We start from the raw sequence: 137421 nt of genomic DNA, 5'->3' as shown, positions 1-137421 counted from the left end.
CCATTATATTAATCAAGCACTAGCAACGGCTCTTTTAGGTGATTTACACAATGACACTATTACACGGTTGCAAAGTTACACTGCTGTGTGTGTGTGTGTGTATATACTGTATATATAAACAGACATAACCTGGAGGAACACTCAACACTCAATGAACTGCTTTTTTTCCAGTGATTGTAATTGTAGACACATTAAAGAAAGATCATGTATGAATGTGAACAAAATATCCTACCATTCACTTAACATTAACAAGCTGTTTTTTGTCAGAGCTTGGATACAACCAATCTCTGCCAAAAGTGTAAGCAGATAGTAATTCGCTCTGGTCATGTGACACTGCACATTATGTCATTGAGAGGTTTTATTTTTCAATGCATTCATATGTCATTCAACAACATTTTAAGATAGGATTAAAGATCCTATAGCTCATACATGTAATGACACTGCACATATCACTGGTGTTACAGGAGGATATTTCTCTCCTGTTTGTGTCATTGCTGTTCAGTTAAACACTGCAGGTTTTAACTCTCTAATATAACATGTACATTTCTACTTGTTCCCTTCCACCATTGTTGCAGAAACACATTGCACACATACATTCTTACACACACTTGGTCTCAAACTACACTGAAATAAATGAAACCATTTTTTTTTTTTAACCTACACACACGTATCGACAATTAGGGCCATTGCTGTGGCTGCCTACACCACGGGGAACGTACTCAGACAGAAAATCACACACTGAGACTGAGAGTGAAGGCAGGAGACGAAATGAAAGGGAAAATGCCAGACAAACAAGGGGGGGGGGGGGGCCCTAACAAGAACACATCCTTTGGTCAATTTTTGTTTTCTTTTAAATAATGAGGCTTCTGATTATCGATTTCTCAGTCCACTATCATTTCCATCAACGTTGCGTTCTAGCTTTTACCATTAACTTGATGCACTATCACCTCTGTGTTCTTTCTACACGTCTTCATGTCTTAATGTTTCCACGTTCATCTTCACATCTTTTTTGCAATTTAAATATTCTCTGTATAATATCCATTCACTTTGTTCCTTCAATGAGAAAAGCTATTTTTTGCTCTGGATTTGTTTATCCTGTTTTATTTCATGGTGTATAAATGTGTATGACTGTATGTGTTTTTGAACCCAGGAAGAATAGCATATATGGTAGCCGCAGGGCCGCGGCTGTGGCTCAGGTGGTAAAGTCTGTTGCCTCTCAATATGAAAGAAGTCAAAATGCTCCAGCAACACTGTACTATGAGGCCAACAAACATAACAAGCCCACCTTTGCATGTGCCCTATTGGCTGATATATATGGATGCATTCGATTGGTTGTCTTAACCTTTTTGATTTAAAAAAAAAAACCTGTTTCTCAATTTCATACCTACCCTATTTAAATGATGTTTGCAATCCATTTCCTGATGACCCTGTTGAGGGCCCCAAGCCGAAACGCGTCGGTCTAATTTGTTAATAAAGTTGATCTTCATACTACAAGTGTTGCTGGAGCATTTTGACCTCTTCAAGCCTTTCACTCTTCATGCTGCTTGTTAATTGGTGAAGTTGTGCCAGCAAATCTGGTTCTTCAGCCTCTTAATAGGAAGGTCAGAGGTTCAATCCCCAGCTCCTGCTGCCACATGTCCGATGTGTCCTTTGGCAAGACACTTAACCCCAAGTTTCTCTCGCTGCTTCGTTGGCAGCGTATGAATGTGAATTAAGGGGATTAGTTACTTCTGATGGTCTGTTATGGCATGGCGTTCAAGACCCTGTTAACCAGGATGTCACCAGCTATTCAAAGGGGTTGTGAGGCCTAAACATCAGCTTGAAATACTTCTTGGAATAATCCACGTGGCTTCTAGCAGACGTGGAATTAAATAGACTATTAAGCTATTCAAAATATTATAAATATCACACACTCAAGTCAGTACTCAAAATGTATAGTTTTAATAAACATTCATCTATTAGAGTTAATCTTACATTTGGGCTGGCTAAAAAAAAGTTTACAAGAAATAAAACACTACAACTTCCCCCATCCCAATGTCTAATTTGGTACATTCCAGATTGCCAACACCTGGTGCAGCATGGTGCATTCATGTGCGCGTGTTCATGAAAGACCCATCCACAACCAGGAAGTTGACATCAGGTAGAATAAAGATTAATAATCAAAACATTAACAAAACAAGAAAACAATTACTTAAAGGGTACATATTAAATGAAGCACATGTATTAATCAACCAAAGTGGATCCTAACATTAGCCGATGAACACATCAAACAAAACATTCAATGAAAATGACAAATAAAGGAGTTTTTAAACTGATTGTTGAGGGAGTCAGTGACTCTCCTGCGGTGAAAGAAACACTCTGAGTAGTCAGAAGAAAAGCGCTTTACAAGCTCAAGTCTATTTACCATTTAATGAGGATCCTAATAAAGAAAGAACCACACATTTTTCAGTGTTAAGTAGACAATCCAGTTCAAATACAAATTTGATGATTTATAATATCTGTAAGTGAAATGAGGTCTGAAGTAGATTTGGAACCAACCTTTTACCTCCAATTTCCACATACTCGAGTACTATGTCACTGTTCACTGCCACTCTTGTCAATAATTGTGTTTCCATAGCAAGCGCAGCGGTCCGTCTCCAGAGCAGTCTATTTTCATCTTAGTCCACTTGTAGGCAGGCGTCAAGCTGGACAGAATAGAACAACCCTTGCAGAAAGTCAGACAAGGAAACGCACAGAGCGTCTGGTCAATTTCAAAATAAAACACAATTTACAGACTCAAGATCATATTTTCCATCACTTTATCAACATTACATCAAAACAGGCACAGGATGAACAACAAATCAACCTCAGAAAGACAAAGTAACATGTTTGCTTGTTTTTCTATTTATGTGTACAACTGTTCAAGGCTGCACTCTGCTGCACTCATGGTTCAGAAACGGATCCAGTGGGGCATGGCATGCACAATCCGACAGAGCAAAACCGTGTCGCTGACGGACTGCGGCTTGCTCGGAGTGTGTGCAAATTGAGGGTCAAGGCCTTTTTAAACTTAACAATTTTAAAGTTTTGTCTATAATGTGATATTTATGCCTGTATTGTACATCGGGCCTGTAATATATACAATCTAGCTTAGCAGTAATGTAGAGGAATCAAAAAAGCTGGCTAAACATCAGAGGTTAACACATAAACTCTTTAGTTCTTAAGTTGTGAGAGAGAAAAAAAAAGAAAAAGAGCTCCAGTCCGATAGCTGCATCTGCACGTGTTCCCTCGCCTCTCTTATCTTTTGGGCTTTTTTGTGTTTTTGAGAGGCAATGCCAGCATTCTGTCTTTCGGAAAGTCCCTTTCCTGTTTAGTATGCATGTGTTTATCTGAAAGAAACGACTATGTCTATCCAGTTTAACAGGATGAGGAGGCAGCGTAAGGATGTTCAGGTTGTCTTCAGCGTCTTTCCTTAATCCTTTTCAACTGAATGCTATCATGCCTGCAGTCTTTTACTTGTTCTTAACAAACATGAGTATAAGAGTCAGAAATACTTTATTAGTCCTCAGGGGGAAATATGGTCATTACAGTTGCTCTTACACACAATATAGCAGTAGAAATATAGGAATATTCATAGAAGTATGAATAAAAAAAGGACTTTAAATAAGGGATAATGCAATAAGTACAATAAAGAGTGTTGAAGAAATATGTACCAAGCGCATGTTAAGGAAGAATAAGCTACATATAAAGCGCAGATTATTAATAAATTAGCTTAGTAAAAAGCACAGAGTGTAAGAAAATAATCAATATAAAAAGTTTAGAATAAAAGGTGGCTACACAATGGTAAAACTGTAAATATATAAAACATCATATCCATATTCTCCCAGGTTATGACAACAAAGTACATGCTAAAAGTTCAAAGTGTTTCTCTGTATTCTAAATGTAACTCTGTGAAAACAAGGACAGTAAAACCGAGGTGTTTTTAGGTATAAACATTGTCACATTCACTTAGAGTCTACTTTGCCTGGCACTTGCTGCTTGACTTTGGCTTTGCGTCAACTGGGTGTCAAAACCAAGACTGCATGGTTTGTTGCCTCACAGCAAATGTGATGTTGTCCTCATATAACCCTGTCACTCTGCTCTAATTATCACACAAGGATAAGTACAATTAGTCCTGTCTGATCGATTAGAGCTTACTTTAATGCCCGCAAGACTGCTGCTGTATAGTGTTGTGTATTGTGAAAGATGGCATGAAGAATTTAAATTCCATTGTAGAGCTGCCAAATACGGACTAGAGAGAGGCTACTGTAGAAGATTCAGAGAGTTATACATCATCATGAGTCTTTATGCAAAATATTAAGTGACAAAGACAGAGGGAGAAGATGAAGTCGCTTTGACTTGGCCACACCAAAAGAGTCTTTCCAGCTGTGGTTCGTCCTCTGCATCGTTTCTCTCATAGCTGGTTTTGGTTTCATTCAGCAGGATGTCAAATATGTGTGAATGCAGGACATAAAGCAAATGAGAACAGAAGTAGAAAAAGCAGAAGGACAGCCAAGTGAGAGAGCCGATATCTCTCTTTCACTTCCCCCTCCGAGGGTCTGTCACTCTCGTGAAGCTCAAGGCTTTGATAAGAAGGTAAAGAGGTACAGAGTGAGGGAAAAAGCAAGACAGAGATAAGGCTAAGCAAGACTCCTTTACGCATTACACTTTCAAGACTTGTTACAGGAATTCATCCGTTTACATCCAGCAGGGTTTTTTTTTTCTGTCCTTGGGAGACTGTAGACTGATTACCTGATGAGAGACAGAAGAGGAGGAAAGTGCGATCCAATTAGGAAGACTGAAGTGGCTCGGAAAACTCAAGGCCCTGCCACAGCTGGTCAAGTTTCAGAAGTCCAATGACTTTCATGCTGGTGGCTTATTCCTGATGAGGTGTTCGGAGTGAAATCAGACAAATGTTCTGTGAAATAAAATATATATCCTCTTCAACAGGTGTGAGTTCAGCTTATTATACAAGAGCCACAAACCCCAGTTCATAGCAGAAATGCAAGTGATGGTATCTTTATGCATGTGCTCTATGAAGATTTCATCTTAGTAAAAGTGTAGCTTAATAGGGACGCTGCAATATAACAGTTTCAATTCAAAGCAGGAAACCGATGTGCTGCACAGAAAGTTTATAGCAAATTTGCAGCTCTTGTCTCTAGTTCAGCGTTTAGGTAAAGAGTCATGATAAAATATCACAATTTCATTACTAAGCTTCTCCCGAACCTATAAAGTGATGTGTAATTATACAAGAGTGGGTTACTGCCAATTTCCACATGCTCTGTCCGCAGTCACTTTAGTCAATGTTCTTGTTTCCACAGCGAGTGCAGCGTTCTGTCTATGGCGCTTTCCAGCAAATACGCTTCAAGTCTGTTATTCGAGGGAGAACACTGCAAGCACGAGTCAAGCTGGACAGAATAGAGCAACAATTGGTTAAAATTACAAAATAGTTGCTGTTTGGTTAGCGTCTGGCATCAAAAACCCTTTGAGGGAATTGAGCATTATCACAATCACTTGCAAACTATATTTTCGCTTCAAAATGGCTGCATATGTCTTGTCTGAGACAGAAAACATTTAGCCTTCGTCTTGTACTTTTTAGACATTGAGGATGAAGCTCAAACACTTATTTTGTTTTATACTGTAGCTAATCTGTCACAGGAATAAACACACTGCTAGGTTCTTAAGTTAATGGTGGGCATAAAACACTCAATGTTACAAAGAAGTTCCATAAAGTAGTTCTTAGCAATAGTTAATGATTCAAAATATGTCATTTAAAACAAATTATAAAGTTGACAATTTAGGTATTAATGTACATATTGGGACATATTTCTGATGTCACAATAAGATAAATATACAGTTTAAATCATTTAGGCAAAACTGTGCTTATATTTTTTTAATGAAAAAATGAATAAACCGTCGCACACTGTAAATTACTTCAATGTCAATTTGTTGTAAGCAAACAACGTGTTTCGCCTGTACCTTCATTCCTGAGGTTTGCCAAGGATAATTATCTGAGGAAGTTAAGGCGAAATGGGTTTTTCGCTCACAATAAAGTGACAGTAAAGTTTCAGTGTGTGACGGTTTTTATATTTTCATTGCATGTTCCAGCAACTGACCAGCACCTGAGAACGTAGGTTTGCTGTGCACGGGGAACTCTGTTGGTCATATATATTTAAAATGTTTAAACTCTTGATCTCTGTTACATTTTATTTTTTTTCTGATGGAAACATTCAGATAACTTATTATTTTTTTATTTGGGGTGCCTAGCCCTTTATATAAATTTGCACTTTTTTCCAGCACAATCAATGCCACCACCAAGTAATATAAAGCATATCTCAACATGTCTAAGTGAAAAACATAGTAACTTGTATAACAAGGGATTCTGTACTGAGCATCAAGAGAAGCAAACAATTTTTTCTGATTGTCATGTCGGGCAAATCTGAAGAAAATCATCCAGAATCTTGAAACTGAGCCTTACAAAGGGGAACAACTTGTATATGTGCTAAAGACACACATACAGTACTATGCTAGTGAGAGCAACCTCTGTGTTGTGATGGGCTTTTGTTAGTGGTTACCATGGTGAAAATTAGCAAGCCAAACCGCCTGGCTTGATTACCCTTTCAGAGATATGGGGATACAAATAGCAGTAGTTAATCTTGTTTAGGCCACACAAATTCATTGTGACAGCTCGCCAGCTTCAAACCCTGCAGACTGTCGCAGTGTAAATTGAACAGACTGATTGTAAGAGAGAGAGTGTGGGGGGGGAAGAAGAAAACTAGTATAAATTTAAAAAAAGAAAGCAAGAAATAGTTTGGGGTCTTCAGTACTTTGGGCTGGAATATAATTTGTTTGCTGTAGTCGGAGCATTCTTCTTTTTTTTTTCTTTCACTAAACTTTTAAACTAGAAAATACAACTGCAATATTTGTATGCAAGTGTAATTTGGCCAGCCTGTGTAGGGGATGCTCTGGGTGAGTTATAGTCCAGCCATTTTTCATAATTTACCAATTAACATGCAGGGAGATATTGGACCCATTACAACTTCACAGTCCAAGTACGCAGAGAGGTAGAAACACCCAAAGACCCACAGATACACACATATGCACTAACACACACACGCATATGCAAACAAACTATCGCATATAGTTGAACAGTAAATGCATACATAGGAGGGTAGATACATCCTTTTTCAAAAGTCATTACAAATGATTCCTGAGGACTTAAAACATTGGCTAATAACACCACTGAAATTAACTGTGGCTGACTTATGGCTGTAATGACTGCATAGCGACTAAAGGGTCATACATCTCAAAGCAGAAACCTTTCCCTTTGGGGGGGGCACACAGTATATAGAAATTGTATGAGTTAAATAAAGGGTAGGCTGATTCACAGCGGTGTTGGTAATAAACTGGATACTTAATCATAAATGTAGCAAAGGAACCACAAAGGCAGAGGGACTATCTTAGGCCACGTCCACACGTATACGGATATTTCTAAAAACCCGTTCCCCCCCCCCTCCGGTTGCAAAAAAAATCCCGTCCACACCAACAGTTTTAAAAAAATCTCTAGGTCCCCATGGCAACGCAAAAACGATGGAAAACGCTCACATAAGCATGCCATAAGCATGCCAGGCCAGTAGGTGGCGATAATAGCTGTGTCTCAGTCACATCAAACACCGTAAAAAAACATTGCGAGCATGCATATTAAGCGTCCTTTTGACAGCGGCGATTTGGAAAGATGGCGAAACAAGTCAACAAACACAAAGCCGATTCATCCGTTTGGACGGACGACGAAGTGGAGTTGCACTTAACATGCGATCAAACCTAACAGCAGCGAACAGATGTAAACAAACCGGTAGCCCGCCATCTTGGTTATGACGCATGACGCATGCTCAACACGCAAGTCGACGTAATTACGTCACTATTACAAAAAGCTCCGTTTTAACCTTTTTAACTGTTCACACGAATACAAGTAAACGTGATTTTTTTTTAAATCTCCACCTTGGAATGCGTTTCAAAGACTCCGTTTGCAGTGACCAAAAACTCAGTTTTCAATTGTTTTCATGTGGACGGGAGGCCAAAGGGGAGAGAAAATACTATGTTCTCAAAAAAATCGTATATGTGTGGATGGGGCCTTAGTTTGAGTAAAAAACAAAGGTCTCTTTTATTGTCCGTCAAGGGCGTAGGTTTGGATTCAACATTAGGGGGGACAAACACTTCATTTCCTGCATTCTGGTGGATTTTTATGCAACAATTTGTGCCTTTTCTGAATTAATTTATGGCGGAAATTTATTTACTATGTATAGGAAATTATAATTATTTTTGAATTACTATTAATTATTCAACTGTATTGTTCATAACTTTCTGCATATTCAAAACATTACAGGTGTTTTGGGGTGTTTTTTTAGGAATCATGTACATCTCAAATCAAATCTATTAGAGAATGACACCTTGTTTAAAACTACATAAAAGCCGTTGTTATGGCTGACTAATCTTTCACTCACTATTTGGAAAAAATGCGGTCGGATATTGTCCATGTTTATTGCACTTAAAATCAATTGATAGGCAGGCTATATAAAGATTAATATCATCAAGGCATGTAGATTTATAGCCTGCTGTTTTTATTAAAATGTTGGCAGGCAGAGGACAGAACAATTACACAATGAATAAAGCAACGTAACACTGCCAAACGTCACAATGACAGCGGACTTTAGGAACTTCTGTTCTGTGTTGTTTAACACTTAACTCTTAATCAACAGCCTAAATCATGGTTAAAAGTTAAATGAGTGATAACTTAAACGATGTTATTTAGTTATGCTGGTTCAGAAGCTCTCTGTGTTCAGAAGCTCTCTCTCTGTCCACTATAGGGGTGTCTGAAATGATTGGGAAACGTATTTACAGGTCAGAAGGATATATAAATGTTTTGAGCCCCCCAAAAATGTTTTTCATTACCTCTTTTTTTGACCTTTTAAAAAAAAAAAAAATTTTTTGAGGGGGACAAATCTACCTTTTCTAAATATTACGCCTAAATCTACGCCTATGTTGTCCGTGTACACACACAAACCAAAAAAATCCTTAAAAAATGCCCTGAAAGGATTATTAGATTTAAAAAAAACTTGTGATTTCCCAACGTGACCGTGTCTACTAACGTATATGTGGAATGAAATTAATACATCAATAAACAATCCCATCGTACACACAAGCTCATAACAAAACACTGACTGTTTATTTCTCCTCCTGATGTAAAGAGCGATTAAGCATGAGTCAACTCCGTGATTGCAGTGAGCACACAATAGAGAAACTTTCTTGTACCCTATATGTTTTCTGAAGGAAATTCCACCAGTCATTATAGTCTTACAACACTTGTTATGTAGTCTTCATGAAATATCTTTTTGTCTGCAGATCCCCTTTGTATCTCAGCTATTGTTTGGATTGTATCGTGCCTGTAAACATTTCTTCCTGTTTGGTCTCGAACAAATTGATTTTTGAACACTCCCTGCAATTTTCTGTAATTTCCCATTCGATCGTTTGCTCTCTTAATGCAGACATGTCATGTGTTTTCGCGCGCACACACACACACGCACACACACACACACACACACACACACACACACACACACACACACACGCACATGCACATACGCACACACAAGACTTCATGAATGGATTTTTTTCTTGAGCCCAGACATATGATACGACTGATTTCTTGGTCAGAAAAAGATTAAGTGGGACATAAAGAGGGTGGAGTAAGAGGAGGGGGCATTAAACAGATGGGGCAGGTAAATGAAAGTGTTCCATTAAGAAGACAAAGCGCTTTAATCTGTATTTAATCCCCTGTACAGCTGCTGGATCATCATCGTCTAGTGAGCCATGTAGTGACCTGTGACCCAGAACAGTCAATACAGGGCTGCGGCTAATTTTACACCATTAAAAGATATTACTGGAATCAGAAAATCTGTGCAAAAACCATTGAATCTCTAGTAAGGAACCAAATGGTAAAGGTTATGTTTTATTATGACGCAGTGTTTTATTTTTTTCTGAGGGAAGAAATTATTTTGTAGCATCCTACAGTATGCAGGGTGCTTTGTGATATGAAACAAAGAATAATACACACACTGTTAGTATTATGAGTCAAATTTCAATGAAATGCAAGTTTTACATGTTTAAAATAATATAATAAAATAATATTTATTTTTGTTCATGGGGTATGCTGCCTAGCTCCTATGGCAGAGCATTCATTCCAAGTTATTTTATTTAGGTTAACTTTTTGTGAGAATTCCTCTTAAGGGTAAGATATTACTTTATTATTTTTTGTGTAATTATAAGGAAAAAAGACGCTCCAAAGAATAAAATATAAAGATATTCCTAAAATTTAAAAAAATGCATGTAATTGCAATGAATCAAAACTCAGCATTTACCTTCTTTTCAGTAACTGGTCTTTTTCTCATCCTTAAACTCTACTCTACATGTGTTGTTGGTTTGTGTGTTTAAATTCAGTCTGGACAAAGCGCACTGAGGGATTAGTAACAGTTCATCAGGGCCAGGCAATGAGCTCCTTGTTGGATTGAGCATATTATTGTTCAGAAGATTTAGGAACTATATGTACCAACTGCATTCATGCAAGAGCATGTGCATACAGGTCACATTCAGGGAGCAATGAGAAAATTGTAACGACCCCCCGTCCTCCCAAACACTACATTCAAAATATTTACTTGATTTTACAGGAGCCAATATTTTTTTCTCAACACCTATGATTTGAAAAATGTCAAGCGCCATATTTTACTTACCTGCTCTCAAAGATTTAATATCAAGTTGTCTAGAGCTTCCCAAATTGGTCTACACTTAATGCTAAACTTATGCATATTCATCAACACCTCTCTGTCAACGGGTATGTTCCCCACTACATTCAAGCAAACTCGGGTCAGCCCTCTGCTAAGAAAAAAAAACACATTCGACCAAGTCAAGGTTGAAAACTACAGACCGGTTTCACTTCTGCTCTTTCTGTCAAATATACTTGAGTGCACAGTCTATAACAGGGGTGGGCAAACTTTTTGACTCGCAGGCCACAATGGGTTCTAAAATTTGACAGAGGGGCCGGGCCAGGAACAGATGGATGGAGTGTTTGTGTGAACTAATATAAATGACATGTAAAAGCCATTACATGAAAGGATTTGGCCTTTAACAGGTAGCAAAGCATGAATATGCAAGGCTCATTGTACAAATTGATTTCCAAATGCATTCATTTAATTAATTTAAATTTTAATAAACACAGTAGAGAAACTCACGTTCAGTTTCAGTGGGAACAGTGTTGTTGATCTCCCTTTTTTGACAGTGCATTAAAGTCTGGAGTTGGTTTTGTAGTGGCAATTCTCAGGATAGATCCGAGGTGTTGGTCAGTTAACTTGGATCTGTGAGGGGCTTTGTTGATGTTGATGACGCTGAATGTCTGCTCACATACGTAGGTCAAGCCAAACAAAGTCAGCATCTTCTGTGCCGTCCTCCGGAGGTTTGGAAACGTGGCTTCGTTAAGTGAAGCATAAAAGTCATTCAGTTTAAGAGAGTTGAACTTCTCCTTTAAGACGGAGTCAGACTGAAGATCGATCAGTTCCAATTGCAGCTCCTGTGGTGCTGTTTCAGGGTCTTCTGACAGGACACAGGACACCAGCTGGAGTGACTTTTCAATGTTTTCAAAATCAGAAAACCGACGGCAGAATTCTCCGTGCAGGTCGTCAAGGGATTTGCTGTATTTCTTTGCATTTCGCGTTGCCTCTTTCTGCATGGCAAGTGTGGGGAAATGAGCGAAAGATTTGTTTGCAATTTGTCTGGAGAATAAAGTTAGCTTGGATTTGAAGGCTCTAACATTTTTGTACATGTCGTGCACAAACTGATCTTTCCCCTGTAGTTTCACATTCAGCTCATTCATGTGTGAAAATATGTCCATAGCAAATGCAAAGTCACAAAGCCAGTTCTTGTCGCTTAGCTCAGGAAATTTGTCGGATTTCCCCATTAACTCCAAAAATGTGCTGATCTCCTTTGTCAGCTCCCACACTCGTTGAAACACTTTGCCCAAACTTAACCAGCGGACACGAGAGTGGTACAGTAAGTCCTGATGATCCGCATCAGTTTTCTCCAGGAACGTAATAAACTGACGATGCTGAAGTCCCCTTGCTCGTATAAAGTTAACAAGTTTTACAACTGGATTCACGACATGATTAAGCTGCAATACAGACTTACACAGAGATTCCTGATGGATGATGCAGTGAAGGAAAATAACATCCTGGTCAGGGTTTTCCTCTTTCACTTTATCCTGGTTCTTTTCAGCAGCCCAACATGTTTTCCAGTTAAATTTGGCGATCTATCCGTTGTGACATTGGCAAGTTTACTCCAAGGTAGCTTCATTCTCTCGATGACAGCAGACACCTGGTTATACAAGTCCTCTCCTCGCGTTTTTCCTTTCAGGGACTCCATGGTCAAAAACTCCTCCGTTATCTCAAAACTGTCATTAATCCCTCGGATACAAATTAGGAGCTGAGCAGTGTCTTTTACGTCATTACTTTCATCCAGCGCTAGTGAATATAACTTAAAGGACTCAGCCTTTTTGTTTAATTCGCTGGCTATATCTTCGTCAATCAGTTCCACACGGCGAGTCACAGTCCTGCGTGATAAACTGATTTTTTCAAACTGGCCTTGGCTCTCCGGACACAAGAGACCTGCTGTCTCTACCATGCATTCTTTTAAAAACTCGCCTTCGGAGAAAGGCTTGCTAGCCTTTGCTAATTTGAATGCCAGCAAAAAACTTGCCTTGGTAGTTGACTCTTGAATCGCAGTTTGTTGGTGAAAAAAATGTTGCTGAGTCTGTAAATTAGCCTTCAACCTCTGAGTTGTAGCCGCCCGTTCTTGCGTGGACTGCTTGCTAGCGTAGTTAGCATGCTTCGTTGCAAAGTGACGGCTGATACTGTACTCTTTGAAAAATGCCTTTGATCAGAATTCAGTGAAAAAATATTTAGTTGTCCACTCCGTATTAAACACTCGGCATTCACTGTCCACTTTTCTTTTCTTTGATCCGCTCATTTTTACAGAAGGGCTCATACGGGTTCATAGGGCAAAGCGAAAAAGTGAAGAAGGGCGTAATACACCATACTCTGAAGTGCGCCATCTATTGGGGAAACGTGGGCATTACAGGGGAAAACGAACAAGGTTTAATTATAATAAAATTTAATTTAATAATAATATAATTTGGACAAGTTCGGCGGGCCGGATTAAAAAGCCCAACAGGCCGTATATGGCCCACAGGCCGTATATGGCCCGCGGGCCGTAGTTTGCCCATGCCTGGCCTATAATCACGTTTCTGATTTCCTGTCCAGAAACAGTCTGTTTTACCCAAGCAGTCCTGGGCAGAATCGCTACGTTTGGCTAAAGCTGACGGCCAGTCCTCAGTTCTATTGCTGAGGACTCTCTCAGCTGCCTTTTAAACAATTAACAATCAATTCCTCCTATCCACGCTCCCTGAACTTCACATCTCAGGATCTGCCATCCGTAGGTTTGTGTCCTACCTTTCAGGGAGATCTTTAAGAATTACTCGGAATGGAGAATTGTCCAAAGGGCACAATTTATCGACGGGGTGCCTTAAGGGTCAGTGCTCTGTCCCCTTCTCTTCTCCATAATACACCACCTCACCTTGTGCAATAATCCACTCATGGCTTCTCAAACCACTACTATGCTGACGACACCCAGCTCTTCCTGTCATTCCCGCCTGATGACATTACAGTCTCATCTAAAATTTCGTCATGCCTTGCTGATATCTTCAAATGGGTGAATGAGCGCCACCTTACCCTCAACCTCTCAACTACTGAGCTTATTGTCATCCAGCAAGTCCCTCTATGCAACCACAGATCAATATCCAGCTTGGTTCAGCCAAACTCATGCCTACAAAGTCTGCCCGGAACCCATAGAGTCAAGGGGCCTTTCTGTTGACACGGTGTTCTCACACACACCCCACTCTGTTGGACGTGGAGGTGGTACAGGTATCCTCATTTCTAATACCTGGAAATTCAATAAACTCTTCCCACTGAGCAACAACTCCTCATTTGAATATCACACAATCTTGGTTACTGCTCCTATTAAAATGTACATTGCTATCATTTACCGCCCAGGGTGGAATCTGAATGATTTTGTTGTGGAACTGGACATGCTACTCTCAGAAATCCCTGATGATGGAACACCAATGATTGTAATGGGAGACATGACTATACACACTGATAAAACCCAGGCAACATACTTCCTTGCTCTCCTATCCTCATTTGACCTCACGCAGGTCCCAACTCCTCCTACCCACAAAGCTGGCAACACTCTTGATTTAATTCTGACTCGGAACTGCTTGACAGCAAACCTGACTGTCACCCCACTGCATCTATCAGACCACTTCTTTATTCAATTCACAATCTCCTTGCCGGAACACCCACAGGCACACCCACAAATGGTGTCATACCACCAAAACATGCGATTGCTCAAGCCAGCTCAGCTGTCTAACGAGGTAATGGCTGCCATGCCTGCCCAAAAGGTCTTTACCGCACTCTCTACAGACGAGGCTACAGACATACTCTGCTCCACACTAGCCTCATCTCTGAACAAGCTCTGCCCTCTGGTGTCCAAACCTGCTTGCAAAACCCACCCTAGCCCATGGCTCACGGAAGTCATAAGAGAGCAAAGAGCAGGGCTGAGGTCAGCAGAGAGAAAATGGCAAAAATCCAAACAGTCCGCTGACCTCAATGACTATAAGCAAAGACTTGTCTCATTCTCCTCCAGCCTGAAAACGGCCAAGACAACATATTGTCAGAACAAGATATGCAATGCCACAGATACAAGAAAAATGTTTTCTGCTTTTAACTCACTGCTTCCACCACCTCCTCCTCCACCCTCCGATCTGTTCACACCATACATGTTTGCCTCGTATTTTACTGAAAAGGTTGCAACCATCAGTAACCAGTTTTCTGAGCCTGACCAACTCAGCCACGAAGTCTGCCCAGAACCTGGGTGTCATGATTGATGACCAGCTAACTTTTAAGGTTCAAGTAGCCTCGATTGCCCGGTCATGTTGATTTACCCTGTACAACATCAGGAAGATCAGACCTTACCTGTCAGAACATGCTACACAGCTCCTGGTACAGGCTCACGCCCACTATGCTCTGCCAATGAAAGGTGTCTGATCCAACCTTCACAATAGGGTCCTAAGTCTCTGACTAGACTCTTCTCCTCTGTTGCCCCCCGGTGGTGGAATGAACTTCCAAACTCCATTCGATCTGCAGAGTCCCTCTGCACCTTTAAGAAAAAGCTAAAGACCCAGCTATTTCATGAATACCTACTAACTTAATGATGATGGTCTCCATATTATTGATGATGATGATGGTTGTGACAATGTTTTTTGTTTGATAACAATGACTTATAAGATGGTTTCTATACTGATTAGAGCTCTCAAGAACTGCCGTCAATGTTGTGCAATGCCTGTCAGCACCTGTGTGTCCAATCGGACTCAAAGCTGATCGTTTGCTCTTACTGACATTGTTCACTTTTTTCTAGATTCTTGCTTGTGTTGTACTTACTCTCTGATGTACGTCGCTTTGGATAAAAGTGCTAATTGCAATTGCTAAGTGAATTGTAGAACTGTAGAATTGTCAGACATCAGGAAGATCAGACCATACCTGTCAGAGCATGCTACAAAGCTCCTGGGACAGGCATTTATGATATCATGTATTGACAATTGCAACTCCTTACTGGCAGGTCTTCCTGGAAGCACAATTAAACCTCTGCAGACGATCCAAAATGCAACAGCGCGGCTGGTCTTCAACTAAAAAAAAAGCATGTCACTCCGCTGGTCATCTCCTTACACTGGCTCCCAGTTACTGCTCGCATCAAATTTAAAACACTGCTGCTCACATACAAAACAGTGACCGCCTTACCTAAACTCTCTCAACCTGATCCAACTTTCCCAACTGGGTCCCAAGTCTCTAGGTAGAGACTGTCACACTCCGATTTTGGAACTAACTGCCAAAGTCCATTGGGTTTGTAGAATCCCTTTGCATCTTTAAGAAAAGGCTAAAGACCAAGCTCTTTCATAAACACCTACAAACTCAGTGATGTTGACGATGATTTTGATGATGATGCCGATATTAAGGATGGTTTAGATGCTGAACTCTCACACACAGTTGTCAGTGTTGTTGATGACGATATATTAAAGTGCTCTGCCTGTCGGCACCTGTGTCAGATTAGACTTAAAGCTGTTTGCTTGCACTTATTGATGTTGTTTCCTCCTCTCAAGATCCTTGCTTGTGTTGTACTTACACACTGATGTTGGGCACTTTGGATGAAAGCATTTGCTAAATGAATTGCAGTGTCTTTAAGGCCTGGTTAGACTACTGGACTATAAAGCTAAAATAGGGTCATCACTCTTTCAACACTGAATTTAATCTAATGGGGGCATTTAAAAGTCCATTGGTAGTTATTTACTACAGTAGTTGATGATGTCCTCATCTAAGGCAGAAAAGAGAGTTTGTAAAAAGCTCTGTCAATTGCTTTATTATTCCTTGGTGATGCTCTGTTTACAGTAGATCTTCAGCTTATACAATACATATACTGTAGATAATATTAGAACCTTAATGTTACTTGAATAGAGCTACCGAAGAAATCTACACAGTTACAGTACCACATACTGTAAGTGATGAATACAATCATCACCAAAGCGAGAGCCGCGGTTCGTCTTCGGTGCAAGCCAGCAGTGCCACTACACTCCGTTTTAAATACTTGTCAAGCTGGACAGAATGGATCGAGAAGGACAGGATGTTTACGAGGACTCATGGTCATCACCTTTAAGTCAAAACAGGCACCAAACGATCAACAGAGCAACCTCTGAAAGACAAAGCAACATGTTGTTTCCACAATTTTCTCTTTATTCCTCCGTGATCTTCTAGTTCTCCTGTGATTTGTGTACAGCTGCTCAAGGCTACACTTGCTGTGCTCACGCTCCAGGAACAGATCCAGTAGGGCGTTTGAATGTGTATGAAAATAATTAGTGAATACTGATGGACACTTTACATAGCAGCCTCTTCCATCACTGTGTGAATGTGATGTGAATGGGCAGGTGTGACTTGTGTAAAAGCGCTTTGAGAAGTCACAAGACTAGAATTGTGATCCACAAGCTCAAGTCCATTTGACCATTTTCACAAATTGTACTGTTAAAAAGACATTTTCCCATCATGGAGACTGAGCGGTTTAAACTTGTAAAACTACTAAAATATTGAGAGCTCTCAAACTATAAGAAAAACCATGTTTCAAAGACACTATTTTGTTGCCAAGGTTCTTTATTTTTATTTATTTATTTATTGCAGTTTTTCTTTGCCCAGACTTCAATATTGAATCTAACCCTAAAATGTTTTTGACAGGATAGTTCTGTAATGGACTTGGCACTGAAAACTGTAACTGAACGGGAATCAATAGCACAAGAACACATTTTGTAGGGAAACAAGGTTAGTAGAGATCAGAAAATCCATATAAATGCTGATTATCTGAATAGTAAAAGTACTTGAAGCATAGTAGTATATTATTGACCTATAGCTTTTCTTTTTACCCTCTAAAAATGTGTGGCCAAGATTTCTATAGTTGATGTCATCACTTTGAACATGGGCGATACGATGAACATAAATATGAGAGCCATTGATTTTGATCTTTAAGATTATATTCAAGTTTGAAAAACTTTATAAAAAATGTAATTGTCATTGGATCAACATAACAGTGCTCGAACAGATTGTCAAATGGCTGACATTATGGAGCATCACAGTAAAGGAAGAATGTGCAACTTTTTGATCCAGTAGATGTCGCCTTTGAGCACCAGCATAAAACCAACACAAACTGCTGTTTGCCGACACCTCAGCCACACTGAATCCTCCGCTCTCCTACATCGACACACCTCCAACCCCTCTCCCCTCACGATTGCACGAAGGAGTTATCAAATTGTAAGGCATCATAATTAAGCACAAAACACCAAGCGCAAGTGACGGACAAAATTGTTCCCCGTCTCGAGCTGCATTGTTGTGTTAGCAGGCTAATGTTAGCGCTCTTTAAAATAAATAAGCAGTGAGTACAGTATGTTTATTTTTTTCTCTAGTCCTTGACTTAAACAGCTTTTATGCGCAAGGGGATGAGCCGACCGGCCGTGCTGTTCAGGTACACACGATGAAAATACGGCTCAGCCATCATCACAACCACCGCGACTCTCTCACTCATTGAAGACAGTCATGACTTTACAGAGGATATACTGGATTTCTGCTATACTTATGTGTCAAATGTCGCACATTATTCCTTTAAAGATTCTATATGTAACTTTTTACATGTATAAATCGTTTTTTATCGCCCATTAGTAAGCGAACGGTTAACTGATGTGAAAAAGGAGATGTTCACTGTCTATCTGTGTTGCCTGTATAAAATTCTTCCCCGGGTCGTATTTTCCGCGAAAGCTCCAGGAAGTGACATTTTATGCGCGTTCTCAACATCCTCCTCACTCCGCTCCGCTTACAGAGATCAGTACAACAGTACAAACTCATCACACACTCCCGGTCTTCACCCGCACAGCCAGGGGCCGTCTTCCACACACTTCTATCCACCCTAAGAGCTCTCAAAGGCAGACAAACTCATCACACACTCCTGATCTCAGCCAGTGCCTGCCGAGACTGTCGTTTGTAAGATGGAGAATGAATACAGACACACAGACTCCTTCACAGACTTTCAAATGTGTATGACCACTTACCTCCTCTGTAAACATTATGCCGGTAAATATCCAGTGTTTCGCAGCCGATGATGATGCTCGTTTGTGTACGTACGATCACGTATGACGAGCACGCGAGGGAGAGCGAGCAACAGGTTACGGGTGCAGTTCGCCTGACGGCCATGCGGTATCACGGGATCGCTACAAACGCAGTATTTTTGAAAGTTACATATAGCCCCTTTAACTTAGCAGTAGACAAAATCAAACATGCATCTGCATGTACACAAGAAATACTGAGAAACTTTCACAAGATACTTATTTGTAAGATATATTTATTTTTCAAATTAGATGGGGCACACATCAAAATAAAACATTCCAATCATATTTGCCTTCCAGAAATTAATAGAAAAATATGTTGACGGAGAAAAAAAAGTGAAGGATTGTGTCTCAAACACTAAGGTTCACATACTAATAACTAAGAGACAAACAAGAACATGTTTACACTCATAACTTTTTAAAATTCACATATTATTTTTGTTATCTTCTCCTGGAGCCTCAAACTCTGTTTAACATGGTGAGTATAATGAGTGAGACAGAACTGTGAGCGTATCTTTCCTCTGTGGAGCAGATTTGTCCTGTCTCTACCCCCAAACCTCAGGTGGCCCAATCAAGCAGCGGGCCTTTGAAGTGTAACTGACTGCAGGCCGTAACTCTCTGCTCTGTGTGTTTGTGTGTGAAGTTTGTGTCTGAATCCGAACATCATTGTGTCTGATTCTCTTAATGCCACTAATGTTGTGTGTGCCTGTGTGTGTGTGTGTGTGTGTGAGACTATGAGTGTAGGTCTCTGTGTTGCGAGAGAGCATTCCTGCCCCAAAGGAGCAGCATTAAAGAAAGGATAACAGTTGTCCATCTGATCTTCCTCCCATGGCAAAGGGGATCAAACGAAGTGTCAGGTGATTTACTCTGTTCTCCCTCACATAGCAGCTAAGCCCCCCATGATAAATGTGTCCTTGAATAACATAAATAAAACTACTACAAAGCAAGGTCTTCACCTACATTCTGCTTACCCAGCATCCCCATGGATGTCGCCAATGTGACCCCTGATGGCTAATCCTCTATGCTATCATATCTCCTTACTTTAAGCTTCTTGTGGTTAGAAGTAATGTATCTAAACATTTTGACTGATACAATGACATTCGTTTATTTATCTCTGCCTTTTACAGATTTTTAAGATTTTGCAAAATTTAGAGGTTAGAGTTAAGTTATAATTTGTCTTCAATCAATACTTTTAACTTAAAAACTAACAGATTTTCTTTGTTATGTTTAGGCCCAGAACATGTAAACTTAATACTCCTGGATTGTCTTCTCTGCACTGGCTTCCCATACAATCTGGATCTAATTTTAAATCCTTCTTATCACTTACAAAGCTCTTAATGGCCAGGCACCATATTATCTTAAAGAGCTACAGTACATGTAATAGTACGGTATTACCCCTCTAGAACATTGCACTCCCAGAAAGCAGGCCTGCTCTTGGTACCCAACGCAGTTTCAGCAGACGGCTGTTCAACATGAGTCTCGATTTGCTAGAGGTTTCTGACTCTTAAAAGGAAGTGTTGTCACTGTAACTTTGCTAGATGATGCTTACTGCTGAGCTCATGATGGATAAATGTTGGGTCTATGTTAATAAAATAACAAAGAGTTAGGTCTTTTACCTGATTTTTGTAAAGTGTCTTGATATATAACATTTGTTGTGAATTGGTGCTATACAAATAAAGATTGATTGATTGATTGATTGACTGAATTTGTAATCAACTCTAAACAGAAATTATTCACAGATGCTATCAATACAAAACATTTGAAAAAACTTGTAACCATAGAGACTGTATGAAAAAGTTGACGCTGCCACAATGACCTCACAAACTTATTTCTGGACTTCAGTTTCAAAGACTGGTGTATAGTCTTCATCTTTTTTTGTGTGCAGAGTTTACCGAAAGAAGGGTGGTGACGCATTGCCACACCTCTCTCCTGAGAGACAATGGTAATAAGATCGAAGCTCAGTTTTCTGCATTGGATAGAACTAAACGAAAGCATGTTGGGGAAAAATGTGAAGTCACTATTAATCCATAAATGAAAGACGTGCTGAGTTCCAAAACTATTGGCCTTTCCATGTATTTTCATAGGCAAAAAATATGCTGATTCAGCCTTGTATATGCACTGCTGATGATGTCAATGCCCAATGTATTTCCGCAGGCATATTCATTTTCCACTTATAACAGGCTTTGACCCTCATTACAGGCAGACACAACATTTACAATCTCAAATTTAGCCAACAACCAATGTCTTGAGCACCATTTATGTTGCTTGACATCTATTTTAACAGGAAACTACATACCGGATTTATTAAAAATATGTAAGGATGGGGGATTTTAATATTGCGGTTCATTACCTTCAAACTGCCCTATGTGAAAAAGAAAAGAAAAGAGAAGAGCTTGTGAGGCTTCAGCTCCCTAGTCAGATGTCTGCTCAACAGATAAATAAGGGACAAGTGTTCACGAGCAGGAGCTCTCTTCACACTCTTGATCTCCCAGATACCACTCACCACAGGGAAGAGATGTGTGAGATTTGGTCTGAAGTGGTTTCCCCTAGAGTATAACCCTCTGGTGCCACTAACCAATCAGGAAAAGCCATGCCTGCTCCCCCTGAGAGGTTTGATTCCATCAGACAGTATAAAGGGCCATGTAGCAGTAACCCTGGCAGACTCTGGAGTGTATTATGATTGGCTACGTACAGGCACACACAAAGACACACCATTTATTATCCTTAATTGGAGAAAGGTATCAGAGACTGAGGGTATTTTCCTACCTGAGTGTCTTTATCTTCTATTCTTCAAGGCTGCAGAGCTGGGAATTTAAAATCATGTGCACTGTACCTGCTGTGTTAGATTGGAAACAAAAAGGATGTGAATGAAACAATATGAATGTTTAAAGAGCAACAAATATGTCCATAATAAGGCTTTTGTTTATTTATAACCTTAATCTGTTAAAAGACTAGGGCCTGTGTGATCATGGATACATGTTTTGTTTTAATAGTTTATTTTTGTTAGCTACGACCAAGTCTGCCCATAAGGGGGACAAAGGGGAAAGCTTTCTTGGGCCCAGTCGCATTGGAAGGGCCCACAAGGATTAGCAAAAACTTCCATCCTAATTTTATGCAAAAGAGACCAAATCTTATTTTACACCAAAATACTCACCATTCATTTTTAAAGCAACAAAAACCAGAGGGAATGTTAGCCAGAGGCTAGCGCTAACGCTACTGATCGAATGTGCACACGCTGGTTTAAATCATATCCTGGGAGGGCCCATTCACTGGGCCTTTCAGGGGCCCAGCCATGTTTGTGGGTGAATCTGCCCACAACACCAAAATATCAGCTGTTGAGACAGGTTAGAGCCGTCAGGTAAGGCTAAGCTAACCAGCTTTTCTGTGTTGTGATAATGGTAACAATGTTTGCATGCAGTAAGTTTAAAGAGTTTAAGAAGATCACTTTTGTTGGCTGCACACCTACCCATTCACACACTGATGGCAGAGGTTGCTATGTAGTGAGACCATCAGAAGTAACTAATCCCATTCATACACATTCATACTCTGCAGAGGAAGTAGCAGGAGCAATTTGGGGTTAAGTGTCTAGCCCAACAACACATCGAACATGTTGCTGCAGGAGCTGGGGATCGAATCCTCAACTTAAGGGTTGAGAGACATCGACTATATCAACTGATTCAACCCTGTATACATGTTTAATCCAACCCACATGGGAGAACTGTAAGGCACAATATGATGCAATTACCATAGCCGTCACATGCTCTGCCTAATGAGTCCTGAAAATATCAATCGTAACTCAATTTAAATCAATGGCCAAGTGCTTCACGGGCATTTAAGGATTATTTATTTTTGCCATGTCCACCTACCCATTAGTCAGGATTGTCACCCAGACTGTTGGTTAAATTAGTGGAATTAGTTTGGATGACAAGGTCGTATCTAACACTTCTCAGCTAAATAAAGATAGACACAGCACGTCCCATTTAAATTTGTCATTTCTGCAACTGATTTATGAATATTGATAAGCACTGGGACGTTAGCTGTCTCTTCCTGCTAATTCTGGCAGTTTGTTTTCCCATATGACCTAACCAATGTTTTTTTTGTGTGTTTTTTTTTTTATCAGCCTTCATTAATTTTTCAAAAAGACCAATTTATCTCTTCTTTCCCCCTCTTCCTCTTGTCCTGCTCTGTGTTCTTAAACTTTTTTTCATTCAGTGTCAAAATTGTCATCATCCTCATCATTGTGAATAAAAATACAATACCATTCAATTTGTTGCTGTCTTAGAGGCTAGTGCTCAAGGTAAGAGTTTGAACCTGTCCCCACATTGTTCTACATGATGTTGTTTTTTTAATGACTAACCTTTCATCATGGTGGTGACTGTTATTAATATTGCAAACAGATACAAAATATCAAACCCTTGTGTTATTGGGTGATGGACAGCCCCAAGGTGCCAGATATTGTTTGTACATTTTCTTGTTGTCGATTTTGTGTCTTTTATCTATTCACTTTGGCATTGCAAAAAAATGGAGTTTGTGCTTATGTGTGTGACAAAAAAACTATCTCTCCTGTGATGGCTGGAAATGAAAGGAGTTCTTTGATTTTATTCTCTTCTCCTTTTTTTTCTTTCTTTCCCTGCTTTCCTCTCCGAGAAGACAACCAAGCACTGTACCAGCCGCTAATCAGCAGTGCTGAGATTAACTCCACACACAAAAAAAAAAAAAGATATTTTTCTTCTCTGCCTGGACTTGGCAAGCACTCCTCCCTTCCCTGAATCCCTCGTTCGTTGTCCAGACGGAGACGGAGAGGGAGCGTAGAACAAAGCAGTAAGCATCCCTTTGTTGGGATTAGGTGAAAAGAGAAAGGCTCTTGTCTTAGAGGCACTGGGCGCATGTTTCTCCATCTAATTTAATAACGCGCCTTTGTGCCTGAGATTTTTTCTTCTCATTTATTTTTTTTTATTGGGGGGGGGGGGTGGGGGGGGGTTGTGCTTGGCTGTGTGTGTATTTGTTTATGGAGTGGAAACCTCACGCTTGTGAACCATTCCAGTCATGCTGATGTGACGCTATCCTAAACCATGACGACAGACAAAGTGATTCTAAATAATCCACCCTGACCTGTGAAATGGCAGGAAGCACTTTGAAGGCACGCGTGTTGGAGCATCTCTGCGTCGCCTTTGCATGTGTGTTTAATTGCGATAACATAAGGGGGTAGAAATAATAAATCCGCAGAAGTGCGGCACACCCATATGTGGTTGGCATGGATTTGGATTTGGTATGCTTTTGTTAGTTTTCATTCATTAACAGCTTTATTTACTAAGAAATATGCATGACGAGGTCTCTTCATCGCTGCATTGATTTAAATTTATTGACCCTTCTGCTTTGAACAGATCAGTTAAAACTGGGGCAGGGAAGTATTCTTTATAATTGTGTGGATGTATATGTATAGTGTGAACAATATGTGGTTTGCTTTAATGGATTAAGTTTATGAGAAAATCATGACGAGGGCACTCATCAGCCTCAGACAACTTATGTCAACTTTAAATCCTTCCTACCGTCGCTCTCTTCATCTGAGCCTTCTTGTCTTCTATGAGATGTCTGTGACCTGATACAACAATGATAGCTGTGAATAAAGTGACATCACTTCATCCCCTCTGTGTCAAGGTCAGGGGCCCTTTGGGATATCGGAGGGGCAGATGCCACTCATCACATGTCTCAAGCACCCTATTCTGAACATAGAGGGGATGGATTTTTGAATGAGGGAAAAATTAGAAAGGGATAATCAATTTGGCTGCTAATCCTAATGACCTCACAGGTGGCAGGACTGGGCTATTGACCTTGTGTCAAGTCGGAAATCACTTAGAATTAAGTATTGAAGATTCCAGGGTCTTTAAGAAGTTATCACAGAGATAAGGACCCTTTTATCTCAGTCCTGCTGCCATACTTCAGGATGAATTTTTCTGCTTTACAGCCATCTTAAACAACACAGGAAATCAATACCGCCTTTGCTAAACCCCTAAAGGTATTGTTCACTACTACTGGCTGCTTCTAACCAACCGACTTGCCCTTACATTGAATGTTAGTGGCTAATGCTCATCTTGTATTTCCCATGCTGGAACAAGAGGTCCGTGCAGGTCTATTTATTTAAATTAATTTAATTTCCCCTCTGCTTTGTTTTTACAGTATGTGTGTTTGGGGCCAGAGCAACACCAAAACTAATCTGTTTTTCCCTTCTGCCGACTGTCACATAGGAATGTATTTCTAGCAGCAGACACTCAGTCAGCAGGACAAAGTGTAGAATAAGAATGAGAGGAGGATGAATGGGAAAATAAACCTGAGGAGGTTGTTAAAATAAGATTGAGTACCTGTACACAAACTGCCAATCCTCAAACTAACAGTGACATGTCAAGGTTACGCCACTTATTGTCACCTACACACACAAACACACGCACACACCTCTGAAACCTCTGCGAGAGTAAATGAGTTATTTCCTTGGGGGTAAAAGTACAGAGAGAATAAAAGTGTTTTCAAGTGAATATGAATATTTGCAATTTGCAAATGCATATCTTGCGTGCACTTATTTGTGTGTGCCTGAGCCTGTTCGTATGTACATGGGTATCGCTGTAGTTCTCGGGGCACGCTACAGGTCTTGACCTTGTCATTGTGTAGGGGAAGGGGAATATAGGGGTGCAATGGAGCTGGAGACAGAAAATCAAAACAAGACCTGCCAGTATACCCTGTGGAGTTTTTACAGCAAACCGAAGAACAGGCCTGAAGTGTAACACAATGAGAAACATACACACAATTCATTCATTCTGGCCTCAGCCTGTATGTGGAAATCCATGCTAAATATATATGTGACTACATGTGAGTGTGGACAGATGGTCATGCCGCACGAACAAATAATGAATTAAACAATGCCTCTGTAGGATTATTTAAGGGTTATGCTAAGTGCTAACAGTATGCATGTTACTGTCCTGTTTTTTGTCTCCAAGTGTGTGCGCTTTGTAACCTTAAGTGTGAGAGTTTGTGTACTGTTAAGGGTGTGTGTGTGTGCAGGACTCCCCAGCATAGAGAAAGACTATCTTATCTTTATGTTTGCTGAACAGCTTGACATACAGTAGTGTGGACACAGACATGATCTGCATGCGTGGCTGACTCCATTCATCATCTATTCATCTGCTGTAGAACACTTAAAACTGTAGACACTACAAAGGCAGTAAAAGGGGAAAGAGGAGAGAGACGCATGGCATCCTTTCAAAAATGTATAGACCTTTCAAGTCTTGCGGGGACATTAATTTGACAGTGGTAGGACTTTATGTGTTGCATAGAAACTTTCTATTAGAAAGGTCATAAACAATATTATTGCCTCTCCTAGAGTTGAAAATAACCACTATATTACTATAAACCCACCTTTTCTATGGTTAAATATTTCAATTCTTTGAGACCAGGACTGATTATGTTAAAATGTTAAATATACCAAGAATTATGTTAGAAGAAAAAGAAAAAAAGATTGCAACACAATTTTAAACCACTGTTTACTAAACAATATGGTACAATACACTACAATACAAAATGGCATGATACGATCAATACAATATGATACAATACGATGCAAAACCCTTTATTGGCCCCTTGGAAAATGTGTTTTGGACTTAAGTGCTGCACACATTTAGCTGCTTTCAAAGTGCCATGAATATATTTCTTTTGGTGTATCCAAAGCAAGCAGCAACCTCTGGTCTTGAAAAATGAAGCCAATGTGGAAGTGCAGAATCTTGCAGTTTGTCGAGTGTCCACTTGAGGCTTGCTCCAGGAACACCGGAAGTCACATACACATGACTGGGCAAAAAAAATGCGTGTGGCCGACCTGATTGACAGGTGGGTGCGATTTAACGGTTCGTCCAGAGGCTTAAAACCCGCCTCAGCTCCAACTCTAAGCCTGTCGTTATGTTGACTGAAAGTTTGGCTGAGACAGCATTTCCAACATGGCGGCTGCTACCGATGAGCCCCCTGCCGGTGATGGGTGATGTCATTTAGGCTTCGTCAATATTTACAGTCAATTATTCAAAGGGCTTTTCATGATTAGCTTCACAATTTCTTGCATTGAAACCTTGCTTATCTCTTACTCCATTAAAAGTCAAACGAAAGCTCTGATTGGTTCGGATAATTACTCACACACTACAATTTATGCACACTTTCAACAGCTTCCCGATAAATCAATAAGCCTTCACATTTAGGGACCTAATAAGTTCCCATATGGACGGGCCTGTAAATCTTAAGGAACAATAAAGGATCATCTTCTCCATGTTTCTTCTCCTATTGGTGGGTTTGACCTTTGGATGGCCTTTAGACTATGGATTGGACCTTTAAATGTTTTGGGTCTCATTTGGTTACTCTATTATCATAGACGCCATGTAGAGATGAGCTGTTAATTAAGGTTAAGTGGTCTGCTCAGCCTTGCGCTAAAGTGCAAATGATGTTATCCAACATAACAGCAGGCTTAATAAGGAGATGCCCATGTGGCTGTACATGAATAAACATATACAAGCATACGTATGAGCAAGTAGGCAAACATGTTGTATGCATGCAATCATATACAGTCCACATAAGCATGCATATGGATAGTCAACTGTGCCGGAATTCACAAACGCACACGCAGACACACTTTTTCTTCTCCAGTCTGACCCTGCAAGCTTGTTGAGCTGTGTGATGTGAATGTGTTATGACACTCTCTGCAGGCATGCAAAATTAAACAGGGGCTCCCACAGGAGGAACCATACATACTTAAGCTGTGATTTCCACTGCTTTGTATACCTCAGGATGTTAAGAGCTGCTGCCTGAGAGACACACTTATCACACACAAACACACACAGACAGATATTTACACAATGTTGTGCGACTGAAAATGTAGACTTTGCATTATGTATCCTTGCTTCTTTCCATACCTAACATCATGTCTTGGTTTCTTCACAAGGCATAGCAACTTATACGACATGCGGTCTGTCTTTGGACTTTTCTTCTTTTCTCTCGCTCTTTTCCTCTCGCTGTACATTCTCTCATGACGAATCGGTCCTCAAGTCATCAATCATTCTGCATTACTTATGACTGAATTTTCTGCTTTTGCTGTACATGCTGTTGTTGCTGACAGCCATTCATGCATGAGAGCCTGAAATAAATGCTGGTAAACACGTTCATTTGCAAACATAAGTACACAAATGAATGCAGTAGAGGAGTCCAGTCATCGATTGTACAATATGGTGGCATAGATCAAAACAGGCTCAGCCCAGTATTGCTAATTTGGTAATTTTCCTTAAAGACCACTTTTTCTTTATCTGTTCGACTGAGCCTTGGCTGACTCAGGTAAAAAATCCTTGTCTAACAGAAGCCTTTTTCACTTATGCCCTCCTAAAAAGACACAAACAAAAGACACATTAGCCTTTATATCAATGCGACGTCTAGTTCTACTTAATCAAAATGCAGCCTTTTAATTACATGCACGGAGATTGAAGCAGTCACGTGCATACACTCTACTACACTCTCACATGTGCATGAATTCTCCGCAGAATATCCTGCTGCGTTCTCACATCAACTCACCCGGACTTGCTGCGGAAAAAATACTAGGGACCTGGCAGGTGAAACTCCGGGTGAAATCCGACTGAAAAATGTGGCTGTTTGCGTTCATACATACAGCTCCTCCGGCGAATATCAGGAGATTTTTGCAGGTGTGAAGTACGGTGGCCGGTAGGGGTCAAACGCTCAGCAACTGATGAAACGACATACATATAGAAAAACGTGCAGCATATATAGAAATGCTGCACATTAAAAAGCAAATGCAAACTACCACAACAAATGCAAAGGCTGAAACACGCTGCAAAAGAAACAAACGTGCTGCAAATAGGCAAAACAACTGCATAAGTATCAAACGCGCTGCAAGTACAGAAACAAAACTTAAGTCAAAACTTTAACAGATGGGTAGGAACACTGAGGAGAAATAAGAAGTCATCCAAACAGATTTGGTGGCTCTCGCTGAGAGTGTCGACAATGGTGAACATGGAGATTCACAATATTCGGTCTGGGGTTGAAAAAAAACCAAGGTGCTAACAGCTCATGACACCATGCTGGAAACTTTGCAGCTTAAGGATAGGACTTGAAGATGTCACTTATGTATCACTGGTCTACCAGAATGGCTTAAGGACATTTTTATTCTGGATAAAGAGAGTTGACATACAATAATTCACAGTTGTTGTCTTTAAATGAAAGTAATTTTGCTCATCCTTTATCTGTAATTCCATCCTGGATCCTTTCATGTTTAACACACACTTTTGATCTTTGCTTGAGAGGCAGCATATGTATCTTAATAATATTCATTATTACCTTATCATCAGCTGTTATTAAATCACAAAATAAAGCTGAAATGTCAAACCATTTTTACCTGACTTACTATAGAGACGTCCCCTGTGTCTGCATGTGTATCAAGCACAGTCAACTATACATGTGTGTTATCCAACAACATGGGAGTGAGCATTGTATGGTGTAAGCACTTAGTGCATTCCTCTAGACTTCATATCACTATACACAAGTACATGTATGAGTGTCCTTTGTCCTCAAATATTTACACTTACAGTATATAGAATAGCATACAGGCACACAGCCAAATTCAGAGCTCAGATACTGAAGCCATCTCATTTCCTGTTTAGATGTCTCTTTTCTCATGCATAGAGAAAGGCCCGTAATGTGTATCTTCTGAATAATATAATACCTGTGAGTATCTCACCCACAAGGGAAAGGTTGATGATGATGATGATGTGTGTGGATGCAGAGACATAAAGGGAGTGCAAGTGAGAAATGCATTTCCTCCTGTTAAACATTCCTCCCACATGGGAGTGTTTTGGCAGGATGAACTTTTTCTCACCTGTGATTTGTTAGCTTCCTCTTGAAAGCACATGAGCCCAAAGCAACATCCTGACCCACTTCAAGTAGAAGAAAGCCAGGCCACCTGCAGTGAAAGCACCAAAATGTCAAACAAGTGGTGCAACGTCAAGGTCCAGTAAATACTCCAAAAGGAGAGCTGCTGAAGAAAAATAAATCCAAAGGTTAGTAAGATTGAAAGAGATGTAGCAAGCGACAGAATGAGAAATCATGCTTAAAGGATAAACACAACTTACTTCAATGAATGCAATTTCATCAATATACAAGAAAATGAATGTCATCGAGATGTGACCCCAACAACACTGGCGGCAGCATACACACACGGAAGTTAGTTTTAGCTTTTTTATTCCAACTCTGCCACTGTCGACATATTTGACATTTGGTTATTTCTGCAAATGCATATTGCACTGAAATGTAGAAAGAGAGCATGCTTTATATGGTTATTTTAAAGGTCCCATATTGTGCTTTTTACTGGTTTTATATGCTCTTTAGTGTGTTTTCCAAGTGTCCTGTGCATGTTTAGGCACATCTATGTGCAAAACTTCAAAGTCCGCGGAAACGCGGCTTCTCCCACCTCCTCCTGTTAGCTGTAGCATTAGCCGCATGTAACACTAGTCCCCCTCGATAAAAACTTGTCAGTGCGGCGTCATTGTCAGTGTGAGACCACTGATCAGCAACTGACCAATAACGACAGAGCGGATCGGCAGACCAATCAGAGCAGACTTGGCCCACGTGGGGTCTAACAGTGGGGGCTCAACAGAGCGTAGCTGACGGACTCAGTGTAGAGGCAGCAAGGAGGAGCAGTACATGAAAACAGACACTTTTTTCGGACTTTAGCTATTGTGAATGTACAAAAGTAGGTACCTAGATTAAATATACGAACCCCAAAAAGGGCATAATATGGGCTTTTTAAAGGGAAATATTAGGCTGATACCATTGTAGCTAATAGCTATGTAGCTTGTGTATCTAATCTTCGCTAGCTTTAGTCGACGCAATGGTTAATGTTTGGCGAAAATGGTGAGTAATCTATTTGTATATTTTTCAGAAAATTGACAAATTGAAGCTTATGAGGATCTTGAAAAATATCTTGTTAACGGTAACAATGTTGTATTTGTTGTTTTCGCTTTAGAGCAGGGAGAGTGTATATTTTTAGTGTTTCACCACATATTTTTTGATGAAACGTACATTTTTACACATTTGCATCTCCTTTTCTTTTTTTTTTTACCTAAGACATGAATACATAACAACCATAATGATTAATATATGTATTTATTTTCTAAAACTGAAAATGGAAACAACGTTCTGTAACTGCTTGGGATTATTAAAAAAAACATATACCGTATAACCATTACAACCATTAAACACTGTCCTCGATGATATATCTGCTACCTTGGCCAAGTCTCTGTTGTAACATAGATTTAAAATTTTAATTTTTTTAATGGGACTTCCTGGTTAAATAAAGGTAACATACATAATATCTTCGAAACATGCTTCTCAAATCACTATTATAGACTATTCACCATTATACACTAATTATTTGCTATCTATTTTCCCGTGTTGGAAAATCCGATCAATGGCCTCTTGCACAGAAAGTCTTGCGGCCATAACCTGAATTGATAAAATGGCAGCTCAGGAAGGCTACTTTTACAAATTTATGGCCATCCAACCCCATCTTTCAATCATTTAAACATAATCTAAATAGATCATTTTTAGATTGTTTTCTTACATTGCAGGTGTTTGCTTATTGCCTAACCCACAATTTCCACATACTCTGTCAAGCCGCAGTCCGTCAGCACTGCCACGCACGCTGCCGCTCAAAATGCCAAATGGAGAAAAACTTTTATTTGTGTTTTCGAACTGTAAGTATTTAAACTATATTGAACTACAAATTGTATTTAGAGTGCAGTGAATTTCAAGAATATTGTAGTTGGACCTTTAGGCTGACTAGCGGTTTTACATCTAAAACTTCACTTTGCCTTTAGAAGTATAATTATATGGACAGACAGTGATGGCATGCAGTAAGTTACAATTGTGGGAGGACTATCTTAGAATTTATTGTAATTAAGTGGACAACAAAGATGTCTATTCTGTTCTATTTTATTCTATTCTATTGCATTCTAATAAAGTAACAAAATAAACAGGTTTCAGATAAAAATGTATTTTAATGTTATCAACAAAATCTTAGTTACAACATGTGTGTTTGGGTATGTAAAGAACAATTCATATTAACTGAACAATTGTAATAAATCAATTAACTGACGTGAATACATTGACGAGAAAAATGTAGCACATTTAATTCTCTAACCTAGAACTTTAAGCATTTCGTGTCTGCTCCGCTCCGTTACGGCTCTGTGCAACCTCCTCCGTCAACAGCCACAGCGAGAGCAGCAGCACCTCAGACAGCTGGAGTGCCGGGTCAAAGGAGTTCCTGCAGTAATTACAGATTCACTCCCTACAGCACGAGATAACGAAATCCGTATAAAACCCTTCTAAACACATCAACAAACACACGTAAGGTCATTGTTCTGAACTGTCAAAACGGAGTGTTTTATTTGGAAAACAAACTGGATGTTTTTATGTTGTTTTGGTATTTGACTTCCCATCCCGCTAGATCTGCTCATTTGTATATTGATGCACCGTGATTAGCCTTGCGTATCTTCCGCGGGTGTTCAGGACTGCATGAGCTTGGACGGAGCTGAGAAGCAGCACAGCGGAGCCAGTGGAAGCACATACATTCACCAAAGTAAAAACCTATTAGGTCTGCTGCCGTGGCGAATCTAATCTGAACATGCATGTGGTGGAATTTAGGGCTAACAGTTTAATCTTCCAGGGTTTAGTTAAAAAACTTCCAGTTCCTGCCAGAAGTTTTGTCTGGTGTCAGGCACAAGAGAGAGATTGTTGATGATGTCTATCTTCTGAAAAGTACTCCCCTGTCCTGCTCACGGAGGCGAGATGTTGGCCCATGCTGCATCCTCTTCAAATTCCCCTCTTAGATGAGTTCACTGGGTTCTTCCTGGACATGAGAGAGCTTGTAAAAGAGATTATTGGAGCCCTCTCTGGTATCAGTCTCTGTCATGCTAGTCAGCTTCACCCCAGTCTTCTTGAGCTTTGCCAGACTTTGGCCACCATTCCAAGCCAGGACATCCTTGTTCATTGACTTAAATATTGGGGCTTGACCTGCTGAAGACAGTGACAAAGTCATCAAAGTCATACAGTTTACCACCAGGGCCATTTTTCAGTGCCAGCTCCACATCATGGTGGACTAACAATAATGAATAACTTTTGGTTCTGGGCAGTGTTGTCATCCCAAAAAACTGCATGTTTTGACATCTCGTCTATGCAGTCTAGAGGTGGTTCCTTCTGCATTTTGTCCTGCAATGCCCTCATACCAAACAAGTTTTTTTTTTTCTTTTTGGTGGTCTGTTGGTTCCTCCTCTTTGCTTGCGTGCCAACTGTAGCAATAGTCTCATGAGTTTCATGAATATAGCCTTTTTTTGCCAGGGATTCCTGGTAGTACACTACCTTTTGCAAAACAGCACTGCAAACCGACCAGTCATCTGGCCAGTCTTTGCCTGAATCTACCTGGGTGTTATGTCTTGCGCTATCAGCTGTTTCTTATGTTGAATCCACTCCATGCATTCAAGGCAGTCAGTGGATTGCTTGTTTGTGCATGTTTGATCATTGGTTTCAGTATCCATGGCCACTGTTTCATTCTGTGGACTCCCACTGCTTCGTTGCTGGCTGTTACTACATCTGCAGTTCTAGGCCTGGGTGTTCATGTCTGTATTCATGTCAACTGTTCCTGTGGTCTGCCTGTAATCTACTTCATCTGTGTCTCCAGTCTCATCTGTCCCCTGTTCAGCACATCCTTCTTGGCTTTGAATGGTTTGTTCATAACCAAATGCTTTAGCATGGATTTCAATCTCAGAACATTTCTAACATTCTTCTTCTCCCAGTTTTGCAGACGCAGCATCCTACACATTGCCAGCATTGTCAAAGTTACAATTTGTTGTAACAAAAAATAGGTTGTTAAGTTAAAAAGTCATTTTGTAATGGACTTGTTATTTGGGTGTTCCGTGAACTTTGTGTGTTGGCCCGTGGGGGGGCCTCCTTAATAACAAGTTTTACAGACCTCACCCTGGCCAGGGGTAGTCCTGGTGCTGCCCCTGTCTGTCTCTTGGTGACACAACTGACTCAAGTGACGTTTACCGCAGAGGCATCATAATGAACCGATCATTTTTGGGGAGGTATCCAAGGGTTGCGAAGAAAAAAGTCTTCAGACTTCATAGGATGTTCCATCTTTGGCTTTAAAGTTGTACAAGTACTCCCGCAACTGAGTGACCCCCTCTGACTTGTGTCCCTGGGATATTTTCACATTGACACATGTTGTTGTGGTCCCATCTTGATGATGTTAATATTTCCCCCCTGACCCGGCGTATATTTCAGTTTCATTTGTTCCATTCTAACTAAAATTAAGGTTTTTTTTCTGATTTCCTTTTTTATTAGGCCATTTTCTGAGGTTGTTTCTTCTGAATCCGTTTTGTTGTGCTCAGCAAAGAGGCCATATAGCAGACATGAGGAATTAGAGTGATAGAACAAAATGAGGAAGAGATGTAATCTAGCTGCATTCAATACAGAAAAATCCTATCTTGTAATGTTCAGACAAGTGCCTTTGTTTGTTTCTGCTGTACATCATGAAATAATCAGATTTAAAATAAATAATTATTATACAAAAAAATAGTTTTATTTCTCTGATTCACTCAGGTGATTTGTTGTAACAGCCCTCCCTCTTTACATTCACTCTGTAGTTGTCTCTCTCTCCAGACATGCAGGAGGAAGATGGGCTACAAAAAGTGTTTTCTGTTCTGAACCTCAACAACATAGCTGCTCTCATGACTGACTGATTTTGGAGAGTGAATGGGTGGATTATAATGGATGAAAATCCATGAGCAGATCATGACAGCAAAATAAAAATAAGTGTTCCCAAGATCCAAGGATCCCTTCATTCTTCCTAATGAGCTCCATCCATCCATCCATTTATTCAGCTTATCCGAGGTTGGGTAACGGTGACAGCAAGCAAAGTAAGTCAACCCAGACTTCCTTCTCCCCAGCAATGTTTTCCAGCTCCTCCTGGGGGATTCCAAGGCGTTCCCAGGCCAGACAGGATATATAATCCCTCCAGTGAACTCTGAGTCTAGCCTGGGGTCTCCTCCCAGTTGAGCTTGCCTAGAAAACCTCCAAAGGGAGGCATCCAGGAGGTATCCTAATCAGATGCCGAACCACTTCAACTGACTCCTTTCCATGCAAAGTAGTAGCTCAACTCTGCGCTCCTCCCTATTGTCTGAGCTTCTCCCCCTATCTCTAAGGCTGAGGTCCAGCCACCCTCCAGAGGAAAGTCATTTTAGCTGCTTGTATACGCTATATTATTCTTTCGGTCAATACCCATAGCTCATGACCATAGGTGTTGCTAAAGAACTGTTCAATAGAATCACGTCGGTCAGTCTTGTCATAACACTAATGGTCACTGTATGTGAGGTGTTTGATCCACCACCAGTTACTTTTGCAGTCTCATACTGCACGCAAATGATTGCTTCGCTTTCAAGGTTGTGTATTAATTAAATTCTACCATTTTCTTTTTATTTCTGGGATAATTTGACTAACAACTTGTGGACGAGTAATTAAGTCAGACATCACTTGCCCTCAGCTGTCAAAGTCAACTCAAAAAGAGGTTTGAAGATGATACAAAAGATAAATTCAACATTTTTAAAGAACGCACTGCATTTGACTTTTAATATCCCGCTACAAATGATGGCCTGTATATTGTAACTTGCAAGTTTTTTTTTGTCATTTAATTAGTGTGAGGCAGGTTTGTTCATAAGTAGGGAGCATTGAGTTCATCTGCACCAAAATACTGACAGCTCATTTGTATTAGCTGCTACTCTGCAATGTCAGTTGGGGTCAGCAATTGGTGGAGAGAAAACATATGGATAAATTCCCCTGGCTTTTTTTCCAAAAGAGGACAGATCATCAATCTGCATATCCAATCTGAACCCCTGTTGATGACAGTTTGCTCGTAAAAATATGAAACATTTAACATCTCTAACTTCTCTTCCTGAGGACTGCCTGACGAGCAAATCCTTTGTGCTATATCGCAACTCTTTATATTTTTCCTATCCATGCACTGACACACAGCACTGCTAGCATATTCCATAGACACCAACTTAAAGCTGTTAATAATTATTATTATAATTATTGCAATCAGGGCTGTCAGCATTAACTAGTGATCGTGACTAATTAATGTCTGAAATGAATGCATAGATTTTTTAATTACGGTTAATCACATACTATTCTACCGTTCCTTTGAGCTGTTTTCATTTAGTTTTGATCCATTACAAGTTATTTTTAAGTTAATGTAGTAACCTTCCATTTACCAGAAGGTACTTACCTTATTTCAAAATAAAAGCCTAACAATTTTTTAAATGCAAAATAATAGAATTAAAAACGTAATTAAACGTGATTAACTTTTGAAATTAAATGATTAATTGCAATTTAAATATTTATTTGTTTGACAGTCCTTATAATAATAAATTTTATGCATAAAGCACTTTTCATTGAAACACAAACAAGGTGAAGAAAATTAAAATAAGTGCTACAGAATTAAGTCATAATAGAAAGTGAGAGCTGAAGTTAAGAACCATGAACCATTTCCTCAGGTGTTAAGTTCTCTTGACTGAAGTTTTTTTGACAGAGTGTACTCCCGCATGTCGTATGTTAGCAGCAGCAGGTGGTCTTTTTCTTCGTCTCAGCAGATCACAGGTGTTGGAACTCTGCTCTTCTCTCATTATCCAACCAAATTCAATTATGTAATAAGAGGCCTCAACTCCTATGAAGTTGAATGGAATTGATCTTGATAAGGAGCAGAGACCCGTGAAATCTGCAGGGCCTGTGACCCACAGACCAAATAATAAGAAATACTGAGAAGATAGATGAGGCTGCCATGATGAGCAGAAGCCTGCTGTGTATACGTGTGTGTGTGTGTGTGAGTATATGTGTAAAATCCCTCTCAGTTCAAGCCATGGTATCATATTTAAAAAGTCTAGATATGGGTTCATAGAGGTAGAGAGAGGTACTTTTTTTAAATGGAGTGAGAGTTGGTTTACAGACAGGTGTACACCCAAAGGAATCTTAGTCATTCAGACAAACACACATACCCACACACACATGGAAACACAAATACCTTCCTCTGTGTCTATGTGTGTTCTTCTCTGTTTACAAAGTCTCCCAGGCCGGCCAAAGTTGCACACTTGTCCAAAGCACTATGCTTTCATGTCAATTTGCCATTTCACAAGGGGCAGACAACTCACTGCCTCATAAACAATCTATCCTTGGCCATGGATGAAAGTTTCTGTGGCATAAAGTTCTCTAAAAGGCACCATTGCTGTCATCTCTATTTTATAACCGGTGTTTTTGAAATGTGTACTTAAATCTTTGAAAATAGCATTTCTATCGTGTAGAATATGCAAATAAGGGGAAGTTGGGGATGATTAACATTTTCACTTGTATTGTCCTATGCGAAAAATAGCTTTGAGGCATAATATGAATGTGCACTGACTTACTTACTGGACCTTTGAGTGGGACCTGTTGATGCTAGACCTGGAACGGACAGTATATCTCTATCGAGTAAAAAAAGGACAATAGTAAAAAAAAAGATCACTGTAGATATATTGGCATCATTCTGATATAATAGAACTTAATTTGTCAGTGATGACAACAAGACAACATTTAAGAACAGCAAGATATTAGAAGAGCGCTTGGAGTCCTTGACAACATCGAGCATTAATACTGTAAATAAAAAAAAACAGTAGCCTATTTAAAGGCCCTGACACACCAAGGAGATCGTCGGCCATCGGTCCTAGTTGGACAGTCAGTGAGTGGTCGGCGCCCTAGTTTTGTCCAGCTCTATCGCTACCCGTCTACCTTTCTCTCGGTAGACACAGGTTTGGGAAAGCCTCTTGAGCATGCCACTGTTGTATCCATGCTTTCACCCATTAGTGCAGTTTCTCTTTCTTTGTCGCCTCATCTTCTTTTCTTTTTCCATTGAAAGACCAAGGGCTGACAACGGCAGTGCCATTTTCAACTTTTTATCAGACAGTATTCACGATTAGTAGGCTACCTATAATACGGGTGGTGTGCGACAGTGGTGTGAAAATGGTCTGGTATCATAACAACGGACTTGGTGGTTGGCCGTCGGCTGTAGTTTTTGCAGTGTGTTCTAGTGCATCTTTTTGGCCAAGACAAGAGGCGATGTCAGGCGATGCAACAGGCGGCCTTCGTCGCCACTAGTTCTTTGCCGTCTGCTTGGAGTGTCAGGTCATTAAGGAATAAGGATGCTTTTGAGAGCTTTGTTTCACAGTCAATGGTTATATTTAACATAGACAATCAATTTTAGGGTTAATATGGTAAAACTGTGACAGGAAATGTGTCATTTGTTCAAGTGCTGTTGCATTGAACAAGTTTATATGGTTGAGTTTGTGTGGCAGTCAGTGAGAGTAAATAACCACAGAGGAAAGCTGCCATTTGTTCAGGTTTTACTTGGATTGTCTATGTTCCCTTGGCAACTGGTGAAGGGGATTAGTAAGTACTCTATGTCTGGTCTTTGAGGTCAAGGGTAGCTCTTTTTCATTTCTCTATTCCGTCTTGCTGACACACACAAACAAACGCATAAGGACAGAAAGCATTTCTTTCTGTCACTTGCCCCTACGCTCTTGGTTTAAAATGTAAAGCAGCAGGAGATTAAAAGCCATAATCCCGTCTGTCGCTCTCATCACCACAGTTTGAAATCAAATTTTTGTGCAGTCTGTCTGAAGTCAATAAGGTTGCTGGGAAGATAAGGCAATAGGCAGACGGTGAAAGAGGATTGGTAAAACTAAGATGGCGTGGAGAGGTAGAGAATAGGACAAAATCAGTAAAAGAGAGCTGGTAGAGAGCTCAATGCACTACAAATTTAACAAAAAACTAGAACTCTAAATGTCTTTGTCCTGCTTTCTCCTTCAAGCTTACCTAAAATCATCCTTCATTCGATGAGGAGGTACAATGAATGGAATTGCTGAGTTGGTTTGACAATAAGTAGTGTTGAATTTGAGCCCTTTCAAAATTTCAAATTTCAAAAAAAAGGGCTGGATTTATTGAACATGCATACATGAAGCGCATTAAACATTACAACTGTAAAATGTAAGCAAACAATTAAATAAACCTGTAGACTGGAAAAAATAAGCAGACAGATTAAAAGTACAAATATTTTGGTGTGGTTGGCCTTAGTTTACCAGATGTTCAGTAGGCAAGGACAGTCACACTAACAAATATGGTAAATGGACTTGAGCCCTTATAGCACTTTCTATTCTTCTGACTACTCAAAGTGCTTTTACACTGCAGGTAACACCTACCCATTCACACACTGGCAGAGGTTACGGAAGTGATCATTAGTGGTAACTAATCCCATTCATATAAATTCATACACCACCAAAAAAGCAGCAGGAGCAACTTGGGGTGAAGTGTCTTGCCCAAGGAAACATGGGACATATTGCTGCAGGAGCTGGGGATGGAACCTCCAACCTTCCAGTTAAGAGGCAACCGACTCCACCAACTGAGCCATAGTTCAGATGTGAAGATGCTCATTCAACAACAGGTTGCTTAATGTTTTGTACTTTTCAATAGCATGTATCCAACATGTGGATTAAAATATGACTATACAAATCAAACAGAAATCAGAAAAAACGTTACCTACATCTGAAACACTATGGCGCTACGTCTCTTACAGGGATGTGACAAAGTGTTGGTATTTGACCACCTGGGATGAGAATATGTTGACGTAACTCTTGAGGCTTGTGTTGGGTCGACTTGCAGTATACAGTTTCACTCAAATGTTGTTTTGTGTGCATATATGGACCAGTTGGCTAAAGGCATTGTTTTTCAGTGTCTAAATATGTAATGATTCTGCCAAAAGGGGAGAAAGAAAACTGGATTTTTATGGTAAGTCATTAGTGCAAGACCATGTGGTGGTAAATGAAAGCCTATTATAGTGCAATACATTGCTCAGTGGAGTCTATTAAATCCCAGCACTGATGAAAAGAGGGGAAAGTGATAAAAGAAGAGCTATGAAGCATGTATTCTTGTACAACTTATCTTCTAAAATAGTAATCATGGAACTTGTTGATTGCAGTATGATTGTGTACCAACCTTAAATGGCAGTAACTATTGGTCCGTGTGCACCATGGCAACAATGAGCTTTATGGCTCATTAAACGTGGGTGGCTTAGTGATAATGCAACCACATTCCTTTAGAGTAGTTGACAGATCCAATAGTTCACTCGGAACACCATGTCAGTGTGAGGTGTCCAATAATATACCACATGCAGACAAATCACTGCCTACTCTTGGCTACTAAGCCCAGTAGACAGGACACTGATCACCTATCATACTTATACTCAGGGACTACACCCACTCAATCAGGGTGCCAATGGGTCTTAAATGGACCTAATACTAAGAAGTCCTCAACAGCGACACAATTTACTGCTGTTGGAAATATTTTCTTTAATGGTGGCCACAAAACATTCTGTTTAAAATCCAAGGAAAGTGATAAAGGTCTAGGGCTGTGGTTTTCAACTGGTAGGCCGACACAAAAATATTTCAACTAGCTGTATTCAGTGTGTCATGCATGTGTGGCTGGATAATTCAATTTGAACCTCCAAAAAATTTGAATTATAATTGTTTCCCAAGTTTATGTGTCAGGTACTTATATGTTTGATAAAACAGAAAACATTCCAGGTCGCATACACTTGTAAGGTGGTTTATTTACACTGCAACACAGTAGTAGACAGTAATGTACTTAACGCTGGTTGCCCCCAGCCATCAAACAACAATAGACTAAGAAAAAGTGTATTTATTTGTTGTTTATAGTCCAGGACTGAATACAAACATAGGTTGTCTTTCAATAAGAACCAAACGGGAGAAAAAAACTCTGTATGGTGTAGGCAGCGAAGTGTTGGTATGTGAAAGCCATCAAAACTACGACAGCATTTTGAACCAAAACACTTAGCTTTTAAAGACAAAGTTGACTGCTTTCAAAGACCACTGCTGTATTGTTGTTGTTTGTGATGTTTTGTTCCATCATGAGTCCAAACCACACAATTTACATTAAATGCATGTCAGTGGTTGAACATTTTCAGAAATGTGGCTCAATAGTTTTATCATTAAGGAGGTTTTGATGGGTCCTGAGCATAGACCAGTTTACTACCACCATCTAAGGGACCAACATTCACAAAATAAGGGTGAGAGCATTAGAGGTGCCATACTGATCAAACCCGAAAAATCCCATCAAAGTATTAAAAAAATGACCAATCTTGGTAAAAGGAGCCGCATAGAGGCCTTTTGATACATGATGTGTATGAATCAGTATGGACGTGACATCACAGCAGTTCCTTCTTAGATTGATTGGGATCAAACAAGAGCGAATAAAAAATATCTTGAAAGAATAGAAGAATAAATATTGGCCCGGGACTTGTCAATAAAGAAGCTGTTTACCTGTCAAAAAAACAAAGATGAGTATCTTTCAAAGTTTAGGCCTTTACAGTATGCAGTGCTTTATTATTTCATGTGTTAAATCTCACTTCCCTGGTTGTTATTTCAAATTCAAATACATGCAAATAATTATTTCAACTTTTTTCCACTTTAGTTTTGACTTTGTGAAGGGATTAACGCTAAATACACTAGCAAACTGCAAGAATGAAAAGCCTCATGCTGGCCCTGTTTGTCCTGCTTTTGTCTTTGGCCCATCCAGACCCCATACTGATATAAGCCCTATGCTTTACCAAGACAGCCTGTCGTTTTTTATGATGAAACCAGATGAGATTTAGAGAGGGATCTGAGAAGAGGCGGCAAGAGGGATGGATTTTTTTCTCCCCTGACACCCCAGCAGAGGAACTACAACGTCCGATTTTCATTTCAGAGGAAAAACTCAGGGGAGTGTGAGTTATGGACATGACAACAAACGCTGTTTTACTGCCCATGATGCGTATTGTTTGTCCATCTTGCTCTATCCCTATGATGATGCTCTCCTTGCCTGTCAGTTCTGGCGGGTTTATTTGTCTTCTTGTGGACTGCGGTGTCTGTCTTTTTATCTGTCCATTTCATGCTGAGTCAGTTTGTCTTTCAATTGTGTTATTGTGTACCTCAGTCGTTATGCCTGTCAGAAGCTTCAAAATTACATTACAATTCTCTTACCTTTGCCATCAATTACTCGCCCTAATAATAATGCAGGCAGTATGAAGTGTCCTGGCCGATATGACTCATTCACATGATCTATCCATCTGCTGTTTCCAACTATCACCGCCTTCCTTCTTATTCCCTTGGAGTAAGTAGTATTGAATGTACTACTTTGTGCCTCTGAATTGCCTTTACATTCGTGGTATCATTATATGCCTTCGTTGGTAGATCGTTTGGTGGTTCATTATATGGGATAGTTTTATGAGCTGTCTCCTGGCTTGGGCAATAGTCATGCTTGTGATACATGCAGATAATTATCCAGCAGCAATCATCTCAGATGGTCAATAATAATATGACATAAGGCTGATGGAGTGGTGGTACAGACTGTGTTACTGCATCCCTATAGGGATTGCACCATATACCGGACCTGCTGCTATGTTTCATGAGGAGACAGCAGACAGGCAGGGATATTGTGTAGTGTAATTTCTGTGATTTGAGGAGGAAGGAAGAGGTCTTTGTTGTGGCCATTGGGAGGAACATAAAACCACATATCCATGTAGTTCATCGATGTGGGAAACGAGGAGATGTGGAGAATAAAAAGAATGAATGCAGGAAATGGAAATATAATACATTTCTTGAGCCCTCGAGACACACACAATACAAATAAGTATGCTATGTTTTTTTCCTATGTTGTATACCATCAGAGCACAAGCAGTAGCAATACTGCTCACCCAAGGGACATAAAAGCCGGAACCTGTAATGTCTATTAAAGTACACAGGGTACTGTGTGTGGTGTTTCATTTTTTAGATGCAGGAGTTGGAGTGGAGAAAAATCCAGCCACATCTGCAGGTATCTCTTCTATAGAGATTAATACAAACTCTTTGGGCCTGCTTTACTAAAGGTTTGCCTGTGTAAACATGTGCTGTATGAACTTGATATCACCTGCTAACAAATGTGCAAACTGATCTACTAACTGCGTGCACTGAGGATTGCGTCTTTCAGATGAGTAAGACATTTAGTTTGCCTTTATGGGTATTCAATATGGGGCGTTTCTGCCCTAGTGTGCAAAATACTGGGGGGAGAAAATGCAAAGTTAATTTAGTACTGACATTGCCATCCATCAACCCTGGGGGGGGAAATGCGGTAATTGTGACTGTTTCTGAATTTAATACCTTTGAAAGGAAGGTGCTAATCCAGGTGCCCAGTGTTATGCACAGATATCTGCTGTTATTGCAGTAAGAAGGAGACATAGGCACAATGACAGAAGGCGTAAAGAATGCATTATTCCCATTCAATAATTTTTAACAAAGATGTTGTTTACTGTTTGTAGCCAAACAAAACTGAACATTCAAAGCCACTGTAGCCTAAACAAATAACACTGACATTTATCTTATATATATCCTTCATTTAACCATCACTACATTTTCAACTGGGGTTTTCCTGGGCTGCGCATCTCTCCTCCAGTGACCTCCTCTCCTCCCTTTACAGTCCCCGGCTGCCTACTGTGGGGCCGCTTGGATTGGGAGACCTCACCGCTGCTTGTACCCACATTTTTGCCAGGGCGTTTATGGCAATTGTCAGACGCCTGAGCGCCCGTCCCACAGAGGACACAGCTTTCACCTCCTGCGCAATGTATGACAATCCATCTTCAAGAGATGGAGGGAAGAGAAGAGAGGCGCTGTTTTCCCTCCGAGGTCTTGTTGATCACCCAGAAAGTGCAAAGCAACAAAGCAAAGCAATACGGTATTATGTAATTAACTGCAATTTAGTACTCTTCTTCTGTGATCTTAGTAAATCAGGCCCTAAGAGTTTTCAGGTGACTGCCTTTAGGTTCCAGGATTGCAATATGGCGGAAACATTACATCTTTATTCCTCTCGTAACAGGCCATAATGTAGCATACATCCAATGCCAAGTCAAATAAAATTAAACAGAACTACTTGGACTCCAGACAGAAAGCAAAATTCTTCAGCCAAGAGTTTTAATAAAAAGGTTACTGAGAAAGTAAACCATGGAAATCACTTTTATCAACCATTTGATAAATGCAGTTACATGAATGTAAAATGATCAATGTCAACACATGCTGATGGTGCTCCATTATTGGTAAGAGGTTTAATATATCAATCAATCAATTCAATCAGTTTTTATTTGTATAGCGTCAACTCATAACAAGTGTTATCTCGAGACACTTTACAAAAAGCAGGTAAAAGACCTTACTCATTGTTATGTTACAAAAAGCAGGTAAAATACCTTACTTATTGCTAAATTACAAAGACCTGGCCTATCCATCATGAGCACTTTAGCAAAGCAGCAAAAGTTACAGTGGTAAGAAAAAACTGCCTTATTAAAAGGCAGAAATCTTCGGCCGGATCCCCGGCTCATGACGAAACAGCCTTCACAGGCCTAGACTGCGCCGGGCAAAGAGCACAGCCTATATGGCTACACCTTTCTTGGACTATATAATTGGCACTAGGATGGATGCATTTTTTGCAATTTTCAGTAAGAGGTCTGGTGATTATACGTCTGTTGTTGCCCCATCACCTTGTTCTTACAGCAGTGCAGTGTAAATTGGATATTTGCTAAAATAGATTAAAATTGTATTTGGTAATGTTTAATTTCACTTTTGTTCCAGCAAATCAGAGTTGATGACCAGAAATATAGCCTACATTTTGTTGTATATAAAGGCCACTGCAAAAAAGTGAAAATAGGGATAATAAAAATATGTAGAGATTTCAGGTGTTTACAACATCCGGAGAAGATATGGACGGGCAGGACAAAGGAGGAATAAAAAAACTGAGAGGAAAAATAAACAAGGGGAGGAGATAATATGGTCACCAAAGGGCAAGCATGTGATGACCCATGCAGTCTTTCATCATTATTGATTTTGTTGTTGGACATTGTAGTGTTTTTTAAATTGAGGTCAAAGGACAAAGAAGTGCTGGAAAATTGCTCTGTGATTGTGAACTATGTTAAAGAAGAAGACACATACGAATAGGAAAGGACACTGACTGATGTTCACAGATAGGGAATTGCACACACATTGGACACAAATGGCTCTTGCTAATGTAATGCACATTTTGTCACGACCATCGGCTGGGGGCACAGTCATTAGGAAGAGTGGGTCTGCCTACAAAGGTATTGAAGAAGCTGTAATTGAGCAACAAAAGTGTCTTCATGAACATGAATGTAATTGTATGTGTGTGTGAGAGAGATACAAAGAGAGACAGAGAGGGTTTATTTAATGGCCGTCCTTTTCAGTGTCTTTGTTCTTAAACAGATTGATCAGCTTCAAATCCCTGTATATACAAATATTATTTGACGTATGACTGCTTTGACTTCTTCCTGTTGTATAGTCCTCTCTTTGCTCCACTAGTTTGTATTATCATTGTTTCCTACTTTTAGTCAGCCAGTTCACTAAATCAATAACCCAGGAGGGGACAGTTCCTTTAGGAGAAAATGTGCTGAAATGTTTGGTGGGTTTTTTAAGTTTTCTGCTAAATGTGCTCAAGACAGTACTATGGTTCTCTGACTTTCAAGGTTGTTTCTAGGTTTCAGTGAGAATAGATCTTCCATTATGTAAAGTTATTTTCCTAGTTGTTTTATTGTCGGAGCTGTGGTAAAAGTGATTTAATAAGTTGCCTGCATATTTCTTTTTCAGGGTCACACCGACAGGAGTTTCTTTTTTTTCGGTTTCAAAAATAATTGCAGCTGGCAAATACTAAACAGTTCGAATATATCATGGATACTTTCTCTCTGAAAGCCACACTGTTAGGTGAGTCTTCAAAACAGCAATCATGTATCGACAGAGTTCACTTTGCACTGTATGCTGAAGAGAAAAATGCCTTTCACTCACCAAGTGACATTTTTTAACCTTTTAATTAATTTAAGCTCTTGAGTAAAGAAGTCTGGCTAAGCGGCCGAGCTTTTGCCTTCAGCTTTTTCCAATTTCTTGTCTGTACAACTGCTATTACATAATCATACTTAAATAATCTTTTTCACCTTCTGTTACTTTAATGTGGATGTATACCTTCTGTTACTTCAATGCTTGTGTCACACTCTCACTTTATTGTCATCTGTTGTAAACAGCTATATAATAAATATCAACCAGTCAAACATTCAAAGTATCATAATCAAGCAAAAGTTGAGAAAGCCACTGCCAGTTCACATCATAGAATGTCTCACACACATACAAAGCAACACGCACATCTACTTCAGTCAGAGGACAGCAGTGGTCCAAAATGTGCACATTTTTGCAACAACAGTAGGAAACCTCCCTAAGGGGGCCCCATTTAAAATAATTCACACTCGTTGCCTTGCCAAGCGTGGCCTGCTTTATTGCTTTGAAACCAAACTTTGTCAATGAAAGTCAACCAAGAAAAATTAAGAGGAACTATCTGTCTATAGGAGAGAAAATGGGAACAGGAAGAAAAGAGGAAGAGGAGTAAAATTTGGGACAATGGCAGACGTTATGTTGATAAATGCGGGTTGTAGGGACCCCAATTATTTTTCCGTGGGGCCCCAACATAATCTAGAATCGCCACTGACTTCAGCCAATCAATCCATTATCATGACACTCTACATAAAGAGCATGTCTAGATCATATTGTGTAATGATATTTGCAGAGACTCAACTTAATTCCTATTATCTAAGTCAACTGTTCTTTATGTGACAGTGGATAATAATACACAAACACATTTACACAAACAAGACAAACATACACAGGCATTCAATTACATGGATTCATATAGATCGAAACAGCACATCTATCTCAGTGAGTCTTCATTATAGCTGGTATGTTTACCATGCTCTGCTTTATTAGTTTAATGGTGATAAATATGGCAGTGTCTTCATTGCTGTTGTAGGACATGGGGCATACATCAACTGGAAATATTAGCTAGTTTATAGTCTTTATTCTGTCTTCAGCTATCAAATATGTGATAAATGTCCACATTTGGAGGCTCATTCTGACCTTGCCTGAGCTATATTGTGGCATTAAATCCTTGTTTTACATGTTTTTAATTCTGTTTATAGATTTTGATTTTGCAGGGAGTTTATGGCAAGAGAAACTGCAGTCAGCTGGGGGGGCTATAGAGGTAAGACACCAGAGCTGCACCATCAGTGTCTGATTTGGAACAAAAAATAAACTTGCAATATAGGAAAACATTTGTAGAGGAGCTCTGGTAGTATCATGCAACTGTTGCATTTTCCTGCCCCAAAAGAAGCACAAGGCGTGGAAGGGCTCCATATTAGTATTACTTTTTTTTTTACTGATGGTTATGAGTCTCTGTTTTTTGTCTTATTTATTTAAAGAGAAAATAATAAATTGTGTTATAAATCGGATTTATGCTCAGTGGCAACATTTATGGAGAGAAAACAGGCACAAAAGGCTAGTCTTCATTTGCTCATAGATGTGGACAACCCACTAGAGACCCATCACTCTCATTGTTAAATGCACCCATTGAACCTTAGCACCCCAGGGTTAAAATATGAGGCAAATATTCCACACAAGTGCACGCACAAACTGTAGAGGCATGTCATTTCAAGCTGCAGTAATAAAGTTCTAATGTATCTGGTGAATCATTTATGGCACAGCTGCATCTTGGGAATAATTTGAAATACTCAAGAGGCACAATACACACACGGTTTAAATGAAGGGCCATTATTCAACTGTTTGTGTCATACATGCAGGACTATTTACTTTTGTGAGAGGCCTTCAGGTTTTTGTTACGAATGCTGCTATTTGCTGCGGACCAAAACAAACACCTCCTTCTTCCCTCAGCTCCCCCCCCCCCCCCCCCGTCCCTCCCCCGTCCCTCTTGCCTCACCTGCCATTGTCTGTCAGATAGAGAGAGAGCGGCAGAGTTGAATGGGTTTGGAAAGTCTGTTTGTTCTCCTTAAATCTTACTCTTGAGACGGCACTCCATCATTATGCCCCCTCCTCACATTGAGCTGGGATGTCTCTGTTCCCCCAAGTAGTGGTGGGGCTAACGGTTAAAAAAAGGGGGTTCACGCCACAAAAACATGTAAGTAACATGTTTGAGCCTACAAGTGACAAGTTCAAGGCTTTGATCTGAGTCTAGATTAACTCTCCACCATGGATATACATAGTGTATTTGAATTAGCTATATAGGCTATTCCAAATGTTGCATATTGGGCCTTTAAGAAAAAGTGTTACCTACTCAAGTTCATGTTCTCAGCTTGTCTTACTTGCTAACCTTGTCCGGGTGGTAGTTACTGTCGTGATTTTACCATTCCTCCATGATTTCAGGCTGTTGAATAGTTCATCTGTGCTCCCTTGTCAAAAGGCCATGTTTCGGATAATCTTCTTGTCACATTATTTCTTTGTGCTTGCCAAGCCACTGCATCTTAATGAGAGCAATATGAGCATCATGGAACCTTGTGAATTTAACCACACTGGTTTGGTTAAGGTTTAAATCAGCACAAATCTGTCTGACAAGAATGAAAGCCCTGAGTGCAATTTATTGCAAACAGGATTTAATCTGCTCATGCGTTAAATTGACTCCTGATCCTGGGACACACAGCTTTCTTAATAAAGCAGTATCTGCTCTTAATTAAGGCAACATGAGACAAATAAAATAAAATTGTACAATTATATATTGCAATTGAACAACATTGTTTTAAGCAATCCTTTCCCCAGACGGAATAATTAAAACTACTTCAATTTGACAGTTCTGTGCCTTCTTCTCCTCTACCCCTCATTCCCTGCACGTGTCCCTATCTCCCCCAGCACACAGACTCACACAATTAGCCCCAGTCCAGAAGGTAGTGGGTTTAGCAGCTGGAAAGATTGAGATACAGAGCTCTGTCTTTAAGAAAGTTTTGTCCTTTTTTTTTTGCAATTTGGTCTGCTTATAAAATAAGACATGACATAAACCCAGTTAAGCATCATGTTTTTAATTACACCATAAGATGATTATTTTGTATTTTTTCTGTTAAAGTACAAATACACTATAAAAATGTTTTATATAGTAATGTGAAACTTTCATAATGATTACATATTGCACACAAACAGGAAGCAGAGTTGGGATAATCTATATATTGATTATGACTACACAAATGTGCTTTGTGGTGAGTTTCCTTCACTCCTACGTGTTTCTTATGGTGTGATGCTCAGTGAGTCTGCTGGCGGGACTCCAGTCCAAACATCTTGTTTTGATGCATGTTGCTTTGGATGCATATTTCCTCAGGTTTGTGGTCCTTTCCTGGCGTGTGGGCTGTTTTGCGTATACTGTTGGGTAACAGTTGGGTAGGAGGCCTAAACCAGAAAACAGATTGTGAACACTGATGAACAGCATGCCTGCCTTGAACCTGCAGAGACCAATGTCGCAAGGTGTGTGTTTTTTTTAGTGTTAGTGTGTATGTGTCACAGTTTCCCTCTCAAGATATACCAGATGGTTGTGGCACAGCAGAAGGGAAAACTGTCATTATCATAGGCTTTGACGCTGTACCAGTGTTTCTGCTAACCTGTGTGCGTCCCAAAGAGAGGAAAACACAGAAGTGTGGATAGAACGAGAGCAGATAGAATTAGCAATAAGCTGACCTTGATAAAAGCAAACTAAAATAAACAACGTTTACCCGTGTTTGTCTGAACTGCAGAGTTTTGTCCCAGAAGGAACTGATGATGATGATGATAATGATCACTTGAATGAACTGGCAATAAAATCATAAAGTAGTCGTAAAAACTGCAAATGAAAATGGATATGCCGTTCAATTACGGTGTCAATTCTTGTAATGGTTTGGAGTGTGGTGTATAATAAAACATGATGACTCACCTCTCCTGTGGGGATAATATCACATTATTATCATTAGAGAATGTAGCATTAGAGATAGTATAATGACCTCATAAAAACTTACAAATATTTGAATATACATTGGTGGGTACACTGCTCAAACACAAACATGCACACACCATGGATGACTTAACATTGAGATGAGGTTCCAATGAAACAAACAGATAATTATACTCTTTAATGGATACTTGCACTTTACAGCATCATCTGGAGCTTGATTATACTACTATTTAAGAGAAAATATATACAGATGTAGCTTTAAACAGATGGACATGGACTAAATCATCATCCCTTTGCATTTACAGGGAAAGCACACCAAAATGTAGGACTATATATTTCATTGTTACCAATAAGGAAAGGTTTGGGATTAAAAATGCCCTCAATGTGTCCTGCTTGTAATGAAAAAGGAAAGGACAGGTATAGCTTGTGGTTGGAGGGCAATTTTGCTGTGGGAGACACATTACAAAGAGCAGTAACCAAAGAGGGGTATTACAGTAAATAAGAGGCGGGGTGAAGTGCGTTTTGGGAATGGATGGTGAGATAAAATAAGGTGTGGACAGAGGGAGAGAGGAATGGAAAGCTAAAGAAAGGATTAGCCATGCGGCGAACCGGAGAGGTTGAATAGGTAATGAAGGAGACAGGCCAGTAATGCATGAGAATAGGATAGGGGGGCTTAGCAGGAGTCGTGCAGTGCATTGATTACCTCTATCTGTCATTAGCCATAGTCCCTATATATATATATATATATATATCTTAAAGGTGTGTGTGTGTGTGTGTGTGTGTGTGTGTGTGTGTGTGCGCATGCGTGTGTGTGTCCGGGGGGTTGGGTTGAATAGAGAAAGAGAAGGGCACAAAGAAGGGGAGCTGAGGTTTGAGGTGTCAGCACAAAACACAATAAAAGTGGAGGACAATGAAAACACAAAAACCTAAAATATATGTGGACAACCTGAACATTTGACATTCCCCCATGCTGGTACATGTGCATGTGCATTTGGTGTTTTCGTGTTAAAGCCCTCATGCAACATGTCTCCCTGTCTTTATTTATTTTATTATTTTATAGGATGATGGGCCACTTTATTGCTTATAATTTTTATTGGGACGATAAAATGAAGTGTCATATAATAACACACTGTAGCTGTAAAGCGAGCAGATGTGCTTGCTGCTCTGCCACACCTGCTTTGTGAGCTGGAAAATGGACCAGTGAACCCCACTGTGTTACACAAGTGAATCATACCAGGAGAGTCAAGTTCCCGGAGGGAAGACCTGCGATTATGAAAAGACAAGTGTGCAAGGATGCATGTTTGTTTGAGAGAAAATAAGTGGGTCTTTACTGCAGTAGATACTGAACAAATGATGCTGTAATAACAGCTATTCATTTAATTGTCACTTATTTCAACATTTTAAAGGGGACATAATACGTCAAAGTCCACTTGTACAGTGTTTTTGAACATATATTTGGGTAACCTGAGTGTCTACCGACCCACAAAATGTGAAATGAACCCCTCCAGTCCTTTGTTTGTGGTCTGACAACACAGAGAAAAATGCTCTGTTTCAAATTGCACTCCTTGTGACGTGACAGTGAAATTCTGGTAAAAAAAAAAAATACCCTCCCCTCCTGTCTTGTCTCCGGCAGTTTTTTGTTAGGGCCAGAGCACGAACCGTGCGAGGACCCTCTTGAAACCCTAGCGATTATTCTTCTTTTTATTCTTCCTCCTCTTTGCGGCCACTTTTGAGGGCCTGAACGTGCCCGAAAACTCACCACACTTTCCACGGTCATCAGGTCTCGCGAAAAATTTGATATTTTGGTGGTTTCGTGAAAATGTTTAGCAAAATGGCTCAGTGGCGCCCCCTTGAAATTTTCAAAATGGCCTCCCCATAAAGGCTTTTTTCACGTACACTCACGAAAATTGGTACGCATATTAAGCTTCTCGGGACAGACTAAAAATCCTCTTGCGGCGTTTCAAAAAACCCGACAGGAAGTCCACAAAGTTGAATTTCACGATAATGGCCCAAAATCGCTCAAAATCACCGATTTCAGCCTTCCTATTTCAACGCACTTACCCGAGGGCGCTCATCCGATCGACGCAATCTCAGTGTCAGTGCGTTCTAGACAGGCTCTCGTTGTGCTCTGCATGTTATTTCGTCAAAGGGCGTGGCCATGGCGTGTGTTTTAAGTTTTTAGAGCGGTTTGGCAAGTTGCCAAAAAAGTAAATGCTTATCTCTCTGCCATCTAGTGTTCAATCATATTAAAATTTCTCATGCATGATATGGGACCCGCCCTGAACACATCCATGATTTACATTTTTTGATTAGTCACAGCGCCACCTGTTGACAACAGGAAGTTACTGCTTCTCAATTAGCATTAGCCATTGCTACACGGTAGCTCATTTTCCCCTCAAAATTGGTGTGGACCATGCTACCACCTTGGCCATACAACACTTACAAGCTCAAACGCCTACGTCCAACGCTGTCGCCATACGGACAAGTTGCTCGCCATCAAACAGGAAGTAGTTATTTCAGGGGCTTAACATAGTTGTACTGTCCCCAAACATCTTATACCATTTAAGTGAGTGGGCATGGCTTAATGGCTCAGTGGCGCCCCCTACAATATTTCAAACATTCAGCCCCAGCAGCACGTTGAACCTACAATTCTGAATTTTACTATGCATTTCCAACATGAAAAAACCTACAAAAAAGCCTCTTCAACCCACGCCCAAAACTCAACAGGAAGTCCACAAATCACATCGCCATCAAACAGGAAGTGGCTGTAACTCTTATACACTTTGTCTGATCTTCTTGAAATTACATAGGTATGATCAGGGTTGGCCTCTGAACACAGTGACACAAAATAATAATAAAGTTTAATCATAGCGCCTCCTAATGCAAGGACTAAGTACTACATCATACATACTTTCTCGGATCTGCTTAAAATTTCCCAGGTATGATCAAGGTTGGCCTCTGAACACATTGACATAACAATCATTTACTTTAACCATAGCGCCCCCTACTGCAAGGAGTAAGTACTACCTCCCATATAAAATCTCACATTTTATTCAATTTTCACTTGAATCATCTCAGTACTGGCCTGCTCACATCTAACCTAATACAATTGGGCCACTGACACAGCGCCCCATACTGGAAAGACACTGTACTACATCTCATATACTTTGTCTGATCTGCTCCAATTTTCACAGGTATAATCAGGGTTGGCTTCTGAACACCAACCCAAAACAATAATAAAGTTTAACCATAGCGCCCCCTACTGCAAAGTATAAGTACTTTCTCCCATATACAATGTCAGATTTGCTCCAAATTTCACATGTATAATCAGGGTTGGCCTCTGAACACAGTCACATAGCAATAATAAATTGTAACCACAGCGCCCCCTACTGCAAAGTTTAAGTACTACCTCCCATATACAATGTCAGATTTGCTCAAAATTTCACATGAACAATGTCTGTACTGGCATGATCACATCTAACCTAATACAATTATGCCATTAACATAGCGCTCCCTACTGGAAAGAGGCGGTACTGCATCTCAGATACTTTTTCTGATCTGCTTCAAATTTCACAGGTATGATCAGGGTTGGCCTCTGAACACATTGACATAACAAAAGTCAACTTCAACCATAGTGCCCCCTACTGCAAGGACTAAGTACTACATCCTATATACTTTGTCTGATCTGATTGAAATTTCACTTGTTTGATCAGGGTTGGCCTCTGAACACATTGTCATAACATTAGTCAACTTCAACAACAACAATAATAATAATAATAATAATAATAATAATAAATTAGATTTATATAGCGCTTTTCTAAATACTCAAATAGCGCCCCCTACTGCAAAGAGTAAGTACTACATCCTATATACAATGCTCAATTTCCTCCAAATGTCATAGCTATCATGACAGTGCCAGCCTGAACTGCTCTACGTCAAAATGTTACGTGATCTTCATTACGTTGCCTATTTCAACATGCCAGTACTACGACTTTTACAGGAATCGAACTGCACGGCCTGCTGCTTAGCCACGTTCCACTGCTGCTGCACTCCCGCGGTCGCAACACCCCCCGACATGCAGAGGGGTGTGAGGGCCCTTTATCACCGCTTGCGGTTTTAATTTATTTAATTTTTTTTTGCTTGTACTCTGAAGTCAAGATATATGCACTTGTTTCTGTGATGGAGTCTTATTTTTGCTCCTAGTTTGTGCATACAGTATATTCATTCAAGACGCTTTGTTTTCCTTTTTTTAATTAAAACCATAATTTAGGAGTAAGATACAAACAATTTAATTGCTTAAAACACTGCAAGACTCATGAACAAAAGTAGGCCCTACAGGAAAACATTTTCTCAAAGTACACATACAAAGACATACTGAAACACTTTCTTTAATGAGATGTTTTACAAAAATACTAGAATGAAGTGTGAGCGAGTTAACCACTTCTGTGAAAGTTTTTTTTTTAAACGTAAAAAAGTTGACATGCTCCCTCATAGCTAAGAATGTGGGCGGTGGCCATTTTCTGCTCCGACTCTTCTGGAGAGTCAGCTTAATCTCCCAGCATGCTCTAGTGGCCCAGCAGGGGCCCTCCACTTTGCTGAGAGAGGTGGCTAGCGAGCTGCTTGTTGCCCAGTGATTTCAAAACTGCATCAAGTCTCTGAGTATTTGTGCCTGTGTGATGGTGTATGTGTAATTGGAGTCAAGAGTGCCAGGGAAAAAAATGAAACCACAGACAGCTAATGAAAGATGAAGAATGAAGAATTCAGTGAGACCTTAGATGATGCACGGTAATGAAACACACATAAGAACACACATGCATACACATGAAACAACCCCCCCCCCCCACACACACACACACACACACACACACACACAACATAGGACTGGCATGGGAGGCTTATTAAATAATTTCTAAGAGAGGGATCTTTCTGCAAGAATGTTGTTTTGCTGCAGTAAATGATTTAGCAAAAACAGCACAGCCATGCGTAAATGAGACAAGGCAGCAATGAAGAGAGCCCCTATTTAATATTTACCACAACTAGAGTCAACTACTTTGTTATTAGCAATCCAAACTACCAAGTTAGCTGTTTTGCTAGCTAGCTGCTAATGTCTACAGATCAGGAAAGTATTTCTGTAAATCTGAGATGTCAGTGAGGCATAATTTCTTATTAATCAAGCCATTTAAAATGTTCACCTGTTCACCTCAGTTTTTATGCTGCTGATTTGTCCGGTCTTCTCTGATAACAAAAGATAAAACTTGTCATAAAATGAATCATAACAAACCATTATACATGAATTACTTGTGTAGCGATGAACTGCACTCTTCATCTTGTGGGCCTCTTCCTATTGGTTGGATTTTTTTTAAAGCATAGAGCATGACATTAAAAGCCCGTTGGAAACAAATTGACGCCCGGCATGAGAAGCAGAATTTTTCAAATATCAAACTGGACTAAGAGATTAATTTCCTAATTAGTGGCCACTTGTTGACATTATGCTCAAATATGGCATTCGTTTTCAGAGCCGTGTTGGTGATACACTCGTGTGCTTATTCAACTGAGTGAACCCTTCAATTATGAAAAATGTCAAGTGTGGCTATTTGATATTTGAAACGCCAACTTCTGGTTCACTCATGAAACTGTGATAGTCATTTGAGTCTCATAATCACATAGTTACACAAGGTTAAGATTGCTTCTTACCAACTCTCACACAGCCACATTTAAATAAACTGTCCTTCTATGCTCATCAGGAAATCCTGATCCATCCATTCATTTCTTCTGGACTTGAATATTGTGATTTTCTATTTTCCTTTTGACACAATGTAAACATAAAATTCACACAACATCAAGTTCTCATGTTGTATTATCATATATTGGGTGTGAATGCATGTAGCAGGTGCTTTGTAAGGCAACAAACGTACATCTCTGTACATCTCTATACATCTCTATACATCACTTTGTTCACTGGCTATTTGCTAACTTTAACTTACTGCTATTAGCGGCTAAAGAGACAGAGTACAGTCGATCTGTAGAGTGTGTCTAGCAGAAAAGAGATGCCTGTTTGCAGCCAAAAATGGAACAATGAGAATCCTGAGAGGTAACCAAAACACTAAACTTGAACCAAATCTTGAACCACTAAAGCTGAGAATTGAAATTTAGTATCCATATTATCCTATTTATCTTTTTTGAAATACAGCTCCAAACTTTAATGCAAACTTGTTAAGATACCATCCTGCAGAGCTCCAATCTAAATTAAGTTTTCTTAAATGCCTAGGGCATAGCTTGAAGTCCTTGGCAGAGTCATGGTGTTTTTTTTTTTTACCAAGGTCTTAAGGCAAAAGATGTACCATCTCTCCTTTCTGGGTTTCTTTTGTATTCCCTGTTCTCCATCAACACATCCACCATACACACTATCCTTCTCTTTCTCTCTTTCTCCCTCTCTCCTTCCTTTCTGTTTGTCTCCCTTGTTTTTCATTCATTCTCAAATTGTCAGGTTTCCTAAATGAGATTTAATACAGGAGCTGTCAGCCAGGCGACTGGTACTGATCAATCTCCAGAAAGCCAGGGAGGATGACAAGAAAGAGGCTGAGCGTTCCCACAGAGAGAGTCTTATCCACAGCTTTGCATATGGATCTAAATGGATACACAAAGCTAAATAAATGTGATACACTTGAGCTTAAATACAGAAGAAAACTATTTCTATATGTTTGCCCAAGAATGGATGGTTCATGAAAAATCAGATAACAAAACAACCATTGGTAGACCTTTATAATGGAGAAGCTGTATTGCAATGGCCTTTCAAGGCATCACAAGATAAATCCAATAAAGACTCCATCGAGCAGGAATGCATGAAGATACACAATATCAATATCAGTGTCATAATAATCTCAGTGATGAATGGTATAATTTCTTACAGTGCTTATTATCTTGTAGTGATAAATAAACAAGGTCTGCATTACTGAATGAGATCACCAGACATACATCACTCGGCTTATTATGTGAATATAGTGTTTATACGTCATTATACTTCTCGCTAATGTGATTAATGTCATCACTTATTGCCAAATTCACCTCATGACATAAGCCCTGCAATAGTGTTGATTATGATAAACCATGGTGGAAAATGAAGAGAAGAAAATGAGACACATTTTGTTTCATTACCGATATGCCAGGATGTTGATGATGACACATTCTATTTTCTAGGACAAGAATTATGGGATCTACATAAACAAATTATGACAGCATTCACATGTTTAATATCATCTCAAAGTCATATTAAAGTTTTTTTAAGTGAGTAATTAAGAAACATCTCAATGGTGAGGGAACTATGTACAGAAGATAATAGTCGACCCAGTCCCTGTTTGAAGAAGTTGGCCACAGTACTTGCACAGAAGCTATGTATAGCTGTGGATGGGGTCACAGGCAACACATACTTTAGCCCACTAAAGCCCTTTCCTTGGCACTGTGTTTACCATATAATGACCCTGCATTTCTATGCATGCATACTGTGCAATGCAATACGGCGTCCATATGTTAGCTGTTTGGTCAGAGAGTGCCATGGCCAGCACATACTGAAATCCAACTTCACATGAGAATGTCACTTTACAACTTCAAAAGAAACTGCTTACCCTATACGTTATAATTGACTCTTGTTCAGTTTTTCCCCTTGTTTTGTTGCTTATTTGTGTTTCCTGTTATAATTTGTCTATTCCTTCCCTTGTGTTTCTCACTCATTGTGTGTACTGTTCTGTAGGTCTTCAGTGTTTCCTGTTTTATTTTGTAGATCTTGTCCCTAGTGTTACTTCCTTCTTTTGTGTATTTCCCTCCCTTTTTTATTTCCCTCATTGTTCTCACCTGTGTGTTGTTGGTCTCACGTGTTTGATTACCCACTGTCTCTGTGTTCCTTTCCTTCTGTGTCAGTTCATACCAAATGGCAAAATCCTGCAGTTCATCGAGTGTCCGCTTGAGGTTGGCTGCAGAGGCACCTGAGTCACTTACACATCCCATTCAAAAAAGCAATTTTTTACAGCAAAAATGAACATGTTTACAACCTGGTTCAAAAAACAAAATAGGTCATTGATTAGCTCTTGCCTTGATCGGCACACTGTGCGGGTAGGGACATTTTTGATAACTGACCCGTTTTGATTTAATGGACAAGACTTATTCACAAAAAAGAGCTAACCTGATTGACAGTAGGGCACAGTGTAACGGTTTATCAAGAAGCTCAAAACCCGCCTCAGCTCCAGCTCTCAGCCTATTGTTAGGTTGGTTAAAGTTATTTTGATACATTATTTCCAGCATGATGACAGCCATCGATGGGCCTCCAACCCTCCCTGCAGTAACAGATGTTTGATGCCATAGGTTTGTCCCTTTAGGTTTACAGTCTATGGTTCATACGTCTACCTTTGTGTATTCCCATTGTGTTTCTTTTAGTCTTTCCTTTGAATTATTTTTTCAGTTTGAACTTTTGTTGAACATTTTACTTGGACAATGAAATAAAGCATGCTTTAGTATTTTCCTTTTAACCCTTTGTTTTATTAGATCTTTTTAATTTGCTGTGCTTGGGTCCTCTTCTTTGTTTTGACTTTTTAACCAACTTACACACCAATCACCATCAATCTTTTCCTTGAAAATTGTATCCTGCATGCTGTAAATTGCTTTGTCCTACACCATCATGATTCCTATTCTTGATAGCCTTGTATTCTTTTTTAGGTCATATAGAAACATCGATAATTGTGGATTATTATAAGTGTACCTTAAGGGCTTTTATTCTTTTTTATTTTTTCCTCCAATTGATCAATTGCTTGCTTTTTCTTCTCTTGTTTTCATTTTGTTTTCTTGATTGAATGCAGGTCATTTTTACATGGCAAAACGACCAATAGGTCTGTGCAATTATTGGTCTGTGTGCTATTGATCTTTAGACAGAGGGAAACTAATAAAAAGGACAAAAATAGAGGAAGAGATGTGGCAGAAAATGTTGAACTGCTGGTCTATTGATTGAAATGAAATCTCACAGAAAATTAAAGAACAGAGAAAGGTGGGTTAGATAAAGGGGCATAGAGAAGGAGGGACAAGAAGTGAAAAGTGGAGTATTTAACAATGAAAAGGAGTTACTCACTGTTGGGATGGAAAATTCAAAATGCTTGAAATAATAACAACACCCTATACTTATCTTCTCTCCATCAACCTCCAAGAAAATAGCTGGGGCTCTTTGGCTGTTTGATTTACTTCACCAATCGCTGTTCACTTTTCAACTGAGATGCTCCTCATGTCGTGATGAGTAGGTAGCGAAGTAGAGGTTTATCTGAGATTGTTAACTTGAGGAGATTTCAAATGCATTTTGAAACCTCTGTGAGAGCTGGTAAATCAAAACACGAATGTTATAGAACAAAACCCTTGATTTTTAGGAGTCCGTTATTTTAACAAGCCACAAAAATTGGGATGAAATCTTGTATAGGACCAGCTATGACTCAAATTCCACTTTGTCACATATTGTGGGTACAGGCAATCCTGAAAGAAGCATGATTCTGAATAACAATACGTGTGGAACGTGTGCATACCGATTATTCAGCCCAGTGGGACTACAAATAGTCCTCCTTGCAAACCGGCTATCGATTTCCATTTAGTTAAGGGAACTGATGTTTATCTGAAGGTGCCAATCTAATCTTTAATGTTTACATCTTGCATAGATTATCTGTTCATTAAAGTGACAGAAGGTCTGGCACAAACCCCCGAGGAGTAGCTCCTTCATTCTCCATTGCTCCTCTCTCTCAGTATGTTGGCTTGTAGACAGATATTTTGGTCACCTTGCCATCCAATGACAGTTGCGTGTAATCAGTGAGATTAATTAGTGGGACATTTTAATATCTCATTAATGGTAACACTTCAATCTTTTTGCCCTCACTCAACCAGTGTGTATGTGTGTGTGTGTGTGTGTGTGTGAGAGAGAGTGAGAGAAAGAGAGGGACAAGGAGGAAGACATAGAGAGAGAAACAGAGAGAGAGGAGCCATTTGTTCTAATTGAAATTATTTCAGAGCTGAAATTAACCATACTGGCGACACTATCGCTATTCCCAACCAATCAAACAGCAACAATTCCTGACCAATAAAAAAATCTTTATTTGTGGTTACACAAGAGGGAGTAATAAAGTAGGCTGGGAAATAACTACTCAGGATTTTAGGTAAATATGGCCAGGATATGGTCCAGACCTCAACATTCATTAAAGCCTCAATAATATTTCGATAGCACAAATTGAAGGTATAGTTTCACAGATACAGTTTCAGTTTCAATTCACATTTTTAACAGTTACAAGTTTTCTGTTTCTGAGCTGACAAAATAAGACTTTTTTGACTGAAAATCTCATTTTTTTTAGGATGATTACTTACTTATGGCTATGTTATTATTATTTGGAAAGAAAACAAGAAATTTACTTAAAGTATGAGGTTAGTGCAACCTGTGTGTGTATGTGTGTGTGTGTGTGTGTGTGTGTGTGTGTGTGTGTGTGTGTGTGTGTGTGTGTGTGTGTGTGTGTGTGTGTGTGTGTGTGCGTTTGTGTGTGTGTGCGCCTGTGTGTGCGCGCGCGCGCGTGTGTGTGTGTGTGTGTGTGGGGGGGGAATCATAGATGCAGATTTTGTGGCCAGAAGCTGCACAGCGTGGATGGAACTTGTGTCTGGGGGTGGCAATGTTGTTTCTACTGTTATGGCTATGTGGTAGGGTAGGAAAGATATAGAAGTTTTTTGTAAGGGTATAGTGGGAAGTGAGAGCTAGCATGGAGGGGGATGGCTCTCGGATGTCGGAGCTAACTTGAAGCACTTTGAATTGCCTTATTGCTGAATTGTGCTACATAAATAAACTTGACTAACTCTAACCTAGATTTCGTGGAACTGATTGGACGAAACACAGGTGAAGGGAGGTTCCCAAGGGAGGACTTGACAAACCCTATAATGTCCTGGCTCCTGCTGCCAATCAGTCTTCAAGGTTAAGTTGTTAGGGCCAATAGGGGGCCATGTGGTTTATTTTATTCATTTATTTATTATTATTATTATTTATTTTACAGGGACATTGCATATTGATAAACATTTTTGTAAATATGCCAGAGTTAGCCAAAAGGCTAATTTTCATCTGTTGTCCCTGGCCAGATTTTATAAAGGACTCCCTAAAAAACAAAACAAATTCAAACATCGCTAAAAGCTACAAAAACAAGTATTAGTAAAAGCACGTATCCAATAACCTACTAAAGTAAATGTAACATGCACACAACAAGACAACATGTAACACTATATACAATAAACACGTACAAATTACACAAGGCCACATATAAAACATTGAGTGAGCTACCCGACTTGCCTGAGACCAGCTTGTCAAACAGTAGGTCATAGATGAGAAAATCATTGAATGCATGTACATCTTGGCTGCTTCAGTGGACATGGAGTTTCTGATAAATCTGAAGTTGGCAAGGTTAAATTTAATTTGCTTACAGACTTTTTTTTACATGTGCTTTAAAGTTCAGGTTAGAGTCAAGTATAATGCCAAGGTATTTGAATTATTTTACAATCTGTAGTTTTTCTCCTGACACAAGTATATCTGGATCTTTGTTTGAGTCATTTGTTTTAGTGAAGAACATACCAACAGTTTTAGACACGTTAAGTTGGAGACAGCACTGATTAAGCCATGCTGTAATTTTGACCATTGCGGTTGTTAGTTTTGAAGCAACTTCTGCTTTTGTTAACACTAGAACCGCCAAGACCGTCTAAAAGACGGTTTGGGTTTTTATAATACAAATAACTCTTTTTAAATAAAAACTACGAGCCTCTCATCCTATGACTTTTCTTAAATATGTGTCCTGTATGTTTTCTGAAGCCTATATGTAACTAAAATCAAATACACAAGATTTCTGAGCATTTATGCCTCTAACCGCCGCCGCCGTCATATTGACGGCAGCTGAAAATGATACATTTCCCTGGATTGTTTTCGCGCGTCGTTTTATTTTTTATTAGTCATTGTTTCTATTTATAGACTTCATATATATGCGCGGGAATTTAACAAAGAGTGACAGATAGATAGGATATACAAATAGATCGATAGAGACCATAGACAGATAGATACATGCTCATTCTTGAGCTGGCAAAGGAACAGAGAGAGGAACACCTGCGTTTCAAGGCCAGTCTGATGTCGGTGAATTTGCATATGGGGTCTGAAAGACGGCTGCAGCGCTTGGAGGGGGGTCTAGAATGTTGGCGGTCCTAGTGTTAAACCATGCACATACAAAACTGTATCGTCAGCATACATTTGAATGTTAACCTCAGGACACGCAGATGGCAGGTCATTTACATACAAGCAGAAAAAAGTGGGCCCAGTATAGATCCCTGCGGAACGCCAGTGGACAAGCAGAGGGCGCCAGATTGATAATTAAGTATTCGCACACTTTGAGAGTGGTTGGAGAGATATGATTCTACCCATTTAAGTGCATCAGCAGAGAAATTAAAGGTGGATAACTTAGATAGAAGAACCCTGTGATTTACAGTGTCAAATGCTTTTCTGAGATCCAGAAAGACAGCACCAACAATGCCATGGTTATCTAGCAGTGATTTTATTTTTTCAATTAAGAAGCAATTAGCTGTCTCTTTTGAGTGGTTGGATCTGAATCCAAACTGCATTGGATGCAGGTGATAAGAGCTGTTGTTCAGGTGACGTATAATTTGCTCAGCTGCCCATTTCTCTGCAACTTTAGACATAATAGGAAGAATACTGATGGGCTTATAATTGCAGGGTGAATGGGGATCACCAGATTTGTAAATTGGTGAAATAACGGCAGATTTCCATACCCTTGGGAATTCACCCTGTGATATTGAGAGATTAATGATTTTGGTGATGGGTTTGGCTAATGCTGAACCAAGATCCTTAACCATTATTGTGTCCATCCCAAAATCATCTTTTGCTTTTGATGGCTTGAGGGATCTAATAATTTATGTGATATTTGATTCACTAACAATACTAAAATGGAAAGCTGGCTCTGTTTTGTTTGCCAAGCACAGATTAACCTGCTAGTTAATTAATAGTTGCTACAGAATCGACAAAGTATCGGTTAAGAGCTCCAGCTACTTCAGCTGGGTCCTTAGTCAGTTGGGTTGCTAGTATTGGTATTGTCACTACCTGGCTAGCTCGCATAAATGTTGCCTGTGTCTAGTGCAGGTGGCAATGCTGTTTTGGTTGCTGTGGCAACTAATTGCCATTTGGTAGCTTATCAGTTGGGCATAGGGAAGTAATGCGATGAGGGGTTTCTTCACTGAGCGCTTATCCTTTCATAAGGGCACAAGTATCTTGTGTTTATTTAATAGAGATATAGGACAGTGGATAGAGAATGGAAACCAGGGAGAGAGAGTGGGGAATGACGTGCTTGAAAGGGGCCAAGGGCTTGAATAGAACCCACGCTGCCTGCTTTGAGGAATACAGTGTCTCTACATGGAGCATGCAAATTAACCCCTAGGCCAACCAGCACAACTTAAAACCTCTGTTTTAACCTTCTAACAGAATTATTATCCACACTGCAGTAATCACATATACTCTGGGTTTTTGTGTAGTGTTTTGGATATTAGTGGTTTGGATTTTTTTTTGCAAATTATTGTCAGCATACCATAATCTTATTGCAGCAAATTACAGCCTTCTATTTCAGACCAAATACACCATTACTAGAGATTTAAATTGTGCTGAATGTGTTTGTTGAGTGTAAAGAGAGATTGTCATTGTGAGATGTTCATTCAACAGCCAGTGAATAAATAGTTGATAAATCTTCTGCCCTTATTAAATCATATTTATTTGTAAAACATTTTTTGACCAGACTAGACTAGAAGGTTAAACATAAAGAGGGCACTTGTTTTGGAAGCTTGATTTGGTCTAAGGGAGAGCATGGAAATACAACCTCCATCTTTCAAACATAGTGTATTTAAAGTGAGATCCTTAATAAACAATTCAGTTGTTTTAATTTTTTGTTAAAGACAGTTTAAAAGACAAAGCCAAACACTTACTCATTGAATGTATTCTTGTTAACCATTATTAAACTCAAGAGGGGAAAAAGTAGGGTATGAGGTAACCTGAGGCCAGATTGAAAAGAGGAGAGAATTTGTGTTAGAAGGTAAAATGTCCCTTTATGTGTTGATCTTTGGGATGAGTAACACTCTACCTCTGATAAAGGACCGGCACAAGCACGGATAAACCCCAAGCCATAGCCATGCAACAGTCAGTGCTGAATGTGTAAAGTTTAAAAAAAAAATGTGAAAAAGATTACACAATTTTAGTAGTGAAAATGCAGTTTAAAAAAAAGTCTGAATGCATGCATAGAACTTCCTGTTGTTGATCAAAAGAAAAATGAGAAAAAATGGGAAAGGCTTGTTTTATTTAGGATTCCTGTTGTCGCAAACAATGTTGCATACTGTGTTTTGATTTGCTTGATTTCATTTCAGTTCCTGTTCTTTTAAGGGCCATTCCTTGAATAAAGGAAAGAAAAAAAGAACACTGATTGCAACATCATTCGTATGATCCAGCACTAAGGCATCACACTGAGTCCTTGATACTTCTACCACAATGACTATCATAATGGTTTTGAAAGCTAAGTGATCTCTGGTAATGAGTCCTATTGAAAAGCCCTTTAAAACCAAATGACTGATTAGGAGTCCAATAGTTTTGTTCAAATAAACATTTTTACCGAGTTCCATCTGCCCCTCACAGATTTTCTGTCTCTATACCTCCTGTTTTTATCTGTTGCTATCTTTCCCAACTTTCTCCCTTTCTCAGTTTTCAAGTTTCAAGATGTGTTTCTGGGTGTTTCTCCTTCTCCCAGGCTCATCTCTGCCTTTCACCAGTGTATAAAGCAAACACCCTGATAACTGCAGTGGCTGAAATTGATGTGACATGTTTCAGATTTTTTTCCAGTCCTTTAATACTGCATCTTCCCTCCTCATCCCCGCCCTCTCTCTTTTCAATATCCCCGTGCATACTCCTCACTCACTTTCAGGGAGGTGAGCAATTCTAAAGCAAGCAAATGGATTCTATTCTGCAGGCTAGTTATTAAATTTGTTTGCAAATCTCTGCCCCCCTTGCCACTCACTGCCCCTCCCTCAACCTCCATCTCTTCACCCCTCCCTACTCTTCTCCCACAGTCCTTACTGTCATGAACATTCAGACCCATAAAATGCAATGAGAAATAGAGACAGGCTAATAGAGCAACAAAGAAATATGAACCATAAGCCTAAAAATAAAGAAAATAATTGAATACTCCTTATCCAAAACATGTAGCACTTTTTCTTTTAATAATAGGTTAGGTTGCTTTACTTTGTTTCTACTTGTCGGGTTTGCCTGTTTTTGCACACACACAATCAAGAACACAAGACACGATAGACTAAGTGACAGCAGTGCTCAGAAAAGAGAGAGGGTCACCCTTAGTAAAACAAGATAAATTAAACCATAGACGAACAATGAAACAAGAGATAGCCACAAACATCCGATTCGAGCACAAGACCTTCAAAGTCCCCTTCATCCATATCAGTTTGAAGTTAAAACATTCTTTCCGCCATTGTCGGTTCTTCTCAGCTTTCTCCACAGAGCCTGTTAGCATAGCTTCCAAGCAAGATTGCGGACGTTGCTTTTAGATTCTGGGAGTGAGGTCCCACCCACGGACTTTGGAGATTAGAATCCATCATGATGTCTTCTTGTACTTAAAGGGGTAGGGAGGCCAACCGCAGGATAGGATATCTCCCTGATGGAGTTTAGACACTGGTGTTAGTAGTGTTGAAGGAAGGATGGAGGAGGTGATAAGGAGTGGACTCCTGAGGAGCCAGACCGGCACAGTGTTGAGATGGATTGGTGTGAAGGAGGGTCACAGATATCAAACTGAAATAAGAAATGTTCAGAGCAAGAGAAATAAAGAGAAGAGACTTTCAAATTTGACAGCAGCAGGATGGTTGGTCGATAGAGGTAGTGGTGAAATCTGGTTGGTTTAGTACTTAAAGAGTAAACACCACTAATCAGCTGATCACCTGAGCATGAAGACAGCGGGAGAGGTAGAGAGGGAGTGACATGAATGAATGAGTATGAAAAAGTATTACTGCTTGAACTTGTGCTGAGCTTCATTTATACAAAGAATATGTTGAAGGGCAGAGAAGAGGTTTAAGGCACACAGACTAACAGCCTGTCACATGTGCCACAAGCATACACTGCAGACACAAACAAAGAGTATATGTATTCCACAAAACCTGAAAACCCACATACTGACATTTTAACCTGGACTATTTTCACTATTTCAAATGACAACCACACCAATAAAGATTGGTAAACAAGGGTAGTACTCTAAATTTCCCAGACAATGAGCAGAGTGCAACAAAACGTTTCCAAAGAAGCATCATGTTGTTTATCATGCCTACCAAGGCAGGGTGCACTGATAGGTAAGTACTACCAAATAAAAGCTTGTAGCATATCAACAATAGTGCAGTTTAACACAATATTTAGCCCACTTGACAGCCAAGAGCTCTCAATTGAAGGCACTATGTATTGCTGGTATCTTTGATTATTTTTACATATTTATTCAATTCAATTTAATAATTCCACATTAGCTTCCCGGATTCTGTCAGATATTGACATTTACAGCCTAACAAAAGCATGATAAATGACAATAATGTGCAAGACAGGAGTTTTCTTCATTAATACTAATCAATAATGCATTATATTTAAGACTATTAAAAGTGCAAGGTTTCTTTTTTTTCTTTCCTTTTTGGCCCTCAACCAAAGTAGGCATGTCCCTGACTAAGGGTTTATATAATCGGACCTAATTCGTCAGATGTTGCCTATAGTCAACTGACGGTCAAAAGCTTTGTTGTTGTGTTTTTGCGCTCATTGATCCATATTCTTATCTGAGTTAAACCACATAATTAAACTATTTGTCATTTAGATATGGAATAACAATTAATTCTATGATAGGACGTGATACAAGTACCATTTTTTGACAAAACCCAGGATTGAAACAGGGACCTTCAGATCTTCAATCTGACGCTCTCCCAACTGAGACATTGAGAATTAACAGGTTTTTGCTGAATCATGGACAAGGTTCCTATTTTAGAAATCATTTACTACAATTGGTGAGGAGATCTTGAAATCAAGTTGTTGTGCATCCAATCAAAGTACCATTTGTTGCAGAAAACCTGGGATCTTCAGCTCTTCAGTCTGACGCTCTCCCAACTGAGCTATTTTGGCACAAAGTGGTGCTCTGGACCAGTGGACAAAGACAATATTCATGAGTAAAAGACAATGAGAAGAATCAGGTTTTTGCTGAATCATGGACAAGGTTCATATTTTAGAAATCACTTAATATAATTGGTCAGGAGATCTTGAATTCAAGGTGTTGTGCACCCAAACAAAGTACCATTTTTTGCCGAAACCTGGGATTGAACGAGGGACCTTCAGATCTTCAATCTGACGCTCTCCCAACTGAGCTATTTCGGCACAAAGAGTTGCATTAGACCAGTGGACAAACACAATATTCAAGAGTAAAATACATTGAGAATTAACAGGTTTTTGTTGAATCATGGACAAGGTTCCTATTTTAGAAATCATTTAATACAATTGGTCAGGAGATCTTGAAATCAAGGTGTTGTACACCGAAACAAAGTACCATTTGTTAACGAAACCCGGGATTGAACCAAGGGCCTTGAGATCTTCAGTCTGACGCTCTCCCAACTGAGCTATTTTGGCACAAAGTGGTATACTGGACCAGTGTACAAGCACAATATTCATGACTAAAAGACATTGAGAAGAATCAGGTTTTTGCTGAATCATGGACAAGGTTCATATTTTAGAAATCACGTAATATAATTGGTCAGGAGATCTTGAATTCAAGGTGTTGTGCACCCAAACAAAGTACCATTTTTTGACAAAACCCAGGATCGAAACAGGGACCTTCAGATCTTCAATCTGACGCTCTCCCAACTGAGACATTGAGAATTAACAGGTTTTTGCTCAATCATGGACAAGGTTCCTATTTTAGAAATCATTTACTACAATTGGTGAGGAGATCTTGAAATCAAGTTGTTGTGCATCCAATCAAAGTACCATTTGTTGCAGAAAACCTGGGATCTTCAGATCTTCAGTCTGACGCTCTCCCAACTGAGCTATTTTGGCACAAAGTGGTGCTCTGGACCAGTGGACAAAGACAATATTCATGAGTAAAAGACAATGAGAATTAACAGGTTTTTGCTGAATCATGGACAAGGTTCCTATTTTAGAAATCATTTACTACAATTGGTCAGGAGATCTTGAAATCAAGGTGTTGTGCACCCAAACAAAGTACCATTTTTTGACGAAACCCGTGATCTTCAGATCTTCAGTCTGACGCTCTCTCAACTGAGACATTGAGAATTAACAGGTTTTTGCTGAATCATGGACAAGTTTCCTATTTTAGAAATAATTTACTACAATTGGTAAGGAGATCTTGAAATCAAGGTGTTGTGCACCCAAACAAAGTACCATTGGTTGCCGAAACCCTGGATTGAACCAGGGACCTTCAGAGCTTCAGTCTGACGCTCTCCCAACTGAGCTATTTCGGCACAAATAGGTGTATTGGACCAGTGGACAAACACAATATTCATGAGTAAAATACATTGAGAAGAAAAAGGTTTTTGCTGAATCATGGACAAGTTTTGGATTTTAGAAATCATTTACTACAATTGGTCAGGAGATCTTGAAATCAAGGTGTTGTGCACCCAAACAAAGTACCATTTGTTGCAGAAAACCCGGGATCTTCAGATCTTCAGTCTGACGCTCTCCCAACTGAGCTATTTCCGCAAAAAGTGGTGTACTGGACCAGTGGACAAACACAATATTCATGAGTAAAAGACATTGAGAATTAACAGGTTTTTGCTGAATCATGGACAAGGTTCCTATTTTAGAAATCATTTAATACAATTGGTCAGGAGATCTTGAAATCAAGGTGTTGTGCACCCAAACAAAGTACCATTTGTTGCCGAAACCCGGGATTGAACCTGGGATCTTCAGATCTTCAGTCTGACGCTCTCCCAACTGAGCTATTTCGGCACAAAGAGGTATACTGGACCAGTGGGCAAACACAATATTCATGAGTAAAATACATTGAGAAGAAACAGGTTTTTGCTGAATCATGGACAAGGTTTGGATTTTAGAAATCATTTACTACAATTGGTCAGGAGATCTTGAAATCAAGGTGTTGTGCACCCAAACAAAGTACCATTTTTTGACGAAACCCGGGATTGAACCTGGGACCTTCAGATCTTCAGTCTGACGCTCTCCCAACTGAGCTATTTCGGCACAAAGTGGTGCATTGGACCAGTGGACAAACACAATATTCATGCGTAAAATACATTGAGAAGAAACAGGTTTTTGCTGAATCATGGACAAGGTTTGGATTTTAGAAATCATTTACTACAATTGGTCAGGAGATCTTGAAATCAAGGTGTTGTGCACCCAAACAAAGTACCATTTTTTGACGAAACCCGTGATCTTGAGTCTGACGCTCTCCCAACTGAGACATTGAGAATTAACAGGTTTTTGCTGAATCATGGACAAGTTTCCTATTTTAGAAATCATTTACTACAATTGGTAAGGAGATCTTGAAATCAAGGTGTTGTGCACCCAAACAAAGTACCATCGGTTGCCGAAACCTGGGATCGAAGCAGGGACCTTCAGATCTTCAGTCTGACGCTCTCCCAACTGAGCTATTTCGGCACAAACAGGTGTATTGGACCAGTGGACAAACACAATATTCATGAGTAAAATACATTGAGAAGAAAAAGGTTTTTGCTGAATCATGGACAAGGGTCGGATTTTAGAAATCATTTACTACAATTGGTCAGGAGATCTTGAAATCAAGGTGTTGTGCACCCAAACAAAGTACCATTTGTTGCCGAAACCCGGGATTGAACCAGGGACCTTCAGATCTTCAATCTGACGCTCTCCCAACTGAGCTATTTCGGCACAAAGAGGTGCATTAGACCAGTGGACAAACACAATATTCATGAGTAAAATACATTGAGAATTAACAGGTTTTTGTTGAATCATGGACAAGGTTCCTATTTTAGAAATCATTTAATACAATTGGTCAGGAGATCTTGAAATCAAGGTGTTGTACAGCGAAACAAAGTACCATTTGTTAACGAAACCCGGGATTGAACCAAGGGCCTTGAGATCTTCAGTCTGACGCTCTCCCAACTGAGCTATTTTGGCACGAAGTGGTATACTGGACCAGTGTACAAGCACAATATTCATGACTAAAAGACATTGAGAAGAATCAGGTTTTTGCTGAATCATGGACGAGGTTCATATTTTAGAAATCACGTAATATAATTGGTCAGGAGATCTTGAATTCAAGGTGTTGTGCACCCAAACAAAGTACCATTTGTTGCCGAAACCCGGGATTGAACCTGGGATCTTCAGATCTTCAGTCTGACGCTCTCCCAACTGAGCTATTTCCGCAAAAAGTGGTGTACTGGACCAGTGGACAAACACAATATTCATGACTAAAAGACATTGAGAATTAACAGGTTTTTGCTGAATCATGGACAAGGTTCCTATTTTAGAAATCATTTACTACAATTGGTCAGGAGATCTTGAAATCAAGGTGTTGTGCATCCAATCAAAGTACCATTTGTTGCAGAAAACCCGGGATCTTCAGATCTTCAGTCTGACGCTCTCCCAACTGAGCTATTTCGGCACAAAGTGGTGTACTGGACCAGTGGACAAACACAATATTCATGAGTAAAATACATTGAGAAGAAACAGGTTTTTGCTGAATCATGGACAAGGTCCGGATTTTCGAAATCATTTACTACAATTGGTCAGGAGATCTTGAAATCAAGGTGTTGTGCATCCAAACAAAGTACCATTTGTTGCAGAAAACCAGGGACCTTCAGATCTTCAGTCTGACGCTCTCCCAACTGAGACATTAAGAATTAACAGGTTTTTGCTGAATCATGGACAAGGTTCCTATTTTAGAAATTATTTACTACAATTGCTAAGGAGATCTTGAAATCAAGGTGTTGTGCACCCAAACAAAGTACCATTGGTTGCCATAACCCGGGATTGAACAAGGGACCTTCAGATCTTCAGTCTGACGCTCTCCCAACTGAGCTATTTCAGCACAAACAGGTGTATTGGACCAGTGGACAAACACAATATTCATGAGTAAAATACATTGAGAAGAAACAGGTTTTTGCTGAATCATGGACAAGGTTCGGGTTTTAGAAATCATTTACTACAATTGGTCAGGAGATCTTGAAATCAAGGTGTTGTGCACCCAAACAAAGTACCATTTGTTGCCGAAACCCGGGATCGAACCAGGGACCTTCAGATCTTCAGTCTGACGCTCTCCCAACTGAGCTATTTCGGCACAAAGAGGTGTATCGGACCAGTGGACAAACACAATATTCATGAGTAAAATAAATTGAGAAGAAACAGGTTTTTGCTGAATCATGGACAAGGTTCGGATTTTAGAAATCATTTACTAAAATTGGTCAGGAGATCTTGAAATCAAGGTGTTGTGCACCCAAACAAAGTACCATTTGTTGCCGAAACCCGGGATTGAACCAGGGACCTTCAGACCTTCTGTCTGACGCTCTCCTAACTGAGCTATTTCGGCACAAAGAGGTTTATTGGACCAGTGGACAAACACAATATTCATGAGTAAAATACATTGAGAAGAAACAGGTTTTTGCTGAATCATGGACAAGGTTCCTATTTTAGAAATCATTTACTACAATTGGTCAGGAGATCTTGAAATCAAGGTGTTGTGCACCCAAACAAAGTACCATTTGTTGCCGAAACCCGGGATTGAACCAGGGACCTTCAGACCTTCTGTCTGACGCTCTCCTAACTGAGCTATTTTGGCACAAAGAGGTGTATTGGACCAGTGGACAAACACAATATTCATGAGTAAAATACATTGAGAAGAAACAGGTTTTTGCTGAATCATGGACAAGGTTCCTATTTTAGAAATCATTTACTACAATTGGTCAGGAGATCTTGAAATCAAGGTGTTGTGCACCCAAACAAAGTACCATTTGTTGCCGAAACCCGGGATCCAACCAGGGACCTTCAGATCTTCAGTCTGACGCTCTCCCAACTGAGCTATTTCGGCACAAAGTGGTATACTGGACCAGTGGACAAACACAATATTCATGAGTAAAATACATTGAGAAGAAAAAGGATTTTGCTGAATCATGGATAAGGTTCCTATTTTAGAAATCATTTACTACAATTGGTCAGGAGATCTTGAAATCAAGGTGTTGTGCATCCAATCAAAGTACCATTTGTTGCAGAAAACCCGGGATCTTCAGATCTTCAGTCTGACGCTCTCCCAACTAAGCTATTTCGGCACAAAGTGGTGTACTGGACCAGTGGACAAACACAATATTCATGAGTAAAATACATTGAGAAGAAAAAGGTTTTTGCTGAATCATGGACAAGGTCCGGATTTTAGAAATCATTTACTACAATTGGTCAGGAGATCTTGAAATCAAGGTGTTGTGCATCCAAACAAAGTACCATTTGTTGCAGAAAACCAGGGACCTTCAGATCTTCAGTCTGACGCTCTCCCAACTGAGCTATTTCGGCACAAAGAGGAATACTGGACCAGTGGACAAACACAATATTCATGAGTAAAAGACATTGAGAATTAACAGGTTCTTGCTGAATCATGGTCAAGGTTCCTATTTCAGAAATCATTTACTATAATTGGTCAGGAGATCTTGAAATCAAGGTGTTGTGCACCCAAACAAAGTACCATTTTTTGACGAAACCCGTGATCTTCAGACTGACGCTCTCCCAACTGAGACATTGAGAATGAACAGGTTTTTGCTGAATCATGGACAAGTTTGCTATTTTAGAAATCATTTACTACAATTGTTAAGGAGATCTTGAAATCAAGGTGTTGTGCACCCAAACAAAGTACCATTTGTTGCCGAAACCCGGGATCGAACCAGGGACCTTCAGATCTTCAGTCTGACGCTCTCCCAACTGAGCTATTTCGGCACAAAGAGGTGTATTGGACCAGTGGACAAACACAATATTCATGAGTAAAATAAATTGAGAAGAAACAGGTTTTTGCTGAATCATGGACAAGGTTCGGATTTCAGAAATCATTTACTAAAATTGGTCAGGAGATCTTGAAATCAAGGTGTTGTGCACCCAAACAAAGTACCATTTTTTGACGAAACCCGTGATCTTCAGATCTTCAGTCTGACGCTCTCCCAACTGAGACATTGAGAATTAACAGGTTTTTGCTGAATCATGGACAAGTTTCCTATTTTAGAAATCATTTACTACAATTGGTCAGGAGATCTTGAAATCAAGGTGTTGTGCACCCAAACAAAGTACCATTTGTTGCCGAAACCCGGGATTGAACCAGGGACCTTCAGACCTTCTGTCTGACGCTCTCCTAACTGAGCTATTTCGGCACAAAGAGGTGTATTGGACCAGTGGACAAACACAATATTCATGAGTAAAATACATTGAGAAGAAACAGGTTTTTGCTGAATCATGGACAAGGTTCCTATTTTAGAAATCATTTACTACAATTGGTCAGGAGATCTTGAAATCAAGGTGTTGTGCACCCAAACAAAGTACCATTTGTTGCCGAAACCCGGGATTGAACCAGGGACCTTCAGACCTTCTGTCTGACGCTCTCCTAACTGAGCTATTTCGGCACAAAGTGGTATACTGGACCAGTGGACAAACACAATATTCATGGGTAAAATACATTGAGAAGAAACAGGTTTTTGCTGAATCATGGACAAGGTTCCTATTTTAGAAATCATTTACTACAATTGGTCAGGAGATCTTGAAATCAAGGTGTTGTGCACCCAAACAAAGTACCATTTGTTGCCGAAACCCGGGATCGAACCAGGGACCTTCAGATCTTCAGTCTGACGCTCTCCCAACTGAGCTATTTCGGCACAAAGTGGTATACTGGACCAGTGGACAAACACAATATTCATGAGTAAAATACATTGAGAAGAAAAAGGATTTTGCTGAATCATGGATAAGGTTCCTATTTTAGAAATCATTTACTACAATTGGTCAGGAGATCTTGAAATCAAGGTGTTGTGCATCCAATCAAAGTACCATTTGTTGCAGAAAACCCGGGATCTTCAGATCTTCAGTCTGACGCTCTCCCAACTAAGCTATTTCGGCACAAAGTTGTGTACTGGACCAGTGGACAAACACAATATTCATGAGTAAAATACATTGAGAAGAAACAGGTTTTTGCTGAATCATGGACAAGGTCCGGATTTTAGAAATCATTTACTACAATTGGTCAGGAGATCTTGAAATCAAGGTGTTGTGCATCCAAACAAAGTACCATTTGTTGCAGAAAACCAGGGACCTTCAGATCTTCAGTCTGACGCTCTCCCAACTGAGCTATTTCGGCACAAAGAGGAATACTGGACCAGTGGACAAACACAATATTCATGAGTAAAAGACATTGAGAATTAACAGGTTCTTGCTGAATCATGGTCAAGGTTCCTATTTCAGAAATCATTTACTATAATTGGTCAGGAGATCTTGAAATCAAGGTGTTGTGCACCCAAACAAAGTACCATTTTTTGACGAAACCCGAGATCTTCAGACTGACGCTCTCCCAACTGAGACATTGAGAATGAACAGGTTTTTGCTGAATCAAGGACAAGTTTGCTATTTTAGAAATCATTTACTACAATTGTTAAGGAGATCTTGAAATCAAGGTGTTGTGCACCCAAACAAAGTACCATTGGTTGCAGAAACCCGGGATTGAACCAGGGACCTACAGATCTTCTGTCTGACGTTCTCCCAACTGAGCTATTTCCGCACAAAGAGGTTTATTGGACCAGTGGACAAACACAATATTCATGAGTAAAATAAATTGAGAAGAAACAGGTTTTTGCTGAATCATGGACAAGGTTCGGATTTCAGAAATCATTTACTAAAATTGGTCAGGAGATCTTGAAATCAAGGTGTTGTGCACCCAAACAAAGGACCATTGGTTGCCGAAACCCGGGATCGAACAAGGGACCTTCAGATCTTCAGTCTGACGCTCTCCCAACTGAGCTATTTCGGCACAAAGTGGTGTACTGGACCAGTGGACAAACACAATATTCATGAGTAAAATACATTGAGAAGAAACAGGTTTTTGCTGAATCATGGACAAGGTCCGGATTTTAGAAATCATTTACTACAATTGGTCAGGAGATCTTGAAATCAAGGTGTTGTGCATCCAAACAAAGTACCATTTGTTGCAGAAAACCAGGGACTTTCAGATCTTCAGTCTGACGCTCTCCCAACTGAGCTATTTCGGCACAAAGAGGAATACTGGACCAGTGGACAAACACAATATTCATGAGTAAAAGACATTGAGAATTAACAGGTTCTTGCTGAATCATGGTCAAGGTTCCTATTTCAGAAATCATTTACTATAATTGGTCAGGAGATCTTGAAATCAAGGTGTTGTGCACCCAAACAAAGTACCATCGGTTGCCGAAACCCGGGATCGAACCAGGGACCTTCAGCTCTTCAGTCTGACGCTCTCCCAACTGAGCTATTTCGGCACAAACAGGTGTATTGGACCAGTGGACAAACACAATATTCATGAGTAAAATACATTGAGAAGAAACAGGTTTTTGCTGAATCATGGACAAGGTCCGGATTTTAGAAATCATTTACTACAATTGGTCAGGAGATCTTGAAATCAAGGTGTTGTGCATCCAAACAAAGTACCATTTGTTGCAGAAAACCAGGGACCTTCAGATCTTCAGTCTGACGCTCTCCCAACTGAGACATTAAGAATTAACAGGTTTTTGCTGAATCATGGACAAGGTTCCTATTTTAGAAATCATTTACTACAATTGGTAAGGAGATCTTGAAATCAAGGTGTTGTGCACCCAAACAAAGTACCATTGGTTGCCGAAACCCGGGATCGAACAAGGGACCTTCAGATCTTCAGTCTGACGCTCTCCCAACTGAGCTATTTCGGCACAAAGTGGTGTACTGGACCAGTGGACAAACACAATATTCATGAGTAAAATACATTGAGAAGAAACAGGTTTTTGCTGAATCATGGACAAGGTCCGGATTTTAGAAATCATTTACTACAATTGGTCAGGAGATCTTGAAATCAAGGTGTTTTGCATCCAAACAAAGTACCATTTGTTGCAGAAAACCAGGGACCTTCAGATCTTCAGTCTGACGCTCTCCCAACTGAGCTATTTCGGCACAAAGAGGAATACTGGACCAGTGGACAAACACAATATTCATGAGTAAAAGACATTGAGAATTAACAGGTTCTTGCTGAATCATGGTCAAGGTTCCTATTTCAGAAACCATTTACTATAATTGGTCAGGAGATCTTGAATTCAAGGTGTTGTGCACCCAAACAAAGTACCATTTGTTGCCGAAACCCGGGATCGAACCAGGGACCTTCAGATCTTCAGTCTGACGCTCTCCCAACTGAGCTATTTTGGCACAAAGAGGTTTATTGGACCAGTGGAAAAACACAATATTCATGAGTAAAATAAATTGAGAAGAAACAGGTTTTTGCTGAATCATGGACAAGGTTCGGATTTTAGAAATCATTTACTACAATTGGTAAGGAGATCTTGAAATCAAGGTGTTGTGCACCCAAACAAAGTACCATCGGTTGCCGAAACCCGGGATCGAACCAGGGACCTTCAGATCTTCAGTCTGACGCTCTCCCAACTGAGCTATTTCGGCACAAACAGGTGTATTGGACCAGTGGACAAACACAATATTCATGAGTAAAATACATTGAGAAGAAACAGGTTTTTGCTGAATCATGGACAAGGTCCGGATTTTAGAAATCATTTACTACAATTGGTCAGGAGATCTTGAAATCAAGGTGTTGTGCATCCAAACAAAGTACCATTTGTTGCAGAAAACCAGGGACCTTCAGATCTTCAGTCTGACGCTCTCCCAAGTGAGACATTAAGAATTAACAGGTTTTTGGTGAATCATGGACAAGGTTCCTATTTTAGAAATCATTTACTACAATTGGTAAGGAGATCTTGAAATCAAGGTGTTGTGCACCCAAACAAAGTACCATTGGTTGCCGAAACCCGGGATCGAACAAGGGACCTTCAGATCTTCAGTCTGACGCTCTCCCAACTGAGCTATTTCGGCACAAAGTGGTGTACTGGACCAGTGGACAAACACAATATTCATGAGTAAAATACATTGAGAAGAAACAGGTTTTTGCTGAATCATGGACAAGGTCTGGATTTTAGAAATCATTTACTACAATTGGTCAGGAGATCTTGAAATCAAGGTGTTGTGCATCCAAACAAAGTACCATTTGTTGCAGAAAACCAGGGATCTTCAGATCTTCAGTCTGACGCTCTCCCAACTGAGCTATTTCGGCACAAAGAGGAATACTGGACCAGTGGACAAACACAATATTCATGAGTAAAAAACATTGAGAATTAACAGGTTCTTGCTGAATCATGGTCAAGGTTCCTATTTCAGAAACCATTTACTATAATTGGTCAGGAGATCTTGAATTCAAGGTGTTGTCCACCCAAACAAAGTACCATTTGTTGCCGAAACCCGGGATTGAACCAGGGACCTTCAGATCTTCAGTCTGACGCTCTCCCAACTGAGCTATTTCGGCACAAAGAGGTTTATTGGACCAGTGGACAAACACAATATTCATGAGTAAAATAAATTGAGAAGAAACAGGTTTTTGCTGAATCATGGACAAGGTCCGGATTTTAGAAATCATTTACTACAATTGGTAAGGAGATCTTGAAATCAAGGTGTTGTGCACCCAAACAAAGTACCATCGGTTGCCGAAACCCGGGATCGAACCAGGGACCTTCAGATCTTCAGTCTGACGCTCTCCCAACTGAGCTATTTCGGCACAAACAGGTGTATTGGACCAGTGGACAAACACAATATTCATGAGTAAAATACATTGAGAAGAAACAGGTTTTTGCTGAATCATGGACAAGGTCCGGATTTTAGAAATCATTTACTACAATTGGTCAGGAGATCTTGAAATCAAGGTGTTGTGCATCCAAACAAAGTACCATTTGTTGCAGAAAACCAGGGACCTTCAGATCTTCAGTCTGACGCTCTCCCAAGTGAGACATTAAGAATTAACAGGTTTTTGGTGAATCATGGACAAGGTTCCTATTTTAGAAATCATTTACTACAATTGGTAAGGAGATCTTGAAATCAAGGTGTTGTGCACCCAAACAAAGTACCATTGGTTGCCGAAACCCGGGATCGAACAAGGGACCTTCAGATCTTCAGTCTGACGCTCTCCCAACTGAGCTATTTCGGCACAAAGTGGTGTACTGGACCAGTGGACAAACACAATATTCATGAGTAAAATACATTGAGAAGAAACAGGTTTTTGCTGAATCATGGACAAGGTCTGGATTTTAGAAATCATTTACTACAATTGGTCAGGAGATCTTGAAATCAAGGTGTTGTGCATCCAAACAAAGTACCATTTGTTGCAGAAAACCAGGGATCTTCAGATCTTCAGTCTGACGCTCTCCCAACTGAGCTATTTCGGCACAAAGAGGAATACTGGACCAGTGGACAAACACAATATTCATGAGTAAAAAACATTGAGAATTAACAGGTTCTTGCTGAATCATGGTCAAGGTTCCTATTTCAGAAACCATTTACTATAATTGGTCAGGAGATCTTGAATTCAAGGTGTTGTCCACCCAAACAAAGTACCATTTGTTGCCGAAACCCGGGATCGAACCAGGGACCTTCAGATCTTCAGTCTGACGCTCTCCCAACTGAGCTATTTCGGCACAAAGAAGTTTATTGGACCAGTGGACAAACACAATATTCATGAGTAAAATAAATTGAGAAGAAACAGGTTTTTGCTGAATCATGGACAAGGTCCGGATTTTAGAAATCATTTACTACAATTGGTAAGGAGATCTTGAAATCAAGGTGTTGTGCACCCAAACAAAGTACCATCGGTTGCCGAAACCCGGGATCGAACCAGGGACCTTCAGATCTTCAGTCTGACGCTCTCCCAACTGAGCTATTTCGGCACAAACAGGTGTATTGGACCAGTGGACAAACACAATATTCATGAGTAAAATACATTGAGAAGAAACAGGTTTTTGCTGAATCATGGACAAGGTCCGGATTTTAGAAATCATTTACTACAATTGGTCAGGAGATCTTGAAATCAAGGTGTTGTGCATCCAAACAAAGTACCATTTGTTGCAGAAAACCAGGGACCTTCAGATCTTCAGTCTGACGCTCTCCCAACTGAGACATTAAGAATTAACAGGTTTTTGCTGAATCATGGACAAGGTTCCTATTTTAGAAATCATTTACTACAATTGGTAAGGAGATCTTGAAATCAAGGTGTTGTGCACCCAAACAAAGTACCATTGGTTGCCGAAACCCGGGATCGAACAAGGGACCTTCAGATCTTCAGTCTGACGCTCTCCCAACTGAGCTATTTCGGCACAAAGTGGTGTACTGGACCAGTGGACAAACACAATATTCATGAGTAAAATACATTGAGAAGAAACAGGTTTTTGCTGAATCATGGACAAGGTCCGGATTTTAGAAATCATTTACTACAATTGGTCAGGAGATCTTGAAATCAAGGTGTTGTGCATCCAAACAAAGTACCATTTGTTGCAGAAAACCAGGGACCTTCAGATCTTCAGTCTGACGCTCTCCCAACTGAGCTATTTCGGCACAAAGAGGAATACTGGACCAGTGGACAAACACAATATTCATGAGTAAAAGACATTGAGAATTAACAGGTTCTTGCTGAATCATGGTCAAGGTTCCTATTTCAGAAATCATTTACTATAATTGGTCAGGAGATCTTGAATTCAAGGTGTTGTCCACCCAAACAAAGTACCATTTGTTGCCGAAACCCGGGATCGAACCAGGGACCTTCAGATCTTCAGTCTGACGCTCTCCCAACTGAGCTATTTCGGCACAAAGAGGTTTATTGGACCAGTGGACAAACACAATATTCATGAGTAAAATAAATTGAGAAGAAACAGGTTTTTGCTGAATCATGGACAAGGTCCGGATTTTAGAAATCATTTACTACAATTGGTAAGGAGATCTTGAAATCAAGGTGTTGTGCACCCAAACAAAGTACCATCGGTTGCCGAAACCCGGGATCGAACCAGGGACCTTCAGATCTTCAGTCTGACGCTCTCCCAACTGAGCTATTTCGGCACAAACAGGTGTATTGGACCAGTGGACAAACACAATATTCATGAGTAAAATACATTGAGAAGAAACAGGTTTTTGCTGAATCATGGACAAGGTCCGGATTTTAGAAATCATTTACTACAATTGGTCAGGAGATCTTGAAATCAAGGTGTTGTGCATCCAAACAAAGTACCATTTGTTGCAGAAAACCAGGGACCTTCAGATCTTCAGTCTGACGCTCTCCCAACTGAGACATTAAGAATTAACAGGTTTTTGCTGAATCATGGACAAGGTTCCTATTTTAGAAATCATTTACTACAATTGGTAAGGAGATCTTGAAATCAAGGTGTTGTGCACCCAAACAAAGTACCATTGGTTGCCGAAACCCGGGATCGAACAAGGGACCTTCAGATCTTCAGTCTGACGCTCTCCCAACTGAGCTATTTCGGCACAAAGTGGTGTACTGGACCAGTGGACAAACACAATATTCATGAGTAAAATACATTGAGAAGAAACAGGTTTTTGCTGAATCATGGACAAGGTCCGGATTTTAGAAATCATTTACTACAATTGGTCAGGAGATCTTGAAATCAAGGTGTTGTGCATCCAAACAAAGTACCATTTGTTGCAGAAAACCAGGGACCTTCAGATCTTCAGTCTGACGCTCTCCCAACTGAGCTATTTCGGCACAAAGAGGAATACTGGACCAGTGGACAAACACAATATTCATGAGTAAAAGACATTGAGAATTAACAGGTTCTTGCTGAATCATGGTCAAGGTTCCTATTTCAGAAATCATTTACTATAATTGGTCAGGAGATCTTGAATTCAAGGTGTTGTGCACCCAAACAAAGTACCATTTGTTGCCGAAACCCGGGATCGAACCAGGGACCTTCAGATCTTCAGTCTGACGCTCTCCCAACTGAGCTATTTCGGCACAAAGAGGTTTATTGGACCAGTGGACAAACACAATATTCATGAGTAAAATAAATTGAGAAGAAACAGGTTTTTGCTGAATCATGGACAAGGTTCGGATTTTAGAAATCATTTACTACAATTGGTAAGGAGATCTTGAAATCAAGGTGTTGTGCACCCAAACAAAGTACCATCGGTTGCCGAAACCCGGGATCGAACCAGGGACCTTCAGATCTTCAGTCTGACGCTCTCCCAACTGAGCTATTTCGGCACAAACAGGTGTATTGGACCAGTGGACAAACACAATATTCATGAGTAAAATACATTGAGAAGAAACAGGTTTTTGCTGAATCATGGACAAGGTCCGGATTTTAGAAATCATTTACTACAATTGGTCAGGAGATCTTGAAATCAAGGTGTTGTGCATCCAAACAAAGTACCATTTGTTGCAGAAAACCAGGGACCTTCAGATCTTCAGTCTGACGCTCTCCCAAGTGAGACATTAAGAATTAACAGGTTTTTGGTGAATCATGGACAAGGTTCCTATTTTAGAAATCATTTACTACAATTGGTAAGGAGATCTTGAAATCAAGGTGTTGTGCACCCAAACAAAGTACCATTGGTTGCCGAAACCCGGGATCGAACAAGGGACCTTCAGATCTTCAGTCTGACGCTCTCCCAACTGAGCTATTTCGGCACAAAGTGGTGTACTGGACCAGTGGACAAACACAATATTCATGAGTAAAATACATTGAGAAGAAACAGGTTTTTGCTGAATCATGGACAAGGTCTGGATTTTAGAAATCATTTACTACAATTGGTCAGGAGATCTTGAAATCAAGGTGTTGTGCATCCAAACAAAGTACCATTTGTTGCAGAAAACCAGGGATCTTCAGATCTTCAGTCTGACGCTCTCCCAACTGAGCTATTTCGGCACAAAGAGGAATACTGGACCAGTGGACAAACACAATATTCATGAGTAAAAATCATTGAGAATTAACAGGTTCTTGCTGAATCATGGTCAAGGTTCCTATTTCAGAAACCATTTACTATAATTGGTCAGGAGATCTTGAATTCAAGGTGTTGTCCACCCAAACAAAGTACCATTTGTTGCCGAAACCCGGGATTGAACCAGGGACCTTCAGATCTTCAGTCTGACGCTCTCCCAACTGAGCTATTTCGGCACAAAGAGGTTTATTGGACCAGTGGACAAACACAATATTCATGAGTAAAATAAATTGAGAAGAAACAGGTTTTTGCTGAATCATGGACAAGGTCCGGATTTTAGAAATCATTTACTACAATTGGTAAGGAGATCTTGAAATCAAGGTGTTGTGCACCCAAACAAAGTACCATCGGTTGCCGAAACCCGGGATCGAACCAGGGACCTTCAGATCTTCAGTCTGACGCTCTCCCAACTGAGCTATTTCGGCACAAACAGGTGTATTGGACCAGTGGACAAACACAATATTCATGAGTAAAATACATTGAGAAGAAACAGGTTTTTGCTGAATCATGGACAAGGTCCGGATTTTAGAAATCATTTACTACAATTGGTCAGGAGATCTTGAAATCAAGGTGTTGTGCATCCAAACAAAGTACCATTTGTTGCAGAAAACCAGGGACCTTCAGATCTTCAGTCTGACGCTCTCCCAACTGAGACATTAAGAATTAACAGGTTTTTGCTGAATCATGGACAAGGTTCCTATTTTAGAAATCATTTACTACAATTGGTAAGGAGATCTTGAAATCAAGGTGTTGTGCACCCAAACAAAGTACCATTGGTTGCCGAAACCCGGGATCGAACAAGGGACCTTCAGATCTTCAGTCTGACGCTCTCCCAACTGAGCTATTTCGGCACAAAGTGGTGTACTGGACCAGTGGACAAACACAATATTCATGAGTAAAATACATTGAGAAGAAACAGGTTTTTGCTGAATCATGGACAAGGTCTGGATTTTAGAAATCATTTACTACAATTGGTCAGGAGATCTTGAAATCAAGGTGTTGTGCATCCAAACAAAGTACCATTTGTTGCAGAAAACCAGGGATCTTCAGATCTTCAGTCTGACGCTCTCCCAACTGAGCTATTTCGGCACAAAGAGGAATACTGGACCAGTGGACAAACACAATATTCATGAGTAAAAAACATTGAGAATTAACAGGTTCTTGCTGAATCATGGTCAAGGTTCCTATTTCAGAAACCATTTACTATAATTGGTCAGGAGATCTTGAATTCAAGGTGTTGTCCACCCAAACAAAGTACCATTTGTTGCCGAAACCCGGGATCGAACCAGGGACCTTCAGATCTTCAGTCTGACGCTCTCCCAACTGAGCTATTTCGGCACAAAGAAGTTTATTGGACCAGTGGACAAACACAATATTCATGAGTAAAATAAATTGAGAAGAAACAGGTTTTTGCTGAATCATGGACAAGGTCCGGATTTTAGAAATCATTTACTACAATTGGTAAGGAGATCTTGAAATCAAGGTGTTGTGCACCCAAACAAAGTACCATCGGTTGCCGAAACCCGGGATCGAACCAGGGACCTTCAGATCTTCAGTCTGACGCTCTCCCAACTGAGCTATTTCGGCACAAACAGGTGTATTGGACCAGTGGACAAACACAATATTCATGAGTAAAATACATTGAGAAGAAACAGGTTTTTGCTGAATCATGGACAAGGTCCGGATTTTAGAAATCATTTACTACAATTGGTCAGGAGATCTTGAAATCAAGGTGTTGTGCATCCAAACAAAGTACCATTTGTTGCAGAAAACCAGGGACCTTCAGATCTTCAGTCTGACGCTCTCCCAACTGAGACATTAAGAATTAACAGGTTTTTGCTGAATCATGGACAAGGTTCCTATTTTAGAAATCATTTACTACAATTGGTAAGGAGATCTTGAAATCAAGGTGTTGTGCACCCAAACAAAGTACCATTGGTTGCCGAAACCCGGGATCGAACAAGGGACCTTCAGATCTTCAGTCTGACGCTCTCCCAACTGAGCTATTTCGGCACAAAGTGGTGTACTGGACCAGTGGACAAACACAATATTCATGAGTAAAATACATTGAGAAGAAACAGGTTTTTGCTGAATCATGGACAAGGTCCGGATTTTAGAAATCATTTACTACAATTGGTCAGGAGATCTTGAAATCAAGGTGTTGTGCATCCAAACAAAGTACCATTTGTTGCAGAAAACCAGGGACCTTCAGATCTTCAGTCTGACGCTCTCCCAACTGAGCTATTTCGGCACAAAGAGGAATACTGGACCAGTGGACAAACACAATATTCATGAGTAAAAGACATTGAGAATTAACAGGTTCTTGCTGAATCATGGTCAAGGTTCCTATTTCAGAAATCATTTACTATAATTGGTCAGGAGATCTTGAATTCAAGGTGTTGTCCACCCAAACAAAGTACCATTTGTTGCCGAAACCCGGGATCGAACCAGGGACCTTCAGATCTTCAGTCTGACGCTCTCCCAACTGAGCTATTTCGGCACAAAGAGGTTTATTGGACCAGTGGACAAACACAATATTCATGAGTAAAATAAATTGAGAAGAAACAGGTTTTTGCTGAATCATGGACAAGGTCCGGATTTTAGAAATCATTTACTACAATTGGTAAGGAGATCTTGAAATCAAGGTGTTGTGCACCCAAACAAAGTACCATCGGTTGCCGAAACCCGGGATCGAACCAGGGACCTTCAGATCTTCAGTCTGACGCTCTCCCAACTGAGCTATTTCGGCACAAACAGGTGTATTGGACCAGTGGACAAACACAATATTCATGAGTAAAATACATTGAGAAGAAACAGGTTTTTGCTGAATCATGGACAAGGTCCGGATTTTAGAAATCATTTACTACAATTGGTCAGGAGATCTTGAAATCAAGGTGTTGTGCATCCAAACAAAGTACCATTTGTTGCAGAAAACCAGGGACCTTCAGATCTTCAGTCTGACGCTCTCCCAAGTGAGACATTAAGAATTAACAGGTTTTTGGTGAATCATGGACAAGGTTCCTATTTTAGAAATCATTTACTACAATTGGTAAGGAGATCTTGAAATCAAGGTGTTGTGCACCCAAACAAAGTACCATTGGTTGCCGAAACCCGGGATCGAACAAGGGACCTTCAGATCTTCAGTCTGACGCTCTCCCAACTGAGCTATTTCGGCACAAAGTGGTGTACTGGACCAGTGGACAAACACAATATTCATGAGTAAAATACATTGAGAAGAAACAGGTTTTTGCTGAATCATGGACAAGGTCCGGATTTTAGAAATCATTTACTACAATTGGTCAGGAGATCTTGAAATCAAGGTGTTGTGCATCCAAACAAAGTACCATTTGTTGCAGAAAACCAGGGACCTTCAGATCTTCAGTCTGACGCTCTCCCAACTGAGCTATTTCGGCACAAAGAGGAATACTGGACCAGTGGACAAACACAATATTCATGAGTAAAAGACATTGAGAATTAACAGGTTCTTGCTGAATCATGGTCAAGGTTCCTATTTCAGAAATCATTTACTATAATTGGTCAGGAGATCTTGAATTCAAGGTGTTGTGCACCCAAACAAAGTACCATTTGTTGCCAAAACCCGGGATCGAACCAGGGACCTTCAGATCTTCAGTCTGACGCTCTCCCAACTGAGCTATTTCGGCACAAAGAGGTTTATTGGACCAGTGGACAAACACAATATTCATGAGTAAAATAAATTGAGAAGAAACAGGTTTTTGCTGAATCATGGACAAGGTTCGGATTTTAGAAATCATTTACTACAATTGGTAAGGAGATCTTGAAATCAAGGTGTTGTGCACCCAAACAAAGTACCATCGGTTGCCGAAACCCGGGATCGAACCAGGGACCTTCAGATCTTCAGTCTGACGCTCTCCCAACTGAGCTATTTCGGCACAAACAGGTGTATTGGACCAGTGGACAAACACAATATTCATGAGTAAAATACATTGAGAAGAAACAGGTTTTTGCTGAATCATGGACAAGGTCCGGATTTTAGAAATCATTTACTACAATTGGTCAGGAGATCTTGAAATCAAGGTGTTGTGCATCCAAACAAAGTACCATTTGTTGCAGAAAACCAGGGACCTTCAGATCTTCAGTCTGACGCTCTCCCAAGTGAGACATTAAGAATTAACAGGTTTTTGGTGAATCATGGACAAGGTTCCTATTTTAGAAATCATTTACTACAATTGGTAAGGAGATCTTGAAATCAAGGTGTTGTGCACCCAAACAAAGTACCATTGGTTGCCGAAACCCGGGATCGAACAAGGGACCTTCAGATCTTCAGTCTGACGCTCTCCCAACTGAGCTATTTCGGCACAAAGTGGTGTACTGGACCAGTGGACAAACACAATATTCATGAGTAAAATACATTGAGAAGAAACAGGTTTTTGCTGAATCATGGACAAGGTCTGGATTTTAGAAATCATTTACTACAATTGGTCAGGAGATCTTGAAATCAAGGTGTTGTGCATCCAAACAAAGTACCATTTGTTGCAGAAAACCAGGGATCTTCAGATCTTCAGTCTGACGCTCTCCCAACTGAGCTATTTCGGCACAAAGAGGAATACTGGACCAGTGGACAAACACAATATTCATGAGTAAAAAAAATTGAGAATTAACAGGTTCTTGCTGAATCATGGTCAAGGTTCCTATTTCAGAAACCATTTACTATAATTGGTCAGGAGATCTTGAATTCAAGGTGTTGTCCACCCAAACAAAGTACCATTTGTTGCCGAAACCCGGGATTGAACCAGGGACCTTCAGATCTTCAGTCTGACGCTCTCCCAACTGAGCTATTTCGGCACAAAGAGGTTTATTGGACCAGTGGACAAACACAATATTCATGAGTAAAATAAATTGAGAAGAAACAGGTTTTTGCTGAATCATGGACAAGGTCCGGATTTTAGAAATCATTTACTACAATTGGTAAGGAGATCTTGAAATCAAGGTGTTGTGCACCCAAACAAAGTACCATCGGTTGCCGAAACCCGGGATCGAACCAGGGACCTTCAGATCTTCAGTCTGACGCTCTCCCAACTGAGCTATTTCGGCACAAACAGGTGTATTGGACCAGTGGACAAACACAATATTCATGAGTAAAATACATTGAGAAGAAACAGGTTTTTGCTGAATCATGGACAAGGTCCGGATTTTAGAAATCATTTACTACAATTGGTCAGGAGATCTTGAAATCAAGGTGTTGTGCATCCAAACAAAGTACCATTTGTTGCAGAAAACCAGGGACCTTCAGATCTTCAGTCTGACGCTCTCCCAAGTGAGACATTAAGAATTAACAGGTTTTTGGTGAATCATGGACAAGGTTCCTATTTTAGAAATCATTTACTACAATTGGTAAGGAGATCTTGAAATCAAGGTGTTGTGCACCCAAACAAGGTACCATTGGTTGCCGAAACCCGGGATCGAACAAGGGACCTTCAGATCTTCAGTCTGACGCTCTCCCAACTGAGCTATTTCGGCACAAAGTGGTGTACTGGACCAGTGGACAAACACAATATTCATGAGTAAAATACATTGAGAAGAAACAGGTTTTTGCTGAATCATGGACAAGGTCTGGATTTTAGAAATCATTTACTACAATTGGTCAGGAGATCTTGAAATCAAGGTGTTGTGCATCCAAACAAAGTACCATTTGTTGCAGAAAACCAGGGATCTTCAGATCTTCAGTCTGACGCTCTCCCAACTGAGCTATTTCGGCACAAAGAGGAATACTGGACCAGTGGACAAACACAATATTCATGAGTAAAAAACATTGAGAATTAACAGGTTCTTGCTGAATCATGGTCAAGGTTCCTATTTCAGAAACCATTTACTATAATTGGTCAGGAGATCTTGAATTCAAGGTGTTGTCCACCCAAACAAAGTACCATTTGTTGCCGAAACCCGGGATCGAACCAGGGACCTTCAGATCTTCAGTCTGACGCTCTCCCAACTGAGCTATTTCGGCACAAAGAGGTTTATTGGACCAGTGGACAAACACAATATTCATGAGTAAAATAAATTGAGAAGAAACAGGTTTTTGCTGAATCATGGACAAGGTCCGGATTTTAGAAATCATTTACTACAATTGGTAAGGAGATCTTGAAATCAAGGTGTTGTGCACCCAAACAAAGTACCATCGGTTGCCGAAACCCGGGATCGAACCAGGGACCTTCAGATCTTCAGTCTGACGCTCTCCCAACTGAGCTATTTCGGCACAAACAGGTGTATTGGACCAGTGGACAAACACAATATTCATGAGTAAAATACATTGAGAAGAAACAGGTTTTTGCTGAATCATGGACAAGGTCCGGATTTTAGAAATCATTTACTACAATTGGTCAGGAGATCTTGAAATCAAGGTGTTGTGCATCCAAACAAAGTACCATTTGTTGCAGAAAACCAGGGACCTTCAGATCTTCAGTCTGACGCTCTCCCAACTGAGACATTAAGAATTAACAGGTTTTTGCTGAATCATGGACAAGGTTCCTATTTTAGAAATCATTTACTACAATTGGTAAGGAGATCTTGAAATCAAGGTGTTGTGCACCCAAACAAAGTACCATTGGTTGCCGAAACCCGGGATCGAACAAGGGACCTTCAGATCTTCAGTCTGACGCTCTCCCAACTGAGCTATTTCGGCACAAAGTGGTGTACTGGACCAGTGGACAAACACAATATTCATGAGTAAAATACATTGAGAAGAAACAGGTTTTTGCTGAATCATGGACAAGGTCCGGATTTTAGAAATCATTTACTACAATTGGTCAGGAGATCTTGAAATCAAGGTGTTGTGCATCCAAACAAAGTACCATTTGTTGCAGAAAACCAGGGACCTTCAGATCTTCAGTCTGACGCTCTCCCAACTGAGCTATTTCGGCACAAAGAGGAATACTGGACCAGTGGACAAACACAATATTCATGAGTAAAAGACATTGAGAATTAACAGGTTCTTGCTGAATCATGGTCAAGGTTCCTATTTCAGAAATCATTTACTATAATTGGTCAGGAGATCTTGAATTCAAGGTGTTGTGCACCCAAACAAAGTACCATTTGTTGCCGAAACCCGGGATCGAACCAGGGACCTTCAGATCTTCAGTCTGACACTCTCCCAACTGAGCTATTTCGGCACAAAGAGGTTTATTGGACCAGTGGACAAACACAATATTCATGAGTAAAATAAATTGAGAAGAAACAGGTTTTTGCTGAATCATGGACAAGGTTCGGATTTTAGAAATCATTTACTACAATTGGTAAGGAGATCTTGAAATCAAGGTGTTGTGCACCCAAACAAAGTACCATCGGTTGCCGAAACCCGGGATCGAACCAGGGACCTTCAGATCTTCAGTCTGACGCTCTCCCAACTGAGCTATTTCGGCACAAACAGGTGTATTGGACCAGTGGACAAACACAATATTCATGAGTAAAATACATTGAGAAGAAACAGGTTTTTGCTGAATCGTGGACAAGGTCCGGATTTTAGAAATCATTTACTACAATTGGTCAGGAGATCTTGAAATCAAGGTGTTGTGCATCCAAACAAAGTACCATTTGTTGCAGAAAACCAGGGACCTTCAGATCTTCAGTCTGACGCTCTCCCAAGTGAGACATTAAGAATTAACAGGTTTTTGGTGAATCATGGACAAGGTTCCTATTTTAGAAATCATTTACTACAATTGGTAAGGAGATCTTGAAATCAAGGTGTTGTGCACCCAAACAAAGTACCATTGGTTGCCGAAACCCGGGATCGAACAAGGGACCTTCAGATCTTCAGTCTGACGCTCTCCCAACTGAGCTATTTCGGCACAAAGTGGTGTACTGGACCAGTGGACAAACACAATATTCATGAGTAAAATACATTGAGAAGAAACAGGTTTTTGCTGAATCATGGACAAGGTCTGGATTTTAGAAATCATTTACTACAATTGGTCAGGAGATCTTGAAATCAAGGTGTTGTGCATCCAAACAAAGTACCATTTGTTGCAGAAAACCAGGGACCTTCAGATCTTCAGTCTGACGCTCTCCCAAGTGAGACATTAAGAATTAACAGGTTTTTGCTGAATCATGGACAAGGTTCCTATTTTAGAAATCATTTACTACAATTGGTAAGGAGATCTTGAAATCAAGGTGTTGTGCACCCAAACAAAGTACCATTTGTTGCCGAAACCCGGGATCGAACCTGGGATCTTCAGATCTTCAGTCTGACGCTCTCCCAACTGAGCTATTTCGGCACAAAGAGGAATACTGGACCAGTGGACAAACACAATATTCATGAGTAAAAGACATTGAGAATTAACAGGTTCTTGCTGAATCATGGTCAAGGTTCCTATTTCAGAAATCATTTACTATAATTGGTCAGGAGATCTTGAATTCAAGGTGTTGTGCACCCAAACAAAGTACCATTTGTTGCCGAAACCCGGGATTGAACCAGGGACCTTCAGATCTTCAGTCTGACGCTCTCCCAACTGAGCTATTTCGGCACAAAGAGGTTTATTGGACCAGTGGACAAACACAATATTCATGAGTAAAATAAATTGAGAAGAAACAGGTTTTTGCTGAATCATGGACAAGGTTCGGATTTTAGAAATCATTTACTACAATTGGTAAGGAGATCTTGAAATCAAGGTGTTGTGCACCCAAACAAAGTACCATCGGTTGCCGAAACCCGGGATCGAACCAGGGACCTTCAGATCTTCAGTCTGACGCTCTCCCAACTGAGCTATTTCGGCACAAACAGGTGTATTGGACCAGTGGACAAACACAATATTCATGAGTAAAATACATTGAGAAGAAACAGGTTTTTGCTGAATCATGGACAAGGTCCGGATTTTAGAAATCATTTACTACAATTGGTCAGGAGATCTTGAAATCAAGGTGTTGTGCATCCAAACAAAGTACCATTTGTTGCAGAAAACCAGGGACCTTCAGATCTTCAGTCTGACGCTCTCCCAAGTGAGACATTAAGAATTAACAGGTTTTTGGTGAATCATGGACAAGGTTCCTATTTTAGAAATCATTTACTACAATTGGTAAGGAGATCTTGAAATCAAGGTGTTGTGCACCCAAACAAAGTACCATTGGTTGCCGAAACCCGGGATCGAACAAGGGACCTTCAGATCTTCAGTCTGACGCTCTCCCAACTGAGCTATTTCGGCACAAAGTGGTGTACTGGACCAGTGGACAAACACAATATTCATGAGTAAAATACATTGAGAAGAAACAGGTTTTTGCTGAATCATGGACAAGGTCCGGATTTTAGAAATCATTTACTACAATTGGTCAGGAGATCTTGAAATCAAGGTGTTGTGCATCCAAACAAAGTACCATTTGTTGCAGAAAACCAGGGACCTTCAGATCTTCAGTCTGACGCTCTCCCAACTGAGCTATTTCGGCACAAAGAGGAATACTGGACCAGTGGACAAACACAATATTCATGAGTAAAAGACATTGAGAATTAACAGGTTCTTGCTGAATCATGGTCAAGGTTCCTATTTCAGAAATCATTTACTATAATTGGTCAGGAGATCTTGAATTCAAGGTGTTGTGCACCCAAACAAAGTACCATTTGTTGCCGAAACCCGGGATCAAACCAGGGACCTTCAGATCTTCAGTCTGACGCTCTCCCAACTGAGCTATTTCGGCACAAAGAGGAATACTGGACCAGTGGACAAACACAATATTCATGAGTAAAAGACATTGAGAATTAACAGGTTCTTGCTGAATCATGGTCAAGGTTCCTATTTCAGAAATCATTTACTATAATTGGTCAGGAGATCTTGAATTCAAGGTGTTGTGCACCCAAACAAAGTACCATTTGTTGCCGAAACCCGGGATCGAACCAGGGACCTTCAGATCTTCAGTCTGACGCTCTCCCAACTGAGCTATTTCGGCACAAAGTGGTGCAATGGACCAGTGGACAAACACAATATTCATGATTAAAATACATTGAGAAGAAACAGGTTTTTGCTGAATCATGGATAAGGTTCCTATTTTAGAAATCATTTACTACAATTGGTCAGGAGATCTTGAAATCAAGGTGTTGTGCATCCAATCAAAGTACCATTTGTTGCAGAAAACCCGGGATCTTCAGATCTTCAGTCTGACGCTCTCCCAACTGAGCTATTTCGGCACAAAGTGGTGTACTGGACCAGTGGACAAACACAATATTCATGAGTAAAATACATTGAGAAGAAACAGGTTTTTGCTGAATCATGGACAAGGTCCGGATTTTAGAAATCATTTACTACAATTGGTCAGGAGATCTTGAAATCAAGGTGTTGTGCATCCAAACAAAGTACCATTTGTTGCAGAAAACCAGGGACCTTCAGATCTTCAGTCTGACGCTCTCCCAACTGAGCTATTTCGGCACAAAGAGGAATACTGGACCAGTGGACAAACACAATATTCATGAGTAAAAGACATTGAGAATTAACAGGTTCTTGCTGAATCATGGTCAAGGTTCCTATTTCAGAAATCATTTACTATAATTGGTCAGGAGATCTTGAATTCAAGGTGTTGTGCACCCAAACAAAGTACCATTTGTTGCCGAAACCCGGGATCGAACCAGGGACCTTCAGATCTTCAGTCTGACGCTCTCCCAACTGAGCTATTTCGGCACAAAGAGGTTTATTGGACCAGTGGACAAACACAATATTCATGAGTAAAATAAATTGAGAAGAAACAGGTTTTTGCTGAATCATGGACAAGGTTCGGATTTTAGAAATCATTTACTACAATTGGTAAGGAGATCTTGAAATCAAGGTGTTGTGCACCCAAACAAAGTACCATCGGTTGCCGAAACCCGGGATCGAACCAGGGACCTTCAGATCTTCAGTCTGACGCTCTCCCAACTGAGCTATTTCGGCACAAACAGGTGTATTGGACCAGTGGACAAACACAATATTCATGAGTAAAATACATTGAGAAGAAACAGGTTTTTGCTGAATCATGGACAAGGTCCGGATTTTAGAAATCATTTACTACAATTGGTCAGGAGATCTTGAAATCAAGGTGTTGTGCATCCAAACAAAGTACCATTTGTTGCAGAAAACCAGGGACCTTCAGATCTTCAGTCTGACGCTCTCCCAACTGAGCTATTTCGGCACAAAGAGGAATACTGGACCAGTGGACAAACACAATATTCATGAGTAAAAGACATTGAGAATTAACAGGTTCTTGCTGAATCATGGTCAAGGTTCCTATTTCAGAAATCATTTACTATAATTGGTCAGGAGATCTTGAAATCAAGGTGTTGTGCACCCAAACAAAGTACCATCGGTTGCCGAAACCCGGGATCGAACCAGGGACCTTCAGATCTTCAGTCTGACGCTCTCCCAACTGAGCTATTTCGGCACAAAGTGGTGTACTGGACCAGTGGACAAACACAATATTCATGAGTAAAATACATTGAGAAGAAACAGGTTTTTGCTGAATCATGGACAAGGTTCGGATTTTAGAAATCATTTACTACAATTGGTAAGGAGATCTTGAAATCAAGGTGTTGTGCACCCAAACAAAGTACCATCGGTTGCCGAAAACCGGGATCGAACCAGGGACCTTCAGATCTTCAGTCTGACGCTCTCCCAACTGAGCTATTTCGGCACAAACAGGTGTATTGGACCAGTGGACAAACACAATATTCATGAGTAAAATACATTGAGAAGAAACAGGTTTTTGCTGAATCATGGACAAGGTCCGGATTTTAGAAATCATTTACTACAATTGGTCAGGAGATCTTGAAATCAAGGTGTTGTGCATCCAAACAAAGTACCATTTGTTGCAGAAAACCAGGGACCTTCAGATCTTCAGTCTGACGCTCTCCCAACTGAGACATTAAGAATTAACAGGTTTTTGCTGAATCATGGACAAGGTTCCTATTTTAGAAATCATTTACTACAATTGGTAAGGAGATCTTGAAATCAAGGTGTTGTGCAACCAAACAAAGTACCATTGGTTGCCAAAACCCGGGATCGAACAAGGGACCTTCAGATCTTCAGTCTGACGCTCTCCCAACTGAGCTATTTCGGCACAAAGTGGTGTACTGGACCAGTGGACAAACACAATATTCATGAGTAAAATACATTGAGAAGAAACAGGTTTTTGCTGAATCATGGACAAGGTCCGGATTTTAGAAATCATTTACTACAATTGGTCAGGAGATCTTGAAATCAAGGTGTTGTGCATCCAAACAAAGTACCATTTGTTGCAGAAAACCAGGGACCTTCAGATCTTCAGTCTGACGCTCTCCCAACTGAGCTATTTCGGCACAAAGAGGAATACTGGACCAGTGGACAAACACAATATTCATGAGTAAAAGACATTGAGAATTAACAGGTTCTTGCTGAATCATGGTCAAGGTTCCTATTTCAGAAATCATTTACTATAATTGGTCAGGAGATCTTGAATTCAAGGTGTTGTGCACCCAAACAAAGTACCATTTGTTGCCGAAACCCGGGATCGAACCAGGGACCTTCAGATCTTCAGTCTGACGCTCTCCCAACTGAGCTATTTCGGCACAAAGAGGTTTATTGGACCAGTGGACAAACACAATATTCATGAGTAAAATAAATTGAGAAGAAACAGGTTTTTGCTGAATCATGGACAAGGTTCGGATTTTAGAAATCATTTACTACAATTGGTAAGGAGATCTTGAAATCAAGGTGTTGTGCACCCAAACAAAGTACCATCGGTTGCCGAAACCCGGGATCGAACCAGGGACCTTCAGATCTTCAGTCTGACGCTCTCCCAACTGAGCTATTTCGGCACAAACAGGTGTATTGGACCAGTGGACAAACACAATATTCATGAGTAAAATACATTGAGAAGAAACAGGTTTTTGCTGAATCATGGACAAGGTCCGGATTTTAGAAATCATTTACTACAATTGGTCAGGAGATCTTGAAATCAAGGTGTTGTGCATCCAAACAAAGTACCATTTGTTGCAGAAAACCAGGGACCTTCAGATCTTCAGTCTGACGCTCTCCCAACTGAGCTATTTCGGCACAAAGAGGAATACTGGACCAGTGGACAAACACAATATTCATGAGTAAAAGACATTGAGAATTAACAGGTTCTTGCTGAATCATGGTCAAGGTTCCTATTTCAGAAATCATTTACTATAATTGGTCAGGAGATCTTGAAATCAAGGTGTTGTGCACCCAAACAAAGTACCATCGGTTGCCGAAACCCGGGATCGAACCAGGGACCTTCAGATCTTCAGTCTGACGCTCTCCCAACTGAGCTATTTCGGCACAAAGTGGTGTACTGGACCAGTGGACAAACACAATATTCATGAGTAAAATACATTGAGAAGAAACAGGTTTTTGCTGAATCATGGACAAGGTCCGGATTTTAGAAATCATTTACTACAATTGGTCAGGAGATCTTGAAATCAAGGTGTTGTGCATCCAAACAAAGTACCATTTGTTGCAGAAAACCAGGGACCTTCAGATCTTCAGTCTGACGCTCTCCCAACTGAGCTATTTCGGCACAAAGAGGAATACTGGACCAGTGGACAAACACAATATTCATGAGTAAAAGACATTGAGAATTAACAGGTTCTTGCTGAATCATGGTCAAGGTTCCTATTTCAGAAATCATTTACTATAATTGGTCAGGAGATCTTGAATTCAAGGTGTTGTGCACCCAAACAAAGTACCATTTGTTGCCGAAACCCGGGATCGAACCAGGGACCTTCAGATCTTCAGTCTGACGCTCTCCCAACTGAGCTATTTCGGCACAAAGAGGTTTATTGGACCAGTGGACAAACACAATATTCATGAGTAAAATAAATTGAGAAGAAACAGGTTTTTGCTGAATCATGGACAAGGTTCGGATTTTAGAAATCATTTACTACAATTGGTAAGGAGATCTTGAAATCAAGGTGTTGTGCACCCAAACAAAGTACCATCGGTTGCCGAAACCCGGGATCGAACCAGGGACCTTCAGATCTTCAGTCTGACGCTCTCCCAACTGAGCTATTTCGGCACAAACAGGTGTATTGGACCAGTGGACAAACACAATATTCATGAGTAAAATACATTGAGAAGAAACAGGTTTTTGCTGAATCATGGACAAGGTCCGGATTTTAGAAATCATTTACTACAATTGGTCAGGAGATCTTGAAATCAAGGTGTTGTGCATCCAAACAAAGTACCATTTGTTGCAGAAAACCAGGGACCTTCAGATCTTCAGTCTGACGCTCTCCCAAGTGAGACATTAAGAATTAACAGGTTTTTGCTGAATCATGGACAAGGTTCCTATTTTAGAAATCATTTACTACAATTGGTAAGGAGATCTTGAAATCAAGGTGTTGTGCACCCAAACAAAGTACCATTTGTTGCCGAAACCCGGGATTGAACCTGGGATCTTCAGATCTTCAGTCTGACGCTCTCCCAACTGAGCTATTTCGGCACAAAGAGGTATACTGGACCAGTGGACAAACACAATATTCATGAGTAAAATACATTGAGAAGAAACAGGTTTTTGCTGAATCATGGACAAGGTCCGGATTTTAGAAATCATTTACTACAATTGGTCAGGAGATCTTGAAATCAAGGTGTTGTGCATCCAAACAAAGTACCATTTGTTGCAGAAAACCAGGGACCTTCAGATCTTCAGTCTGACGCTCTCCCAACTGAGCTATTTCGGCACAAAGAGGAATACTGGACCAGTGGACAAACACAATATTGATGAGTAAAAGACATTGAGAATTAACAGGTTCTTGCTGAATCATGGTCAAGGTTCCTATTTCAGAAATCATTTACTATAATTGGTCAGGAGATCTTGAAATCAAGGTGTTGTGCACCCAAACAAAGTACCATCGGTTGCCGAAACCCGGGATCGAACCAGGGACCTTCAGATCTTCAGTCTGACGCTCTCCCAACTGAGCTATTTCGGCACAAAGTGGTGTACTGGACCAGTGGACAAACACAATATTCATGAGTAAAATACATTGAGAAGAAACAGGTTTTTGCTGAATCATGGACAAGGTCCGGATTTTAGAAATCATTTACTACAATTGGTCAGGAGATCTTGAAATCAAGGTGTTGTGCATCCAAACAAAGTACCATTTGTTGCAGAAAACCAGGGACCTTCAGATCTTCAGTCTGACGCTCTCCCAACTGAGCTATTTCGGCACAAAGAGGAATACTGGACCAGTGGACAAACACAATATTCATGAGTAAAAGACATTGAGAATTAACAGGTTCTTGCTGAATCATGGTCAAGGTTCCTATTTCAGAAATCATTTACTATAATTGGTCAGGAGATCTTGAATTCAAGGTGTTGTGCACCCAAACAAAGTACCATTTGTTGCCGAAACCCGGGATCGAACCAGGGACCTTCAGATCTTCAGTCTGATGCTCTCCCAACTGAGCTATTTCGGCACAAAGAGGTTTATTGGACCAGTGGACAAACACAATATTCATGAGTAAAATAAATTGAGAAGAAACAGGTTTTTGCTGAATCATGGACAAGGTTCGGATTTTAGAAATCATTTACTACAATTGGTAAGGAGATCTTGAAATCAAGGTGTTGTGCACCCAAACAAAGTACCATCGGTTGCCGAAACCCGGGATCGAACCAGGGACCTTCAGATCTTCAGTCTGACGCTCTCCCAACTGAGCTATTTCGGCACAAACAGGTGTATTGGACCAGTGGACAAACACAATATTCATGAGTAAAATACATTGAGAAGAAACAGGTTTTTGCTGAATCATGGACAAGGTCCGGATTTTAGAAATCATTTACTACAATTGGTCAGGAGATCTTGAAATCAAGGTGTTGTGCATCCAAACAAAGTACCATTTGTTGCAGAAAACCAGGGACCTTCAGATCTTCAGTCTGACGCTCTCCCAAGTGAGACATTAAGAATTAACAGGTTTTTGCTGAATCATGGACAAGGTTCCTATTTTAGAAATCATTTACTACAATTGGTAAGGAGATCTTGAAATCAAGGTGTTGTGCACCCAAACAAAGTACCATTTGTTGCCGAAACCCGGGATTGAACCTGGGATCTTCAGATCTTCAGTCTGACGCTCTCCCAACTGAGCTATTTCGGCACAAAGAGGTATACTGGACCAGTGGACAAACACAATATTCATGAGTAAAATACATTGAGAAGAAACAGGTTTTTGCTGAATCATGGACAAGGTTTGGATTTTAGAAATCATTTACTACAATTGGTCAGGAGATCTTGAAATCAAGGTGTTGTGCACCCAAACAAAGTACCATTGGTTGCAGAAACCCGGGATTGAACCAGGGACCTACAGATCTTCTGTCTGACGTTCTCCCAACTGAGCTATTTCGGCACAAAGTGGTGCAATGGACCAGTGGACAAACACAATATTCATGATTAAAATACATTGAGAAGAAACAGGTTTTTGCTGAATCATGGATAAGGTTCCTATTTTAGAAATCATTTACTACAATTGGTCAGGAGATCTTGAAATCAAGGTGTTGTGCATCCAATCAAAGTACCATTTGTTGCAGAAAACCCGGGATCTTCAGATCTTCAGTCTGACGCTCTCCCAACTGAGCTATTTCGGCACAAAGTGGTGTACTGGACCAGTGGACAAACACAATATTCATGAGTAAAATACATTGAGAAGAAACAGGTTTTTGCTGAATCATGGACAAGGTCCGGATTTTAGAAATCATTTACTACAATTGGTCAGGAGATCTTGAAATCAAGGTGTTGTGCATCCAAACAAAGTACCATTTGTTGCAGAAAACCAGGGACCTTCAGATCTTCAGTCTGACGCTCTCCCAACTGAGCTATTTCGGCACAAACAGGTGTATTGGACCAGTGGACAAACACAATATTCATGAGTAAAATACATTGAGAAGAAACAGGTTTTTGCTGAATCATGGACAAGGTCCGGATTTTAGAAATCATTTACTACAATTGGTCAGGAGATCTTGAAATCAAGGTGTTGTGCATCCAAACAAAGTACCATTTGTTGCAGAAAACCAGGGACCTTCAGATCTTCAGTCTGACGCTCTCCCAAGTGAGACATTAAGAATTAACAGGTTTTTGGTGAATCATGGACAAGGTTCCTATTTTAGAAATCATTTACTACAATTGGTAAGGAGATCTTGAAATCAAGGTGTTGTGCACCCAAACAAAGTACCATTGGTTGCCGAAACCCGGGATCGAACAAGGGACCTTCAGATCTTCAGTCTGACGCTCTCCCAACTGAGCTATTTCGGCACAAAGTGGTGTACTGGACCAGTGGACAAACACAATATTCATGAGTAAAATACATTGAGAAGAAACAGGTTTTTGCTGAATCATGGACAAGGTCCGGATTTTAGAAATCATTTACTACAATTGGTCAGGAGATCTTGAAATCAAGGTGTTGTGCATCCAAACAAAGTACCATTTGTTGCAGAAAACCAGGGACCTTCAGATCTTCAGTCTGACGCTCTCCCAACTGAGCTATTTCGGCACAAAGAGGTTTATTGGACCAGTGGACAAACACAATATTCATGAGTAAAATACATTGAGAAGAAACAGGTTTTTGCTGAATCATGGACAAGGTCCGGATTTTAGAAATCATTTACTACAATTGGTCAGGAGATCTTGAAATCAAGGTGTTGTGCATCCAAACAAAGTACCATTTGTTGCAGAAAACCAGGGACCTTCAGATCTTCAGTCTGACGCTCTCCCAACTGAGACATTAAGAATTAACAGGTTTTTGCTGAATCATGGACAAGGTTCCTATTTTAGAAATCATTTACTACAATTGGTAAGGAGATCTTGAAATCAAGGTGTTGTGCAACCAAACAAAGTACCATTGGTTGCCGAAACCTGGGATCGAACAAGGGACCTTCAGATCTTCAGCCTGACGCTCTCCCAACTGAGCTATTTCGGCACAAAGTGGTGTACTGGACCAGTGGACAAACACAATATTCATGAGTAAAATACATTGAGAAGAAACAGGTTTTTGCTGAATCATGGACAAGGTCCGGATTTTAGAAATCATTTACTACAATTGGTCAGGAGATCTTGAAATCAAGGTGTTGTGCATCCAAACAAAGTACCATTTGTTGCAGAAAACCAGGGACCTTCAGATCTTCAGTCTGACGCTCTCCCAACTGAGCTATTTCGGCACAAAGAGGAATACTGGACCAGTGGACAAACACAATATTCATGAGTAAAAGACATTGAGAATTAACAGGTTCTTGCTGAATCATGGTCAAGGTTCCTATTTCAGAAATCATTTACTATAATTGGTCAGGAGATCTTGAATTCAAGGTGTTGTGCACCCAAACAAAGTACCATTTGTTGCCGAAACCCGGGATCGAACCAGGGACCTTCAGATCTTCAGTCTGACGCTCTCCCAACTGAGCTATTTCGGCACAAAGAGGTTTATTGGACCAGTGGACAAACACAATATTCATGAGTAAAATAAATTGAGAAGAAACAGGTTTTTGCTGAATCATGGACAAGGTTCGGATTTTAGAAATCATTTACTACAATTGGTAAGGAGATCTTGAAATCAAGGTGTTGTGCACCCAAACAAAGTACCATCGGTTGCCGAAAACCGGGATCGAACCAGGGACCTTCAGATCTTCAGTCTGACGCTCTCCCAACTGAGCTATTTCGGCACAAACAGGTGTATTGGACCAGTGGACAAACACAATATTCATGAGTAAAATACATTGAGAAGAAACAGGTTTTTGCTGAATCATGGACAAGGTCCGGATTTTAGAAATCATTTACTACAATTGGTCAGGAGATCTTGAAATCAAGGTGTTGTGCATCCAAACAAAGTACCATTTGTTGCAGAAAACCAGGGACCTTCAGATCTTCAGTCTGACGCTCTCCCAACTGAGACATTAAGAATTAACAGGTTTTTGCTGAATCATGGACAAGGTTCCTATTTTAGAAATCATTTACTACAATTGGTAAGGAGATCTTGAAATCAAGGTGTTGTGCAACCAAACAAAGTACCATTGGTTGCCGAAACCCGGGATCGAACAAGGGACCTTCAGATCTTCAGTCTGACGCTCTCCCAACTGAGCTATTTCGGCACAAAGTGGTGTACTGGACCAGTGGACAAACACAATATTCATGAGTAAAATACATTGAGAAGAAACAGGTTTTTGCTGAATCATGGACAAGGTCCGGATTTTAGAAATCATTTACTACAATTGGTCAGGAGATCTTGAAATCAAGGTGTTGTGCATCCAAACAAAGTACCATTTGTTGCAGAAAACCAGGGACCTTCAGATCTTCAGTCTGACGCTCTCCCAACTGAGCTATTTCGGCACAAAGAGGAATACTGGACCAGTGGACAAACACAATATTCATGAGTAAAAGACATTGAGAATTAACAGGTTCTTGCTGAATCATGGTCAAGGTTCCTATTTCAGAAATCATTTACTATAATTGGTCAGGAGATCTTGAATTCAAGGTGTTGTGCACCCAAACAAAGTACCATTTGTTGCCGAAACCCGGGATCGAACCAGGGACCTTCAGATCTTCAGTCTGACGCTCTCCCAACTGAGCTATTTCGGCACAAAGAGGTTTATTGGACCAGTGGACAAACACAATATTCATGAGTAAAATAAATTGAGAAGAAACAGGTTTTTGCTGAATCATGGACAAGGTTCGGATTTTAGAAATCATTTACTACAATTGGTAAGGAGATCTTGAAATCAAGGTGTTGTGCACCCAAACAAAGTACCATCGGTTGCCGAAACCCGGGATCGAACCAGGGACCTTCAGATCTTCAGTCTGACGCTCTCCCAACTGAGCTATTTCGGCACAAACAGGTGTATTGGACCAGTGGACAAACACAATATTCATGAGTAAAATACATTGAGAAGAAACAGGTTTTTGCTGAATCATGGACAAGGTCCGGATTTTAGAAATCATTTACTACAATTGGTCAGGAGATCTTGAAATCAAGGTGTTGTGCATCCAAACAAAGTACCATTTGTTGCAGAAAACCAGGGACCTTCAGATCTTCAGTCTGACGCTCTCCCAAGTGAGACATTAAGAATTAACAGGTTTTTGCTGAATCATGGACAAGGTTCCTATTTTAGAAATCATTTACTACAATTGGTAAGGAGATCTTGAAATCAAGGTGTTGTGCACCCAAACAAAGTACCATTTGTTGCCGAAACCCGGGATTGAACCTGGGATCTTCAGATCTTCAGTCTGACGCTCTCCCAACTGAGCTATTTCGGCACAAAGAGGTATACTGGACCAGTGGACAAACACAATATTCATGAGTAAAATACATTGAGAAGAAACAGGTTTTTGCTGAATCATGGACAAGGTTTGGATTTTAGAAATCATTTACTACAATTGGTCAGGAGATCTTGAAATCAAGGTGTTGTGCACCCAAACAAAGTACCATTGGTTGCAGAAACCCGGGATTGAACCAGGGACCTACAGATCTTCTGTCTGACGTTCTCCCAACTGAGCTATTTCGGCACAAAGTGGTGCAATGGACCAGTGGACAAACACAATATTCATGATTAAAATACATTGAGAAGAAACAGGTTTTTGCTGAATCATGGATAAGGTTCCTATTTTAGAAATCATTTACTACAATTGGTCAGGAGATCTTGAAATCAAGGTGTTGTGCATCCAATCAAAGTACCATTTGTTGCAGAAAACCCGGGATCTTCAGATCTTCAGTCTGACGCTCTCCCAACTGAGCTATTTCGGCACAAAGTGGTGTACTGGACCAGTGGACAAACACAATATTCATGAGTAAAATACATTGAGAAGAAACAGGTTTTTGCTGAATCATGGACAAGGTCCGGATTTTAGAAATCATTTACTACAATTGGTCAGGAGATCTTGAAATCAAGGTGTTGTGCATCCAAACAAAGTACCATTTGTTGCAGAAAACCAGGGACCTTCAGATCTTCAGTCTGACGCTCTCCCAACTGAGCTATTTCGGCACAAAGAGGAATACTGGACCAGTGGACAAACACAATATTCATGAGTAAAAGACATTGAGAATTAACAGGTTCTTGCTGAATCATGGTCAAGGTTCCTATTTCAGAAATCATTTACTATAATTGGTCAGGAGATCTTGAAATCAAGGTGTTGTGCACCCAAACAAAGTACCATCGGTTGCCGAAACCCGGGATCGAACCAGGGACCTTCAGATCTTCAGTCTGACGCTCTCCCAACTGAGCTATTTCGGCACAAACAGGTGTATTGGACCAGTGGACAAACACAATATTCATGAGTAAAATACATTGAGAAGAAACAGGTTTTTGCTGAATCATGGACAAGGTCCGGATTTTAGAAATCATTTACTACAATTGGTCAGGAGATCTTGAAATCAAGGTGTTGTGCACCCAAACAAAGTACCATTTGTTGCTGAAACCCGGGATCGAACCAGGGTCCTTCAGATCTTCAGTCTGACGTTCTCCCAACTGAGCTATTTCGGCACAAAGTGGTGTACTGGACCAGTGGACAAACACAATATTCATGACTAAAAGACATTGAGAAGAATCAGGTTTTTGCTGAATCATAGACAAGGTTCATATTTTAGAAATCACTTAATATAATTGGTCAGGAGATCTTGAATTCAAGGTGTTGTGCACCCAAACAAAGTACCATTTGTTGCCGAAACCCGGGATCGAACCAGGGACCTTCAGATCTCCCAACTGAGCTATTTCAGCACAAAGTGGTATACTGGACCAGTGGACAAACACAATATTCATGAGTAAAATACATTGAGAAGAAAAAGGTTTTTGCTGAATCATGGACAAGTTTCCTATTTTAGAAATCATTTACTACAATTGGTAAGGAGATCTTGAAATCAAGGTGTTGTGCACCCAAACAAAGTACCATTGGTTGCCGAAACCCGGGATTGAACCAGGGACCTTCAGATCTTCAGTCTGATGTTCTCCCAACTGAGCTATTTCGGCACAAAGTGGTGTACTGGACCAGTGGACAAACACAATATTCATGACTAAAAGACATTGAGAAGAATCAGGTTTTTGCTGAATCATAGACAAGGTTCATATTTTAGAAATCACTTAATATAATTGGTCAGGAGATCTTGAATTCAAGGTGTTGTGCACTCAAACAAAGTACCATTTGTTGCCGAAACCCGGGATCGAACCAGGGACCTTCAGATCTTCAGTCTGACGCTCTCCCAACTGAGCTATTTCGGCACAAGGAGGTTTATTGGACCAGTGGACAAACACAATATTCATGAGTAAAATAAATTGAGAAGAAACAGGTTTTTGCTGAATCATGGACAAGGTTCGGATTTTAGAAATCATTTACTACAATTGGTCAGGAGATCTTGAAATCAAGGTGTTGTGCACCCAAACAAAGTACCATTTGTTGCCGAAACCCGGGATCGAACCAGGGACCTTCAGATCTTCAGTCTGACGCGCTCCCAACTGAGCTATGAGCCACTGCAAGACATGCAAGCCAGTTGTGAAGAGACCTCCCAGCAGCTGGAGGAGCTGGACATGGAAGGGCAAGGGGAAGAGGATGAGGGATTCGAAGAAGAAGCCACAGTGGCAGGTCTGGTGGATTTTGATGAGGTTGACCCCCACAGCATCTCTCCTCCCTCCAGCGCCACTCTACTCTCCAGCAACTGGCCCCCTCAAGCACCTCTCCTCCACCCAGCCCCTCTCCAATCTCCAGCCTCTCTCCTCACTCAGGCCACTCTCCAGTCTCCAGCCCCTCTCCACCCACCAGCCACTTTCCATACTCCAGCCCCTCTCCACCCTCCAGCCCCTCTCCACCCTACAGCCACTTTCCATACTCCAGCCTCTCTCCTCCCTCAGGCCACTCTCCAGTCTTCAGCCACTCTCCACCCTGCAGCCACTCTCCATCCTCCAGCCACTCTCCAGGCTCCACCCACTCTCCACCTTCCAGCCACTCTCCATCCTCCAGCCACTCTCCATGCTCCACCCACTCGCAGCCCTCCAGTCACTCTCCACCCTCCAGCCACTCTCCAGGCTCCAGCCACTCTCCAGGTTCCACCCACTCTCCACCCTCCAGCCATTCTCCAGGCTCCACCCACTTGCAACCCTCAAGCCACTTTCCACCTTCCAGCCCCTTTCATACACCCAGCCCCTCTCCTCCACCCTCCAGCCAATCTCCAGCCCCCTGCACCTTTCCAAGCTGTGGATGAACACAACATCCCAGGTATGGACAGAGTGGATGCACTTGCAGAGTACCTGGTGGAGCTCCGAAATCAGACAGGCCTCACCCTCAACAACCAGCAGGCCTACACAATAGTGAGTCTTTGGCAGAACCTGGACAATTTTGACAAGCAGCGGGTGGTGTATTCTGCTCGATACCAGCCGAGGCTGTTGACTGGCCGCTTCCATATTACCAGACAGAGATCTGATTTCACCCCTGGGTCGGAGAGCACCAAGAGGTGTGTCCTGGGCTCGACAGGCTCCCCAGCTCAGTGGCCAGACTGCTGCCGATTTATAGAGACCATCTTCGTCAGGCTATGTAACATCCATAAAAGCCCTAAAAAACAGGGAAAAGATAGCCTGTTGAGATGGTCTCTCATTCTTCAAGATTATCGAAGAATTCGGCAGCTTCTGCTCAACAATGGAGTGGTTAAGGAGCAGACCACTCTTCAGCCGGTTGAGGTGAACCAGACTACCCTTGTGCAGTGGCACAACAAACGCCTGAAGGCTCATGAGGTTGCTGTTCTGCTCAAAGGCGTCCAGCTCCCTGAGGCAAGGCCAGTGGCAGTGGAGCCTCTTTTGCCTGCCAACACACAGCCTGTTTCTATACAACCTCATCACCCTCACCATCAGCTACATATATACACAATGCCACCCAATACAGCAGGGCAGGCCAGAACCAGGTTTAGGCAGCCTCCAGCCACCTCTATCTAGCCCCCTGCCCTGTCCCTAGTTCTATTACCACCCCGTCCTCATTACACAGCACCACCACTGCCACCAATGAACCGACTAATGACCAATGCCAAGCTGCACCCCCCAAACGTCCCTATAACCGGGTAGCCACATCCAACATGTGCAAGAAATGTGGCCAGTTTCGCACCTCAGCCACTGGCCACAGCCAATACAAGGGCAAAATATATTGCCCAAAAACGGAGACTCTGAGTAAGGAAGAGTGGTTGAGGGCCATGCAGAGAGAAGCATATGAGCAGAGTCTCAACATTAAGTTGTAGCTGTTTCATTTGTGTTTGTGGCTGCAGAAATCCTTCGTACCCAATTTGTATCTGATTCGAAAGTGGATGTTCAATTTAAAAAAAAATTATTAATGAAGAGGAATTCCGTTTTTTGAAGTATAGTTACACCTTTTGTCAGTAGTGAGCCTCTTTTCCTAATTTTGGTGATTTGCCAATCAGCTCTCTGTTCTTAGATTTCCTTTTTTTTTATTGCTTTTTATTGTCATTATTATTATTTATTATAATTTAATAATTATTTATTATTATTTTTCACTGTTCTTAATTTGATTTAGATTGCACTGTTTTAATTGTTTCAGTATCATTTGTGTGCACTTGATGAATATTTATTTAATTGAAATTGATTCTCTGTTCATCTCTTTAATACCATGCTATTGAAATGTACTACATAATACATACATATCCAATGCTTTTGTACTTGACTGTAAGACCAATTAAGTTATTGTATTAGTTATCACTCATTCAATTCAATCATTACCTGTACTTTCTTTCAATTAGCCTTTAGTGCATTACCCACTTTTGTGATGTACAGTAACGTTAGCCTAGATATCAATTGATTTGTCTCAAGATTTGTGTCTAGTTAGATTATTTGGAAACCTTATTTATCATTAGTCTTCATAAATGTAAACGTATACACAGTGACACCAGGCATAATTAACAGTCAAGAAAGGAGAATAACAGTTTGCCACACTCAACACTGATTTAAAGATCAAATAAACCCTATGCAGTATCGATGCTTTAAACCACTTTTACATGATGTTGACCAGTGGGTATGGGTTATGTATGCTATTTCTATGCAAAATTAGAAAAGGAGTGTGCGCATCTGTGCCACAAGACATGTCACGCAAAAATGTCCACTGCTTGGTATACATAATGTTAAAAATTCCTATTTAAAGTACATACTCCCATTTTATTTCCCTATTACAATAATAAGGAGCCCTTTTTAGCCCTTTAGGGCTTGAGGTGGGATTGGAAATACCACCTCAAGCATATGTAAAATGGAAATGGTCTCTTCGATTTTACAAGTTATGTTAATGTGATGGTCCATTAAAGGTTGATCAAAACATAACAATCATACAAAATTATAGTTTAATTAGAATTGAGTTTCAGCACATTGACATCATTTCAGAGCACAAAGACATATATTGAATGGCATTTAACAAAATCAGTTATACCCATGGCGGGGTTCAAACCTGCGCCCTTCACTTTTTTCTTTCACTTTTTTCTTCCCCCTTCTTCCCCATCTTATACGGACTAGTTGGGATAGCGTTAAACTGAATATCTAAAGGTCCCTGGATTGATCCCACATTTCGGCAACAAATGGTACTTTGTTTGGGTGCACAACACTTTGATTGTTAGATCTCCTTGCCAATTGTAGTGTGAAATGTTGGAAATGATTTCTAAAATAGGAACCTTGTCCATGATTCAAAATAAAACATGTTTCTTCTCAATGTGTTTTACTCATGAATAATATTGTTTGTCCACTGGTCCAGTGTGCATCTGTGTGCCGAAATAGGAGCTATTTCAACACAAAAAGTGGTATACTGGACCAGTGGACAAACAAATTATTCATGAGTAAGAGACATTGAGAAGAAACAGGTTTTTGCTAAATCATGGACAAGGTTCCTATTTTAGAAATCATTAACAACATATTACACTACAATTGGCAAGGCGATCTAACAGTCAAAGCGTTGTGCACCCAAACAAAGTACCATTTGATGCCGAAATCCGGATTCGAACAAGGGACCTCCCAACTGAGCTATTACAGCACAAAGAGCTGTACAGGACCAGTGTACAAACAAATTATTCATGAGTAAAAGACATTGAGAAGAAACAGGTTTTTAGTTTAATCATGGACAAGGTTCTGACTTTAGAAATCATTTACTATAATTGGCCAGGAGATCTTAAAATCTAGGTGTTGTGTACACAAACAAAGTACCATTTGTATGGTACCCATATTACTGTAAGGAAACCACAGTGAAGTGCATTTTCCATAATAGGTCACCTTAGCTTTTTAAAAATCTTTTAGTGTGGGACATGAGTGATATGCAATTGCTTGCAGTCATTTGTTTAAACATTCGTTATTATTTTTACACTTCTATTTCCAATATTAAGAGACCTTAGTACAGAGGTAACACAGTTGTGCTCTGTAGCAAATTAATAAAGTCCTCGTTAGGGTATGACAAAATCAAGGGTTGAAAAGAGAAACACATAAAATAAAGGTAATACTAAAGCTCCAGTTAAACAACAGCAACAAACTATTTTCACCTCAGTACGTTTACTTTTCTGGTGAGTTGAAATGAAGCCTGAGCCACAGGTATGTCTGATTCCACCCCATACTGACAGTCTAGCCAGGATGAGAAGAAATTGACAACTAAAAGTAAAAAGTGGAGTGCGGGGTGAGATGGGGGAATAGAACGGGAGATATATGAGAGAGGTGTGCTTAACCACTTTTCTCGCCTCAAATCAAAAGCGGAGTGGTTTTCCTATCTGGCTGTTAGAGGTAAGATATGAGCCAGGCTCTACACTCTGACAGGGTAAGGTAATGCACCTGGCTGCCAACAAATGTGCACACACACACACACACACACACACACACACACACACACACACGCAAACAAAGTACAGAGGTACAAAAGTACTCAGGTTTGTATTGAGGGACGAGGACAAGGTTAATACATATGTACATACACCTATAACCGGGACACATAAAGGTAGGTCTGCAGAACACACACAGATATACTCATTCAGAAAAGTGGGGGTTGTAAGTAATGAAATAATATGAAGACAAAGCATTGTCAAGACAAGTGATGCTCATAAAAGTGTACCATTTCTGTATAGTGTGTGCATTTAAGTGTGCACACACCGTTTTGTTGAAGGTTGAATGAACTGTATGTCCATCAGGTGGCCAAGAAAGTGTGACCCAGAGCAAGGGGTAAGGTATTTGCTCTTGTAGCCGGTTAAATACTTTGAGCAAGTTTTGATTCATCTTACTGCATCTGAAAAAAGAGAGTAAACTGCTGAGTCTGAGAAAAGAAAGACAAGAGAAGAGATGAAAAAAGAGGTGGAAGAGGTATGGTCATGTCATCCACCCATAACTTCATATATTCCCCCTATCTCTTTCTCCTCTACTGTCCCATCTACAAACCTTTAGTGTAATTTTATAAGCAAAACGTGTGCCATTACAGATTATTGTTATGCCTGAAAGACAATTTAAGTGAAGTCTTGGCATTCTAAATGCTCCTGCTAATAAAAAACAAGACATATATGTATTAATTCCTTATTTTCTATTAAGTCCTGTTTTTCAATGTATACGTTTTATTTTGTGTGATATCCCAACTAAACATTTTTGTATATTGAGTGTCAATCTCTCAGCCATTATGGTAAGTGGTTGACACCCTACTGTTGATTGTTCGAAGTTGATTTCAGTCAGCATTTTAAAAACAACACCAAGAAAAAATAAATAGAATATGATATGATAATAACATGTTATATTTTAATTACATATGATATGATAATTACAGAATATGAAATTTATAAATTAATACATTTAGGAATTCAATTTGACCGAAAAAGGTGCGGGCTGAAGCTTCGGGTTATTATCCAACCCTTTAACTAGACTATGAAACAAAAGGATGTACAACTTGAGTCACGCAATAGGAAGAGAAAGAAAAAAACACGCAAGAAGAATCAGAATAAGGCATGACTCAAAGTTAGAAGCATTTCAAAAATACAAAAAAATACTCTTGGATGCTTTTAAGAGGATGTTAAATGACTTGGAGGCGCACACATCTGTCTTTGGATGTTCTCCCTGATGTGTTTGTTGGTGCTCTTGACAGACATTTGCTGTTTAAATTTGTTTTATGTGACTTTTGATGTCTAATAATTTTTTTGGTTGTTGTATTTGTGTATGTTGCTGCTTGTTGTTTGTTTGAAACTGTGTAAATTATGCTGCTGCATGTCTTGGCCAGGACACTATTGAAAAAGATATTTTTTGTCAGGAAAGGGGGGGGGGGGGGTTTGGGACGCAGGTGCGGACACAGGGGTGTCTCAAAGTTATCCCAGAGAGATAACCACAAAATCGCAATAGCGATAGATTGGAAAGGGGAGAAAAAACAACAAAACTGTATAGAGCCACAACAGGCTTCCTTAATGAAATAAAGCACTAAAATGATTAACTAAACCACTGCTGCCAAGCAGGTGACTCAATACCAAAATTGTCCAAGAAACCCAGAAAACACAAAACGAAAGGCAAAGGCTGCCCGGTAGACCTTTGATAACCCAAAAGGCTGGAGTCACAACAAACTCTCCAGCACCCCAAGTTATACACTGGGAAACAGGCAATTGACATCAAATACACACAAGGTTCTGAGTTGGTGTTTATAGATACACCAACAACTTGAGAAGCCACAGGGAGAACCTCTCCCTACCTCTGAAGGTGAGGTAATGAGTCAGCACAGAGCACTGGAGACTCAGGGTATATGAAAACTCCCCACACCTGGGCTTAATCAAAGGCAATCAGTGCCACACACACCTGATTGCAGTGAGTTGATTCTCTCACCACTCTCACAGAGCCCAAAGATTGAGTGCCCTCACAATTTTAGTCTCAAAAGTTTCTTTCCTGGTCAAATAAAAGTTGAATAAAATAAAGTGTTTAAGTTTGTTAGTTTGGCGACATTACATATATCATTAATATAGATTAGGGAAAGGTTTAGGGCCACGCACAAACCCTTGTGGAACCCCACAAGTAACCTTTAGTATATTTCATTTTACATATTGTTATCTGTCATCAAGATAATTTTTTTGCCTTGAGTATGCTGACCCTCTAACACCGTATTTATCTTTTTTTCCATTGATAAGTCAAGGTGCTGTCAAAAGCCAATAATCATCCCACACTGTATTCCTTGTTATTGTAGTAGATGCTTCTTTCGCTTAGATCTATTTGCTCTGAAGCCATGGTGGCTGTAACACAAATCATCAAGTCTGTGTGCAAATAGTTTCTCCAATATTCTGAAAACTGGGAAAGCATTGATATTGGTCTGTAGTTAGAAAATAGATGTCCCTGTCCACTTTATAGATACTAATGACCATTCCTTTTTTCATTTTGTGTCATGATTTGGTCTTTTTTGGTTTTGTATATTTTCAGAGTTGAGATTTTTTTGTTGTAGTTCTCATTCTCCCCTGGTGTTGCTTGTTTCCCTTGTGTGTTTCTTTATCTTAATGTTTCCTAGTTTAGTCTTTACTGTTTTTATTCTGTAATTTTCTATACCTGTGTTTCTTTGTACTAATGTTTAGTGTTCTTGTTAAATTGAGTTATCTGTGTCTTTAGTGTTTGACAAACACAAGTTGGTTTAAAGGGGGTTTAATGTAAAAGAAAAAAAGGGACAGTAATCTATTTTGCTAGTTTATAACCAACATGTACAAAATAATTATGAAATTAATTTGTTACTTCTTTTGTTTTATCAGTAATATGTGTTTCCTTTATAAAGAATCTGGATAATCAGTTTGAATCAAAACCCTTTTTGATTATGCTGTATAAAGTAGTCTCCATGTTATTTGTGTGTTGCCATTGTTTTTCTCCTGTAGTTTGTGATGATATAATTTCTTCTTTATAACATGTATTGTTATTATGAATTAGAATGAACACAAAGGCATCATAAGCAATATTTATAAATATATTCCAATTGTATTACTGTTGGTCTATCAGATATCAAATTTAAAGTGATGGTCATGTGTTACTTGACGTCCACCAAAAATCTTTGGGACATTGCAAAAAACAGGAAGGTGGTCACTTATGTCATTAATGAGAAGTCCGCCTACAATTTTATTTTCCACTCATATGCAGATGATACCTAGCTCAGTGTTTCCCATGAATTAACTACACTGTGGCGGCGCGCCATAGTCTAATCTGTCGCACCATAGTCTAATTTGCCTGGCTAGCGTCAGGGAATTACTATCAGAACATTAAAGTACAGTTTACCCCGTTAAATGTGATGTGTGGCTGCAGTTGCCTACACCGGAGTGTGTGATTGTTTTTATGTCCGTTCCCTAAAATGGTCCGTACCTTGTTTCTAATACCTCCTGCAGAGTGTTACAACTCACAGCCATTCGGAGCTTTTTAATCGCTGCGCAGGTTTCGGAGGTTTTAAACACAAACAAAGAAGTTTGATCACCCTGTCAGACAAAGCAGCATAACTCATTGTTACCCTAAATTTTGAAATCCTAGCTGAATATTATTTTAGAAACTGTAGACCGGCTTGTGACTGAGCGGAACAGCTGCACAAATCCGCCTAAAGACTAAAGACTCCATTGCTCAGTTGTCTGGAATTGAGGATTATTTTCATAAAAACTGCACTAAAGGTTTATTAACTATTCTAAACATTAGGTCACCATTTGCCATGCAAACTCACTTTATCATTATTTAAAGATAACAGTTTGTCCGTGCACTTGAGAGGGAAAGAGAGGTAGACTATACAGGCAAGCGAGAGTCCGGGAACTTGCCATTGCATGTAAGTGGACGGACAAGAAAAAAAGTTTGATAAAATTGATCATCTACCCTACGGTTTACAGGTTTACCAGAGAAGTATGTGAACTACATGGCAGACTCTGCAGTGCAGTCTCTGTTAACAGACTCGTGCTGTCCAAATTGCTCCAATCTGCGCTGAGAGCTCATCTGTCTGTGTCTACACGTCATCCTAACTGCTCTGTTTATTAAACACTAGCCTATAATAATGTTAAGTCTGAACTTTCAGTGTGATGTTTGATGTCTGTTGAATTGTTCTAAAATCAGTTTGAGCTGCTGTTTATACTCCCAAGTATTTAATATAGTACTTACCCATAGGCCTACAATTAATTAATAATAATATGCACTTTAGCGTTTTAGTCATCAAATAGAATCAGGTACTTCTGTCATCACCCCCAACTGAAACTGACTTCCAGCGTCCTTCCTGAATGTATTTGGCCATTATTCATGATATAAAGATTTGCCTCAGCAAAGCGTCTGTCATCCTCAGTTAGTAATTCCCCCGAGTCCCCACTTCTTCCTCCTCCTCCACGACTTGCGTACGCATTAGTGCGTACGGAATCCGCCGAGTGGCATCCAAGACAACATTGACACAAAGACTGCATTGACAACGGCAGCCTGAGGTGAGTGGATAAATTAAAGTTATGAAACAGTTTTGTCATTGTTATTGTAGGACAACAGTAACATCAGCAAGTTTGGTAGCGGTGAGAAGAAAATCGCTGCACGTCCGTCCTGTCTCTATGACAACAGTCTCATGACAACAGCCTCTGTATGACAGACATGCCCCGTTACATTTAACTGTAGCCTATGTTTCTTTTTAAATTTTAGATCGGTTTATATCCCGATCAGACACAGACCACAGATAGAAGATGCATGCAGGCAGCACAGGCCTCCGGTAAAAAAAATGGTCCTAAAAAGAGACCCTTTGTGGAGGTTGGGGCAGTGCATTACAGGAAGGACTATCTGGAGCACCATATCAGCACTGAACACTACCAATATAGCATCGAATGCCATGAGTCAGTTGCATCAGGTAATTAGTTACAGAGTCTACTCCAGTCACATCATCAACCCGTGGAAATTATTCCCAAAAGTTTTAGATGTAGTGTAAAGAGAAGCTTTAATTAATTGTTCATTTTTTGTATATTCCATGCAGGATACTCTGTCATGAATGTCTTGGAGCCTGTCATCATTATGGAGTACAAAGCAGTAATTGGAGGTTTCAAGTGCCTGTATTGGTTGGTAAAAAACAAGATAGACCACCACACCAACTACAGCAAGCTTTTAAGTTTGACACAGCTACTAGGCTGTGACTATTTCCTCAAACTTAAAGTAAATAAATACAGCAAATATTGCAACCTTGCATTAATTCAGGCCTTATATGTTGATATAAATTCAGTATTCTTCCCCAGAAAAAATACACCATTTCCATTGTCTGTTTCTGACCCCCAATCACACATACTCCGTGCGTCCGTCCTCGCCACGGTTTTGCTCCGTCAGACGGCTCACGTTCATTCACACTGGATCCGTTTCTGGAATGTCAGCACAGCGGAGTGCACCCATGATCAGCTGTACACACATCCCAGGAGAACTACAAGATCCCACGGGAATAAAGAGAAAAACATGCAAACAACATGTTGCTTTGTCTTTCTAAAGATGGTTTGGTGTTCATGCGGTGCGTAATGTTGATAAAGTGATGAAAAATACGATCGCGAGTCCGTATATTGTGTTTTATTTTGAAATTGACCGGATGCTCTGTGCATTTCCTTGTCTGACTTCCTGTTTGGGCTGTCATATTCTGTCTAGCTTGACGCGTGCCTGCAGCGTGCTCCGGCAAAAATAGACTTGCAGCGCATATGAAACGGAGTGCTGTTGGTGGCACGCGCCGGAGACACACTGGAGGCGGACCGCAGCGCACGCTGCGTGAACAATGATTGACTAGAGCGGCAGCTAAGTACGGCGTAGTGCGCAGAGCTGACGGACCGCGGCGAGCACGTAGTATGTGTGAATTGGAAGTAAGGTTGATCGTAGGAACAACTATTGTTCTCATAGAATAATTGATCTATGTTTATCAAACCCCCTTTTTGTGCTTAACTTTTAGTCATTTTTGTTTTATTCAGGTACCTGGATAAAGAGGGACTGGTTTCTAACCAGTTCCTAGATAGAATGACAGTCACCGATGGCAAGGCAGACACCATTGTCACTGCAGTTAAATCTGTCATGCAAAACAAGGAAGGTGCCAACTGAGAAACTTTGTGGGCTTGGCACTGTTGGGGCAGCAGTTAAGACAGGTATGAATATGTTATTTTTCCATGTTTCTGTGTTTTTAAAGGGGTCATATTATGCTTTTTCTGGTTTATATGCTCTTTAGAGTCTGCATGTTTAGGCACATCTATGTGACCTCCGAAATAGGCTGCAAGGAGAGCACCTGGCTGCCTGCCTGAGGGTCTCCATCAATGGGCTGAGCCCAGAGGCGTTGGAAATGTACTTCTTGAAGCCCAGGAAAATCAAATGTACAAATTCAGGGTGCAAAATTTGCCAATGGGTGTTCTATTTAAAAAAAAATTAATAAAGTAAACCAGTTCAACACCACTTTTGCTTCCTTTTTTTGATTGCTTAAAAGTTTGCTGCAATTGATTTTGTATTTTTACAATTTGAGTTAATCACTACAAGAGCACAAAATGGTTTAAAGAGAACAAAGTCTTTCCTACATTTAGCCTCTTAAGTTTGCACAAAATTGATGCATTTAACTTTAAAATATACAAAGGTTACGGGGGGTAAAATCCTGTGGGAAACACTGCTAGCTGTATCTGAAACATTGTTATGTGACCGAGCACACTTGCCTGTGTACACAGTCCAATACAGTACAGTATGCACGTTGTTGGTTTGCAAATCCACCAAGAAGAAGAAGGAAGAAGCAACCATGGCAAGCTCTCCCATCGTCAACTGTGACATTTGTTTATGTCTTGTGCAGACAATGGAGTCCATCCTGCTTATGTGGATGCCTTGTTATATCTGAGACACCAAAAACGACCCTCTTCCTACTTCCAAATCTACCAAGTAGCTCAGAGGATGATATCGGCCTGTGCTATGCAGAAACAACATCATATAACAGCCGACTTCATTTTTTTGGAGCATGGTTGCATTCACGTCTCCCAAGGACCAGTCCCAAGTACACACATGAATTATAACCGAGTTGACCTCTTATAGCAGACTCACACAGTTGTGTTCAGACAGATCAACTGAACTGGATTGGGGTCAAGTGTACTCAGATCTGGGCCCAGGTCCCTAATGTGAAACTTCACTTAGTGGTTCTAAGAGGATAACAGCATGACAGCTACATATTCTTGCCTTTTTTTGTTAAGTGAGCAAGATTTAAAATTAAAATCCCTTCATGATTTTGTTTTTTAACTCTGTAACAAGCAGTTTTTTAAAGGTATAATTGAAAGGATTGTCTAATATATTCTAATATTATAGCAGAATAAGTAAAGAAAGTGCACAGATAATTCATGCGTATTGGTAGATGAAGTCATAAATTAAATAGAACTGTGCATTAAATGTATACTTTGTAAAGGTTCCTCATTGGTACTTTCATCTGCCAGCAAATGTGTAAAAGAAGACCAAAAGATTCAATCTTTTCAATTTGTCTCTATGATGGTCATGTTTTTTCACAAAGCCTCCTCTTTCAGACCAACATTGTAAAATAATTTGTTAAGGACTTGCATGGTTAAATAAAAACAGTCTCTCCCCATGTCCTGATTTATTCGTTATAGGGTGATATCCTCAGGGTTCACGAGGAAGTTGACATCTACATAAACGTCTATCAGTTTTGTGCAAACAGCTGGAGCTTAGGATGTTATTTCTCATGTATTTTAATGTTCTCTTAGTCTAAAGCCAAAATAAATGTTTTATTTCAAATTGAAAAATGCATCATGCACAAAAAGAGAAGACTCCTACCCTCTTGAAGAGATTGCCAGCAGGCAGTCTTGACAGTAGGAGACAAACTATGGTACATAATGTATGTTTTTCAGAGCAAAATGATAACTGCTTTGGAATGAAACGCTTTATACGGACTTACAGAGGGGGAATCGAGATTGTACCACCGGCGTACTCGGTCAAGGTGAAAATTATACAGTACAATGTACTGTGAAACCGTGGTGTCATAGCTGTCAAGAGGTTTGTGCCCTAAAGAGGTGAAGGGAGCAACTGGGTTCAATTTGAATTCTACTTGAATTGTGGGTATGCATTCTGAATGAGTCCGCCAGTGTCTCTCTGTCTGCATTCCATGTTGCAGCATGCAAACGCTCATTTACTGAACGCAATTACTAAAGGCTATTTGAGTTCTTTTTTCTATATTCCTTTATTCCAGCATGTGTGTTATGACTGTGTATTTTCTTTTACAAAGCCACTAGCGCTAAATCTTTCCATCTCCATGGTCTGTAGCCCAAAAGAAGCAGTGCTGCAATTATTGATGAGGTTCACTTATCAATAATTCAGCCATACATCTGATTAGCCAATATAATTGATGATGGGGCTCTGAACTGAATCCTAAAATATCAATCCACTTCTTGGCCCTGGGCTGTTATCTCTTCCTCCCTAGTCTTTCTTCCTGTTATGTCTGTGTCAGTCTGTTGTTTAACTTTCTTTCTCTCTCATTCTTCTTTTTTCTTCTGTCTTTTTCTCCCCGTTTGCTTACACCTTTCCTGCTGTCTCACTTTATTGTCTTTTTAAGTTGTTGATATGTCCAACTGACATCATCAGGTTGCAAATGTCAGGCAGAAGAAAAAAAAAAACAGAAAAGTGGGAGTGGAGTGGCGATGAGACTGAAGGGTTGGGGTGTACTCTGCGTGTTTATGTCACAGGAGAGTCAGGCGAGACTGAAGGACAGTGTGAGCAAGAGCGACGGAGTTAGTGTGTCTTCGGATGGAACAGCGAGCCTTTTCCAGGACAGCGGTAATCGATACCTACGCTGTCTGCTCTCACAACCCCCATGAGCACAGTAGAGGCCCAAGAAGTTAAGTGTGTGTAAATTTGTGCATGGGTGAATCCCCTAACTCCCTCTCTCTCTCCCTGTCTGTCTCTCCTGCAGTCTGTGTTCTGTGTGTGTTTGAGGTTGTCTTCTAAACTTTTTGTCTGTGTTGCTGTCTGCAGGGCGGTGCATAGAGACTGAGCATGGGAGAAGTGAGGGAAGTGAACTTGCCAGCAAAGAGCCAAAGTGTTAATTACTTATCGATCCAATTTGGCAGATGACTCCCTCAAAATGCACAGGGCAGCTCAGTGAGCCGCTCAGACGGAGAGAGAGGAGACAATCTACTGTTCAAAAGTCCCTCGGACTCCCATCCCTGCCTCACTAAATGTTTACTACCAATTTCTAGCCTCTGAGCTATGCCTGGCTGAACTGTGTACTGCCTCCTTACTACTTCCCAGCTATCTGACTGCACTCTTCTCTCTGTTTTACTCTCGTTCCACATTGCCTGCTTTCATTCTATCCTTCACATTTCATCTTTGTCCACTCACCTCTCACTTTTTCTCTCTGTAAGCCTTTTCCTGCTCTCCCAAGGAAACCTCACTCAAGCAGTTTGTCCATCAGTTTTCCTCATGATGTTCTTCATGATGTAACATTTTGTCAAACAGCTCTGTTCATTGTTCATCCTTGTTTTTGCACGGCAATAAGTCTTCAATCTCTTTTCTCCATCATCACTCTTTTTCCCCATCCTGTTACCTCTCTCCTATTAGTTTTGCTTTTTATTTGGCAACCCAACTACTCCCTTTACTAAATCCTCTGCCTGCAAGAAATGGCTCTGCACTGTGAAGGCTGGATAAAGCAGCACCCTGCTGTGGAGTGTTTGAATGTCATCTTTCTATCCCAGTCTACTGCCCCACAGCTGAAACTGTTTTACAGGAACACTGCATGAGCCTTTACAGTCCAAAAATACATTTGTGCACAGACATTAAGGCAATACAATTATTTGAAATGTTTAATGATCAATATCCAGAGTATTCTATATTTAAAAACAAAGCCCTTTTGTTGGGTAAAAGGTGGATTTCTATGGACATCAGATGATTTTGTTTAATTCTCTGTAACTTCTCTACAAAGTTTACAAATATTAAAAGGTGCTCATCAAATCTTACAGCATGTAAATTGGAATTCTCTTTAAGGTAGCCACAGTGTTAGCAGTTTTTTTCAGACCGTATGCTGGTTGTTGGTCTTGTGGTTTGCTGCAAGGCCTGATAAAAAAAAACAAAAAAACAATTGTCCCAAGACTTAGATTATCTTAAAGTAGCACATTTTCAACCTCTATTATTATGCCTTGCTCTAAGTGTTAAAATACTTGTCTCCCAAAACACTGCTTAATGTGAACATTAGGCCATTTTTGATATAGATGGTTGAAAAAAAACATTTTCACAGAACATTATACGCTGCTAATATGGGCTCCAGTTTTCTTGTTCTGCTGTCAAAACATAATTATCATGATTTACTTTTCTTTAAATACCCGTATCTGAGGTCCAAGGGTCCTGATGACTCAAAAGTACTCCAATGATTATATTTGTTACACTCAGGAAACTCGAATGACTGCAATAATTACTGAATAGATACTTTCTTGTTTCTTGTTGACAAGGAGTATGAAATAATTAGCGGTCTAAATAGAAAAAGCACAGAGAGAAGAAAAGTTAAGTTAATTTTCTAATTGTATTTCTTTTTACTCTCACTTCAAATGCATGATCACAATGATTGACAATGCACCTGTTAGAGTGCGATATACACCAACTCTCGGCTTCTTTAGTTTAGATTTATTCCAACAATCTCTTTTTCTTTCTCAGCCTTTCCTCTTCTCCCACTGTCTTTTACAATGTCCTCTCTCGCTTAATCACTAAAGCGGAAATGCCCAACCTGTATAACACTACAGGGCAAGTTCTAATAAGGGCTCAGGAATTGGACCACAAAACTGGTTTTCCATTTTGGCTTATGCTTCTTTAAAAGTGCCCTTCCTTTTGGCTGAATTATTACATGGTCCTGATCCATCATACTTAATGAACCTTATGACTCCATACTTTCCTACACTTGTGCTAAGATATCAGCAGGTAAGCCCTCTCTTTATCCCAGAACTAAGACGTAATTCTGAAGAAACAGAGCCAAGTTCTTTATTTAGATTCCAGTTTCATTGAGATGAACAAATGTGTGGTCCTTCAATTAAGACTTAAAACATTTGGCATTCAGACCTTGTTGCCCTTGGTTACAGGCATCAATGCATGGTAATGCAATTGGTGTAACTGACATTTCTGACATATTAGGTTTTTTTTTTCAAGGATCATAAGCTTGTATCCTATGCTCATGGTGGGTAAAAACTACTTCCTGACTTTTTCCCCAAAGTTGGATATCCAAAGACATGTAGACTAAAATGAGTTTATGCTGTAATATGAATGATCATGCAGCAAGGGCACACTTATCAGGTATTTGAGATGCTGAGCATCTTTTTAAACCTGTGATGTAGAAAGATTAGAAGGATGTTGGATGGTGGGTCCACTTTCCTGCTATATGGTATACAAAGTACAACATTTGATGGAACTTTAAAGTTTAAAGCTGCTAGAAATAATTTAAACCCAGATGGAAACCAAAACATAGCATATTGTTGTAAGCAAAATGCATCTATACATAGAGAGTAACTAAAGCTGCTTTTTAATCAGGTGATGGTAAAGTCAAACCTCAGAGAAACTGAAAGTTGTACATTGACTCTAGAAAAGCTGGTAAACATTGTGAAGGCTTTAATCCCCGGCTGAATTCTTGAGAAGAATGCCCAACACCCTGCTGGAAAACAGCCTATAAAAGCTTAATTTTGTTGTTGTTAATAAAGTGTTAAAGTGGCTTTTGGTAATAACTACCTTGCCTAAACTTTTCCTGGGTGATAATTCTACTTAATGTTCCTAAGCCTAAGAAGAAAATCTGCCAAATGTTCTCCAGGGTGATGAAGACCATATGTTGTCTGTAACAACGAGTGAATACTGATGCTGATATTCACCTTACATTGCATATTCTGATGGAGATAAGGCAGCTGCAGACACTGTAAAATATTGTAAAAGGCCCCCTTATAGTTGAGACACGTCTACGATAAGAGAATGAACAATTTATATTGAAGGGAGCCTTTTATAAAATCTGTCCAGGGACAACAGATGAAAATTAGCCTTTTGGCTAACTCTGGCATATTTACCGAAATGTTTATTAATATGCAATGTCCCTGTAAAATAAATTACAAATTAAATAAAAAAAAATATTGAAGCTTAAAAGGGAAATACTGTCATTAAAATGAAAACAACTATGATTAATCAAACCTGTTTTTTGTGTTAGTTGATTTATTTGTTTGTCATCTTAGTTTGAAATTTGTATATGATGTGCTAATTTATGGTGTATGTTCACATGCTGAAAAATGTAATTTCAGCATAACCATAAAAGCTTAACCATAAAAAGTATGATAATCATCCCTTGACTCTGCAGTTCCCCTAAACTGGATTTAGTGTTGAGTGTCTGAACGCCTCTTTCTTGTTTTCTTCTCTACAATTTTCCTGTTTTCATTCATTATTACTGCTCTCATAAATGCACCTTCCTGGTGTAGCACAGAACTGTTTGGAATGGAATAGCAATAATCAGCCTACTGGGTCCAACCTTCCCTGCTCGTAAAGTAACAGACAGAATAAGTGAGAGGCATGCTGGTGGTCAAAGTAGAGCCTTTAGGAGCAACAGAGTCAGATATTTTCTCAGTTGTTTGCAAAATTGAGAATCTGAACAACAGCTAGAGTAAATACTTCCCTTATAGCCATTAGAGGACCATTAACACCACTCCAAATATAATGGGTGAAATGAAGGTCTTGGTTTAAAAACACTTGTTTCTTCTGCTACTGAACAAACAAGTTTGTTTTTCAAGTTCAATAAAATATAACCACTGGCATGTTTTTATTTGTGACTGCATGTTTGTGTTCTGGGAGCTGTCACCTTAGTGCGGTGGACAAAGTCCACTGATTGCATCACATACTGATTTTCTGCATCGTGCATGGATCAACACCATGTGACAAATCAGCACTCACAAATTTAAAGCCTTTAACATTCAGATAAAATTCACAGCCATATCAGAATTGGATGGATTGTCAATCTGTTAGAGCTGGATGGATTTGAGTAATGGAGACACAATGAAAGTGTTTCTGTTTAATAGTCAAAGGAGTGAAAATGATTTCCATAAATGTTTGAATACATGTGAAGTACTAAGTTATTTTTCTATACACTGCATGTAACTTTTAAGTGCCTTATGTAGTTATACAGCCACAGAAATCAGTTCAACTTCCCCAAAACTCTATCGGAGTTGATTGACTCCTTTTTCACTATTTACTTTTGCTGTCTGAGTTCTGTGACTCCAGCTTAACTTTCTGACCCCCAACTAAAACCTCCATATCCTGGACTTCTGAATCTTACATCTAATGACTCTCTTTTTTCTCTTTCTCTCTCTCTCTCTCTCTCTCTCTATCTCTCTCTCTCTCTCTCCCTCTCTCTCTGTCTCGCATACCTTCTCACTCTTTTCCTCTCCAAATGGATGTTGAAATCATTCTCAATTAATGAATATCATTACAGCCTTTTAAATAGCTGTGCTGTATTACTAACCCTTCTTAGCTTTATCTCCCTCTGCACATGGGTCCCAGACAACCAAACCTTTCTGGGAGATACAGATAGAAAAGGCTAACTACTGTTTTCTTTTTTTGCCCCTCTCAAATTGGAAGGAAATGCTCACTCTTTCATTCAGCAGGGGAGCGAGGCATGCCATAATGAGTTTTGTGCTTAACGAGGGCAGTCTAATGCCTGCCAACATGTTTTTACTGCTGATATCAGTGTCCTACAGTCTGTTCACTTTTGGGCTACATGAGCAGCCCAATGAATAACATCTTATATTGTCTAAAAAAATGTGCTTGATATTGTCTTTAAGTGTTTTCCTGTTTTTAATTTTTCCCCTATGGGTATATAGTTAAATTATGAATGAAATGTCCTTTCATTGACGATTAAGTGGCCACTTGTTTTTCCTGTAGAGTATCAAGGAGCTGTGAGCGATTCTTCTTCATCTTCAAAAAAACACCTTCTAAATTATAAGTTCAGAAAGCTTGCCTGCAAAAATTAGATACCTGAGAATCCCCCAGGAATTTAATGAGTGACTGGCTAATTAGACCTATTTTCTTAAATGACGGGAAAAGTAATAATAATTTCTGTTTTCTGAATTTAAAATAAGACATTTGGAAAAATGGCTAATTGTGACTTGTGCATCACAAGAACTCATCTCTTTCCCTTCTTTTTGTCTCCTTATTTTTTAGTCTGACCTATGCTTCCTGTAGATATGTTGCTATCCACTTCCCATCCTTCTGCTTGTTTGAAATTACAGCATGTATGATTCTGTCTATCATAATTTGACTTAGCTGACACACTTTAGCATTTTACTATTCTTGAATGAGTTGCCTTTAATGTACATAAATTATTATAAGAGGGGGTCTAGTAAGGTGGCGGTTTAGCCTCAAGCTACACAGCAGACATTAAACTTAGATCCTCTGGCTGTGACCTTACTGATGTTCCAAACACTTCCAACCGAGATCAGGCTTTTTCCTTCAGTGACTAGAGGCTTTCAAACACCCCCACTGAGGAACTCATGCCAAAAAAATCAATATTGTTTTTTATTTCAAAAATATAAACTGCTATGAAGCTTATTTTTGTTGGTTTTGGGAGATGTTTTTTTTTTTTTAGCATTTTGCTTTTCTTTTTTTTACTACATTTATTCTTATCTTTTTCTCTTTGGTACCCTGTTGATTTATTGTTTTCCTCACAGCTCTCTGATAGGCTCTTCTGATGCCTACAAAACCAGTTGTGAAAATATGTATGAGTGCATTTATGCATGTGTATTCTCTTAATTCCTTTTTCATCTCCCAGAGAAACGAACGAGATATGTAAATTGTAAATGGACTTGAGTTTATAGAGCTTTTCTAGTCTTCTGACTACTCAAAGCGCTTTTACACCGCATATCACAACTACCTATTCACACACTGGTGGCTGAGGTTGCTATGTAAAGTGACCATCAGAAATAACTAATCCCATTAATACACATGCATACGCCACCAATAAAGCAGTGGAAGAAATATGGAGTTAAGTGCCTTGCCCAAGGACACACAGGACATGTTGCTGCAGGAGCTGGGGATCAAACCCCTAACCTTCTGTTTGAGTGACAACCAACTCTACCAACTGAGCCACAGCCACCCTTTATGTATTAAACAAATGGAAAAGAACGTCCTTAGCAATATATTAACAATGATGTCATTAATTATATTACTAGTAATATTCATAATGCAAAATAAAGCACACTTTCATTAGCAATGGCATATCATATGTTCTTCCTGATTCCCTATAATGAATACATACTTACTATTGAAATCCCTCAATCCCTCTTTTCAGATAATGTTTTTATGTGCTGTTCTGTATATGGTTTTGACGTCTTTTGTCACTTATATTGTGTTTCTATGCTCTCGATGCAAGGCAAATTCCCCTAGGGGCAATAAAGGTTACATTCATTCGTTCATACATAGAAACTAGAAATTTCTCACATTGGATATTTTGGCTTTAATTTTCAGGTTTCTTGGGTTTAGTTCAGATACAAAATATTTACTCCCACACATACATGTGCCTTCCTTTGCCTCTTGATAGATAAATAACAGCCAGCACTGATGCTGTTCCTTTGCTCTGGATTTCCTAGGGTGTTCAACTGGTCACACACAGATGTGTCAGGAAATTGGGCAGTAAATCAACACTTCATTATCCGCGTCTCTACTCCTATCTGTGTCCCTGCTGTAAGGACCAGAGTCAGCAACACACATCACCTGTGGTTTAAAAGGATGATGTATGTGAATGGAAAAATCAAAATCCTTTTCGATTTTTTCAGCATTCCCTTTGCTTTTTATTCAAAAGCTCACTTCTCTGACTTGTGTCTTAAAGTACTGCGTTTCAGTGACATTATAATATCATCAAAGGACACATAACATGCACAAGCCTGTCACTCTATATATTTGTTTAAATTGCATGAATAATTTGCCATGTGAAGTGTATGTGTGAATGCAGTTGTGTGTTTTTTCTCTCCTGCTCCTGATCAATGGCCCCTTCCTGTGCTTGTAATTACACCACTGTCTGCCATGTCTCACTGATTTAAAGATCAAATGCTGTCTCAATCCCCACGCAGGGCACAGATCTAAGACGAGTCAGGCGTCTCTCCAAAAGGTCACTTGCTGCAATTTGATGCCATACAATAGTTGTTCTTGTTGTTTTTTTCTGATGGAGGAGGGGCAGGGGGGGGGGGGGGGGGGGGTGTCCCTCTGTGTTGCTTTAATCTATGTCTTACTTTCATGTGTGTGGAATAAGCCAGTGAAATGTCACTGGCACTCAGTGATTATCGAGCAGAGGACAGCAGGGTGGATAGGTTGAAGATGTGAGAGCATGCAAACAATGCAGCACAGAGTGGACGAGTTGCAAAGAGAAAACAAAAAAAAAGAGCAGTCTGTGATACACTGCCAAAGGATGACAGTAACAAGTTGTTGCTTGGTCAAGGAAGTTGACAGGATTTATGATCGGTATTAGAATCAGAATCAGTTTTATTGGCCATGTGGGCACAAGGAATTTGACTCTGGCTTTACATTGCTCAATGCACAGAAAAAAAAAATTGGGGGTGGGGAGGACGTGGGAGGTTGTGCTTCTCCTGAAGCCCACTGTCATCTCGACGGTCAGGTGGTTCTTACTGCACCAGAAAATGAGCTGTTCCACCTCCTGTCTTAATGCAGGCTTGTCACCGTCCTGGATGAAGCTGATGACAGTGGGGTCGTTGTGTCATGCATACTTCAGTTTAACAGAAGGACCCCCTGAAATGCAGTCATTAGTGTAGACGGTTACTCATTGCATGACTCACATATATGGTGGCGTGTAGCTTATTATAATATAACTCAATTGTTGAGCTGCTACACCAACCCCAGCTAAGAGCTAGCCTAGAACCTGACTCTAGGGCCAGTGAGACCATAACCTAATGCCACTCCTTACGTGCTGCATTCAACAAGAAGGTGTATCCTGCCTTACCTGGATGTATGCGACTGTCCTGTATGTTCAAGGGGTCTGTTTGCACGCTTGGTCGGTCCGATCCTCAGATACAGCGGCTGTGATCTCCTCCGCCAGCCCGTGCTCTTTCATTGGATTAACCAGTTTAGATGATGTGCAAAAACCTGTGCAGTGTGGACGAACACACAAAAACAAACATTACTCAGTCTCTCAGTTTTCTCCAGTGTCTTGCGTCTTGGCGTCTCCCTCGTGGCGTCCATTCACTCAAATCCAAATGCGCGCTCCGCTCCTCCGCAGGTGCTGCTAATGAAGGTTAAAGAGACAGAGCTAGCACACCCCCCTCAGGTGTGACATCAGTACTGACCCTGCTTCTCCGCCTACCAACCACACCTACCACTGAAGACACTTAAATGACTCCTCCTCAAGCATTATCATAACACAATACATATAATAAAATGTGAAAGACAAATATATACAGCACACTTCACTACAAGTGTGCAAAATTTCACATTATATTTCTGTTTTTTTCTACAGTAAATGTAGTTCCTAAAAGGGAGGTACCTTTCATTGGCTTTGCGTCTCGTGCTAGTTAACCTGATATGCACAGTCATTAAAAATGTATTGTTTTTTAATCACAGACATTGACAACAAGCAAATAAATGATTATAATAATTGTTGTTGTTCAATTCAACAACATAATGAAGCGGCTAGATGACATCGGCAAAGATGTAGACTGGCTGATCTGTTTGTGGCGCAGTGTTTCAGCATTGCAGTGGGACAGAAGCTGTGAGTTTAGACATGTTGCGCTGACTTACACTCCTTGGCCATACATGAGGTGAAGACACCTTGAATGCACTTTAGGTGATTTTTGAAAATCAACTCAGGTGGTCAAGTCATGCAAGGCAAAGATAAGGGTCTTGTTTGTCTAACCAACTTGATCAGTTTTCACTGCATCATCCACCAGGAGTCACTATATAGTATCAAAACTCAGAAACAATTTATTCCGACACATGATGCAAAAGGCGTGTGTGGTAAATGTAATGGTTTCCAAAGCAAGTAAGGAAAGCTGTCCCGCGGAAAGGTGCTAGAACGGTTTCTGAGCCTCCTCCCCAGATTGACACATTCCTGGATAACAAGGGCAAACATGAGCAAGAGTTAAAAGACCCCACTGGATCATACAGCTGGCCCATCTGATTAACATCACATGTCACCTGAATACAGCTCTGCCCTCATAATAGTGATGCTCTGGAAAGTGAAATAATTGAGTTTCACACAAATGACATTCTCAATGTTGAACTCAGAGCAGGTGTTGGCCACTTCTGGAGTTTTTTTATCTGAATCAGATTTTCCCTAATTGAAAACACCTGTACAGAATGTGGTGTCTTTCTTCATGAGCTAATACACATACGAGTCAACATTTACAAACATGAACACTAGGAAACAGAGAAATGGGCTCACAAATGCACATCTTGAGTGCCTCACAACGATTGCAACAACAAACAAATATAACAAGAAGAAAGTCAAGACAATGCATGCAGGCTTCCGCTCATCCCAGTATTAAGGAAAAACCTGTTTTCAGGGATGCAAACTCATCAGGGACGAAAACGGTGACACATCCAAACCCTCTAGGGGGGTCCGGGGGCATGCCCCCCCGGGAAGATTTAAAAAAAATATATCAGCTTTAAAATGTGAATTTACAGATGATTTTAGCATTCAGACTGACTAAAGAACAACAAACAATAAGAAAAACACAATTGCTTGTCTATATCTATGTTCTGTTTTAACTTTTTGATAAAGCTTCAGTGAAACATGAAACACACATGCTCCCAACCTTGAGTCCCTTTGTATAAATGGGATGAATTTGCAGAACAGGGCTTACCTTGTTCCACTAAGGGGTGATGTGAAGGGCAGTCACTATGCAAGTAGCTCTCAGAGCAGAGTCTGAGAGAGCATCATAATACAGTCATCAAGTATGACAATATTTTCTCTTCTATCATTAAATATGTAACAGTATCACTATATTAACCTGATGTTTTGCTCCTGCTGATTTTCATTAAGTTCATATTCCCTCTGGCCTTATTACATTTGTTGACCAGCTGTCACTTTAATGTTGCCTGAGATAATAATGAACCACAAAGCTGCATGAAGTTACCTTCAAGCTAGCACACATTTCTCTCAACATCTTTACCTATGGCTACCAAACAGTAAATATGATGAGACAGGATGTTTAACAGAAAGGCTGACTTGCTAGCCAGACTTCGAATCTTTCCGCAGTGTGTTCACGGAAAAATAACTTTCTGTAAATTAGCCATGTGCTGCATTGACTCATTGAATCAGGTTTCATGCTTCTTGCGGTCGGCACAAGAATGGTCCGTGGAGGGTCTGAGTGCCCAGCCGCACACCTCCGAGATTTTTGTAACAATGCGGATGGGTTCGTGCCGACCGCGTTGCAATGATTGGCTGCAGGGCCAATCACACAAATGACCTATTCGGGAGTTTGCACCCCTGTGTTTTTAATTACAACTGTAATGGCTGTGTTGTTAGCAGACATGCTCATTGGTTTTGGTGGCTTTTGGTGTATTGAGGTTGAAGAGTCTCCGTTGCTGCCATTTTGGCTCTCTTGAAAAAAATTGTGAGGATCACTGGTGTAGAGGGAGAAGAGCAGTGGGGAGGGGACACACCCTTGGTCATGCCAGTTCTGATTGCCTGGGTGCTGCATTACTGCATTTATGATCAATTCTTCTTTATTTACCATCCTGATTTTAGTTTAACTGATTTGTGCTGGTTTGAGTGCACATGTATTTAAAACAATTGGTCTGACAGTCCAAAAGTGGTATTTTTTTTATTCAGGTGATGTGGTGTAAAAGGCATAAGATAACTCTTTCTTTGACATAGGTGGAAGAGATCAAAATGTATGAAGGAAAAATGTCAAGAAAACTAAATTTAATAAAAAAAGAAACATATCCAGCTCAATCAACTGCACAATCCACTGAATTCCCTCTCTGATTTTTTTGTCTAGTTATTAGTTAGTTTAGTTAATTTATCAGTTTTTCCTCTTTTTCAGTTTATTGTTTGTGCACAGGCAGACATTGAGGCAGTCATCAGACACATGGTGAAATAGACTGTTAGGTAATCAATTTATGATCCCTTGACCACAGAAAACAAAAACACAATACAACGCATTATTATGAACATGTCGGCAAGCACACTACTGCACACACTTTTAAACACACAAACACACCACCATGCCCACTCATACACAATATAACTGCAACTTCTCCTTTCCCACACTCTCAAATATCCCACATCTTCCCACCTGGAAACCAAATATTACAACAAAATTACACGAGTTACAAGAAAAAACACAATATCGTGTCCAACCACAACATGACTGAATGCTACATTGATTTGTTCTCATAGTTTTGGTCTATGAATAAGGCTCCTCTTGTGTACCTTTGCTTACATAACTCTGAGAAAGAAGCACAATAATGAAGGTACTTACTGTGAACAAGGTGCTTAATCCCATTTTGGATCAAAGCAACAATGAAGAGTATGGAACATAAAGAAAAAAGGAAACAGCAGACAAGTCATTCACTTTTTTTAGTTCATTAACTACAGTGTCCTTTTGAATGTTGGTAATTATAAATCATAATTCAGACAAGTAACTGTACACATGCCATTAAACAACCATGTCTGACATTAAGTTGGAAATAAGCAGTGTGTGATGTGTTATGGACATTTTTCTCCATCCCTCTAACTTCATGCTTTATTTAAGTCATTATTACTGCTATGTTGGGACAATGGCTGAAACATATGATCCTTTCTGAAGAGGAATGTCTGCACTCCCCCAGGTGTGCAGTTTGCACAGTTCCTTAGTGGTGTGGAAAGACTTAAATCCTGGATGGATCCACTTGCACATGAAGACATAAATGAGTTGTGCCTTTTCATCTTCCTTGACATGCATTTCCACATATACCAGCATAAGAAAGTTGAAGATGAAGTGAAGGATGAAGAGACTAACAAAGGATGCCACTTCTGTGCCTCAAAACACACACCTAAACCAACATGCAGATGTGAATATTTAACGCTGTGATATCCATCCATCCATTATCTATACCGCATGTCCCTCTATCGGGGTCTGGAGACAATCCCAGCTGTCATTGAGCGAGAGGCGGGGTACACCCAGGACTGTTCACCAGTCAATCACAGGGCTCACATATAGAGAAAGACAACCAGGCACACTCACATTCACATTCACAAGTGCAGATTCACAAATGAACCTAACGAGCATGTCTTTGGACTGTGGTGTGAAGCCGGAGTACCTGGAGAGAACCTACGCTTGCACAGGAAGAACATGCAGACTCCATTCAGAGAGGATCCTGTCCAACAGGGATTCGAACTAGGATCCTCCTCGTTGTGAGGCAACAGTGCTAAACACTACACCTCGAAGCACTGACTTTAACCAAATTTGAGCTGTTAATTTTTACTATAACCAATTATATAGATTTTACGCAGATAAATATTATTCAGATGAATGGGAAAGAAAGGTTTAGCTTTTGAGCCTGACTATATAAAAGTGATAGTTGCTTCAAAAGTTTCTGTGGTTTTAGGTCAGCATTCAATGTTTCCAGTGGAAAAGCTGCTCACTTGTTAACACCAACGTTGCTTTGATTTGAGATAATAATACACACAGTTCATCTGCTGAAAACATATGGATGAAAGCAGAGTTTGTGTTTTCATTACCTCAAAGCTATCTTTGACAAAACCCCTCACAAAAATCAATCCTCCGATCTAGATATATTTGGTTTTTGGCAGGCAGCTGTGTTCATGTCAGATTGTCTATTTTTCGACTTTCCTTTATGCACTTCTCCACACAAACCCCGTCTTATCCGTCTCACTTCTGTTATTTTGGTGCCCTCCTTTTCCTATTCCTTATTCAGTCAATAAGTGAAGCAGAAATTTGGTAAGTGGCATCAGTCTGGATGTAATCCAATAACAGAAAACACCCACATATGCCTCAGACTACATGTGAAGTTCTCACACACACACACACGCGCGCACACACACTCACATCAATGCACAAATAATTTTTAGTGTCGTATTGTTCATATACTTTCCTGGACACACCTTAAGCCTGATTTATACTGACGTGCACCTCCACCAAAATGAAAAAATGCATCTAATTGATACACTCTTCAAGCCAGTGATTGGTCTGCTGGGTAGCATCAAATTTCTTGCATTTACAATATTTCCAGGCATCACCGCCATTTGAACACTAGAATGCTATTTATCAGCTTCAACTCCAACATTATTTAGTCACCAAAGTAGCTATGACGTAGATTTGACACAAAGGTTTAAACCAGCCTTTAGTTACAACCCAGAAGCAGTAATGCAAATTGTATTGACACCAAAATCCATTGACTTGCTGTATCTGACATATTTTTTATTGTCTTTCAGATACTCTGTCCATTTACTCCCAGTTCTCCTGGTAATGAGATAGTTGATCTTGCTTTGAACCCTCTACATCCCACTACTACCAGACAAACCCTAATTTTCCACACACTGTTCAGCTTGTGTTGCTAAAGCTACATGTCTCAGCTCTTTGGTCCATACCCATCCTCCACTTTTTCCTCCCAGGGCACCGTCAGTTCTATAGAGTTCTTTAAAGAAAAAGCAAAGTGTCGCAACTGAAGCAAAAGTCAACAGTTTTGAAGAACAGATCCTCAAAGTTGTAGCAAGATTTTCTTAATTTTCAGAAATGTTCATCTTTTTCAATTATTGTTTTCCAATGTTCACTTATGTATCTTTCTAAAGCATGTGTTTGAATTCTGGAAAACATTTTGGGACTCTGAAAACCCTTCTTTTGAATCCTCAAATCAGGAGTTAAACTCAAAGAGCTCCCCAACTGCCTGATCCAAACATAAAGAGTCATTTGGAGGACAACTCATCACTCAAGATCCTCTGCTATGATCTGTTTATGAAGCACATCTGCTAAGCTGACTATTTTTAGGGAGCCATGCATGATAGATCATTCTCACAGACACAGGGAGGAAAGCCAAGCCTCCACTAAACTGGTTAACTCCCAGCGATTCTGTCTGCATCACTTTGATCACATGATCAGCTGTAACAGCTAATTGTGGTGAAAAGGCCATGGCAGCTGTGGATAACACTCAAGCATATCTTTCCATAAATATTATGTATTGTTGATGCTTTTGCATTTTGTATTTTATTGTATTTAATGTAAAATTGCTGATTTATTTGAAGGACATACTCAAGTCAAGAGTTATTTGCCTTTGTTTGATCATTAATAAACTATGTATATATGCTGAAGATAATGTGGCCACTTGTGACTTCTGAAGCTAAGGCTAGCTATTAACAAAGCACAACCACATACTCTTTACTTAGAGTTTCAGATTCCTCACCATGCTGTGAAGTATTAAAACACTTAAAATGATTGCATTATGATTTCAATGTAAATTAATATCATAGGCCTACTCCAAAATAACACAACAGATGTTCTAGCTATGTTTTCAGATTGCTAGCAAATGACTACAAAGTCTGCAAACTGATTTTCCCTATCTACTCCAGCTGCCTGCTAAACCCCAATGCATGTTTTTTTATACATGTAAAATAAAAGTTATTTTATATTTTAAGGGCATCTTTTACAAGTGCTCCCCCTAAAATATCATAGACCACCATAGTGCCCCTGCAGATAGATCTGATTGTAGTGATGTGAAAAGCAATTATTTTCAGTGTACTGAATCAGTAGAATCAGTTATTCGCTCAAAAGATTCGTTCAGTACTTCACTGCAGCTCTGACTGATAATCAGAATTTCATAAGCTGAAACACGGCTGAACGTTTAGTTCTGCTCGCTATCGTACTGAGAACGGCCGGTGGTGAATAATAATATGTTAAATGAATATGTTAAAACAGTCAGCTGAGAGAAATTAAGTTGGATAAATAAGCCATTTGCAGCAGCTATAAAAAGCACATACATTTTTCGTGACACCTAAATGTTAAATAAAATATTTGCTACTTCCTCGATTTTCGAGACGAGAGGAGCGACACAGTGCTCCCGACCAACTCCGTCCTGTTCTGTGCAACAAAACGTTCAGTCAGTGCGTTCATTACACAAATCGAATCACTGACTGACCAATGCCTTAGAGAGAGAGACACGAGACAGGAGAGAGGAGAGCTAAACTGAAGTTGAGAAATGAACGACTCTTTTCAGTAAGTGATTCAGTTCAGTTCGTTCACCCATAAGATTTTGTGTTTTTGAACAAATCGTTCACGAACGACACATCACTATCTGATAGGAAGATCAGTAAAGAAGCTCCCTGAACTCTGCCCTCTGCTGGTTTGTGTCCTAACTCTCAGGGAGATCTTCTATAGTGTCTTGGACGGGAGAAGTGTCCGAAGTGCACAAGTTATACACAGGGTTGCCCAAGGGTCAGTGCTCGGTACCCTTGTGTTCTCCGTATACACCACCACACTTGATGCAAATATATCTATATATAAATATATCTCATGACTTCTTACACCACTGCTATGCTGATGATACCCAGTTCTTCCTGTCATTCCTGCCAGACTATGTTACAGTCTCAGCTAAATTCTCATCATGTCCTGCTGATATCTCTAAATCAATGAATAAACGCCACCTTTAACTCAACCTTTCAAAGACTGAGCTCCTTGTCATCCCAGCCAGTCCCTCTATGCAACCACAAATCAATATCAACCTTGGTACAACCAAACTCTTGCCAAAGTCTGCCCAGAACCTGCCTGTCATGGTTGATGACCAGCTAAAATTTGAGGTTCAAGTGGCTTTGATTGCCCGGTCATGTCTAATTGCCCTGTTAAACATCAGGGAGATCAGACTACCTGTCGGAGCACGCTACAGAGCTCCTGGTACAGGCTCTTGTGATATCAAGCATTAACAATTGCAACTCCCTACTGGCAGGTCTTTCTACATGCACTATCAAACCCCTGCAGATGATCCAAAAAGCAGCAGCACGACTGGTCTTCAGCCTACCCAAAAGAGGTCACTCCGCTGTTCATCTCCTTACACTGGCTCCCAATTAATGGAGGAACTTACTCCATCTGATCCGCAGAGTCCCTTTGCACCTTTAAGAAAACGCTAAAGACCCAGCTCTTACATGAATACCTACACACTTAATGGTATTAATGATGACGATAATGATGATGACGGTTTTGTATGATAATGACAATTTCAGGATGGTTTTGATGCTGATTAGAACAGCTTTCGATGTTGTGCTTTGCCTCTATGCATTGCCTGCCAGCACCTGTGTCAGATCAGACTTAAAGCTGTGCATTTGCACTTACTGACATTGTTTCCTCCATTCTAGATCATTGCTTGTATTGTACTTACTCACTGATGTACGTCACTTTAGATAAAAGCATCTGCAAAATGAATCGTAGAATTGTAGGATAATTGAAACGTCAATGTGTCAGTGAAAGCAGGTTGTATTATAGAACTAAAACTTTGTCATTCTCCATCAGTCCTCTTCCTCACACAGAAAATCAATAGAGAAAGTTTTCCTAATGGGCAATTTAGACATCAACGGTCCCATCCAAATGACAGAAGATAACCTGCATGTTGTTGTCATTCAATCTGTATGAGTATTGGCTGAGAGTGTCATTCAATCTGTTCACCTAAGTGAGCATGTATGATAGCTAGCTACCTAGGCTTATGGAGAACCGTGATGAACATTTCAAGCAAAAACTTAAAAACGCCAGTTACCTGCCTCCATCCGCAGGGAGTGGATAGCTGTGTTTGGATACAGTAATAGGATATTTGTTTCAGGTTAGTGAATATGTTTTTAGCAGAGAGGTGGTGAGATGATGACTAATTAACCGGCTAGTGTTAGCTTGCTAGCATTATTCGCGGTCAGCTCTCATGTTACTCGTGCATTTAGCTTTTTGCACAGCTGGTCCCAGTGAAGAAAGAGCATAGCTTGCAGTGTGAATACATTGAAAGAAACCGCTGACCCCAGTGTTTTCTCCACATCTCTCTGAGTATTTAGTTAAGGATTGTTTAACCACTCTTCCAGCTACCACTGAGACATCTCAGCCAGTACTAATCTGAAAGGTTCTGGAGTAGCCGCTCTAGACAGCCAATCATTTACTAAAGGAGGTAGGACTTGTCCCCGAGGTAACCAAGAAACTAGATGAGATGCTGGACAGAGACAGAAAGCACTTTGTGATAACAGATTACCTATATGTTGCTTCTGAATATTTGATAGATAAAAAGTTGGAGAACAATTACATACAAAAAGGCCAAAAAGGATGCTAACTTTTTAGGGTGCATGTATTTTTTTCCTCAAAAATTGAACATATTTTATAGCATTTTAAATCTAAATTTCCATTAAAATGATTTGAAAATAGCACATATAACTGCCATAAGAGGGATTCCCCCCTCCCCTCTTTTTTTCAATAATTATGCCTTTTATTGTAGGCCAAATTGTTTTCATTGCTTGTTCCAAGTAGCCTTCATATGTTCTTCTTTAGAATGAATGTACTTCTTCAATTTAAAGCGGGTTACTTGTCTTTCTAAGAAAGAGGACAACTATTGACTGAAATACTTTTTCAGCCTGTCATGAAATAGAAAAGCATTGCAGAATTTGTGAAATTCAGTTATGGATTTCAATTTCCGTGTTCCAACCCGAACCCCATCTCACCACCCCTTTGAAAACCTTTTGGGAGCGCCACTTCTTATCAAAACAGAAACTTAAATTGTTGTTATTATTAACAAATATAATTTGATTTAATCAAACTGGGGTTGACAGAGTGAGAAACCACCACCAGCAAAGTCAGAGTCAGAAAATTAATAAGAGTATAGTTTCTTATTTCCTTGAGAATTAAAGTGATGTCTCATCCTATACTCAGTTGAGTATACATGTTTTTACATCAAATTAATGTTTCTTTAATTTTAATATCCCAACAACATTTATTACCCATCAGCTTTAAATCTATCAGCTTGCAAACTTGTAAGCTAGCTGGAAGGTTATCATACGATGCTTGTGAACACATTTTTTCTCTACTCTTTCGCTAAAAGTTTCAATTCTCTAAATTCTTCTGTGGTAATTTAAGCCAATACATCCACAATAACTATGATTAACAGTGGCAGCTGTGGGTCAGTGGTAGAGTCGGTCGTCTTTCAACCAGTAGCTCTGGGATTTCGTCCGCAGCTCCCACAGTCACATGTCCTTGGGCAAAAGGGAACCCCAAATTGCTCCTGCTGCTACATCAGTGGTGTGTGAAGGTGTATGGTTGGGTATTAGTTAATACTAATGGAAACTTTACATAGCATCCTCTGACATGTCATCAATATGTGAATGTGGTGTGAATGGATGAATGTGACATGTAATTTAAGCACTTTGAGTCGTCAGAGGAAACATTGTATCCATTATGTTTAATGTATATGACGTTGATTGTTGTCTTTATATTACTGCAGCAGATCGCAAGATGAATTTCTAACTTTGTGAGACAATAAAGTTAATCTGGAATCTTGAATCTTGAAGTCCATTTACCATATAGCCACCTCATGTTAAAGTCTAAGACACAAGACAAACGTATTGGTTGATGGTGGGGTTTACAAACTGTACTTTAACATGTCTACAGGCACAGTCCGACAATGATAGAGTGGTGTTCTCTCGAAGAGCATGCATACAACATAATACACATATTGTATTTACAGGGGCAAAGTTATTACTGCACACCACGGTTCGCTATATCATACATTTGATGAGATGTGTGTCTTTGCATAAACACAGTTTTTCAAAATCCCTTTAGTCTTTCCTTGTCAGACACAGATACAACACATATAATATAACATACACACGCGCACACACACACACACACACACACACACACACACACACACACACACACACATACACACATACATACACATGCACACAAGCACACACAGAGGAAACAATACATTGCATAAGGCAGGATCATGAAGCTGAATTGGTTTTCTCAGTACCTCCGCTTAGGCTGAAGAATAACTGTGGAAATGCAGAAATAGGAACAAAGGGAATGTGTCAGAGAAATGCAGCCGCACAACATAGCATTAGTAAAGGAGAGAAGGACAGATGAGCGACAGAAGGTAAGAAGAAAGGACACCAGGATAAGAGAGACAAGTGGAAGTAGCCGTAAGAGAGAAAGAAAGAAATACAGAGGGCCAGAGGGAGAGGGTAAGCGGGAAACCCAATCTGTGAGCTGATGGGGCTCCTCAGCACAGCGGCAAAATCAATTTGACTGGTGCTGCTTCTGCTCTGAATGAGAGGCAAGGATGATGGAGCGAGAGAGGAAAGAAAGGAGAGGAGATGGAGAGCACGGCGGCTGGATAAGGATGGAGCTGTGGAGTCAATAAGAGTGTGGCAGTAAAAAGAGAGAAAATGGATGGAGGGAATAAGGAGGAGGAGAGTAGAAGGAGGTCAGAGTAGGGACAGCAACCAGACAGAGTGTAGGGGTGACGGATAGGCAATATAACACAAGCAGCCACCCGATGTTTACCTGTGGATTGGAATAGAGGGAGACTTTGAGATATTTAGTCAATAAAACAAAAGGGAAAATGCTGAGTGAGA

At 40.1% G+C, this 137421-nt stretch overlaps 89 non-coding genes across 89 annotated transcripts; all 89 read right to left on the bottom strand.

Moving 5' to 3' along the window:
- Positions 1–67267: 67267 nt before the first annotated feature.
- Positions 67268–67340, bottom strand: trnaf-gaa (transfer RNA phenylalanine (anticodon GAA)). Its single transcript has one exon. It is a non-coding gene; the product is annotated as a tRNA-Phe (tRNA).
- A 1027-nt stretch (positions 67341–68367) lies between these two features.
- trnaf-gaa (transfer RNA phenylalanine (anticodon GAA)) lies at positions 68368–68440 on the bottom strand. Its single transcript has one exon. It is a non-coding gene; the product is annotated as a tRNA-Phe (tRNA).
- Positions 68441–68854: 414 nt separating this feature from the next.
- trnaf-gaa (transfer RNA phenylalanine (anticodon GAA)) lies at positions 68855–68927 on the bottom strand. The gene has a single exon. It is a non-coding gene; the product is annotated as a tRNA-Phe (tRNA).
- Positions 68928–69103: 176 nt separating this feature from the next.
- Positions 69104–69176, bottom strand: trnaf-gaa (transfer RNA phenylalanine (anticodon GAA)). Its single transcript has one exon. It is a non-coding gene; the product is annotated as a tRNA-Phe (tRNA).
- Positions 69177–69520: 344 nt separating this feature from the next.
- On the bottom strand, positions 69521–69593 carry trnaf-gaa (transfer RNA phenylalanine (anticodon GAA)). Its single transcript has one exon. It is a non-coding gene; the product is annotated as a tRNA-Phe (tRNA).
- A 176-nt stretch (positions 69594–69769) lies between these two features.
- On the bottom strand, positions 69770–69842 carry trnaf-gaa (transfer RNA phenylalanine (anticodon GAA)). The gene has a single exon. It is a non-coding gene; the product is annotated as a tRNA-Phe (tRNA).
- Positions 69843–70267: 425 nt separating this feature from the next.
- Positions 70268–70340, bottom strand: trnaf-gaa (transfer RNA phenylalanine (anticodon GAA)). The gene has a single exon. It is a non-coding gene; the product is annotated as a tRNA-Phe (tRNA).
- Positions 70341–70931: 591 nt separating this feature from the next.
- Positions 70932–71004, bottom strand: trnaf-gaa (transfer RNA phenylalanine (anticodon GAA)). The gene has a single exon. It is a non-coding gene; the product is annotated as a tRNA-Phe (tRNA).
- Positions 71005–71180: 176 nt separating this feature from the next.
- Positions 71181–71253, bottom strand: trnaf-gaa (transfer RNA phenylalanine (anticodon GAA)). Its single transcript has one exon. It is a non-coding gene; the product is annotated as a tRNA-Phe (tRNA).
- Positions 71254–71429: 176 nt separating this feature from the next.
- On the bottom strand, positions 71430–71502 carry trnaf-gaa (transfer RNA phenylalanine (anticodon GAA)). Its single transcript has one exon. It is a non-coding gene; the product is annotated as a tRNA-Phe (tRNA).
- Positions 71503–71678: 176 nt separating this feature from the next.
- Positions 71679–71751, bottom strand: trnaf-gaa (transfer RNA phenylalanine (anticodon GAA)). Its single transcript has one exon. It is a non-coding gene; the product is annotated as a tRNA-Phe (tRNA).
- Positions 71752–71927: 176 nt separating this feature from the next.
- On the bottom strand, positions 71928–72000 carry trnaf-gaa (transfer RNA phenylalanine (anticodon GAA)). Its single transcript has one exon. It is a non-coding gene; the product is annotated as a tRNA-Phe (tRNA).
- An 820-nt stretch (positions 72001–72820) lies between these two features.
- Positions 72821–72893, bottom strand: trnaf-gaa (transfer RNA phenylalanine (anticodon GAA)). Its single transcript has one exon. It is a non-coding gene; the product is annotated as a tRNA-Phe (tRNA).
- A 352-nt stretch (positions 72894–73245) lies between these two features.
- trnaf-gaa (transfer RNA phenylalanine (anticodon GAA)) lies at positions 73246–73318 on the bottom strand. Its single transcript has one exon. It is a non-coding gene; the product is annotated as a tRNA-Phe (tRNA).
- A 176-nt stretch (positions 73319–73494) lies between these two features.
- Positions 73495–73567, bottom strand: trnaf-gaa (transfer RNA phenylalanine (anticodon GAA)). Its single transcript has one exon. It is a non-coding gene; the product is annotated as a tRNA-Phe (tRNA).
- A 176-nt stretch (positions 73568–73743) lies between these two features.
- Positions 73744–73816, bottom strand: trnaf-gaa (transfer RNA phenylalanine (anticodon GAA)). Its single transcript has one exon. It is a non-coding gene; the product is annotated as a tRNA-Phe (tRNA).
- A 1069-nt stretch (positions 73817–74885) lies between these two features.
- Positions 74886–74958, bottom strand: trnaf-gaa (transfer RNA phenylalanine (anticodon GAA)). The gene has a single exon. It is a non-coding gene; the product is annotated as a tRNA-Phe (tRNA).
- A 414-nt stretch (positions 74959–75372) lies between these two features.
- trnaf-gaa (transfer RNA phenylalanine (anticodon GAA)) lies at positions 75373–75445 on the bottom strand. The gene has a single exon. It is a non-coding gene; the product is annotated as a tRNA-Phe (tRNA).
- Positions 75446–75798: 353 nt separating this feature from the next.
- Positions 75799–75871, bottom strand: trnaf-gaa (transfer RNA phenylalanine (anticodon GAA)). The gene has a single exon. It is a non-coding gene; the product is annotated as a tRNA-Phe (tRNA).
- A 414-nt stretch (positions 75872–76285) lies between these two features.
- On the bottom strand, positions 76286–76358 carry trnaf-gaa (transfer RNA phenylalanine (anticodon GAA)). Its single transcript has one exon. It is a non-coding gene; the product is annotated as a tRNA-Phe (tRNA).
- Positions 76359–76534: 176 nt separating this feature from the next.
- On the bottom strand, positions 76535–76607 carry trnaf-gaa (transfer RNA phenylalanine (anticodon GAA)). The gene has a single exon. It is a non-coding gene; the product is annotated as a tRNA-Phe (tRNA).
- A 353-nt stretch (positions 76608–76960) lies between these two features.
- Positions 76961–77033, bottom strand: trnaf-gaa (transfer RNA phenylalanine (anticodon GAA)). The gene has a single exon. It is a non-coding gene; the product is annotated as a tRNA-Phe (tRNA).
- A 414-nt stretch (positions 77034–77447) lies between these two features.
- On the bottom strand, positions 77448–77520 carry trnaf-gaa (transfer RNA phenylalanine (anticodon GAA)). Its single transcript has one exon. It is a non-coding gene; the product is annotated as a tRNA-Phe (tRNA).
- Positions 77521–77696: 176 nt separating this feature from the next.
- Positions 77697–77769, bottom strand: trnaf-gaa (transfer RNA phenylalanine (anticodon GAA)). Its single transcript has one exon. It is a non-coding gene; the product is annotated as a tRNA-Phe (tRNA).
- A 353-nt stretch (positions 77770–78122) lies between these two features.
- On the bottom strand, positions 78123–78195 carry trnaf-gaa (transfer RNA phenylalanine (anticodon GAA)). Its single transcript has one exon. It is a non-coding gene; the product is annotated as a tRNA-Phe (tRNA).
- Positions 78196–78609: 414 nt separating this feature from the next.
- On the bottom strand, positions 78610–78682 carry trnaf-gaa (transfer RNA phenylalanine (anticodon GAA)). Its single transcript has one exon. It is a non-coding gene; the product is annotated as a tRNA-Phe (tRNA).
- Positions 78683–78858: 176 nt separating this feature from the next.
- Positions 78859–78931, bottom strand: trnaf-gaa (transfer RNA phenylalanine (anticodon GAA)). The gene has a single exon. It is a non-coding gene; the product is annotated as a tRNA-Phe (tRNA).
- A 353-nt stretch (positions 78932–79284) lies between these two features.
- trnaf-gaa (transfer RNA phenylalanine (anticodon GAA)) lies at positions 79285–79357 on the bottom strand. The gene has a single exon. It is a non-coding gene; the product is annotated as a tRNA-Phe (tRNA).
- Positions 79358–79771: 414 nt separating this feature from the next.
- trnaf-gaa (transfer RNA phenylalanine (anticodon GAA)) lies at positions 79772–79844 on the bottom strand. Its single transcript has one exon. It is a non-coding gene; the product is annotated as a tRNA-Phe (tRNA).
- A 176-nt stretch (positions 79845–80020) lies between these two features.
- Positions 80021–80093, bottom strand: trnaf-gaa (transfer RNA phenylalanine (anticodon GAA)). The gene has a single exon. It is a non-coding gene; the product is annotated as a tRNA-Phe (tRNA).
- A 353-nt stretch (positions 80094–80446) lies between these two features.
- Positions 80447–80519, bottom strand: trnaf-gaa (transfer RNA phenylalanine (anticodon GAA)). Its single transcript has one exon. It is a non-coding gene; the product is annotated as a tRNA-Phe (tRNA).
- A 414-nt stretch (positions 80520–80933) lies between these two features.
- On the bottom strand, positions 80934–81006 carry trnaf-gaa (transfer RNA phenylalanine (anticodon GAA)). The gene has a single exon. It is a non-coding gene; the product is annotated as a tRNA-Phe (tRNA).
- A 176-nt stretch (positions 81007–81182) lies between these two features.
- Positions 81183–81255, bottom strand: trnaf-gaa (transfer RNA phenylalanine (anticodon GAA)). Its single transcript has one exon. It is a non-coding gene; the product is annotated as a tRNA-Phe (tRNA).
- A 353-nt stretch (positions 81256–81608) lies between these two features.
- On the bottom strand, positions 81609–81681 carry trnaf-gaa (transfer RNA phenylalanine (anticodon GAA)). The gene has a single exon. It is a non-coding gene; the product is annotated as a tRNA-Phe (tRNA).
- Positions 81682–82095: 414 nt separating this feature from the next.
- On the bottom strand, positions 82096–82168 carry trnaf-gaa (transfer RNA phenylalanine (anticodon GAA)). Its single transcript has one exon. It is a non-coding gene; the product is annotated as a tRNA-Phe (tRNA).
- Positions 82169–82344: 176 nt separating this feature from the next.
- Positions 82345–82417, bottom strand: trnaf-gaa (transfer RNA phenylalanine (anticodon GAA)). The gene has a single exon. It is a non-coding gene; the product is annotated as a tRNA-Phe (tRNA).
- A 353-nt stretch (positions 82418–82770) lies between these two features.
- trnaf-gaa (transfer RNA phenylalanine (anticodon GAA)) lies at positions 82771–82843 on the bottom strand. The gene has a single exon. It is a non-coding gene; the product is annotated as a tRNA-Phe (tRNA).
- A 414-nt stretch (positions 82844–83257) lies between these two features.
- Positions 83258–83330, bottom strand: trnaf-gaa (transfer RNA phenylalanine (anticodon GAA)). The gene has a single exon. It is a non-coding gene; the product is annotated as a tRNA-Phe (tRNA).
- A 176-nt stretch (positions 83331–83506) lies between these two features.
- trnaf-gaa (transfer RNA phenylalanine (anticodon GAA)) lies at positions 83507–83579 on the bottom strand. The gene has a single exon. It is a non-coding gene; the product is annotated as a tRNA-Phe (tRNA).
- A 353-nt stretch (positions 83580–83932) lies between these two features.
- Positions 83933–84005, bottom strand: trnaf-gaa (transfer RNA phenylalanine (anticodon GAA)). Its single transcript has one exon. It is a non-coding gene; the product is annotated as a tRNA-Phe (tRNA).
- Positions 84006–84419: 414 nt separating this feature from the next.
- On the bottom strand, positions 84420–84492 carry trnaf-gaa (transfer RNA phenylalanine (anticodon GAA)). The gene has a single exon. It is a non-coding gene; the product is annotated as a tRNA-Phe (tRNA).
- Positions 84493–84668: 176 nt separating this feature from the next.
- trnaf-gaa (transfer RNA phenylalanine (anticodon GAA)) lies at positions 84669–84741 on the bottom strand. Its single transcript has one exon. It is a non-coding gene; the product is annotated as a tRNA-Phe (tRNA).
- Positions 84742–85094: 353 nt separating this feature from the next.
- trnaf-gaa (transfer RNA phenylalanine (anticodon GAA)) lies at positions 85095–85167 on the bottom strand. Its single transcript has one exon. It is a non-coding gene; the product is annotated as a tRNA-Phe (tRNA).
- A 414-nt stretch (positions 85168–85581) lies between these two features.
- Positions 85582–85654, bottom strand: trnaf-gaa (transfer RNA phenylalanine (anticodon GAA)). The gene has a single exon. It is a non-coding gene; the product is annotated as a tRNA-Phe (tRNA).
- Positions 85655–85830: 176 nt separating this feature from the next.
- On the bottom strand, positions 85831–85903 carry trnaf-gaa (transfer RNA phenylalanine (anticodon GAA)). The gene has a single exon. It is a non-coding gene; the product is annotated as a tRNA-Phe (tRNA).
- A 353-nt stretch (positions 85904–86256) lies between these two features.
- Positions 86257–86329, bottom strand: trnaf-gaa (transfer RNA phenylalanine (anticodon GAA)). The gene has a single exon. It is a non-coding gene; the product is annotated as a tRNA-Phe (tRNA).
- A 414-nt stretch (positions 86330–86743) lies between these two features.
- trnaf-gaa (transfer RNA phenylalanine (anticodon GAA)) lies at positions 86744–86816 on the bottom strand. The gene has a single exon. It is a non-coding gene; the product is annotated as a tRNA-Phe (tRNA).
- A 176-nt stretch (positions 86817–86992) lies between these two features.
- trnaf-gaa (transfer RNA phenylalanine (anticodon GAA)) lies at positions 86993–87065 on the bottom strand. The gene has a single exon. It is a non-coding gene; the product is annotated as a tRNA-Phe (tRNA).
- A 353-nt stretch (positions 87066–87418) lies between these two features.
- On the bottom strand, positions 87419–87491 carry trnaf-gaa (transfer RNA phenylalanine (anticodon GAA)). The gene has a single exon. It is a non-coding gene; the product is annotated as a tRNA-Phe (tRNA).
- Positions 87492–87905: 414 nt separating this feature from the next.
- Positions 87906–87978, bottom strand: trnaf-gaa (transfer RNA phenylalanine (anticodon GAA)). Its single transcript has one exon. It is a non-coding gene; the product is annotated as a tRNA-Phe (tRNA).
- A 176-nt stretch (positions 87979–88154) lies between these two features.
- Positions 88155–88227, bottom strand: trnaf-gaa (transfer RNA phenylalanine (anticodon GAA)). The gene has a single exon. It is a non-coding gene; the product is annotated as a tRNA-Phe (tRNA).
- A 353-nt stretch (positions 88228–88580) lies between these two features.
- trnaf-gaa (transfer RNA phenylalanine (anticodon GAA)) lies at positions 88581–88653 on the bottom strand. The gene has a single exon. It is a non-coding gene; the product is annotated as a tRNA-Phe (tRNA).
- Positions 88654–89067: 414 nt separating this feature from the next.
- Positions 89068–89140, bottom strand: trnaf-gaa (transfer RNA phenylalanine (anticodon GAA)). Its single transcript has one exon. It is a non-coding gene; the product is annotated as a tRNA-Phe (tRNA).
- A 176-nt stretch (positions 89141–89316) lies between these two features.
- On the bottom strand, positions 89317–89389 carry trnaf-gaa (transfer RNA phenylalanine (anticodon GAA)). The gene has a single exon. It is a non-coding gene; the product is annotated as a tRNA-Phe (tRNA).
- Positions 89390–89742: 353 nt separating this feature from the next.
- trnaf-gaa (transfer RNA phenylalanine (anticodon GAA)) lies at positions 89743–89815 on the bottom strand. Its single transcript has one exon. It is a non-coding gene; the product is annotated as a tRNA-Phe (tRNA).
- A 353-nt stretch (positions 89816–90168) lies between these two features.
- Positions 90169–90241, bottom strand: trnaf-gaa (transfer RNA phenylalanine (anticodon GAA)). Its single transcript has one exon. It is a non-coding gene; the product is annotated as a tRNA-Phe (tRNA).
- Positions 90242–90417: 176 nt separating this feature from the next.
- Positions 90418–90490, bottom strand: trnaf-gaa (transfer RNA phenylalanine (anticodon GAA)). Its single transcript has one exon. It is a non-coding gene; the product is annotated as a tRNA-Phe (tRNA).
- A 176-nt stretch (positions 90491–90666) lies between these two features.
- trnaf-gaa (transfer RNA phenylalanine (anticodon GAA)) lies at positions 90667–90739 on the bottom strand. The gene has a single exon. It is a non-coding gene; the product is annotated as a tRNA-Phe (tRNA).
- A 353-nt stretch (positions 90740–91092) lies between these two features.
- Positions 91093–91165, bottom strand: trnaf-gaa (transfer RNA phenylalanine (anticodon GAA)). The gene has a single exon. It is a non-coding gene; the product is annotated as a tRNA-Phe (tRNA).
- A 414-nt stretch (positions 91166–91579) lies between these two features.
- trnaf-gaa (transfer RNA phenylalanine (anticodon GAA)) lies at positions 91580–91652 on the bottom strand. Its single transcript has one exon. It is a non-coding gene; the product is annotated as a tRNA-Phe (tRNA).
- A 176-nt stretch (positions 91653–91828) lies between these two features.
- On the bottom strand, positions 91829–91901 carry trnaf-gaa (transfer RNA phenylalanine (anticodon GAA)). Its single transcript has one exon. It is a non-coding gene; the product is annotated as a tRNA-Phe (tRNA).
- A 652-nt stretch (positions 91902–92553) lies between these two features.
- On the bottom strand, positions 92554–92626 carry trnaf-gaa (transfer RNA phenylalanine (anticodon GAA)). Its single transcript has one exon. It is a non-coding gene; the product is annotated as a tRNA-Phe (tRNA).
- A 176-nt stretch (positions 92627–92802) lies between these two features.
- Positions 92803–92875, bottom strand: trnaf-gaa (transfer RNA phenylalanine (anticodon GAA)). Its single transcript has one exon. It is a non-coding gene; the product is annotated as a tRNA-Phe (tRNA).
- Positions 92876–93289: 414 nt separating this feature from the next.
- trnaf-gaa (transfer RNA phenylalanine (anticodon GAA)) lies at positions 93290–93362 on the bottom strand. The gene has a single exon. It is a non-coding gene; the product is annotated as a tRNA-Phe (tRNA).
- Positions 93363–93538: 176 nt separating this feature from the next.
- trnaf-gaa (transfer RNA phenylalanine (anticodon GAA)) lies at positions 93539–93611 on the bottom strand. The gene has a single exon. It is a non-coding gene; the product is annotated as a tRNA-Phe (tRNA).
- A 353-nt stretch (positions 93612–93964) lies between these two features.
- Positions 93965–94037, bottom strand: trnaf-gaa (transfer RNA phenylalanine (anticodon GAA)). Its single transcript has one exon. It is a non-coding gene; the product is annotated as a tRNA-Phe (tRNA).
- Positions 94038–94451: 414 nt separating this feature from the next.
- trnaf-gaa (transfer RNA phenylalanine (anticodon GAA)) lies at positions 94452–94524 on the bottom strand. Its single transcript has one exon. It is a non-coding gene; the product is annotated as a tRNA-Phe (tRNA).
- Positions 94525–94700: 176 nt separating this feature from the next.
- On the bottom strand, positions 94701–94773 carry trnaf-gaa (transfer RNA phenylalanine (anticodon GAA)). Its single transcript has one exon. It is a non-coding gene; the product is annotated as a tRNA-Phe (tRNA).
- A 414-nt stretch (positions 94774–95187) lies between these two features.
- trnaf-gaa (transfer RNA phenylalanine (anticodon GAA)) lies at positions 95188–95260 on the bottom strand. Its single transcript has one exon. It is a non-coding gene; the product is annotated as a tRNA-Phe (tRNA).
- Positions 95261–95674: 414 nt separating this feature from the next.
- trnaf-gaa (transfer RNA phenylalanine (anticodon GAA)) lies at positions 95675–95747 on the bottom strand. The gene has a single exon. It is a non-coding gene; the product is annotated as a tRNA-Phe (tRNA).
- Positions 95748–95923: 176 nt separating this feature from the next.
- Positions 95924–95996, bottom strand: trnaf-gaa (transfer RNA phenylalanine (anticodon GAA)). Its single transcript has one exon. It is a non-coding gene; the product is annotated as a tRNA-Phe (tRNA).
- Positions 95997–96349: 353 nt separating this feature from the next.
- On the bottom strand, positions 96350–96422 carry trnaf-gaa (transfer RNA phenylalanine (anticodon GAA)). Its single transcript has one exon. It is a non-coding gene; the product is annotated as a tRNA-Phe (tRNA).
- A 414-nt stretch (positions 96423–96836) lies between these two features.
- On the bottom strand, positions 96837–96909 carry trnaf-gaa (transfer RNA phenylalanine (anticodon GAA)). The gene has a single exon. It is a non-coding gene; the product is annotated as a tRNA-Phe (tRNA).
- A 414-nt stretch (positions 96910–97323) lies between these two features.
- On the bottom strand, positions 97324–97396 carry trnaf-gaa (transfer RNA phenylalanine (anticodon GAA)). Its single transcript has one exon. It is a non-coding gene; the product is annotated as a tRNA-Phe (tRNA).
- A 176-nt stretch (positions 97397–97572) lies between these two features.
- On the bottom strand, positions 97573–97645 carry trnaf-gaa (transfer RNA phenylalanine (anticodon GAA)). The gene has a single exon. It is a non-coding gene; the product is annotated as a tRNA-Phe (tRNA).
- Positions 97646–97998: 353 nt separating this feature from the next.
- Positions 97999–98071, bottom strand: trnaf-gaa (transfer RNA phenylalanine (anticodon GAA)). Its single transcript has one exon. It is a non-coding gene; the product is annotated as a tRNA-Phe (tRNA).
- Positions 98072–99149: 1078 nt separating this feature from the next.
- trnaf-gaa (transfer RNA phenylalanine (anticodon GAA)) lies at positions 99150–99222 on the bottom strand. Its single transcript has one exon. It is a non-coding gene; the product is annotated as a tRNA-Phe (tRNA).
- Positions 99223–99813: 591 nt separating this feature from the next.
- trnaf-gaa (transfer RNA phenylalanine (anticodon GAA)) lies at positions 99814–99886 on the bottom strand. Its single transcript has one exon. It is a non-coding gene; the product is annotated as a tRNA-Phe (tRNA).
- A 414-nt stretch (positions 99887–100300) lies between these two features.
- On the bottom strand, positions 100301–100373 carry trnaf-gaa (transfer RNA phenylalanine (anticodon GAA)). Its single transcript has one exon. It is a non-coding gene; the product is annotated as a tRNA-Phe (tRNA).
- A 176-nt stretch (positions 100374–100549) lies between these two features.
- Positions 100550–100622, bottom strand: trnaf-gaa (transfer RNA phenylalanine (anticodon GAA)). Its single transcript has one exon. It is a non-coding gene; the product is annotated as a tRNA-Phe (tRNA).
- Positions 100623–100975: 353 nt separating this feature from the next.
- trnaf-gaa (transfer RNA phenylalanine (anticodon GAA)) lies at positions 100976–101048 on the bottom strand. The gene has a single exon. It is a non-coding gene; the product is annotated as a tRNA-Phe (tRNA).
- Positions 101049–101462: 414 nt separating this feature from the next.
- trnaf-gaa (transfer RNA phenylalanine (anticodon GAA)) lies at positions 101463–101535 on the bottom strand. Its single transcript has one exon. It is a non-coding gene; the product is annotated as a tRNA-Phe (tRNA).
- Positions 101536–101711: 176 nt separating this feature from the next.
- trnaf-gaa (transfer RNA phenylalanine (anticodon GAA)) lies at positions 101712–101784 on the bottom strand. Its single transcript has one exon. It is a non-coding gene; the product is annotated as a tRNA-Phe (tRNA).
- Positions 101785–102137: 353 nt separating this feature from the next.
- On the bottom strand, positions 102138–102210 carry trnaf-gaa (transfer RNA phenylalanine (anticodon GAA)). The gene has a single exon. It is a non-coding gene; the product is annotated as a tRNA-Phe (tRNA).
- Positions 102211–103111: 901 nt separating this feature from the next.
- trnaf-gaa (transfer RNA phenylalanine (anticodon GAA)) lies at positions 103112–103184 on the bottom strand. Its single transcript has one exon. It is a non-coding gene; the product is annotated as a tRNA-Phe (tRNA).
- A 176-nt stretch (positions 103185–103360) lies between these two features.
- trnaf-gaa (transfer RNA phenylalanine (anticodon GAA)) lies at positions 103361–103433 on the bottom strand. Its single transcript has one exon. It is a non-coding gene; the product is annotated as a tRNA-Phe (tRNA).
- A 410-nt stretch (positions 103434–103843) lies between these two features.
- trnaf-gaa (transfer RNA phenylalanine (anticodon GAA)) lies at positions 103844–103916 on the bottom strand. The gene has a single exon. It is a non-coding gene; the product is annotated as a tRNA-Phe (tRNA).
- Positions 103917–104092: 176 nt separating this feature from the next.
- trnaf-gaa (transfer RNA phenylalanine (anticodon GAA)) lies at positions 104093–104165 on the bottom strand. Its single transcript has one exon. It is a non-coding gene; the product is annotated as a tRNA-Phe (tRNA).
- Positions 104166–104341: 176 nt separating this feature from the next.
- Positions 104342–104412, bottom strand: trnaf-gaa (transfer RNA phenylalanine (anticodon GAA)). The gene has a single exon. It is a non-coding gene; the product is annotated as a tRNA-Phe (tRNA).
- Between the last annotated feature and the right edge of the window lie 33009 nt (positions 104413–137421).

The sequence above is a fragment of the Labrus mixtus genome, chromosome 9, assembly GCF_963584025.1.
Source record: "Labrus mixtus chromosome 9, fLabMix1.1, whole genome shotgun sequence".
NCBI lineage: Eukaryota > Metazoa > Chordata > Actinopteri > Labriformes > Labridae > Labrus > Labrus mixtus.
The sequence above is the reverse complement of the archived record's forward strand: the minus strand, read 5'-3'. Positions and strand labels throughout refer to the sequence as shown.